This window comes from Microtus pennsylvanicus, chromosome 2 (assembly GCF_037038515.1).
Source record: "Microtus pennsylvanicus isolate mMicPen1 chromosome 2, mMicPen1.hap1, whole genome shotgun sequence".
Classification (NCBI taxonomy): Eukaryota; Metazoa; Chordata; class Mammalia; order Rodentia; family Cricetidae; genus Microtus; species Microtus pennsylvanicus.
Window position 1 is genome coordinate 13,419,654 of NC_134580.1, and position 137,573 is coordinate 13,557,226.

At 49.4% G+C, this 137,573-nt stretch overlaps 1 protein-coding gene across 2 annotated transcripts; it reads right to left on the reverse strand.

Annotated features, from left to right (window-relative positions):
• Nucleotides 1-11,299: 11,299 nt before the first annotated feature.
• On the reverse strand, nt 11,300-78,335 carry Phf21b (PHD finger protein 21B). Of its 2 annotated transcripts, none has more exons than XM_075960224.1 (13): nt 78,040-78,335; nt 77,103-77,168; nt 32,580-32,672; nt 29,379-29,723; nt 28,198-28,329; nt 23,550-23,601; nt 22,066-22,142; nt 20,144-20,198; nt 18,877-18,899; nt 17,098-17,256; nt 16,709-16,784; nt 16,414-16,517; nt 11,300-13,237 (listed from the first exon to the last, which is right to left on the reverse strand). In XM_075960224.1, exons 1-13 carry the CDS (start codon nt 78,091-78,093, stop codon nt 13,019-13,021), a joined length of 1,455 nt encoding a protein of 484 aa, XP_075816339.1. In that variant the 5' UTR covers nt 78,094-78,335; the 3' UTR covers nt 11,300-13,018. The 2 variants fall into 2 exon arrangements, with proteins under 2 accessions (XP_075816339.1, XP_075816340.1); XM_075960225.1 differs by lacking the exon at nt 78,040-78,335 and adding an exon at nt 77,356-77,465 and having other exon boundaries at nt 11,306-13,237.
• Nucleotides 78,336-137,573: the final 59,238 nt, after the last annotated feature.

Genomic DNA, 137,573 nt, shown 5'->3' on the forward strand with positions numbered 1-137,573 from the left:
GGATGGATGCTGGGGACAAAAGCCCACCTCAGATACCTGCTGTCAGTCCCTCCAGGCCTGCATGGGGGCTGTCCCAAACTGTGTGGTGACCCCAGTGCCTGTCTAACATGGTGTTAAAGGAAGGGCTGCATTGTGAGACCTTCTTCTCATGGGAAGTAGAATTGAGGCAGGAAGTTAGGTCAGGCTATGAGCCTCACAGTCCATCCCTGAGTGACCCACTTCCTCCTCTCCTAAAGTTTACAGAAACTTCCAGAACATTGTCACAACAATTTGTTTTAAACAAATGGTTTAAAGGCCGAGTTTTAAACACAGGACACTGTGGAGAACGTTCCGCATCCCTGAAGGCACAGACTTTACTCAGTGGCTAATGCTACGGGACTCACAGAGAACGGAGACCTGCCTGAGAACCGCGACCCTGATAACACATCATTCTGATTCAGACAGTGTTGCCACCTGGTGAGTGGATCTGCAAACACCTGATTCCTGGGGACCCACTTGACTGATCCTGCAGGGCAGCCCCTTCTCTTATAAGAAGTCATTGAAACGTTCCCTCTTCTGCCCCAGAGATGCAGAAGACACAGAGAGATTGAGTCTGCTGTTGAAAATACAGTGCCCAAAACTTCAGCTCACAGGTTACAGGCGTCCATGAAGGGAGGGCAGGGCAGGAACCCAAGGCAGGAATGTAAGAGGCAGCAACTGAGGCAGAGGCCATGGAGGACTGCTTACTGGCTTGCTCCTCATGGATTACTCAGCCTGCTTTCTGGGCTGGGAGCACCAGCCCATGGATGCCACTGTCCCTAGGGAGCTGGGCGATCGTATATCAATCACCAGTCATGAAATGCCCCACAGACTTGCCTACAAGCAATCTGACAGAGGAGTTTTCTCAACTAAGATTTCTCTTTCCAGATGACTGTAGTTTGTGTCAGAAATTAACCAGTATAGCTGTGTCCAAACCTGTAAGGGCTTCTGCTCTGTGGTTTTCACGGAGAAGTGAGGCTGAGGGAGGCTCTGGGCTTTTTCTTCCGTCCTGGACAGTGGGGCCTTATACCACATGCACCCGCCCATCTCTGGAAAGTCTAGCTCTGTGGTGGCTTGAGCTAGAATTGCAGTTCCCAGCCCTGGTCTGTTAGCCTCAGCATGCTTGATCTCCTCTGCCTGATTCCTGTCTGGGCAGAGAGCACCAAGAAAACTGAACGCTCTTCCGAATGTGGATGTCTGTTTATTTGTATCTGCCACTGAACAATCATGTCGACATTATTCCCTGGTTGTATCAAAACTGCTCAGCATGTCTAACCCGAGGCTCAGACACAATCCGTCCTAGCTATGGACACAGCACAACCCAATGGATAAGCTGCTAAATCCCTGAGAGTTGCTGGGGATTGAAATGGGGAGGGGATAACTCAACCACGCAGTTCTTGAGGGTGAGCGGTAGGTAGACGATGCCTGTCACACCGCAGAAAGGCTGGACCCTGAGAGATGGCTGAGACTAAAATAGCTTTGTCTTCCTGGTGTCCATCTCCGCTGGTCAGCACTGTCACACATGTGTCACACCTGAAGTGGCCCTCAGCTGGCATGCCCTTCACCAAATGCCCTGCCTGCTGCCGAGGGCTCAGGCCTAGCCTGCACTGCCTCCGAAGCCCAGCCTGACCCTGGTGTTGAGAGGAGCCATGGGTGGCGTTCGTGCATACCTCCTGGATTCTCTTCTCCACAGGCCTTCCTGTTGCCCCCAGCCAAGCTCCAGTCACATGTGTTGGCTACCCAGTGACCCGCCCACCAGGTTCTGTCTGTGTTTTCTGCTTTTTCTGCTTCTGTCATTCCCAGTCCCAGAGGCACATGGATTCCCCTCGGCTTCATGAAACTCGTTGTGGTTTCTTCTTCCCCTTCTCCTTTTTTCTTTCTGTTATCCTAAGGGCCTTTCTTTCTCCCTTCATTTCTTTCACTTTGGTTTCTTCATTTCTTTTCCCCCCTTTGCTTTCCTTCCTTTCTTTCCTTTTTTCTTTCTCTCTTCTCTATCATTCATTCTTCCTTTCTCTCTGCATATCTATCTTTCTTTCTCTTTTTCTCCTTTCCCATTTCCCTCCCATCTCTCCCACCCTTTCTTCCTCCCCCTCTCTCTTTCCTTTCTTCTTTCTAACAACCCTTCCTTTCTGACCCCAAACAGTCAAACAAAGTGGGCTCCCAGCAAGGCTCAGTATGGCAGCTGAGGCAGCCAACCCACCATGTCCCCGCCACAGCCTCTGGAAAGGCCCCCATGAATGCGCACATGCACCCCGCCCTCCCCCCCATCATCATGATGTCTGTGCTCACAGAATGCTGAATAACCCCGAAGGGTCTCAGAGTTCTGCTGCCAGGGAGAAAGAAAGAAAGAAAAATGATGGCTCCCTTAAGAGCCTGCCATTGTGAGCCCCGAATTAACAATGACATTAAATCAAGCCTCATGCATTATGCAGCGGGGTTTACAGGGAAATGCGTGTCTGTGAAATATATGTTTCAAATTTCCTGACTTGGAGAGGTGCCCCAAGATGGTCTCCTGCCGGTCCTTTGATAACAGTTTCTCTTCACAAATGGTAATTGTAGAATCCCAGCCCAGCGCTGCGTGGACCCATCACCTTCCTGTGTCTCGGCACAATTTCCCCGATCATTCCCACAGCAAAAGAAAGTGATTATTGCGATCGCATGTGGGAAGCACACAAAATGTCCCGGCTTAAAACAATGCCAACAATGCCTGGACAAGGACTCCAGGGTGTCAGCATCGCCAGGACACCCCGGATAAATTAGTCAAACATTCACTTTTGCAGAAACGACTGAGATTGCCAATGACTCCAGAGGTTCAGCAGGCTGCCCAGAACTTGTGGCTGACATTCACAGTGAACCACAGGCACCAGCCAGACCCACATGCACCAGGGTTCGTCATGGCAGGAAATGTCAGGGAGGGAAAATGGAAGTCAGAAAAGAGAAGTCACTCATCAACGGCTGAGGCACAGACTGATGCAGAGGCTGGAAGAGCAACTCAGTGAGCTGGGGAAATCAGACTATGTGTCTAGGAATGACCCGGGAGGGGAACCAGAGCATTGCTGCAGGGCAATGCCGCCAGCCTGTCCTTCATCAGCAGGAAGAGCAGTAAGTCGAGGTGCGGGGACTGCAGAGTGTCCTACAGCCAACATGACCAGAACTGACGGATGTGTCGATTTGTATCTGAGTTTCTCCTGGTGACCATCTGTGCTTGTCACACCTCTGTGATCCAAAAACTGGCAGGAAGTCTCTGCAAGCCCACAATTGCTCATCACCGAATGATTTCACGCACGTTGAATGATATACAAGCTGAAGCAGTTATTGAAAACTGGTGGGGGGCTGGAGAGATAGCTCAGTGGTTAAGAGTACTGGCTGCTCTTCCAGAGGATCCCGGTTAAATTCCCAGCATCCACATGGTATCTCACAACTGTCCGTAACTCCCGTTGCAGGGGTTCTGACATGCTCACACAGACATACGTGCGAGCAAAACATTAATGCACATAAAATAAAAATAAATTTTAAAAAAGACTGAATGTTGGATGCCGTGGGATGGCTCAGTGGGTAAAGGTGCTTACTTGTACACAAGCCTGGGGACTAAGGAAATAACTACTTCTCCACATGCGTGTGCCCACATACATGTGCACACATATACACACACATATGTGCACACTAAACAGAAAAAACTGAATGACGGGTGCAGAGAATGGGGCTTGGTGGTAGAGCGCTTGCCTAGCGTGTGTCCCACCCCTCAGTGGCTATGGGTTACACCCCTCAGTGTTCGGGATGGAGGGAGAAAGGGATGGGGTGGGGAGGGGGGTCACGAAGCATGAAGACATTAAACAAGCCGAACACCTGGATCTATGCAGTGTTTACAGAACATCATACTCAACAATTGAGAGGGTGTGGCTACCAGTGTAGACCACAGTCACGGTCCTAAGACAAGCCTGGGTAAATTAAAGGAATTAAAATCAGATGAAGATCTTGATGAAGATCAAGAATTAATTTTGAAAAAAAATCAATATCTAGAGGGGGAAAATTCAAGTACAGAAAAATGTTTTTTAAAAAGAAGAAATACACAAGTCAGCGTGTTAAAGAAGAAGTCAGAATGTAGGCAAGAAATTAATTTCTAATACATGCACGCATGAGGGGTTCAGTGTGCCCTGTGTATGTGGAGGTCGGAGGACAACCTTGGGTGTTATTTCTCGGGTTCACCTATTTTGTTTTTTGGCTGGCCTGGAACTTGTTATGTAGATCAGGATGGCCTCAAACTCACAGAGATCCTGAGTACTAGGACTAGAGGCCTGTGCCACCAAGCCTGGATGATTTTATCTTTTTATTTTACGTGTATGAGAGTTTTGTGACAGGCATGTCTGTATATAATGTGCATGCAGAGACCATGACGGCCAGTAGAGGGCATCAGATCCCCTGGAGTTAGAGATGGTTGTGAGACACCACAGAGGAACTGGGAACTGACCCTGGGTCCATTTGCAAGAGCAGCCAGTGCTTTTAACTGTGAGCCACCTCTCCAGGCCCATGGTTTTTGTTTGTCTGTTGTTGTTTCAAATCTTTTGCTGTGAATTATGTGTACACATGTGATCTGTGTCGGGGTGTGCGTTTGAGTGTAGGTGTCTGAAGAGGCCTGGAAGGGTGTTGGACGACCTAGAGATGAAGTTTCAGGTAGTTGCTCTGTGAAACACCAGGCATGGGTGCTGGGAACCGCATGTGGATCCTTTGCAAGAGGAGTAAGCAAGTGCTCTCAGCTGCTGAGCCATATCTCCAGCCGCACCTTTTTATTACAGACAGTTTCTTACTGGCCAATTAGGCTGCACTGGTTGGCCAGCAAGCCCCAGAGTTCTGCCTGTTTGTCTCCTCGTTAATGGGATTACAAGCAAGTGCCACAAGGCTTTTTTTGGTTTTGTTTTTGCATGAGTTCTGGGGTTCAAGTTCTGAGGCTTATACTTTGTTGACTGAACCACCCCCCCCCCAGCTCCCAAGAAAATAATTTGAATTCGCACTGAAAATAATCTAAAGACATGCTAATGTCACAACACATCAACATTCATGAAGCATTAAAGTGGGATCTCGAGGGAGAGATAAAACTTGCAGGGGAAAAAAAACCAAAAGAAATGATCTAAAAACAGTGGCTGGTGCTGCACTGTCAGAGACAAGGGAAGGAAATAAAAGGTAACAGAAATTCTCTCTCCTATCTCTCTCTCTTCTCTCTCTCTTCCTTCTTTCTTTCATTTTTCTTTTGACATAGAGTCTTACTACAAGTAACCTTGGCTGTCCTGGGAACTCACTATGCAGACCAGACTGGCCTTAGATTCAGAGATCTGCCTGCCCCTGCCTTCCAATATTAGGATTAAAGGTGCGAGCCACCACACATGATAAACCCCATGACTAGAAAACACCTTGAGGAAGAAAGGGTTTATTCGGCTTACACATCCCAGTCACAGTTGATCACCAAGGGAAGTCAAAAGACACGGACGTGGCGGCAGGAACCGAAGCAGAGACCAGAGAACAGCACTGCTTACTGACTTGTTTGTCGTGCCTCCTTCAGTTTGCTTTCTGGTAGAACTCAGGACCAGCTGCGGAGGGCTGGCCCTGCCCAAGGGGAGCTGAGCCCTCCCACACCAGTCATTAGTCAAGCAAATGCCCCACAGACTTCCTGCAAACAATCTGATGGAGGCATTTTCTCAACCCAGGTTCCCTTTTTCAGACGACTCCAGCTGGTGTCAAGTTGACCAATAGAAAGACGTGACCAGCAAAAGCTCGATAACGGTGGCACACATTTGTAATTTTAGTTCTCAGCAGGCTGAGGCAGGAGGATTGTGAGTTCTGGGTCAGCATGGGCTATATAATGAGAACTTGTCTCAACCGTAAAAGGAAAAAGAAAAAAGAAATTGGGGCTGGGGTGCAGCTCGGCACCAGAGCGCTTGCCTTGACTTGGGTTCTATTCTCAATACCCAAAGCAAACAAAACCAATAAATCAATAACAGACGATAGAGAATATAAACAAACCCCAAAGTCAGTTCTTCGCATAAATACATGCATTCATGAACCCCTTGATAGACAACAAATCAAGCTGAGAGGAAGCACAAATTAAGAAAGAAAATGTGCTTATCACTTTAGAGCGTGCAGAGAGAAAAATGATCATCAAAATGTCGAGAACAATTTTATGCCAACATCAGCCTAAGTGATAATTCCTTGAATAACTCAACGGATTGAAACTGACAGCAGGAGAGAATATCCCAACAGCCCCGTGTATGAAACATACTGAACTGTTAAGTGGAAATGTACCACCTTCCTGCTCTAGCTCCAGACGGCTTTGCTAGGCTTCGCTAGTGCGTCCAAACAGAAAGACTTCCGGGAAACAAGCGGACGTGTTTCTGACTTATAAAGGTGTCTGAGGCATCAAAAAGACTAGCAGAAATTTAACGTCCCACGGAAGTATCGGTATAGAACACTGCCTATCAGCAAGTCAAATGGAGCAGCATGGAAGGGGTGCTGAGCCATGAGCGAGGAGGGTTTATTCCAAGAGTTTAAACTTGGTTTAGTGTTTGAAAATTGATATAAATAATCACATTTACTGAATCAGGGGATACTGACATGGTTTTAAAATCATGGTATATGCATTTGGAAAAAATTTAAAAAACAACCACAATTTTAAAACAAACAAACAAAAAACCTTTGGCCTGGTGAAAGGACTTGAGGCCCTTGCAGAAGACGGGAGTTTGGTCCCCAGAACCCATTTGGGCAGCTCATAACTACGTTTAACTCTAGCCATTGAATCTGGCACTTTCTTCTGGCCTCTACATGTATCCTGAACACACGCACGTGCGCGCGCGCACACACACAAATAAAACTCAAAGGAAACTAAGACTAGCAGAGACTTTCCATCTATCATAATATTATCAACTTGATGTGATCTAGAATCGGCTGGGCATGCCTGTGAGGGATTTCTTACATTAACTAAGGGGGAAAGACCCTTCCTGGATGGGTGGCACCTTCCAGTGGCTGGGGCTCAGATGCAAGGATGTCCAAGGGAAAGGCATTTGTTTCTTGCCTGTCTTGGCCTCTTGCTGGTGAGGGCTGATGTTGTCCTCTACTGATATCTGAAGCCAACTTCATCAGCCTTCCAGCCCAGATTGAACACCAGTGTCTCCCTGGGAATCCTCCAGGCCTTTGGCCCTGAATTGAGGCTGCTGGCGGTTCCCAACCTGTCTCCTGTGAGACAGCCATTGTGTGACTACCCAGCATGTACTGTGTAGGCTAATGTAATAAACCCCCTTTAAATATGCATCCGTTCTGAGCATTCCATTCCTCTAGAGAACCCTGACTACCACAACACTTATGGTGAAGTTATTGAAATATTATCACTTAAATGAGAAACAAAGCAAAAGGTGCCGAGTCTCACTTCTTTCTTTCCGTGTTGGACTAGACATCCAATTGCTATAGGGGGCAAGAGAAATGAGAGCTACAAAGATGAGGAGGGAGGTCCGCAGGAGGTGGTGGCACACACTTTGCATCCCAGCACTTGGGAGGCAAAAGTGGGTGGACCTCATAGTGAGTTCCAGGCCAGCCAGAGCTACATAGTGAGAGTCTTGTTCCCCCAAACCAAAACAGAAACACAGGCAGACAGACAGAAAGCAAGCAAACAAGGAAGGAAGGAAGAAAGGAGGGAAGGAAGGAAGAAGAGGAGGGAGGTAGAAGCAGCTTGCGGATACCATTTGTTTTTGTGCTGAGGTGGAAAACTGTTGGACAATTGTTACAATAGGCAGGAGGTAATGTTGGTCAGAGATGGTCCCTGGTTACTGACAGTTACAGATAGCCAAGGCAGGGAGGAGGAGAGAGTTGGCAGGCAGGATTTGGGTTATATATATTTATTTATTTTTAATTCTTGAGACAAGAGTGTCATTATACAGCTCTGGTCGGCCTGGAACACACTATGTAGACCAGGCTGGCCTCAAACTGACAGTTCCATCTACTTGTGCCTCCTGCATACTGGAATTAAAGGGCCCAGCAATAAATATTTTTAATTCACACATGATGGTTGGGGCTATACTTCAGTTGGTAGAGCGCTTGACCAGCATTTACAAAACCACAGGTTTTGTCACAGCACCAACCAACCAGGAGTAGTGGCAAAACCTGTAATGCCAGAACTTGGGAGGCAGAGGCAGAAGGATCAGAAGAACAGACTCCTTAACTACATAATGAGTTAGAGACCAGTCTGGGCTACAGAAGACCCTGTCTCATGAAGAAAAAGGAGGGGCGGAAATCATAGGGGCAAGTTCAGTCCCCAGCACCCACAAGGTGGCCCACAACTGCCTCTGACTTCATTTCCAGGGGATCTGATACCTCTTTCGATCTCCAAGGGCTCTGACATGTATGTGGCGCACATATATACACTCAATCACATACATACACATAATAAAATAACTAAATTTAAAATAAAAAAGTAAACCAATGAATGCATGAACAAATATCAACCAAACAATTTTAAAACATGGAAAGGACCAGAAGATAGTATTAGTTTCTCTCTCCACGCATCTTTTCTCCCTATACCTCTTCTTCCTGGACAAATATGGTGGGAACTGCTTTGCCCAGCCAGGCCTCCTACCACCCACCATGAGATGGACTCAAAGTCTATGATCCATGTTTTGTAGTAATAGGAGCGGCGGCGGGGCTGCGTCCCCAACACCCCAGCCGCCTGCTCGGCTAGCTTTTGCCCTGAAATAATTACACGGACACTGTATTCTTTTTTTCTTTTTTTTAATTTATTTATTTATTAAGGATTTCTGCCTCCTCCCCACAACCGCCTCCCATTTCCCTCCCCCTCCCCCGATCAAGTCACCCTCCCTCATCTGCTCAAAGAGCAATCAGGGTTCCCTGACCTGTGGGAAGCCCAAGGACCGCCCACCTCTATCCAGGTCTCCTAAGGTGAGCATCCAAACTGCCTAGGCTCCCCCAAAGCCAGTACGTGCAGTAGGATCAAAACCCCACTGCGATTGTTCTTAAGTTCTCAGTATTCCTCATTGTCCTCTATGTTCAGCTAGTCCGGATTTATCCCATGCTTTTTCAGACCCAGGCCAGCTGGCCTTGGTGAGTTCCCGATAGAACATCCCCATTGTCTCAGTGTGTGGGTGCGCCCCTCGCGGTCCTGAGTTCATAGGCATGAATATTAACCTTCATCAGGCGATGAAAGGAGACAGAGACAGAGGAGCACGGGACAGAAATTTCAAGGTCCAAATCAGGAGCAGAAGGAGACGGAGCACGAGCAAGGAACTCAGGACACTGTATTCTTTTAAACACTGCTTGGTCCTTTAGTTCTAGCCCTTACTGGCTAATTCTGATATCCCGATCAACCCATCTCTAATAATCTGTGAGCACCGGTCTTACCGGGAAGATTCTAGCCTACGTCCATCCTGGGTCGGAACTTCATCGCATGTGTCTGCCCAGGAGCTGGGAGCATAGCGTCTCTCTGAGGCTTCTGCTCCCGAGAGGAGAGCTGTTGAGTCTGAGCTCACTTCCTCTTCCTCCCAGCGTTTTGTTCTGTTTACTCCTCCCACCTATCTTCTAACCAATGAAATGGGCCAAGGCAGTTCCTTTGTTAGCCAATGACCTTCCTCCATCAATGTTTTGTTCAAGCCTTTTGCCTAACACACCAATAAAGTCTCATCTACCCGACAGAGAAAGTGTAAAATGGGCTGTGAAGTCTAAAGAACCAACAAGAAGAGGTGGAGGTGGGCAGGCCATGCTGAAGCCACTGCCAGGTAGCAGGGAAACCTGCCGGGAGAGGACAATGGCCAAGGTCAAATCTCAAAGCAACCTGGGGAGGCAGTGAGCAAGAGTCTGCAGAACAGAGGCCCTGTGTGTGCAAGGGGCCTGCAGTGGGAGCTCGCTTTGTGAACTGAAGCAGAGCAGGAGGTGGAGATGGTAGGGAGCAGCAGAAAGAGACCAGCAGGGGCTGAGAGCCCTGTGGCGGCGGATGCCGCAAGGAAGGCTGGTTAACTTTAAAGGACTTGAACTTTAGCTGAGCACACAGGGCAGACTTGTTAGCGGTGGCCCCACCCACACCTGTTACTACAGAGTAGGAAGCAGCAGGTAGATGGTGGCAGCAGAGGTCTCAATCTAGGTGACAAGACAGGGCACTGAGGGCCAAGCAACAGAGATCTTGGAGCAGAAGGGAGCTAGGTCCCATTTTACTCGTCTCTATGACACAGCTGACGGATTTAACCAGAGATGGGTGTGGAAGTCACGGGATCAGGGGTGACTCTTGGTGCACTGCTGGGGAAGGAGCCTATGCTGAAGCTGAGACGTCCTCTAGTGACATCAGTCCGGGGTGGCTTCCTATGTAGACACAGGAACTGAGGGGACAGCTATCCAAGGAGCTCTGCAGAAAGCAGAGGCTGATGTAGATGGGGGGTCTCCAGCATAGGGAGGCCAGGTAGGCGGGAGCAGCCTGGAGTAGACACTGGACAGTCACTCAAGAGCCACGTGGGCTGCTTCAACGTGGACCGTCATTAGTAAGTCCCGTGGGCTGCATGAGCAGGGCACCCACTGGATCTATTCCAAAGTCACTACTGACTGTGGAGATTGTCCTAGAGGAGCATTGGGATGGGGGAGAGGGTGGGCTAGAGAATAGGAGAGATCTGGGGACCGGGAAGAGGGGTGTGAAGATTGCTCAGGAGGCAGAAGGGTGGGGAGTGTGTAGACAGGGCAGGCAGAGTTCTGGACCCCCCTTCAAACTGTGTGCTCCCAGCCGAGCGAGGGCACTAGGCCATGGCTACAGTGAACACGTTTGATGGTCTGTCTAGCCTTACAGTGCATGAGCGTGCATATGTGTGTGTGTATGCGGGGGTGCACACATGCATTTATGTTTCTATTCCCAGCTCCACACGCAGCATCCAAGAGATCAGTGGCAGGTGCACAGGTGAGAGCTGATCTCCAGGCTGATTGAAGCCCCTTGGAAGGGTCTGGAGCTCATGCTGGTGGTCTGCCTTTCCAGGAGCCTGCTCTCAAAGAAAACACTGGGGTAGCAGTGGGTTCATATGTCCAGGAGGCAAAATGAGTGAGTGAAGAGGACAAGCTGAGAACCCTGACTGAGTGAGGCCCCAGGCGCTCTGCAGAGACCAGCCAAGCTAGTTTCGGTGATCTTCATAATCTGCCGCCTTTCAGATTTCCTTTGGGGTAGGGGGACAAACGTAACTCTTGCTGTTTTTGAAATCCATTCAGTTGTTCTAGGGTTCCCCAGTCTCAGACTGAAAGCAAGGACACAGGACCACCAGGCTTTGAAATTGGGTTTAATGCATCATATAGAAGGAAAAACTACACTGGTATATTTAAGACAAACACTTTCTCTAGCCACTATCCTCCTTGGTACCCTCCCCAAAAAAACTAAGTCTCAAGACACGTCAGCAGCTCCCCATCCCGGGTCCAACTTCCACATCCTCCCACGTTTCTTACAAAATCGAACTCAATGCATCCAAGAAGCAAATCAAACCAACGAAAGAAGAACCTGAAGACAGTTACGGTCACCAGCCGCGCGGTAATGCGTCATCGGCACCTCGTAACCAATATATAGGCGTGCACCTCGCGCGGCGCACGCCGTTCATCGATAAAAGAATATAAAAATCTTGTTCAACCCAGTGTAACGTGTATTAAAATAGATTTGTATCCTACAGCACAGTTTCTCCCGGAGTCGTGAAAAATGACAGGAGGGACAGTAGCTGGCGGTGGGGTCGCAGCCAGCCTTCCCACTCTGCACGTGTGTCTGCGGGCACAGGTGTGCAGCTGTGGCCCTGGCGCGGGCACGAGTGCCCGCCGCAATTCGGCACCATGTGATATGCTCGGGGGAGCCCTGGGGCTCCTGATCGCGTATGGGTTGTGCTGTGTCCCTCAGGACAGGGTGGGGCTTGCAAAGTGGGCTGCATGGCTCACAGAGGTGCAGGAACCCCCAGGGTGCTTAGGGACCTGCACTCCCTGCAAATGAGGAGACAGCATTGAGGAGGAGGGCTCTGGAGTCTCCAAAGGTCAGGCCCCCAAATGCACCACCCTCTCTGCCTCCCCCTAGATCTCTAGATCCCTTCTGGGTGCTCCATCCAGCCCCTCTCAGGGGAGGAGGTTACTTCGTTCCTGTACTGGAGCGGAGACTACCAGGTGCAGAGGAAGGCAGGCGGGGTGCAAGTTCACATTACGGATCGTACAACAGAAAACGCTATACAAGAAGTGTGAAGCTCTTTTTGGCATAGTGTCTTTAACTGGCAAGAAGTGGGCAGGATGCTTGGCAGTTCCTACCATGGAGAGTGCGCTAAAGGCTTCCATTATGAGGGGAAACCTGCCACGGGCCTCCCGTGGTGGGCGACTGCTCTGTCTAACCCAGAACTCCAGAAGGAACATTCCAGAGATTGGCAATAGGAAGAAGTGGGCTGCAGCAAGGGCGTGAGCCAGGGAAGAATGAGGCAGAGGCCAGGCTTGGCAGCCCATGCAGCAGTGACCCCAGGAGAAGCTGGCCTGTCATTTGTCTAGTTAAATGACTGAGTTTTAACATAGTAATACTGATGGATTAGGGGCCAGCGGGTCACAGGGAGCCTCAGGGCCACTGAAGAACTACCTAGGTTAGCTATCCTCTCTTGTACCAGAGGCTCACCCTGCCACCCCACTAATCAGCTATCTGTTGTCCCTTGCCTCCCCAAAGGCTGAAGTCTTCCTCTCCTGAGGGGGACAACACAATGAGAAAGCTGGCCACGACAGCTCGGGGTGAGGGCTGCCTGTGCCTTGGTCTGAGACACCCTCAGGTGGACCCAGCAACTGGTTCAGGGATCTACCTCATGCTGGCTCTGACTCTGGGGTGTCCAGCTCACTCCTTTTTCTCTCCGTCACTCTGTCTAGTTTATTTTTGTCTAAAATTCATAGAGTCTATGAATTAAGGCCGACAGATCCCCCCAGGTCTTGAGAGCAAGGTCCCAGTAACTTTCCGTGAGTTGTATAATTCAGGTCCCTGGGGTCAGTTGTGGCTCTGGGGGTGCTGGAGGGCAGTGCGCATAGTGGTAGTGGAAGGCTTGGTCCAGGGCCCCACCAGAAGCGGGGTGGGGCTGGTGGTTGCCATAGCGACCTGGAGCACCTGCTCACCCTGGATCAGTCTCAGCAGGGCCCGGATGCGGTCCAGCGATGACTGTGTGCCCCTTTGGCGGGCCAGGAGACTTGTCTTCAGTTCCAGGCATTTCTGTCAAGATCAGAAGTGTTGGAGATGGCCTCAGAATTGAATTCTGCAGCATCCTGGGCCAGCCACACTGGTAGGCCCACCTTTTCCCACAGCCTCCCAACCCCCAGCAGAACCTGAAACAGGCCAAGGGCCTCACACAAAATGGGGTTAAGTAAAGGATTGGAGTGTCGTGTTGGCTCCAGGAATGTCTGCCCCTGAAGCTGATGGTCCATCTGCGCCAGCGGAAGCCAGTGAAGTCCACTGAGACAACACTGCGGTGGAACTGAGGCCTACAGCCACATGACCATGGTTCTAGGTCAAATGGTGCCAGTGTAATATTGACCTCCGTGGGGCACCCCTCACACCACATGGATAATCAGGGATTTTATAGGGTTTAGGATAGTGATTCTTGGTTGTCAATTTGATCACATATGGATTTATCTAAAACTCAAATGGGAACATTTGTGAGGAATTTTTCTTCTTTATTAAATCGTTTAAAGTAGGAAGACACACTTCTAATCTGGATCTTCGCAGTGAGAAGATCCACCTTTATTCTGGGCCACACCCTCTGCTGGCCTAGAAATTTTGGTTCCAGAGTGGGGAACACTTCTGTCAGGAGCCACAACAAACATTCCACTAAACTGGAAGCTCAGATCTCCCCGGCAACCTCCAGCCACTTGGGCTTCTGATGCCCTTAAGCCAACAGGGAGGGGTGAATGATCCAGATTCGCATGGGAAATTGGATTGCTTTTCCACAATGGAGGTAAGAAGGATTATGTCTGGAGTGCAGGAGATCCTTTAGGGCGTCTCTTGGTGCTTCTATGTCCTGTGATTAAATCAATGGAAGACTACAACAATCTAATCCAGGCAGGATGACAAAGGGCACAGACCCTTCAGGAATGAAGGCATTGGTCACTCCTCCAGGAAAAGAGCCGAGAACCTACTAGAGTGCTTGCCGAGGGTGGAGGACATACAAAATGGGTAATGGAGGAAGGTGGTTACCCCAGCTAAGGCCACGTCACCAGCAGCAGAAATGAGAATTGTAGTTGACATGAGTGTTTCTGTCATATTTCGTTAAGAATGTATTTTTTTGTACAAATATTTTTGTTTTCTTTCCTTGATTTCTTTACCATGTAATATCAAGCATATGATAAGAATATGAAAATTTCTTTATCAAGTAACATCAATTAAGAGAATATCGGTGGTTATCATACGTAAGTTGAGATACCAAAAGAGCATCCTTCAAGGGACAGTAACACCTGTTTTATGGATTTGTGGTTGTATGATGGACAGTTATGTCACGTTAGGCATAATTATGACCCGGTTGAATATATAATGCATCTGTCATTATGCACGGGATAGTAATATCATGTTGTGTGTAATTAAATTCTAGTTATTGTTTTCATTTGGAGATTAGGCAGGACATAAGGAGACAAAGTGTGCGTCAAGCTGATGAGGGGTGGACTTGTAATGGCGATTCTTGATCGTCAACTTGACTACATCTGGAATTATCTATAACCCAAATGGCTGAGAGTATACCTGTGAAGGATTTTTTTCTTAATTTAATCATTTGAAGTGGGAAGACCCCACTTCAAACTCTGCTCTTTTTGTTTTGTTTTGTTTTAATTTGATTTTGAGATAGGATTTCTCTCAAATCCTGATCTTTCAGGTGGAAAGATCCACCTCTAACCCGGGCCACACTTTTTGCTGGTAGCCTCTATATAGAGGGCATGGAAGCAGGAAGCTTGCTCTCTTTGCCTGTTTGCTCTTACTGACAAGTCCATTCCTTCACTGGCTTTAGAGACTACTTTGGGATTCTGGCATATACTGAAGACAAGCTGAGACAATCCAGCCTCATGGACTGAACAGTTCCTGGATTCTTGGACCTGTGGGTAGACAGCCATGGTTGGGCTAGCTAGACCACAGTCTGTAAGGCATTCTAGCCAAGCCCTTTACGTGTCTTCACAGATTCATGCTATCAGCTCTGATCTCTAGAATCCTGACTATCAAGGCACTGCATTTAGAGAGCTTCTCCAGCCTGAGATTCCAGATCCTTGGGCAGATGAAGGTGAAAGACAGTGAGTTCAAGGCCTGCTTGGGCAACTTACTAAGACCTTGTCTCAAATTGCTAAGGAAAACACCAGGCAATGCAGGGAAAGCGGGGGAGATGGCTCAGTGGGTAAGAGTGTTTGTTCTGTGATGTGAGCCACTGAGCTGGAATCCTCAGCTGTCACATACAAGTCACTCATGACCATATGTGGCTGTAACCCCAAGGTTGGGAGTCAGAGACAGGAGGATCCTGGGAAATCAAAAGCTCAACAGCCAAGCCAAAATGGCCGGAGTCAGGTTTGGTGATAAAGCCCCTATGTAGGGAATAAGTGGAGAGTAACAGAGGAAACATCAGACAGCCTTCTCTGGCCTCAACACATGTGCACACAAGTATGCGTATCTGTACATGCATTACCACCTCTAGCCCCCCTCTTTCCCTCCCATCCTCCATGCCTGGGATATAAAGTGTTTGTGTAACATGCATGAGACCATATCCTCCATGCCTGGGATATAAAGTGTTTGTGTAACATGCGTGAGACACTATGCTCAATCCCCTGCACCATAAAAATAAATAAATCAAATAAAACAGAAAAGCCAACCTCTTCCAGGGCCCAGAACTGCTATTAGGACTACCGTCACTACAACTGCCAGCATCATTTGCCATTTCCATCATCACCGTAATCATCACCATTGGCACCACAACCATCATCACCACTATCACCACCTACCATCTCCACCACCACTACCACTTCCACCCACCATCAACACCACTATAGCTACCACCAAAACACCATCATCACCATTGCTACCACAATCACCATCACTACCATTACCACCCACCATCACTACCACAATCATCATCACTACCATTTCCACCCACCATCAGCACCATCTCCACCATCATCATCTTCATCCTTTGTCTATCATCAATCTACATAGGATGATGTTCCCTTTATAGAGGAGGAAGTTGAGGTTCAGACAGGCGGGGCCTTGCCAAGGTCACAGCTGAGAGGAGGGAGCTTCAGAATGTCCCCAAAAGCTTGGTAAGCTACCATGGTCTACATCAGAGCTGCGCCCTGAACCTGTGGGCCTGTGGGCCTGTGGGTTCGGCGAATGGGTGATGAGGGACCCACCCGACTTGCGCTCACCTTCACCGCTGAGGCCAGCTGCCGGTCCCGCTCCTCCAGCTGCTGGTGCTCAGTCTGTAGCTCGCTGCCACGCTGCAGCAGTTTCTGCTTCTCTTCCTCTTTCACTGGGGGAGAGAGAGAGAGAGGCCAGCTCCATGGAGGGGCAGGTGAGTGGCTGGATCTGAATGTCCTGCTAGGGACCAGCCCCAGCCACCCCTTTCTCAGAGCTCTGGCCCAGAAGAACCTGGACATGCCCTGCATCCCCCAAGGTCCCATATGAACCCAGGGGTCCTTTCCCACTCCTAGGGACCCTTACCTGTCTTGTGGGTGACATAGGAGTGCACAATAGCCAGCATCCCGGTCCAGGGCACACCCTCGTCTTTCTTTAAGGCCTGTGGGGCAGATGGGATGATGAGAAAGAATACAGGCCCCAGAACTTTCTGAGACCAGATCCTGGCTATGCACCCCTGGGAGGCATGCTCTCTGAGCCAGATTCCCAACTGTGAGCAGGGGATAGGAGTTATACCAGCTTGGTCCACTGGGGCCACTCAATGAGTGACTTCCTTCTAGGTTTCTCTTCTTTGTAGAAGCCAGGGATGGATGCTCAAGACCCCCTCGTCACTCTCCTGCTACACCCATCCTGGGGATGACCCAGAACACTGTCTCAAATGTGCAGGGGCAAAGTGTGAGCCCTTCTGCCCGCACCTTCCGCTGGCACTTGGGGCAGACCCATACACCCTTGGGTGCCGTCTTAAGAGGCGGGTCCAGGCAGCTGAGGTGGTAGGCCCCTGAACAGGTGCCACAGAGCTGTAGGTTGGCTCCTCGCTTGCAGGCACCACAGAATTCATCGTGGGTGATTTCATTCTGCAAGAGAAAGGAGGGCAGAAAGTGCTTCAGTCAGGCCCAGGCAGCTTGAGAGAGTGGGAGGGAGAGATGCCCCTTCAGGGTGAGAGTGTCAGATATGTGCCCCATGGGTAGGGTTCCAGGGCACTCCTGTATACCCTGACCAGGGCACTGAGCACTGGAGTCACACAGCAGGCCCCAGCACCAAGCCTCCCAGGCAGCAGGGCCCTGCAGCGATGACTCCTCCTCAAGTATACACTGCCTCAGGGTGGGGACTGTAACCTGACACAGGCTACACCTTTAGTCCCTCAACTGCAAACCCATCTAGTAAGGACCCCTGCCAGCTGGGTGGGTCACACACCTGTTTCCATATCCACCACAGGGATAAGAACAGCTGCCCCTTGAGTGCTGGGCAGGACAGAACAGAGAACACAAAGTGCACCCCGCCCATGCCTGATGTCCTGCAGTGCAGTACAGGATAGAGCTCTTCTGTCCCTCCCAGAGGCCTCAGGATAAGCTCTAGGGACTGTGCTCCCCAGCCCACCAGCAGGCTGCACCAAGGGGAGCTCCGCCGATGACCCACACCCATCCAGCCACTGACAATGGCCCTGGTCTGTAAGACTATCAAGTTTCCGGCTCCAGCACTGAAGTAGTGGGAAGGGATGGCCCCTGTCGCAAGGGACTGGACACCAGAGGTGTTCCCAAAGGGGGCCTCCAAGTCTCTCATTTGTATCCTGCATCCAGTGCAAAGACTCAGGAAGGACGAAGCATTGGCCTGGGGTCACACAGGAAGTGAGGATGGGAGTGGAGCCAGGACCACAATCCATGCCTCCTGCCTCGAAGCCAAGGCCCCTCCGGGACTAGGAACTTATGGAAAAGGGGGAGTCTTCCACCATCTCATGCGTCCCCTTATCTGTGTGGTCTGGGTACCTGTGTTTACTACTGCAGGGGGCCTTGGAAAGCACCGTGGCCACCCAGAGCAGGCTGTAAGCAGTTCCCTTGCGCGTGCGAGCGTGTGGGACAAGGTTCATTCAGAATTAGATTAGAAACTGGGGAAGGGCTGTGGAGAGAGTTCAGAGCGCAGAAGCCCCTGATGCTGAGGTTGAGATCCATCCCTACGGCTTATGTGATAGAAGAAGAAAACGGAGCCCCACAAGCTGCCCTCTGACCTCTACCCTTGCACAATGGTGCACGTGTGCGCACGCGCGCACATACACACACACACACACACACCATAAATCAAGTAAATGAAAAGGAATTAGGTCAGTGAGAGGTTATGCTCAGGATCCAGGTCCCAGCTCAGGGAACAGGGATGTGGGCTTTGTGGGTGGGCGGAGTCACAGGATCACAATGGGCACACAGGGTAACACCCTGGGAACTAGCCCATTGGATGACAACAGAGAACTAAAGATGGCCAGTTCTGCCGAGGGTCACGCAGAAAAGCCAGGCAGAGCCAGGGTCAGGTGGTACAATGTGAACACCCTCAGGACCAGGCAGGGGGGAATTCCCTGCAGTAATGTAGGGCTCAGCCTGGCATGAGGGATGAGGAAAGCAGGCCTGGTGTTGTGAAAGCTCTGGGTACCAAGATAAAGCATTGAGAGATGTCCCACACCCCTTCATGTGAAGATGGGGGTCACGTACCTTCCAGCAGGGGTCCTCATTGGCTAGCACAGGGAGGAAGGGTGGAGAAGATGTTAGTGGGGGTGGGAGAAGCATGGGTCATGGCTGGGGTCCCACTGGCTTGGTGTGGCAGAGTCCTTGCTCTAGAGCATGATGGGAGTATCACAAGGCCCAATGATACCGGAGTTCTCAGAACCACGTGATGAGGGAAGACTCTGCCTTGGTTCTGGCCAGGACCTACGTGGGAACAGGCTCACAGCATCTGAACTCATGAGCATCATGGCTTGCACAGGGAGGTGCCCAGAGACAAAACCAGAATTCAGAAGACCCCTTGGAGTAACCTGTTTCCAGCTCCTTCTGGCTGTGAACGCTTTGTATTTAAGGCCATGATCTCAAACCACATGGAGTAGGAAACTCAAGCAGGGTTTTCCTTCCAGGTTCCTAGACAAACCATCTGTGACGATGCTGTTCCTGGGGGGAACTGCCCACCAACTAGAGCAGGCATTACAGGCCCACTGTGTAGATCAGTGGTCCAGCAACTAAGGAGTGGCTGATGCCAAGAGCTACGCAGAATCCCAAGACGCAGGGAGGCATTTCCTGCCCTCCAAAGCTACTGCTAGTTCTTTCTTCTGAGACAAAGTCTTTCTTTAAGGTAGGCTGGCCTGAAACTGACAGCAATCCTCCTGCCTCAGTTTCCTGAGTACTATGATGAGAGGGACATTAGCTCCCAGCCATGGAAGATGGTTGGCACAGGAGAAAGGACCCTATTGAAAGTTGGGATGTATGTCCCTGTCTGTAAGAACTGGGCCCAGCACCCAGTACTCCTCGATTAGCTGAGGCCGTCCAACTGCCCAGAGTCAGTCCAGGAGAGAGGGCAGGGTTGGGATGATGCCCAGTTCAGCTGGGAGATGAGGGCCTGTTCTTCCAGAGCTGTTTAATGGCAGGCAGCATGGCTAACTGGCAGCATGGGGCTGTAGACAGCGGGGCAGGGGAGCAGAGGCACCCTCTACACACCTTGTGGCCTGCACGCTCAGCCCTTTGGTGGACGGCCCTACCACAACGATCTTCAGCCTGGTTCTCTGAGCTGGACACCCAGCAGCGTTGTAACTCTGGAGGGCAGCATGTCCCCACTGCAGTGTCTGTATCTAATGAGATGGAGCCGACTCTGGCAGCCCTCCTCCTTCCCCAGGAGCCCCGAGAGCAGAGGTTACATGAAGCTCAGAGAGCAGTGGAGAGGCTCAGGGAGGGGTGTGGGTCCGTGGAAGCTGTGGCTCTGGCTGGCACTTACCTCGTGTTGTCAGGAACAGGGGGTTGTGGAGATAGCTGGAGGCCAGCCGCTTCCTCTGTGGCGACAGAAAGCAGAGCCAAAGAATCGTTCATACACAATCTTATGTCACTACGATGCCCTGCCCAGGACCCTATGAGACAGCCCGACATGGGGCTCTGGAGACCGGACAGACACCCTATGTAGAAGACACGGGGGATGAACAGATACCAGGACCCAGGGGCAGAGCAGGAGTCTACAAAGGCTGGGTTCTGTTGAGGGCCAGGAATCTCCATCCCAAGTTGTCTTAGGCAGGAATATCTCCAAGCACAATGGGTTAGGGACAAAGCCAGCACCGCCCTTCCACTTGCCCCTGACCTTTCTCTGTTCTACAGCCAGGAGGTATATGGACTGCCCCTCCCCACCCAATTTCACCTCCTGGCATGTGGCCCAAACCTGGCAGTTGCAGAGGCCCAGGAAAGAGGTAGAAGCATTAGTTTTAGTGACCTCACTCCCACCCCGACCTTGGTGGTTCCAAGTGGTTCTGGCTATGGCAGAAAGATTGTTCTAGAATCAGTTTTGAAGCCTTCTCAATGTAGTCAAGCTGCACTCAAGGGCAAGGAAGAGACCGGCAAAGGACTGCTCTTAGTTTGCATGCTTGTCTGAGGTTCAAGGGTCACAGGGTTTTGAGCTGACTGTGGCTAAGGAGGTCCCGCGGCTCTGGCCACAGATGTGCACACTGAATAGATTCTATGCCCAGAGTTTCTTAACAATCACAGGGCTGAGGCCTGGGTCTTGGTGTCAGAATATGTGTTCTTGGTTGGAGGCTAAAGACAACTTAAGATTCTTCCTTCCTGCATTTATTTTTAAATCAGTTTTATTCAGTCCAGGCTAGCCTTGAACTCTTACGTAACCAAGAATGACCTTGAACTCCTAATCCTGTCACCTCCCAAGTGCTGAGATTACAAATACAGGCCACCACGCCTGATTTTAGCAGTGCTGTGGAGGGCAGGACTTGAACTCAGAACTTAATGGATACTAGGCAAGCACTCCACCAGCTGAGCCACACCCTTTGCCGTTGATGGCCGTGTGAAAGGTCCCCATGTCTGGGGGACACGGCTAGCTCGCTAGACCCAGGAGAAGAGAGCGGGATGTGTTCAAGAGTAAGTACCTTCTAAGACAGGAGTGGGGAGGGCAAGGGACAGATGGTGGACAGAGGTTGGGGAGCCACTTTTCTCCCCTGGATGGGGCACTGCAGAATTGGAGCTAAATTCAAGTTCATGAGACATGGATGTGGAACCCACATCCTAAAGAACAGCTCAGCCATTAGGAGCCATTAGGAGCACCTGCTGTTCTTCTAGAGGACCAGAGATTGGGTCCCTGCTTGCTGCCCACCGGCTGCCCAGACCCAGGGGTTGAGAGAGCACAGGCCTGAGATGGTACAGTCCATCAGAGCAGAGATACACCATAGGAGCCTCCCCAGTGAAGGACAAGCCACAGTGGACTCTGTGATATGACGCATCAGTGCGTAGCCTGGGTCCCGGGCTTTGTCCATGGGCCTTTCATAATAGTCTCATGAGGGACCCAGCGCTACCTGTGGCCAGCAGGTGTGTTTGATACTCAGAGGGGCCTCTGCTAGGACTCCAACAGACAGCATTTGTTTTATGACAGGGTCTCACTATGTAACCCAGGATGGCCTGGAGCTAAAAGTCCTGTCTCAGCTTCCTGGCTGCTATGTTACAGGTGTGAACACTCAGTGAGAGTACACGCCTTGCTTCGGCTGAATGCTTCTGGTTAGGAAGGATGGGCAAGAAGACAGTAAGAAAGCTGGCCGAGGTCCCAAAGACTCATCTGGACCCATCAAATTTTCATCGCAGAAGGGGGAGGGGCACATGGGGCTCTACACCATTTCTCCCAGCCCCAGGGGTGGTGCCCAAGAGTCCCACCTCGGTCTCCAAGAAGCCGCTATAGGCAGGGTTAGCCGTGCTCCTCCTCTTCCGCTCCTGACGCTTGCTCTGGATTTCTGGAAAGGCAGATAGAGCAGTCACAGGCTCCTCACCCAGTAGGTCAGGGCAGGTCAGAGCCTCCAGGAACTGCTTATAGCATGGCTCCAGTGGACTTAGGATGAATGCCAGGCAGGGGATGAGGGGACAGGGACACACTCCTCAGCATAAGGCCATGTGGTAGTTTAAATAAGAATGGCCCCCAGAGGCTCATATATTTGAATGTTTAGTCACCAGGGAGTGGAACTCCTTGAAAGGATTAGGAGGTGTGGCCTTGTTGGAGAAAGTGTATGTCACTGGGTCACTGGGGGTGGGTTTGAAGTCTTAAAAGCCTATGCCAAGCCCAGGTTCTCTCTCTCTCTCTCTCTCTCTCTCTCTCTCTCTCTCTCTCTCTCTCTCTCTCCCTCCCTCCCTCCCTCCCTCCCTCTCTCTCTCTCTCTCTCTCTCTCTCTCTCTCTCTCTCTCTCTCTCTCTCTCTCTCTCCCCCTCTCTCTCTGCTTGTGGATCAAGATGTACCTTTCAGCTACTTCTCGAGCACCACATCTGCCTGCTGCCATGCTCCCTGCCATGATGACAATGGACTGAGCTTGAAACTGTGAGCAAGTCCCCAGTTAAATGCTTCCTTTTATGAGTTGTCTTGGTCACAGGGACTCTTCACAGCAGTGGAACAGTGACCAAGGCAGCCCCCCGCCCCGTCTCGGAACCCCTGGACGGCAGCAGCAGAGTGAGGTCCTGGTTCTGCTCCATCAGGCACAGCTTTGTGGTGTCCAGTGCCCAGTGGCCTGCCTGCTTTCCCGCCCATCTCCCTTGCATGCTGCAGCTTGTTCTGCCTCCTCATGTAGCTGCCCAAGGTGCCCATTCCTCATCTCTGTCAGCTTCCTCCTGACCACTGTCAGTGTCTCTCTGTGTGTTCCCTGTGAGGCACCACGGGCCTTGGTGGAAGTGATCGGGATCCAAATAAATACTGTGAGATCCCGGATCATGGAGAGAGGTTTTCAAAGTGAAGGCCAGTTGCATATTAGGAAAGTACCATTCCCTCACTCCCCACAACCCAACAAGCTTAAGGAGATGGTTTCCCTTATGCTGTAGATGAAGAGAGAGGTCCAAAGTGGACCAAAGACCAAAGAAATAAGGAAACATCAGCTCTCATGTGTTAGTGAATGGCAGGATTGGACAAGGACCCCTGTTACATCACTGTGCAGCCTCCAGGGTGGAGTCAGGTTGTGACAGTGCCATGACAGGCATGTTCAGTCATGGGATACAGAAAACCAGATGTTTCTCTGGCTTGTCTTGTTATTGTGCCTCCACTACCTGGGGCTGGGTTCCTAGGAGCCTCACATCTGGATAGGGCACAGCCATGACCTGCTTCTATCTAGGGCCCCACCAAGTCCCACCTGCCAAACTCCACCCACTGTCTCCATCATTACCTTCCAGGTGTTCCGTTGTGACCAGGCCTAGAGCTACCATGAAGGCAATTTTCTGAAAAGAAAGGGGATAGAGAGGCATTAACACAGCTGTCGGCTCTCATCCGAGTCAGGCAAGAAATAGTCTGTGAGCCACAGGGCTATCCCCTGGGGATGCTCAGTCATGCAGCCACTGCCCCAGAAAGTTGGGGAACTCAGATACCCAGAAACTGTCCAACATCAGTGTAGGGAGTAGCTAGGGGCCTGTGATGGAGCTGGATAACACAGTCCTCAAATACACTTCTGTTGTTGTTGTTTTGTTTTTTGAGGTAGGGGTTTTCTGTTGCATTCCTGGAACTAGTTCTAGTAGACCACGCTGGCCTCGAACTCAGAGATCTGCCTGCCTCTGTCTCCTGAATGCTGGGATTAAAGGGGTATGCCACTATTGCCCAGTTCAAATACACTTTAAAAACGAATAGCATGGGGCTGGCAAGATGACAGGTACCCTTGAGGAATGAGAAAGGTGATCTCAGCCTGCAGAAGGCTCTGGCCTTAAGCAGAGGAAGAACAGACAGACAGATGGGTGCCATTTCCCAAACCATTCTGTCCGTGGAGTGGGCTCTGCAGTGTGCATGTTCGGCAAATGGACGTCTGAGCAAACAAGAGGGACTGAAAGGAGGAGGGACGATAGCGTGGAAGATGGAGCCCCACAGGGTGCACACTATCCTGGCCCTAGTGGAAGCCAGAATCCTCTGGGCTGTCCCTTATACAAAACAGCAGTGTCTACACAAATCCCACGCACACCTCCTGAATTCTTTATTCCACTTCTATGTGGCCTGTAATGCCTGATGTGACAGAAACCACAAATAAATCATTGCTTCACTGTGCTCTCTAGGGAATACTGACAGCAGAGATGTCTGTGTGCAACAGTCATGGCAGAGGAGACACAGGAAGTGAGGGAGCCTGAGGATCTGTGAAACTGCATTCCGGCAGGACACGCCCACACTTCAATGACAGGATTCTGGGCTATGCTTGGTGTGCATGTTCGGCAAATGGATGTCTGAGCAAACAAGAGGGACTGAAAGGAGGGGGGACGATAGCGTGGAAGATGGAGCCCCACAGGGTGCACACTATCCTGGCCCTAGCGGAAGCCAGAATCCTCTGGGCTGTCCCTTATACAAAACAGCAGTGTCTACACAAATCCCACGCACACCTCCTGAATTCTTTAAACCACTTCTATGTGGCCTGTAATGCCTGATGTGACAGAAACCACAAATAAATCATTGCTTCACTGTGCTCTCTAGGGAATACTGACAGCAGAGATGTCTGTGTGCAACAGTCATGGCAGAGGAGACACAGGAAGTGAGGGAGCCTGAGGATCTGTGAAACTGCATTCCGGCAGGACACGCCCACACTTCAATGACAGGATTCTGGGCTATGCTTGGTGTGCAGCAAATCCAAGCACTGCCTTTCAAACTTTCCAAAATCCTCCCCCCTCGTCTCTCCTTTAGTATTTTTGATTCTGTGGACATGGAACCCAAGGATACAGACTGAGCTGGGAGCTCCCTACAAGCCAAAGAGGCCAGACCCAGCTCTACTGGCCTTTTGGGATGTCTTGGAAGTGTAAGGACTTTGATGACGGAGATGAACCAGGCCCATAGTCTCTTGCAAGTTAAATAATAGGGGCTTCTCACACCCGTCACCTTTTTTGCAGAAAGTTTAGGACCCGCGAGTGAGGAAGTCAGAGGCAACCCCTGGCAAAGTGGCTGGCCTCTACAGTACTGTCCTGAGAAACTTGACTGCAGCCCACCCTGCCCTGACTTAGCTGCCAACAGTAAGGGTGGCATCTCCGGTTCCCAGCTGCAGGGCTGGGTAGCCTGGGCATGCCCTGGGCTCTGCCAGAGACTACTTCTGACCTGGGCACGTGCAGCAGGCTTGCTGCAGTTTTGGGCACACAAGCTGCTTGCTGTGAGGACACATCTATCCATGTAGGGGCACCTCCTACAGTGAGCATAGGCTGTGTGTACCCTCCATCCTGTGCCCCCACTCCTCACAACTGCCACCAAAACACCCCTTTCAAAGTGTCCAGGTATCGTTCTGAGCTGCTGGCCACCCAAAGTTCCTGCTGCTATATAACTTCTGGGCCGTTTCAACACTCTCCTGGCAGGCTCGTCAGGTCTGCAGGCCTCATCACCAGCTGTTCAGGTTCTTTACAAAAACTGATGTCCATGCCTAGTTCTAAGACACGGGCCTATAATCCTGCTACCAGGGAGGCCGGGACAGGAGTAAAACAAGTTGAAGTCCTGTCTGGGCAACAGAGAGTGAGTTCAAGTTCAGCCTTGGCAACCTAGTGAGACCCAGTTTCAAAAGAGGAAGCTAAAGAAGGCTGGAGTTGTATAATAGCTCAGGGGCGGAGTGTCGTTCTATCCCGAGGACCATACAGAAACCAGAACCTGTGGCCTGCAATGGCCTGGGGTCCCACTTGACTCAGCGAGGTGCCTAAAGGCTGCCACTTGGTGTCCTGATTGGCACACGGTCTCCTGCTATAGGCCTATGCTGCCCAACTCTCAAACTTGAACAAGGGCTTCTACACCAGGGCGTATTCTGACTGTTATGTTTAAGCCGTTATGAGTATTTACACCAATTACGCAGTTAGATATAATTATACTAATTGTAAAAATGCGCAATAATTGACTAAGATGCACTCCGAGAGAACAAGGAGATTCAGAAACTTCCTGAATGGAGAATACTGCAAACCTCAAGGCAGCAGAGACAGGAGTAGGCAAGGGCTACAGGCAACAAGCCAGCCAGGGCCTTACCATGTGGTGCTCAGACACTGTCACAGGCTGGACCCAATAGGACCTTGGGGCTGGGGTCATTGAGGAGATGTGGCCCCTTCCTTCCTTCCTTCCTTCCTTCCTTCCTTCCTTCCTTCCTTCCTTCCTTCCTTCCTTCCCTTTTCCTTTCTTTCTTTTTTCTTTTGGGGTGTGTGTGTGCACGTGCACATATGTGTGTGTGTGTATACTGGGTCTCATGTAGCCCAGGCTGGACTCCAACTCACTAGGTAGCCAGGGATGACCTTGAATGGGTCCTCCTGCCTCAACCCCAGGGCTAGGATGAGAGGTGGGTACCACCACATCCAGCATATGCAGCAGTGTGAATTTTTAGCAACCCCAAGGCTTTGTACATGACAGGCAAGCTCTTTACCAACTTTGCTATCTCTTCAGCCCCTCAAGGCCTACTGCACACGAGCAAGGGCAATAACCAAATCACTCTTTTACCCAGATACTCTCTGGCTCCCGCATTTAAGGATCAAAACCCCACCCTGGCTGCCTGGTCTTCTGGAATCAGGTTCTGTTATCTGTCTGTCCAGGGATGACCCTCTACTCTTAAGTTACCTGTTATCTGCAGCCCCGCTGACCTATCTGGGAGTCTCCAGCCCTTACTGCTTACACAGTACCCTCCACCTGCCCTGCCAGTCCCTCTGCCTCTAGCCTCTGGCATTCCCTTAATCTATGTCCATCATGTCTCTCTTTATGCAAAGCCCCCTTCATCCCCTCAAGTAGCCTCTCTCTACCCTTTCTCCCGTGGCTCACGGCTCACTGGAAGTTTCTTAGCCCCGTTTGGCAGCCTTTGTAGTCACATTGGTCTCTGCCCTCAGAAAGGAGCTTCCCAGGACAAGGACCACATTTGCCCAGCCTGAGCTCCTTGCTTGCATCACAGAGCACGGGGGAGGGCAAACCCAAGTGTGAATGCTGAGGGAAGACAAAAGGCTCAGAAATCAAAAGATGTCTTTGGGACCACAGGTCACTGCAATCACCAGGAGCTCGGGAGCCTGGGGACCTAGGGGAGACTTTGCTGGTATGGGATCAGCTGGGGGCAGGGCATCATGCTGACTGGACTCTGGTAGGATGAATGAGGGTTCACCAATGAAATTAGAGTCTGAATGAGAAGAGCCATGTGGAGAAGACCACAGCAGAGCAAGGATGGTCTCGGTGACGTGGGGCTGAGAGTATAGTCCTAGAATGGGACAAACACCCGATGAAGCCACGTCCTTGGACAGCTGTTGCCTTGCTCTATGACTGAAGGTGACTGGAATGGTTCCAATTATCCCTCTTCCTCTAGGGAGTGGGAGGAGGTGTCATGTGCAACTTCTGGAAAGTTCTTAGCCCTATAGAACTATTGGTCTTGTTCCATATCCCTCAAGCTTCCAGAGTTGAACACAAACAGGAAGCAGGGGCAGGGGCCGCATGCTGCCCATGGTGGGCAAACATCTCTTTTTGGGCTTAGTCCTGAGAGGAACAAGGCTCACAGCCAGCGGGGAAGGTGGATAACATCCCTGATCCAGCGACTCAATTCAGAATCCTCCAGCAACCCAGGCCTTACTGCTCCTGTGTGTCTACAAATCACTAGACAGGAAGCAACATTGTTGACACTAAGCCAGGCAGCAAGATGGTAGAATCCGTGCTGACCATGGCCTTACCCTGCCTGCACAGCCCAGAGAACAGAGGGTGCAGACACAGCTCACTGAGTGAGCCCTGCTCTGGCAGCTACATCCAGTCAAGAGTTCACTACATCCAGTCAAGAACTTCCTAATGAAGTTGTCCCAAGCCTGCAAAGAGCCTGGTCTTAAAGCCAAGAAGGGGTAGGGCCCTCCAGCAGGCCACACTACCTCGGGATTCTCCTGGCTGGGGGGTTGATCTTCCTTGGTGGCCTGAGCTCCCTGAGGTGGCTCCTCCGTGGGTGGCCGGGGCTCTGCTGAATTCTCAGGCTGCGTCTGCACTTGAGGCTGAATGATGATGACCTGGAAGACGCAGGAAGGATGAGAGGGGCAGGGATCTAGGAAAGGAGCAGCTAGGAGTCAGGTAGGTCCTGAAAGGTATATCACAGAGGAAGGAACCAGGTGGCTGCCCTGTGTCCAGGGCCTGGCTTCCAAATATCCCCCCATCCCCACCTCCACCTCCATCAGGACATTTGTGTGAGAGATGGCCAGGGTTACAGAGCAAGCAGGCCTGGGTGCAAGTCTTACCACTCCCTGGCTATGTGGCCTCAGAGAGAATACTCTGTATCTCTCTGAGCCACAGGGAATACACCAGCAATAAAGCCTCCAGGGGGAGCTAACTCTTTACTCTCAGCTCAAATGTACACAGAGCCTGGGAGCATTCAAATGCCTTCCCTGCCTGAGACATTAGTTGGGAAGCAGAGGGACTTGATTTGAGGTTGCCTGGGGAAATGGAAAGACATCTCAGCTACAGGCAAGAAAGTAGGCAGAGGGAACTAAGGAAAAGATTTCCAACAGGAAAACAGGAGCTACCATGTTTCCCCAAAGGCCTCACACAGGGCAATCTTCAGAGCGCTCTAGAGGACATGGGAAGATGATTTTAGTTTCAGCGTTAAAACGAAATTCCTCATAAGATATCAAGGAGTTCCTTGCCCTGCCCCATCCAGGCAACTGGGGCATAAAACAGCTCTTGACCACTTGAGTCTGCCATCAGATAGAACAGCAGCACCAGACTCTCTTGCAGCTACCCATTCAGCCACACGTTATGAGTTCATTATTCCTGTATTAGTGAATGGCAGTTCTCTCAGCTGGACGTATTATCCCATACCCACCCACCTGCCCCCTCATTTACACATTTACAGAGTCACTCAGTCGATCACTCATTCATAGCACCACTCGTGCTAACCTTCATTCCTTCACCTCTCTTGATTCTGAAACAGATCTGCACCCGTGACCATATATATACTCATGCTCCATCCAATTCCCACTCTCATCTGCTCACACCTCCTGTCCCATTCACACTCATTTTTCATCCTGCTCATCGCTGGTTCATACTCCCTCCATACACTCACCTTTTTGTCAGCACTGATGAGGAGGGGCTGCACTTTGATGCTGTCGCTGGCCACGGGCACGGTGGTGCTGGGGGTGATGGTGGCAGCATTGCTGGGGGAGGTGGAGATGATGGCATAGGCCACCCCGGCACTGCTCAGGGGTGAGGTGATGGCGGTAGGCTCGGTGAGGGCCTGGCTGCTGGGTGTTGGCACATGGTTGACGGTGTTGTTGGCAGTGGGGAGGGCTGGGCTGGGGTTCTTGATGCTGACCACAGTGGCCTTTTGGAATGTTGGGGGCTGCTTGGGTGGCCGGTCCCTGCCCGGGGTGACAGGGAGGCTGTCTGGAATCAGAGTCTTTGGCCTAACCTGGGAGGAAGGGACCAGTGTGTGGTCAGACAGAGACACAAGCTTTTGATGAAGGCACAGCAGCGGGGCAAACTTCAAGCAGACAAGCCGAGTCCGACATTAGAGGGGAAGGGACCCTGTGTGATCCCGCTCAGAGTCTCCCAGCAGCCATGAACTTGACCCCAAGGCTCAAGCTACTCTGTCCACCATCTCCCTTGCTTGGCTGTACATTGAGTTATCATCCCTACCCACCCATCCACCCCTGGACTCAGATGAAGCTGCTCCAGGCTACAGTCCCTTCTGGTGCACTTGAGAGCAAACTGTGAGGGGTGGAGGAGATGGGAGCCCAAAACAGAGCCCAGCTGGAATGCATCTTCATCACACCAAGCCAACACACAAAGCCCCCCAGTGTCACAGATGCTGGGATCATGTCCCTTGTGCAGGACCAGGTGAGCCACAGGGCTCCTGCAGCTCCCTGACAAACGTAGCTGGTAGCCCTTGGGCACCAATCACTCCAAAGAGCCCACACACATGGAGGTGGGGCATGGGCTGCAGGCAATCACCTGCAATGGCTCCAGTCAGCTTGTGTGGCCAATCCTGGATCTCAGGGCGTGTGGGTGGTCTTGGAGACACACTTAATGTCTTCACCTGTGCGCGGGAGGTGGGGTGGGAGGGGTGGGGTGATGGAACCCACTGTCAAGAGCTGCAGACTCCAGACCTCATCTCAAGTGAAGTCTCTCTATGCCCTGATAATCCAGGTGAGTTGAGAAAAATGAGGCTTAAGAAGGGACATGATTTGAACCCCACTGAGGCCATGGGGAGTGTGTCCTGGACATTCCATGGAGGGAGACCGAGGCAAAGCCAGAAGAGGCTTAGCTGAGGAGAATGGTGGTAACAGTATCATTGTCGTTAGGGCAGAGGGACCTGAGCCAGGCGGCTGGGCCGTGTGCTGGCCTTCTACTCTTCTTCGCTCTAGTGACACTGGGGAGATCCCGCTGGACCCTGACTCTTGGGAAGCCACCAGGACTCAGTGTGCTGTGGTCAGCAAACATCATGGCTATGAGATCCTACACTGCCTGGCACAAGTTGGTCCTCGATTCTGACGACCTTTTTAGCTCTTGCTCTAGTGGGCCCTGAGCAAACTGAATGAGGCCCTCCCCATCTTAGGGGCCATAGTTGGGTAATGTGTCCAGCCTGACTGAGGCAAGCCTGATGTTTTGTCCTTGTTCAGTATCAGGACCAGACACTGGGCACAGTGCCACCCACATGATGAGGAAATGAGGGACGAGTCCTCCCTGCCACCCCTCAGTGCCGGCTGGGGATGAGCCGTTCTCTGCCTCTTAGGAGGGACCAGATGATTTCCTAGGGATGCTGGGGAGATGACACTCTCCTGGCTTCTTTCTGGTCACCTTCACTGTAACACTGTCCAAATGACATTCCCTAACTCATACCAAACGTGGTGAATAGTCATGGGTCAGGTGCTAGACATTGAGGACAGTTTAGCCTGGCCTAAACACAAGTCGTCCACCCCAAAGAAATACTCGGGAATCTTGGAATGTGTGACATCCCCCACAGGCACATGGAGACCCTGACTAGCAGATCCTGATGGAACAGCCTCAACCTGCTGCTGGCCTTTCTCAGGGTCTGCTTCTATCCCTACAAACTTTCTAGGCCAGCAGGACGAGCCCAGGTATATGCTAGGCACCTCTCAGTCAGCAAAACTGAGGCAGGGACAGAGGATGTGGGGAGTGGCTGAATAAGAGACAAGAAGCCCAGGTGCTGGAAGCATTGGGTGGGCACACAGGGGAGTGAACACGTGGGCCCATATGACCGTCAGTTGCCTGTCTGTGCCTCTGTAGGGATGGGAGCAGTGTGGACTGCTGGGAGATAGGGAACAGAGGGAGGACTGCCTGGGGAGCAGAAGCCCCAGAAGAAACAGCATGGACCTGGGCAGAGCCCCCCCACTCCGAGCCCCTTTCTTGCTACAATATCCCTATCCCAGGAGCCCTTTGTGGACCTCAGCATGGGACAGGTCATCTCAAGAGCTCCCATCAGCCCTTCACACCCCCTTGAGAGATCCTTGAAGCTTGAACCCTCTTAGGGGTAAGGTCCTTTGGACTTTGGAAAGGGTGGGAACTTGAGGGGTGTTTTACCTCATGGACAAGAGCTTCCTCTTATCCTTGAGCCAGGGGCATCTATCCAGCCCCATAGCCCCAAGACAGTCAGCCACTGTCTTCATCTCTGCAGCCAGTGACCCTGGTGCAGGTATGAGACACAAGCAGGTGCCCACCAGAGCCAAGCCATTGACAGCAAAGGCAGTAACACCCAGGTCTGCTATGTACTGGGTGCAGGCGTAAATTCTCCCTGTGACCGCCAAGGCCAACAGACACGGCAGAGAGCTATCAGGCCCTCGGAGGGAGAAGTCTTCCTTCCAAGATGGTGAAAGGTCTAAGTGTCCTGGAGTCCATCTGGGGATCTCGGCTGGTACCCAGGGCCTACACTCTGGACCACTTAACATAAAAGGTGTTACCGTAGCGCTCCTTAGACCCTCTAACAGACTCATTATCAATTACACACCACGTGTGACCCAGCATGGAAAAGCTTTGAGAACCAGTATGCCTGGCAGTAGCTACTCTGGTTGATGCTGGCCATGGCTGATGCTGGCTGTACTTAATTCCTTCACCAAAATTCCTGGTCATGGCTTCCTCAAGGATTTCACAGTTTGTCACTGTTTGAAAAACAAGACTCCTCACTGTGAACCAAATGTTTCCCCTACTGAACGGACAGAGGGGACAGAGGAAGGGAGGCACCGCCTAAAGGGGAACCTAGAGGCAGTGCTGGGGGACTGGGACAGACACGGGACAGACAGACATTTACCTGAGGTAGCACTGCTGCTCCTTGCCCGGCCAACCTCTGCAGGGAGCTGACCTGAGGACCGGTGACAGGCACTGCAGTGGTGGTTCCCAAAGCCTGGAAGACAGAGAGTGTCGCCATCAGACTCCAGCAGCGTGGGACCATGGGCTCAGAAATGGCGAACTCTATTCTTCTCCATTTGATACTGGTTTTTTTTTTCTTTGCTTTTTAAAACCACAGAAGTAGTCTATCATCATCTAAGAAAAATTGGAAGCTAAAGCAAGAAAAAGGAAAATGTGGCCCAGAGAACAGTCAACGTTCCTGTATGCTGGCTTCCCTATTAAAGGGGAGTTTCTACACAGAGAGACAAAATGCACATGCCCGTGTATGTACGAGTGTGTGTGCCAGGTGTTCCTCTGATCGGCCTTGCACTTGCAATCTTAGCATGACTCTGAACTTCGGGTCTTCCTGCCTCCACCTCCCAAGTGCTGGGACTGCCAGGCATAGTGGAACACGCCGTTCACCTCAGCACTAGGGAGCCAGAGGCAAGAGAATCTCTGTGAGTTCCAGGGCAGTCAGAACCACACAGAGAGACCCTGTCTAAAACACCCTGGCGCAGGTGTGTGCTTCCATGCAGATCTATCATCTCTGAGTGCTTCTTTGGCTGTCTCTGTTCAGTAAGCACCGACGCCTGTGGTCCTAAGCCTTCGTTTCTGCTTCAGGTCCAGCTTTCCTGACTTGTGACAGAGGCAGGGTCTGTCTGTCACCTTGGTAATTTACACTCGGGGAAGGAAGGAAGGAATGGGAAGCCAGGAGAGCAAGGAAAGATCAAGGTTCACCAGAGATCCAGAGTTTCCAGTGGGGCAACGACAGGGACAGCTCTGCTTCCACTGTGCTTGATTCCAAGTGACCAAAAGACACACTCAGCTAGCTGTACACAGGGGTGGAGTGGGGTGTCCTGTAGGCTGTGGGGTGTCCTGTAGGACACGGGAAGTCCTATAGGCTGTAGGAGGTCTGCACCACAGAACCTGCTAGATACTTCAACTAAGAACCTGGCCAACTCCACCCAACCCCACAGTTGCATAACCTGGATTAGGGTGCCCGGCTCTTTTCCAGAGGGTACTAAATATAAGGTGCATTTAAATGCAGTGTCCCATGAGTCTGGTGGGGTTCTGCACTGTACTGTGGGACCCACTGCATGGAGCACCAGAGACCTGACAGTTCTCAGCCCACGTCCAGTCTCCACACAGCCGGGAAACATCAGTAGCAAACATTGCCAAGCAGGGTACCAGTATCTTGCTGCTTCTGGGCATGGCAGGAGCCCTCCCAGAACATCCCTGCCACCTCTCATAGAAGGCCCATCCCCAGCTGATGCTGCAATGACTCTAGGTGGCATGGAAGCTTGCCCAGGCGTCCGTCCTTCCACAGCCTCATAAAGAGCTCATTACCAAGCGAGAAGGCGTTTTGTCTGCGAGGACTGACCTCTCCGCTCTGGGCTGGGATTTATCGATGCACCAGAAGCAGTCGCTTCAGAGGCTGGCTCACTTACAGCCACACTTCTGTCAAGATAAACGAGCTGCTGATGACGACATTTATAGCTCTGAGCATTTTAATAGAGGGAAAAGGGGCCATAAAAGTCAAAGATAACTTTCCTGTATTAGTTCAGTCCCACGGGCAGTCTGAGAGAGGGCGGAGAAGCCAACACGTGGCTGGGAGGCAGGCTCGGGCAGACCCTTCCATCTTCAGGGGCAGAAGCTCATGTGACTTTGGAAAAACTTGTCTTTGGCGGATGTTTCCAAGTGTCAAGGAGACACGACTCATGAGCTTTGGCAGGGATGAAGGAGGGAGCAAGCAGAGATTTGCTGTGACACCAATTACAAGGGCCACTTAGTGTTTTTTGCTGGTGGCCCCAATGGCCACAGAAAGATGCTTGCACCACGAAGACTAAAGGGGTCCTGTGGGAATGAGCACTACATAGCCACGGGATTAGGGGACAATAGGAAGTTGTGTGGGAGAGAAGAACCTCACCCCAGGCCTGAGCAGGACAGAGGGCAACCTGGGGTCAGCCCACCCTGTTGACCTCCTTTGGAAAAGTCACTGTGTGAAAGGCTTGGTCCCAGGGTGCTGCAGTCTTGGGGAAATGTTGTGGACCTGCAGAAGGTGGGGCTCAACAGGAGGTCCTTAGGTCTTTGGGGACATAACCTAGTGGGGCTGTGGGGCCCTTTCTTTCTCTCTTGCATCTGTGCTTCTCCCTCCTGGCCAGAAGGAAGTGCTTTGCTCTGTCACATGCCCTACATGCTCTCAAGAGGCCCAAAGCCATCTTGGACCTAAATGCCCAGAACCATGAGCTAGATACATCCATTCCCTTACAAACTCTCTTGGTTACCTCACGACAGTGACACTAAGCTGAGGAACACACCCCTCTGGTTGGAAAGCCAAGCTGCCTTTAGCAGGTGCCTCTGCATCGCTAAGAAGTAGGGTCTATTCATCTGCCCCCAGCACAAATAAAGCGTATCAAGGCCCCGTTGCAACCCACAGGTGGGTTAAGGGGCTTCCAACTGGAAGCTCCTGAGTACCTTTTAAGCATTTCCTCCTCAGACCGGCTAGGGACAGAGCGGGACCCAGTCTGTCAGGCGGGAAGCCAGTGTGAACCCTCTGGGGGAAAGGGTTCCGTCTCACTATCTCTGTCCCATTACAGTGGCTGACGGAGCCAGCATGGCTCTCATCTCTGAGGCCATCAGCATGAGACCTTCTGGTTAACGCCTCCCCCTCTTTCCCACTTCCGATGGCTTCTGTATGGCCCTTCTCCAAGCCCAAACCAATGCAAACCTTAATGACAATACACAGAGCTCTCTACTTGACTCTGGTGAAGAGAGAGGGTCCCTGTGGGGAAGGAAGATTGACCAAACTTGCTGTGGGGGGGGGAGCCCCTCCTCCAGACCCACAAAGATCTCTTCACTTTCTCCTTCAAACTCCAGCTAGGTGGTGGCTAGCACAAGGAACATCAGAAGCCACACTGGCAAGGCCCCTATGCAAGAAGCTTCCTGCTGATAGTAGCCAGGAGGAGTCTCCATAGCAACATCCACCATAGCATCCAGATGGGACAGAGAACGCTGGGGTTGGAGCTGTCTGCTGTGAGTGGCCTTGAGCTGCTCACGACTTCAGAACACTGAGTTCCATGATGCCATGAGGGCCCAACAGCCATGACTGCCCTATTCCGACAGTCACCAGAAAAACAAAACTTACAGCTGAATTCCCATCCCTAAGTCACAACCCAGTCAGGAGGCCCAAGGGTCAGAGCCACAGACTACAGCTTAGAGATCATGGGACCCACGCCCCTTGAAAATTTTTATATGCTAAGATCCCAGAGCCCAGAAGAGCGAGTTCTAACATAGAGGCTTGGTCAACTTACAGAAAAGGCTCCTTTTCCCTACGGTTCTAGAGCAGTGCTTCTCATCCTTCCTAATACTGTGACCCTTTAATACAGTTCCTCTTGTTGTGCTGACCCCAACCATACAATTGTTTTCATTGCTACTTTATAACTATAATCTTGATATTGTAATATAAATATCTGCATAATGTAATTGTAATGTAAATATTTAGATGTTGGTTTATTTCCCAGCAAGATCCCTACATTCTTCCTGGGGAGGTGGTACAAGGTGTGTCCTGGTGGAGATGAAGACAAGTTCTCCCCTCGGAGTGTGTACTGAGTGTGGGCAGGGAGGAGAGGCGAGGCCAGTGTGATGGTTAGAATAGAATAGGCTTATCATTTGAATACTCGGTCCCGGGGCTGGAGAGATGGCTCAGAGGTTAAGAACATTGCCTGCTCTCCCAAAGGTCCTGAGTTCAATTCCCAGCAACCACATGGTGGCTCACAACCATCTCTAATGGGGTCTCGTGCCCTCTTCTGGCCTGCAGGCATACACACAGACTGAATATTGCATACATAATAAATAAATTAAAAAAAATACTTGGTCCCAGCTGGTGGTACTATTTGGGGATTAGGCAGTGTGGCCTTGGCTGGGACAGGGATGTCACTGGAAGCAGGCTCTGAGAGACTTTTAGATGCCATTAGTTCTGTTTCCTGTTTGGCAGTCAAGATGTGAGCTCACAGCTTCCCCCACCTGCCGCCATGTCTCCACTCTCCCACCAGGGAATCGAGCGATAAGCCTAAAGAAACTCTCTCTTCTAGAAGTTGCCTTGGTCATGGTATTTCGTCACAGCAACAGAAGGTGACTAAGACAGTCAGTGGGGCAGTACCCCTTGGCTGGCATCTAGAGCAGAGGCCAGGATGTGTGCCAAGGCACCTGGGGTGAGGCGAGGTCATATGGCTGGCCCTTCAGAGTTCAGACTCATTCATTACATGTACAGTAGGCCCATGGAACATTGCCACACCAGGCACACAGATGAGGGTTTCTGACTATTGTGCTCCAAATGACAGAATGAGTGCCACTGTGGGCTGGGCACAGCATAGCAATGGTGTGACAGGGTCAGACATTTGCCTGGATCCCAACTTCCCTGCAGGAAGATCTTGGGACTGGATCCTGAACATTTAATATTCCAGAATGCACCCTATAACCTCAGTCAATCTGCTGAGGGGGAGGTGCCAGGCACAGGACACTGGGGTCTCAGTGTGGCTCCCAGAATGTCAGGGGCAGAACCTCAAAATCTCTGCATTTCTGGCTGGCCCCTAGCTGTTTAGGAGGATGCCTGCTCCCGCCTGCTCCCAGGGCTGGAATCCCAGGCCCCAGGTGAGACACATTCCTCTTTCTGGCTGGGTGGGGGAAGAGGGGGAGCTGAGCGGAGGATGGTTGCTTTCTTACCTCCGCTCCATGTGGCCCAGCCTTGGCGGACACAGGCACAGAGTGCAGCGGTTTAATTGCATCTGGGTTGTGGTTTTCCTGCATCCTTACAGAACTGCTCTGATGTGTGGCTCAGATAACGAGTGAGCCCCAACATCGGTAGCTGCTAATAAATATTAATATAACATAAGCACCGCTTTGACTGTCATGGGAACCAGCTTGTTATTCACAGATGAAACTCAACGGTTGCCTTTATCACTGTCGGCAGGAAAGAGCTTGTCCCAACCTAGACTGCTGGAGCAAGTACTCCAACCTGGTGTCCCCTCATTTCCTAGACACGGAGCCTCCTCTAGCTTCAGCAATGGGTGCCACCTGAAGTCTTCACAAATACCGAGGGTGATCCAGCTAGCTGTCCTGCCTCCTCCAGCCCACTGCTCACAGCCACGCCGAGCACAGCAATAGTTAGAGCAGGTGCACCAATCTGCACGTGACTTTCCATCCATCGACAGCGCAGTCACCCTACAGCCTTGTCCGCAAGCTGGAGGACCGAGCGAGCACCCCCTTCCTGTTACCAGGACCAGAGAGGAGGGTGGGACGCATCTGCATGCTTGGCAACAGGTCATTCCAACATCTCTGCTGCCCTGGGTTCTGATCCCCCAGGACAAATGTATATCATACACCAAGGCCACCACGTAGTGACAAATGGAGGGAGGGAGTGGGGAGAGAGGGAAGGAGGGAAGTGTGCAGATGTGAGAGGTTCACCCACACTGGCAGGTGGGCCATGAAGCTCGCAAGCCAGGTGAAGACAGCAAATCTGGGCCTGGATGGCAAGAGTACGCTGTGCTGCAACACCTGCATCAAAGAGGGCTGTGACAACATCGCTGTCCCTAGGTGAGGAGGAAAGATCACCAAGAATGTTTCAAAGCTCCTAGCAGCCAGAGGAATTAGTCGGACTCGGCCATGTTCCCCAGAGAATCTTAAGCACACATCCCATCCTGCCCGCTGCACCATGGGGCCACATGTAGTTTGGTGACACGCAGCCAGGCTGGCTAGGGATGGGTGAGGAAGGCGGGGAGTATGGCGAACTTCTGCATCTGCGGCCCCTCAGAGCTGAAGCGAACCATGACTGTGCTCGCTCACCAGGTATGGCTCACGGGGAGGCCTTTTTCAGTGCCATCTGCCTTGGATGACTGAAAACAAGCATGGGAGGTAGGGAGGAGGGCTTCCTGGAGGAAGCAGTGACTGAGCTGGGCCTTTACAATAGGGCCAGAATATTCCAAGTGGGCAGGAGATGAAGTGCATGAGAATCAGAAGGGAGGGTGGAGAAGCCAGTGGCAGAGGCACATGGGCACCAATGGAAGGGAGAAGTTAAGTTCTGGGTGCCACAAGTCCCGAAGGAAAGTGCCGTGCCCCGCGCCCCCATGTCTGTGCTCTGTGCGCTGTTAGCCAGTTCGCAAGCTTTGGGCAAGGGAGCTGGAGGTTAAAATACACAGACACACACAGACAGAGAGACAGTGACACGGGTCATCCTTGAATTCCCCAAGAATGCCCCCTTTATTGTGTTCAGGGGCAGATTATATAGAGATAGCCACTCCCCAGCCAAACCCACCAGAAACCACTCTCCTGCCATCAGTAGCTGTGAATGTCATGCCTAGGAGTTTGGTCCCTCTGGAAGTGACAGAGCTAGAGTAAGGCCTTGGCTAATGTAGTGGGGGCAGGTCTACCACTGCTGGACTCGGGACTTTGTGTGCAAAGGGGTCTCAGCCCTTCTAACATTAGATGGCAGCTGGGCGCCTCCTGGCTGGCTGAAAGGGCACAGTGAGGCAGGCAGGGGAGGGCAGCATGTGGAGACGGCACACTGCAGTTCATGGGTCCGTCTGCACCTCTTCATTCTCTCCTGCTGGAGTCAGTTTTCCCATGAGGTCTTTCCCTGCCCAGCAGCCTGCTCTTTCCCAGAATGCTAGTACAGGGCAGTGTGAAGCACCAGGGGTCTCCAGGACTCTCAGGGAGTTAGATTATTGAGCTATACCTTCAAAGTAAGAGTCTTCTTTGAAAACCAGGTCCTTCACATCTGGGGAAGGAGGCCATTTGCTGTAGCTATGAGAAGCAAGGTGGCTGAGGACAGTGACACTTGACCACCAGGGCTCAGCTGCCCATACAGGTGGCCTGTGGAGCTGGTGACCCTGACTGAGACTTGGTCAGTGAGGGTAAGGTGCCCCAGGCCACTCCGACAATTGCAGGGGCCCTTTCAGGGAGCAGCTGTCAATCAGGGTGAGAGACATCAGGGACGACGCCCGCTGACATGGGAAATACCCTTTCTGCAGCACTGGCATGGTGGAGTAGCTTAATTAACTTGAAAGGATGTAATTTTATGCTATTTAGTACAAATGCACACTCTAAATGGCGCCACAGTCTAAAGATCAGGGGCTGAGAACGTGGGGGTGGGGCACGGCCACAGGATCCTGGCAAACATTCTGGTGGGAGACATTCTGGAAACTTCTGCACATAAATGGAAACCTCTGAAGTCACACGGCTCAACCGCAGGTGACCAGGACAATGACAGCTGGAAGGGTTTTGTCCCCACCGGCTCCCCTGAGATATGAAAACCCTCTTGGGAAGAGAATTGGGTTTAAGAGGCCAATGGGCCTCTCTTGTCCACCCTGCCCGTCCACTGTGGGACCTACCTCAGCCTTCCGGATGGGAATGCCCAGGCTGAAGGAACATCTCTAAGAGAAGCTGTCCAGTCCCACAGAAGCTTGGGAGCTTGGGCAGGAATGACCCAGAGGAAGGGGTGATGCCTGGAACTTTATGGAAGGAACTTGGGGCTAGTTTTACCCCTCTGTTCCCAGAACAAATAGAAACGTGATATTGATGAGGAGGACAGAGAGATGGCCCTGGAGCCTGGGGAAAGAGGAAGTGACCCGGATAGTGACTTCCTGGGTTCTTGGAGCCAGTGCTGTACATGTTACCCAACATCCACGCTTGGGCCTCAGCGGGGTTTGCATCAGATCCTTGACAGAGGCCCTAGGCATAGCCAAGTCTGTGTCCTTACACCATGTTGCAGAATGAGGATGTGTGCTAGACCCCACATATAGTAGTCTTTCCCATGCCAGTCTGCAACTGCTGACACACCTCTCATTGGCCACATCACCTCCCATCTTTCTGACCTAATTTGCATAATGTCCTGGTACCATGGGAGGCCAGAGAGAGCCTGTTATATGAACCTGTATCTGAAGAGGACCCAGGAGCAGTGAGACGCAGTGTCTACCTTTAAGAGGCTTGTGATACCTCCACGGCCACCGGTCCTTGGCTGGGTGGTGAAGATATGAATGGAGACATCCATTAAAGTTTACTGGGTTGAATGCCCAGCCCTGTGCCTCTCAATGGCTGTAACCTGTATTACTTTTTAAAACACTGGCCCTATCTTTGGATAGGGGGTGAGGTTCACCTCGTGGGACCTCACAACACTTGAGAGACTCAACACTCTGCTCTGGCTGAGTCATGAACTTTCCAGAAGCCTGGGGTACTTTAGGCCAGTGGTTCTCTACTTTCTTAATGTTGCGATCCCTTTAATACAGTTCTTCATGTTGTGGTGATTCCCAACTATAAAATTATTTTTGTTGCTACTTCATATCTGTAATTTTGCTACTGTTATGTATCGTAATGTAAACATCTGTGTTTTCCGATGATCTTAGGTGACCCCTGTGAAAGGGTCGTTTGACTCCAGAGGGGTCGCGACCCACAGGTTGAGAACCTCTGCTCTAAGCTAATCTTTGGTGTCCACTGGGAATAGCCTCGGGCAGCACACTCCAAAGGTGACCTTTCACTGTCCATCACAGGAGGGCTTTCAGAGCACATCAACTGAAGCGGAGGTCCCTAGGGGCACCAGCAGGACTCCACCATGGCTGGCAGAGTGCCTGGTTTGTCTGCAGCCAGGGACATGGAAGGATTTCTGATAAAGGCAGCAGGAAGGTAGCACAGGGTGACCACAAGGCCTACATTCCCTCTTGATGGCCCCAGTGGCCCTGTGCGGCAGGTGACCTAAGGGAGAGATGATCCCGAGCCCCATCTGTGGCCAGTTCCCCTCTAAATGCTGGCACCTCCCTGACCATGGGCCACTTGCCCCTTTGGTATGGAGGGCTGGGCAGCCAGGGACCGCAAGGCAGCAATGAGGCTAGACAACTGGGCACAGGTGTTCCAGCTGGCACCCAGCGAGCCCGGTGCCCAGATGAGGACCTGCCCCACGCTCTGGAAGGACAAGTTACAGTCACAGTCGGTTAAGTCATCCGGGAGTGCTCCTTAGAGACCTCCACAGACAGCAGAGGGACTCAAGGCCCAGCAGGATGGTACAGGCCTACAATCCCAGCTATTTGGGAGGCTGAGGGTTGAGTGCGAAGGAATTCAAGGAGAATTCAAGGTCAGCCCAGCTCATGAGTAAGATCCTGACTCCAAAAAAATGGGGGGGTGGGGGTTGAAAAGGAAGGTGAGAGAAGAAAACGTGGGGTTAGAGGAGAGAAGGGGTAGGGATTGCTTGTGTCGTCAGGAGATGAATTTAGAACTCAAAGGGACAGGAACCTCCTAGGCAGAGGGATATCCCAGAAGTTCTGGATGTTGGGGTCAGGAAGAGCCCTCTGCCGCTGCACTGCCTTTTAAAGAGTGGCTAGACCACAGAACATCCAGGGTCACATCATCAGGGCACTCTGGGTACAGGTGCCAACAGGAAGGAGGCCCTGGAGTCAGGGCTGGATGGCCCAAGGCCTCTGTGCCAAACCTTCAGGCTCCCCAGCATCTCCTCCACAAAGTCACCAGGGTCCCCACACCTCCCAGCTCCCCTCACTTCCTCTCACATGGAAGGATTTCAGAGCACTCGGGCTCTGTGGCTCACTAGGCCACCCTGGGAGCAGGGGAGGGGTGCAGGGCTGGCCAGCAGCACCTTCTCAGCTCAGGAGGTAATCTGCTCGTGCGCACTGGCACTACACATAAACACTCCTTCACGGGGATGGTCCAGTCACCTGCCCTGACCTGCCACACCGGGGCCATCAGTAGCCACAGGCATGTGGCTCAGAGGCCTGCCACCTATAGCTGTGACAGCTTGCACCAGTCACTCAGACTCCCCGGGGAACATCATAGTCCTCGCCGTGTCTGCCCATAGTGTCTGATGTGCACCTAGCACCAGAAGGTCCTAAAATCTGGAGCTGTCACCTGGGTGGGGCTGCAGGACCCCCTGGCTCAGGCAGACTTTGACGAAGCCATTTTAACCTCTAGAGCCCGTTTCCCCATTTATAAAATGGGGGGGGGGAGTGTGCTGGCTTCATAAGGGGAGTTTGTGAGACGAGATGAGACAGGTGTCAGCTGAGGACAAGGTGGCCCTCCCTGCTCAGCTCTATCCTTTTGGTGTAGAAAGTCCAGGCCTCATACAAGTCTCAAGCAGGACTGAGCAGCAAGGCATGTGCGGTGATGTTGCACCTCCAGCTGGCATGGCTGCCCTCAGGGGATACAGCACCCAACTGCCTCTATGCAACCTTGTGAGAGGGTCGGCATGTCTGAATAGAAAAGTGTTGAAAACGAACTTCGGCTCCAGAGTTATCGGGACCAAAGAGGGGAAAGAGACCTGGTCCCAGTCCCGGTGGCAGGAGACACTTGGGGAGGGTCTATGACATGACCATCTTCTCTAGCAAAGAAGTACTTTCTCTCTGAGTGAGGCTGCAGACCCCACGTGGGGCCTGGAGAGCATGGCACTGGGAAGCTGTAGCAGCCAGTCCTGTTTAGATGGTGTTTCCCTACTGAGGTCTGGGTAGGGAGCTCTGTCACTCCCCGCCCGTGACCCTTAAGAAGCTCCGACTGCCTCCTGACCTCTTGTCCCTGAGTCCTTTCAATGTGACACTCCACCTCCCAGCACCTGGCACCTGCTAGCACCTGTTCTGTGCACCAGGTATGAGACACACACAGGCAGTGGAGGAAAAGGCAAAAATCTCATTACTATTTTAAAACATTAATTATATGTTGGGAATGATAGTATTTGGGACATGCTGGTTACACAGAGTATATTATTACAGTCAGTTGCCCCGGGTTCCTTTTACTTCACTTGGGCTGATGAGGCAGCGCACAAGGGGTTTTCTGAGGTGATGGGAATATTCCCTATCTCATCTCCACGGGGGTGTGAGTTACCTGTGTGTCTGCAACTGTCAAAACTCATCAGACAGTACAATTAAGATCTGTGAATTTCAATGTATGTAAATTATATATCAAAGAAGAAATTACACATTTAAAAAGGCAAGCGCTAGTTACAGCTCCTTTTTAGAAAGGCAGAGCCCAAGGGCAGCTGGGGGAGCACCTACGGGGTAAGGCCTACCCTACGGGGTCAACCCCAATACTGTCTCCTTCAGGACTAGACAGCCCTGACTATGTCTTTCAGGGCCTGGGAGAGGACCCAGGATGAAGACATGGGCCAGGAATAGGACGAGGATTTCTTGCTAGGATAGGGTAAATGTTAGGGTCCACAGAAGTTATATGGCTGTGCACACCCCCAGCTTCCCTGACTGCCAGTGCAGCATTAAGTAGGGTGCTTTCCTAATGTGTACCAGAAACCATGGAATAGGGGTGCCCCGTCCAGGACAGGGGAGACAAGGGACTTCAGAAACTCATTCTGGCTCCCAGCCTGGCATACAAGGCAGCTGTAGAGCAGACACTGAACAGCATAGTGCCAAACAGCACAGATCAGTGCTGTCCTCTGTCAGGAGCACTGAAGAAGTCCCAGTAGGTTCAGGCAGGACAGGGTCTGGGATTATTCCCATGGAGACAGACACACGATGGGCCAGGGGCCAGCGGGTGCTTTAGGAGCTATGTTCTCCACAAGAAGAGCCCACTAAATTAAGATGCAGCAGGAAGAAAGAACAGGGAATCAGGGGTCAGACACCTCAGGCCCCTAGAGCCAAGCATGACCAAACAGAGTTCTGGTCAGTCACCCTGCAAGGCTGCTGTAGGACTTAGGTAAGATTTAGGTTTTCATGTACTTAGCAGCCTCTGGGAGCAGTATAGACTTCGGACATAGGTGACAGAACATTTGTGTAGACCGCTGAGAGCAGGAAGGGATTTAGCAGGAACCCCTTGGGATCCAAAGAGATGGGTAAGTCAAGTGATGAAGACAAAGTTACCAAGATACAGATAAAGTCTTGTCTTCCAAAGTGCTCACAACCCAGAGTGAGGAGGTTGGGAACCCAGGTGAGCCCTTGATGTTCTGGGCTGCAGTCTCGCTACCTGCGAAATCAGCAGTGCATACATGTAGAAGTGGTTCTTAAATCACCAGCAATCTCTACCAGGTACAGGCACTGCCATCACCAGGCAATGACCCCACGTATGCCTCCTCTTGGCCAGAGGCTCCAGACTGTAGCTGGCTCATCAGGCCTGGTGTGACCCTTTAGCCACCTGACATGAACTGTGGTCCCTCCCGCTAGCATCACTAGCATCTTTACCTTCTCCCCGTCCGCTATGCGTCACGTCACCACACCTTGTTAGTAGCATGTCCTTTCATCAATGAGCCAGGATATACAGAATGAGTGCTCAAGAATGGGGCCTGGTACAACAAAGAGCTGCTTCAATCTCAAACTTGGAAGCCTTGAGTTGGTGTGGCAAGTCCTTCTGTATATGTGTTGCTTTTATTGGTTAATGAATAAAGAAGCTGCTTTTGGCCAATGGCTTGGCAGAGTGGAGCCAGGTGGGGAAAACTAAACTGAATGCTGGGAGAAAGAAAGCAGAGTCAGGAGATGCCATGTAGTGGCCGCAGGGAACAGATGAGCCAGAACCTTGCTGGTAAGCCACAGCTATGTGGCGATACACAGATTACTAGAAATCGGTTAAATTAAGATGTAAGAGCAAGCCAATACGAAGCTAGAGCTAATAGGCCAAGCAGTGATTTAATTAATACAGCTTGTGTGTGGTTATTTCGGGGCTGAGCAGCTGGGAACAAACAAATGGTCCCCTACAATATCGAGTTACTGGTGACAAGTCGAAGATAGACCACAACCCGGGGGCCTGAGAGAGGCAGAGTGCTTAGCTAGACTATCCTGAGCCCTGTGCGTACTCTGGACCACGGGACATAGTGGGCTGGGTACTCTGCGAAGGGCAGAAGGTGGGCCGTGCTGGTATCTTTGGCCCTGATACCTGAAGGACAGAACTGAGAAGGGCCACAGGACCTCAACTACACTGGCCCACCTTCCGCCGTACCCAACACAGACTATTGTTCAGCCTGTAATCCTATAAAGAGGCTCAGGACACACCCAGGGCATGAAGGGGAGCTGGGCGCCTGCAGTGTGATACCACCCGGCCTCTGAGTTGAGGCAAAGCACCAGCAGACAGCTGGAGAACCACGCAGTAAGCAAGGTCGGCTAGGCCATGCTACAAATCACAGCAACTTGTAGGGGAAGACGTGGGAGGCACACAGGCTGGCTGGGGGTCAGGAAAGTGGTACACACACCAGTGGGGGGTTGGCTAGGGGAGGGATATACAAGGCTATACTAAGCAGGACTTTATTCCGGATCTCTATGGCCTTATATATGCCTGGGCTCTTCCCCTCTTGGGGTGCCTGCCTCAGGCTTGTGTCCCAGTGCACAGATTTCCCCTCTCCGTTGACCCAGACCCTTTACACTAAGAGTGGGCACCAGCAACTCATTCTATACCCCATCCTATAGATGGGGAAGCTGAGGTCAAGCCAAGACAGGAGCAGAGAGCCTTGAACTAAACACGTTCACATTCATACCCTGCAGGAGGAAAGCCACACCCAGCTGAGCTATCTAGGACAATGCTAACAGTTCTTTTTCTTCTCCAGGTACTGACCTGGACTGGTGAGCCGTTCTTCAGGGACAGGTTCCTGAGAGGGAGAACCAAGAGATCAGACAATAAAGATGGGAAAGAGAGCTTGGGTCAGGAGGTCTTGCACATGCTACGTCTTAGGTCAAGCAAGTTTATTAAGTAGTACAGCATCTTATATACAGTTTGCAAGGGGAAAATTGGACAGAGTCAGCAGAAAGCTACCGCACAATGGGACAAAGTCAGCAGGAAGCTAATCAAGCAATGTCGTACAAAGGGAACACAGGATGTCTCAAGTGTGTCTCAGACAGAGCACACAGCAGCCTTGGGACTGATAACCAGAGCCCTTTAGAGGACAAGAGTTGGGCTCCAGGATTGGAAGCTGCAGCTTCCCCAAGACCCTGACCTTGGCCATCACTGGCCTTGCCAAGCATGCTCCAGGGTTTAGGCAAGGATCTAAGTTTCTGCTCCATACATCAGGGCCCCAGAAGAAGCCATGGACCGCCTGGCTCCAGCAATTCCCCCTTTTATTTTTTAAGGCCATATGAGTCACTCACATCTGAGTGTCCAAGAGACTCTGATGTTCCCTAAGCCAATAACAGCCTCCTAACATTGTTAAAAGGGTCACTAAAACAAGAAGTCCGAGGGGAAAACGAAACAAACGAAGGATGTTTTAAAGGGGAAGAGTCCCCATACAGTGAGTCTTTGGACAGTTCAGATGGGGGACTGCAGGAACCTAAGTCAATAACTAAACCGCTTAATAGTTATGAAAGCTAAGAAACCTAAACTAACATTCTCATAATGTCATATTTCAAGTAAACTATTTTTAATTTTATTCCACTTTTATTTAGACTCATCATAGCTTAATGGAGTAACACAGACACAGCTAAAGCCAACATGACATTGAAAAGTTAACTGATGTATAGTTAGCACTGAGTCTCCTAAGTGCAATACCATAACTCTAGAGGATTTAACTTTGCCACTAGGTTTTTTGTTTTTGTTTTGTTTATCTATATGTTATTGTTTAAGTAAGATGATTGCTGGGCAGTGATGGTGACCACCTTTAATCCCAGCACTCAGGAGACAGAGACAGGCGAAACTGTAAGTTTGAGCCAAGCCTGGTCTACAGAGTGAGTTCCAAGGATGGCCAAGGCTACACAGAGAAATTCTGTCTCAAAAAACAAAAACAAACAAACAAAAAACCTAAGACAAAAACCAAAACCAAATGGGCTGTTTGCACTTGTTGGGCAAGAGCTATTGCGGAAGCCACCACAGACACTGTAACAGTGACTGTGGACTATCTCCCCTCAAACTGTAAGCCAAAAGGTGGCCTTCCTCCCTCTCATTGCCACAGCAACAGGAAAACTAAGTGCTGTGATTACAGGTGTGTGCCGCCACGCACACCTCTTGAACTTATTTAGTAAGCATGCCCTCTCCAGCTGTGTCCTGCCATCTGTCCATGTCAATGGAGACTGAGTATCTCAGCCCAAGACAGAGCAGTGAGAGCAGGGAGCAAGTAGATAAGACAGGTATATCCAGGTGAGCAAGGTTCCGATGGGCTGGCCTTGAGGAAGCAGCCAGGTTCTGGGGGGGAAACCAAGTGTTCTTTTTTGCTTTCTGCTGCTGTGCTAAACACCAGGACCAAAAGTAACTTGCAGGGTGGGGACTTATTTTAGCTTACAGATTACATATAGGTCGTCATCAAGGGAGGCCAAAGGAGAAACCTGAAGCAGAGACCATGAGGGAATACGGCTCTAGGCTCACACATTTAGCTATTTTTGACACAGCAAAGGACCATCTACCCAGGGAAAGGACCATCTACCCAGGGAAAGGACCATCTACCCAGGGAAAGGACCATCTACCCAGAGAAAGGAACATCTACCCAGGGAAAGGAATATCTACCCAGGGAAAGGAACACCTACCCAGGGAAAGGAACATCTACCCAGGGAAAGGACCATCTACCCAGGGAAAGGAACATCTACCCAGGGATAGGACCATCTACCCAGGGAAAGGACCATCTTCCCAGGGAAAGGACCATCTACCCAGGGAAAGGAACATCTACCCAGGGAAAGGACCATCTACCCAGGGATAGCATCATCAACAGTGGGCCGGGTCCTCCTACACCAATCAACAATCAGGAGAATCCCTCAGACATGACCACAGGTCAATCTGATGGAGGCAATGTCTCATGTGAGGGTCCCTCTTCTCAGGTAGCTCTGGTTTTTGTCAAGTTAACACCTAAGATCAGGGTCCCTGAGGGTGTTCCTGGCCTTACACTGACAGGTGTCTTTCCCTTGCTACTCAACTCTTAATAGGACAATGGCCAGAATTCCTCAGTAAAGTCACCTCAGCCCATCACAATCCTAGAGAGAGACTGTAAATTAAATCTAACAGTCAATGAAATCATCAATATTTAATTTACTCATAGCGGGTGGCAATTCACTTAGCTTAATGGCAGAAATATTGGGGTTTACCAGTCAGTCAAGGGTCTGAGAGGTAGCTGTTTGCCTTCAGGAGTTGGCTATGCCAGCTAGCGGAGGTTGGATATCTTGTAGGACCACCCCACACTGTCCCATGCAGACTCAGGCCGGATGCCAGCTTGAGCCTGACTGAAGTCATAGGTGGTCCCTGGGAACCACCTGCCACTCAGGAGTGATGTGGGATTCCCTATGTATGCTAATGTTTTATTACCAGTCAGTAAAGAAGCTGTATCAGCCAATGGCTTGGTAGAGTAAAGCCAGGAGGGAAATCTGAACAGAGACATAGAGAGAAAGTAGGCAGAGTTCAAGGGATGCCATGTAACTGCCGTAAAGAGAAAGACGCCAGTTACCAGACCTTACCAATAGGCCACAGTGTAATTCACAGCTTAAAAGGAATGGGTTAAGATATAAGAGTTGGCTAGAAATATGCTTAAGCTATTGGCCAGTGTTGTACTTAATATAGTTTCTGTGTGATTATACGGGTCTGGGCAGCCGGGCAACAAGTGAGCAGTTTCTGCCTGCGCAGGAGTACCTGAAATAGGAGTTTCTTGAAGCCCACTTTGGAAACAGGAAGTTGATTTTTGTTTTGCTCGTTTTTTAAAGAAAGAACTGAGGAGAGAAGGTGCTGTCTGGCAGGGACTTCCTCTTCTGGACCTCTGACCTCTGTCATCAGGGCACATGAACTAGGGTGGAGCGCTCTGATTATTCCCAGATGCTCACGAAGGACTGAGGGGTGCTCCCCAGTAAATCACTCGCCCACACTGGGGGAAGAGAAAGGAGGTGGTCGTTGCTGCAGTGGTTCACGACGATCATCGTCTCAGCGTGCTTTCTGGTCTTGGGAGCTGTAGCTGGTGGCCACCACTCACATGACAGTCCCACGGTCAATACCCACCCTCCTCAAGAACATTATATACAGCCTTCGTCACATTCTTCCACCCCTGCACCTCTGGACGCCCTCCCAAGCCTTCATGCCACTGTGCCTCCTGCTGACTCTACTGCAGTCCTGGCTTCTGTAGAAGGACCAGTGCCAGGCCCATGGCAACCCGGAAGTTTGGGGTCAGCTCCTTGGGAACACCCTGCTTGCATTCGCTTCTCGCCACCCTTAGGAAGCTAGGGCATCTGCTCCACATTCACCTCTGAGGGAGAAGCGCATTTGTGCAGAAGGCCTGGTGCATCATGTCTGCTCCCGAATCCAAAGCGCACTTTCAAAAAGACTCTAGACTGGAGTTTAAATAATGCATGTGCTCGGGATTCTGCTGGGGGAGGCATACACCATCGTCTTTCATAAACTGTCCATGCATTCACTCTTTCCAAACGCTGAGGGCTTTAGGAAATCCTGCATTCTCAGACATCAACCATCATGGACTTTGCTGCACCCTTTGCTAGAGACAGTGCCTCTTCGTCATGCTGCACTCTGTAATCTCATCTGGGCTCTGTACTGGCACTTCCCATTTTCCCAGCTTCCACTGCCAATTGGTCCACATCACTGAGGCTAGAGACCTCAGACCCTCCTGTTGCTGCTGGTTGCTTAATTCTCCATCACACACCTTCCTTGCCCTGGCTCCTAGCTCTGATTTCCTGGGTACATCTTTCTGCCTGATTCCTTGGAGGATCCGATTTTGGAACTCTTCCTGCAGTCCTTGCCTTCTGGACCCTTTGCGGCACAGCACTGGCTGTCAGAGAGAAAAGCTCAACTTGCACACTGTGGTGGTCTGAATGAAAATGGCCCCCATAGGTTCCTAGGTTTGAATACTTAAGCCCTTGCACACTGTGGTGGTTTGAACGGGAATGGCCCTCATAGGCATCTATGTTCGAATGCTTAGGCCCTGGTTAGTGGAACTATTTGGGAAGGATTAGGGGGTGTGGTCTTGTTGGAGGTGTGTCACTGGGGGCAGGCATTGAAGCTTCAAAAGCTTGAGCCATTCCCAGGTAGCTCTCTTTCCGCCTCATGCTTGGAGATCAAGATGTAAGCTCTCAGCTACTGCTCCCGTGTCATGCCTGCCTGCCTGACTGATCACTACACGAGGTTTATACTAGACAGAGCAGGCTATCCCCCTGCTCAGAGGAGTATCTAATATCATGCACTGCATCTCAACCAGTGTGTGGCCTTGACTTTCCTGAGCCAGTGGCATGGACCCCCACGGGTCACCCACACTGTCCACTGCATATTGCATCAGGCAGAGGCAGCGCAGAGCTGCTTGGACTCAGTCTCTTGGGAGCTCCCCAACTGGAGGACGGCTGGTCTTGGGAGAGCCCTTGCAGAAAACACTAATGAGAGATAAAAGCTTGGCTTTGAAATTCAAATTCCTCTGCTCGTCCTCCCTTCTTGCAGACACCATGATCTAACTTGTCTTCCCCGGGCCCACAGCTTTGATGTCCTAATGAAGATATAGAGGGGGATTAGGAACTCGTCAGCTTGACTTTGGGGAAAATGGATAATGAATTCCATTCTAAACACTTCCTTCAGGTGAAGAGAAAGCCTTGAAAAGCCACATGCCAAAAACAAAAATGTCCTCTCTTAAGTACACCAGGAAGCTGTGCACCAGGCAACCCAAAACCCCTCACTCATCAGTCAACAAATACCATCCTCACACTCCATCCTAGCAGAGCTGACCTTCTGGAACAAATACAATACTACCCCCAGTCCTTCTCCAAGCATTCTCTCTCTCTCTCTCTCTCTCTCTCTCTCTCTCTCTCTCTCTCTCTCTCTCTTTCTGTGTGTGTGAGGGGGGAAGAGGGAGGGAGAGAGGGAGAGAGAGCATGTGCTACCAATTGGGCACTATCACTGGTACCTGGTAGACCAAAGAGTGGGAAATGAGGAAGAAGAAAAAAGCAAGAGGGAGGAAGGAGGAGGCAGGCAGGACACACCTCACCAGGCTGGTTGTCCTCAGCTGGCTCAACACCAGATGGCCGCCACTATAACAAGCCCCTATTCCAGCGAGGACTCTCATCTTGTTGCCAGGGTTGGTGCCAACCTGACTGGGTCCCATCACAGTCATCACTGCCTTCAGGAGTCTGGGAACCTGACGCTATGGCAGCCCCTGGAGGCTGCATTCCTATGGGACCAGGACTGGCCGCCATCCTGTCCACATAGGCAAAGAGGACTCCTTAAGTCACTACCCGCAAAGAGGAGAGAGCTGGGAAAGTGAAGCCCACCCAGTGGCTCTTCCTAGATCCAGAGAACAGAGGGCACTGAGCAAATCTCCAGACTAGAGAGAACAGTGTCCTAAATCTCAGCTTGCTGCGGACAGAGGCCTCTCAAGTCAAGAACTGAATATGTAAGGTCCTATTAAGGAAGTGCTGGAAGCTGTGTACACTAGTCTGAGATAAAGCTTTCCAGGGAAAAGCCTGAGTTCACCTCCAGAAATGCCACTAGGACAGTGATTCCCAACCTGTGAGTCACAATCTGTGGGTGCAAAAGGACCCTGTCACAGGGGTCGCCCAAGACCATCAGACAACACAGATAGTCACAGTATGATTCATAACAGTAGCAAAATTATAGTTATGAAGTAGCAATAAAACTAATTTTATGGTTGGGGGTCACCACAAAATGAGGAACTGCATTAAAGGGTCACAGCATGAGGAAGGCTGAGAACCAAAGCCCTGGAATCTCAAAGTGAAGACCAGAGAGAACAAGACAGCTCAGTGGCTAAAAGCACTTACTGCCAAGCCCTAAGGCTTACATTTGACCCCAGAGCCCACACAGCAGAGGAGAAGAACCCACACAGGAGAGAACCAGTTCCCTCAAGTCGTCCTCTGACCTCCACATGCACATACTCCCACAAATAAATAAATGTGAAAAAAAATGAAGATTGGAGAAAAATCCTCTCATGCTTAGGAGAAGGGGGAGCAACTATTCTAAAATATGCTGATACACATGAAGCACCAGCTGCACACACTAACACATGCGGAGCCCCTACACATGAAGCACCAGCTCCACACACTAACACATGCGGAGCCCCTACACATGAAGTACCGGCTGCACACACTAACACATGCGGAGCCCCTACACATGAAGCACCAGCTGCACACACTAACACATACAGAGCCCCTATGGTGTTCCTAGCTTTGATAAAGCACCATAGGAGGTACAGTGGGAACCCAAGGGAGGAAAATGTGTGGGCTCCTGCCCCCAGAAGCTGGGTAACGAGCCAAGGAAGACCTAGCCTGTCACTGCGAAGTCTGGACGATATCAAACCAGTTCTTAAGCAACCCACAGGACTGACCTAGTTAGAGTGAGCAGAGTCAAGGCAGGGTGTATACGTTTTAACACTGATACACTCACACCTGGAGCTGGCTTGGGCTGACCCCTCTTCCCAGCCCCTCAGAAGCACCAAGAGCACCGGGGGGGGGGGGGACAGACAACACAAGCCTGCCATTCTTTGCTCAGAGAGTTCTGTGAGACACCGTAATAATGGCCAAAGGTAAGTACAAGTGACCTGTACAGCCAGATTTTGGTGTGCTGTGACATATCTTCACACAAGCTACTGATGTGCCTGTGTGCTGACCACACTGTGCAAGGTCCTACACTCAGACACAATGTTCTATTTCAGTGCTAGACATGCTCAGGTGCCAAAGCCCGGTACCAGCGCTAGAGGATGGGGCCCCGTGCTGTACTGCGTGCAAATCAAGCGAGAACCAGAGAGAGGAGACAGCCGTGCAGACGGCAGGCATCCATCTCCCTCCCGTGCTAGGTTTGCTGTTCAAGTCAGAGCTGCTGAGTGTGAACGTGATTTAGATTTAATAAGCCCTGGGTGGCGGGTGGCGATGTAGACATATCCGCAAATAGCAGAGCATGCTCCGTTATTGAAAGTTTCGTTCATATAACATTGCTCAGCACCCAATCATTGAAAGAGTAAATCAAAATGAAACATGAATTAACAAATGAATGTTGTCGGATTTAAAGCCCAGAATTCTGTCTGCCTCTCTCTTTCCCAGCGTGAAGCCACAGCCCGCCGAACTCTCCGAGCTGATCTTCATCTCCATCTTCTACCCTATTCACACCTCCTCCCCCAGGCTCCCCACATCCTCAGCCTTGGGCCTTTAGGAGTGCAGAAAATCTTCCAGAAGCCCACCCTGTGCACCAATCCCATCTTTTCGAGGGATGGAGGTCACAGTCCTCCGTTAGAACACTTCAGCTCTCCCCAGCGGCCCAGCCCCTTCAGGGGAGTCCAGCCTAAAGGACACCAACACCTGCCTGACCTTGGCGGCCACTAATGGAGCACGCACTGGCTCAGCACTAGCACAATTGCCTGCTCCTGTCTCTATCCACAGTCCACCTGGAAAGTGTGTGACACTGAAGGCCAGCACTCAGTAATGAACAGGTGCCTTCCTGTCCTGCTCGCACTCATCCCATGCTCCCCAATTCTTCATCCCTTCCCTCTGGCAGCAGAAGGGCTTTATGACTACCAGCTCCGAGCAGAAGCTGGGCTCTGTGGCAGAATTCCAGAGGAAGCGGAGTCGCTGTTCGTCCTCCTGAACTGGAACCCAAACACAGAGGAACTGCCAGTTGTCCCAGAACTGTCCGTGGTGCTAAACTAACTCAGAACAAAGCAGGTCTAGCGCTGTCCGTGGTGCTTATAGATCAGGCCCCCAACTTGGGGCACTTCCACCTATCTATGGCTGCCAAGCTCCGTTCCTAGCTTACCGAGGAGAGGGCACGTATCCATTTTCCTTTGCATCTAGATTTTTAGTTTGATTAAAGACAAAACTTAAAAGTATGTTGTTCATGCCACTCCAAGGAGAAAAGGCGAATTACAGCTTATATTGCGGTTGATACAGCTGACTTCACACACTGGTCTTCCACCTTGTCTCTGAAACCTGCACAGCCTTTCTCAGGAAGCTGAAGGTGCCAGAGTCTAGATGCCACACACCTGACTCTCACCCTGAGCACAGATGCCCACATCTGCATGGTCTATAAATGTATACACATTCTATTTTATCCTGATGGTCAGAATGATAAAATGCCTAACATTTGAAAAGTAACAAGGCCCCAGTTAAAGAAAGCAGGGAGTCTCAGAACAAGAGGCCAGTGGTGCAGCCTTGATCTTCAAGGTCTGCAAGCTCTCTGGAGTCACAGGTGTGAGTTCACTGAAAAGTTGAAGAGGCTGGAGTTTGATGTCACAGGCAATGGCAGCCACAACAGACAACTCACACATGAAAAGTGGAACATGCCCACACTGGCCCGCACTGGCCCACATTGACCCACACCAGTTCACACTGGCCCACACTGACTCACACCAGTTCACACTGGCCCACACTGATTCACACCAGTTCACACTGACTCATAATAGCCTACAATTACCCACACCGGTTCACACTGGCTCACACCAGTTCATACTGGCCCACACTGACCCACATTGACCCACACCAGTTCACACTGATCCACAATGACCCACAATGACCCACAGCAGTTCACACTGGCCCACACTGACTCACATCAGTTCACACTGGCCCACACTGATTCACACCAGTTCACACTGACTCATAATAGCCTACAATTACCCACACCGGTTCACACTGGCTCACACCAGTTCATACTGGCCCACACTGACCCACATTGACCCACACCAGTTCACACTGACCCACAATGACCCACAGCAGTTCACACTGGCCCACACTGACTCACACCAGCCCACACTGATTCACACCAGTTCACACTGACTCATAATAGCCTACAATTACCCACACCGGTTCACACTGGCTCACACCAGTTCACACTGACCCACACTGACCCACACCAGTTCACACTGACCCACACCAGTTCACACTGACCCACAATGACCCACAGCAGTTCATACTGATTCACAATGACCCACAATGACCCACAGCAGTTCATACTCATTCATACTGACTGGCTGTATCTGTTCCCCACTTTTGTTCCATCCAGGTCCCAGCCTATTGCATGGCACTGCCCATGGGGAAGTTTCCTCCTGACTTGTTGCCCCAAATGTCAATCCACTCTGGACACAACCATAGTTGGGGTTTCTATTGCCATGTAGAGACATCATGATCATGGCACCTCTTCTAGAGGAAAACACCTCACTGGGGCTGGCTTATATTTTCTGAGGTTTAGTCCGTCATCATCATGGCAAGAAGCATGGCAGCATGCCGGCAGACATGGTGCTGGAAAAGGAGCTGAGAGTTCTACATCTACATCTTGATCTGTAGGTAACAGGAAGTGAACTGCACCACTGGGCATGGCTTAAGCATATATGAGACCTCAAAACCCAGTGACACACTTCCTCCAACAAGGCCACACTTCCTAATAGTGCCTCTACGACCAAGCATTCAAACACATGAGTCTATGGGGGCTATACCACAGTCACAAGCACACCCAGAGGTGTGCTTTCCCCTCCTTAGGTGACTCTCAATCCACTCAAGCTGACAATTGAGATTACCATCACAGCTTCTAAACCCCTCTTAGTTCTTTGAAATCAGGTGAAAACTACACACCATTTGCTTTTTACAAACACACGATTAAGTGGCATTTAGCACACACACAATGTTGAGCAACCACGTCCTCTCCGTAGCCTCTGAAAGGGGGACTTGATGCCTCCTCTCTGCAGGATGTCTGCACGTCTGACTTTGGTAGAAACTAGGAGTCCTAGTATTGGGAGTTACAGGGTCCTCTTTATCCTTGTGTGAGGCCATGGCCACACCTCGCTGAAATAAATGGATATGTGAACATGTGATCATGCAGCTCCTAGGCTGACCCAGATATATATTCAGCACCACCACACATCTAACAAATGTGACCTCAGGCCAGGCCTGTGCTGAGAGACACGGCACAGCCCTCTTCTTAGGAGGCAGCCTCCAGTGCCCATGAGCAATAGGATTTGGCCGGGTCTGTGCTACGATAAAGGTCTGCAGAGACATGAGAGCAAGCTGGGGAAAGGCAGTGAGTACCACGCTGGCTGCACAGGCATGAGGACCTGAGTTCAGATCCCCAGCACACTCAGACAGCTGGGCACAGTGACGTGTGTCTGGCGAGACAGGACAGGTGGAGAGGGAATCCCCTGTGGGTCACAGGCCAGTCAGCCTAACGGACAAAGTAACAAGTAAGAGATCCCATCTCAAACAAGGTGAGAGATGAGAACCAAGGCTTACAGCTGTCCTCTGACCTCCACGTGTGCACCATGGCACTCCCGTGCGACCACACACACATACAGACACACACACAAAGATGAGAGAGAGAGAGAGAGGGGGGGGGGTGGGCAGGGGGTGGAGAGAGAGTGAAGAGGGCACAAAAGATGCCCCCATCACTGATGGTGCTAATTCAGGGCAGTTTGGTAGCTGGGGGTTCCACAGGCATTGCCCCCTCCCCGCCTCCTTAAGTACCATGGAGTCACTTTACACATAACTATAAAGTGTGCACCTGAGTCTCCCCAATGTGACTAATTAGCTTTTACTCAGTCTTGACCATAATTGGTCCAGGGTCGGACACCCCAGGGAACCAAGACACTTCACAAGGGGACTGTGCCCTCTCAGGTTAACCCGGGACCAAGAAGCAACATCTGCCACCCCGCGCTGAGCTCCAAGTGATCAGCATGGCTAATTAGCACTAATTGTAATATCGTTTCTGTCTGTGGCTAATACATTTAGACTTGCTAATCAAATCAAACCATCCCACCTTGCCTCCTGCCTTCGAATAAACATTTCTGCAGAACAAGAAATAAATAACTCCCAAGCTTTGTTGGCTTCTCTGGAGCTGCTGTCTGCAGGCATGAATGGGGGTGGGGGGCAGGGACCGAGGAAAGGGTCTGTTTGTCTCTGGGACTAAAGGCATAAAAGAAATCTGAGAAAGACCAGGCTTGGTTGTTCCAATCAGGCTGAGAAAGAGAGAAGGAAAGTAAGAGAGACCTGGAAGAGAGATGGAGGGAAAGAAGGAAAGAGGAGGAGGGAGGGAAGAGAGAGTGAGTTAAGGAGCTGGTCTGTCCTGTCCCTTTAACAAACCTTTCCTGCATTACTTCCAGTGTCCTAGGAGACACTTCTCAAGCAGCCACTGGTAAGGCTGGGAGGTCCTGGCAAACTCCCCTCATTTAACCAAGATGTTATACACAAACTTGCCTCCACTTTAGCTCTGAGCTCGCCGACGACAGGCCCTAGGCCTCCAGATCTGGATTTGCCCAGCACCTCACCCAGCACCTGGCATCCAGTGAGTGTGCACACACAACCTCTGGAGCCGTGAACACACGGCCTTAGGCGAATATCGCAGAGGAGGAAACCAAGAACAAGGCACCAGGTAAGTACATGGCGGTCCTGATGGCACAGAGTGGGCCTGGCTCAGATCGAGTCTCTGCCAGGCCCACACCCGTGCGCCTCTGGAGGGAGGGAGGACGACCGTCATCCCCGTAGCCACACAGAACACTCCTCCAGGGAGCAACGGGGAAAGAGAGCTGATGGTAGCAGTACCTAGGGCACTCGGCTCAAGGACAGGGGAATAGATTCTGAGAACTCTGGAAAAAAAGATTGACAAAAGGGCGGACCACAAATGAGATTTAGTGTAAATGCACCGGTTACCATGGCAACCCTGCTGCGGAAATGACTCGCCTCACATACTACCCTAATGCCCGGGCCAGGCTGTGCCGCCCTGGGGACTTCAGGACTCCCACATGGCACCTGGCAAATGCCAACTCCCCAATCACCATTCTAGAGGGAGCAGGAATGTGGCCTTAACCTGGTTCTCACCTGGTTCTGCCAGGTGTGACAGACCATGTCCCTCTCCACTTTGAACCTGTGGTTCAGCCCACAGAGACACCCAACACACACACACACACACACACCACTCCTAGCAGTGTCTGGCTATTGTCCAATCTCATGGCAAAAGGGAGCAAATGATTGACAAGAGGACAGTGAAAAGAAGACGAGAACAAGCTCTGAGCACCAACTGTAGGCACAGGTCACCATCACCTTCTTCTGCAAGCCCTCAACACTAGTAATGCTAAACTCATTTCACAGATGAGAAAGCCAAGGCAGGAAAGTTTAATTATACTAAGAGCGTGCAGGGCTGCCAGCCAGGTTTGGACTCACCAAGCCCATGTCTTCCTAACTCCTCCACAGGACCACACAGCTTGGCTTGTCCCACAAGACTCTCTCATCCAGCAACTCATGGCTACTTGCCCAGCAACGACCACAGGGTCCATGTACAAACTCAGACAGGGAAAGGCATCCCACATCAGAGGAGGCTGTCGATTGTCATTAACTTCAGGTTTTGTTTCTGGGAATTATTGCTAACAGGGCTTATAGAAGGCATTGGAAATTGGTATTTTCATGTGGAGATCACTGCTCGCTTACTAAGTGGCTCGTTAGAGCTAAGTTACAGAGTAGCAGAATGCCGTGAGGATGGAGGTCTCCGAGAATGAGACAGCACCCACACTGTGATGGATTGGAGCCAGCAGCACCATGAGACAATGCTCCAGAGGAAAACATCAGTCTGGGTTTGGATGGAAATGTATGCACGGGCAAATGGGGTGAGAATGGTTCTTAATAATCTACAACGGGAGAGGGATTAGGCTTCCCACAGCCCAGCAGTGGGCTGCAAAGCTAGCCAGCACTGGTGGCTGTCAGGGAAATCTGGCCACCCCTAGGCCCTGGGCTCAGGGCACTCACTGGTGCAGGCAGTGGGCTGCAGTGTGAACATGCACACACTGTAAAGGCTCCTTAGTGGAACCTGAGCACAGACTGAGAGGAGGAGGAGCCCCTCTTCAGAGCCAGCGGGCAAGCCTGGAAGAACACGCATAGGATTGCACTGTGGAGTAGGGAGAAAGCCCTGACAGCTAGCGCGCTCTCTCTCTCTCTCTCTCTCTCTCTCTCTCTCTCTCTCTCTCTCTCTCTCTCTCTCTCTCGTATGTGTTTGTTTGTCAGTCTATCTGTCTGTCTGTGCTACTGAGGATTGGACCTAGGGGGCCCCCACTCATGCTAGACAAGTCTCTATCACCACTAAGCTATATACTCAGACCTTTTGTGTGTAAATCTTTAAACTTTGTTCTTAGATAAAATGTTCTAAAATCTAGCCTAAAATAACCCAACATGGACAAACAGAGACATTCAAACAGCCACCACTTGAGATCAAACTGGAACCACGTTTCCCTCCTGCTATGGAGCTATGGAATAGAATCAAGTATAGTTAGGGGCCGGTAAAGGTACTTGACGCCACAATGGACAACTTCAGTTTAATTCCCACACGGTGGAAAGAGTGAGCCAACTCCCACAAACTGTCCTATGAGCTCCACACACAAACCATGGCACACTCATACACACACAATCGGTACTTTTATAATGTAATCAAGTATAGCCCAAATTATTATGTGTCTAGCTTTGCCACACAACACCTGTGGCTTTGCCAGAAGTCTAGGGATAGGAGATGCGGTGGCTAAAAGAACACACTGAATTGTAGCAACAGAATAAAACTGATCAAAATCCAAGTTTTTAGAAATCTGTCATCCAAATGTCCCAGGCTAGTGTAGCCCTGAGCTATGCTAAAACACTACCATCGGCACAGGCCTTGGAGCTTGTGAAACGATTGCTGTCTCTATTCTACAAATAAATTACAAAGATAACAGGCATGGGAGTGGTTCAGACGACAGCAAGAGCGCTCGCTGCACAAGCGTGCGGACCTGAGTTCAGATCCCTAGCACTCGTGTAAAAAGACAAGTATGACCCCCGCTCACATACAGACACCTGCTACCCCAGTGCTGGGGTTGGGTAGAGACTGGAGGATTGGGAGAGCTCACTGGCCAGAAGGCCTAGCCGAGAAATGAGCCCCAGGTTCAGAGTGAGACACCAACGACCTCTCTCCTCCAACATCACACTAATGGATACACACCCCTTACACACAAGTACATACATGCATATACATCGCATATATGTACATATATTACACACATCACATACATGGACACACAAAATGAAAAAGAAAGGACAGAACAGATAAGGAACCTTGGGTTTAATAGGATGTTTAACAGGATCCAGTTGTTTAATAGGATCAGACTGAAGTATCAGGTCTAGAAACATACTTTGGGATGAGAAAACACCTAGAAAGTTCAAGAAAAGCGGTTAATAGAAAAAGACAGGACAATTTCTTCAGAAGTGGCTGGAGGTCATTTTGTGGGAGGATTTGAGTGTTGCTGACAGAGTCCAGTTCTTGGCATAGGTGGTGTTTCTAAGATGACTCATTAGGCCACACACCGCGTTTGTATGGGATTCTGAACCTAGGAGTTAGCTTACAATAAAAAGATCATTTTTAACTTGTAAAAAGAAAAATCTAGTGTAGCCCTGAGCTATGATAAAACACTACCATCGGCACGGGCCTTGGAGCTTGTGAAACTATTGCTGTCTCTACTCTATAGGCTGAGGTTCAGGAGGGTTCCATGTCTTGCATAAGTGGGGGAGGAACTCCAAGTTCTAGACCTGAGCCAGTGATGGCTGCTCTTGGCTGCCAACTTGACTACACCTGGAATGTACTAAAAACCAAGCAGCTGGGCACACCTGTGAGGGATTTTTTTCTTGATTAAATCATTAGAAATAGGAAGATCCACTTCTGGTCTGGATCTTTCGAGGTGGAAAGATCCACCATTAATCTGTGCCTCACCTGCGGTCAGCTCTCACCGACAAGTCCATTCTTTCACTGGGAATTAGAGCCTACTTTGTCAGGATTACGGCATGTGCTGAGGACCAGCGGATACGCCCAACTTCATGGACTGAACAACTGTTGGATGTTTGGACCTTCCCTTGGCAGACAGTCGTTGGACTAGCTGGACCACAGCCATTAGGTCATTCTAATACTCTCCCTTTCTATATATAGAGAGATTCATTCTATCAGTCTGTTCCTCTAGAGAACCCTGACTAACACAGGGCTCCTAATCTGGGAATCTCCTCAATCCTTCCCTGACACTAGTAAGCCATGAATCATCTCTCCATAATTATCATCATCATCCGTATCACCATCATCACTATCATTACCACAACCATCATCTCCCATCACTCATCACCACCACACCATCCTCTCCATCAGTCTCATCACCATTGTTATCACCATCATCCCCACCATCAGCATCATCACCACAGCCATTACCATCATTAGCATCATCACTATTCCCATCAATCATCACCATCCGTCATCACCACCTCTATTAATCATCTCTGTCACCATCAGCATATCATTATCATCTCGACCAACCGTCATCATCACCTCCCATCAATTATCCCATCATCATCACCTCCCACCAATCACCTCCATCACTACCACCCTCATCAGTCATCACTTGATCAGAATCTGTTACTTTGACATCACTATCATCTCTTTCATCATAATAATTATTACGGCCAACCTCCCAAGAAGAAGAGGACCAATGAGGCTCAAGATGCAGGGCCATCTATACCTTTCCACTTTTCCAGGTGTCCCGGGCAAGGATCTACTCTAACCAGAGTCAGAGTTCTCAAACTTCAAAGGTGTCAAATCTTGTGGGTGCACCTATGGTGAATCTGGGGAGACCTCCTTTAGGTGAGGAGACACCAGGCACAGATGCAGGCAGCCAAGGGCCTGTTGTGATGGGGAGGGTGGTGGCAATGCTGAGGGACCTGCGTGAAGCCTTCATCCCGGTCATGGAGAGCATGCCTCGGTGGAAGATCTACAGCCACCTGTTCTCAGGAGTGATGGTGGCGTTCCCAGCACACCTTGCATTTGCTTATGTGTACCGACATTTCGCTCCATGATTTATCAACTTAATCGGCAGAGTGGGAGAAATATTTATCCCATTGTTTCTTCACAGAGGGCTTTAATTTTTCAGAAATCACACAAAGATACACCCTATCACTGATACTTCTGTTTAGAACCTCAGCATTGCCCACGGCCACCAATGGAACTACAGGCGTAGGTGGAAGAGGGACGGACAAACTCTCAGCACCCGAGACACTGAGCTGGGATACGCTGTGACTGTTAGATGACAAGGGAGGCACATGTTTGCTCAAGGGCTTACACAGACTGCGGGGCACTCGATGTTTCCAGTTCCCTTGTCATTAGCTCTGCGGGGCTTTTATGGGATTTCCCTCTGGAAGCACAGCACGCTCCCCTGCTAGGCGACAGCCTTGGGGAGGTTAGGATTTGTAAAGCTTTTGCTTCTCCTTTACACAGACACACACACACAACAGCATTGTATCCACAAGGGCATCAGTCACAGCAACGGCAGTTTCCAAAGTCCTTCCCCTTGCACCAAGGCTGTGCTGCCATTTGGAAGTGCACTTCTTTCTGTCACTGACAGGACACCAAAGCTCCAAGTGTGATTTGCCATCATGAGACAAAATTAAGACGCCTCCGGCATCCAGTGTTTAAGCCCCTGGTATAAAAGACTTCAGTGAACCTTCTCTGCTGGTCCTGAGACTCACATTTCCTCGCAGAGCTGCTTAGGGCAGGGGCTGTCGCTGCCTTTACCAACACAACCACTAGCAGCACCACTACCGTGAGCACAACCGCTCACATTTTAATCACTGTTATCACCAGAAAAGCACCGCCGTAGTCACCACCATCCTTCCTATCACCACTATAATCACCATTATGGTCACCATCATCATCATAGTCATCAGCATCAGCATGGGCACCATCACTACCATGGTCACCATCACCATCATGGTTACCACCACCATCTCCATCATGGTCACCATTACAATCACTGTGGTCACCACCACCACCATGGGAACCATCACTAGCATGGTCTCTACTAGCACCACAGTCAACACCATCACCACCATAGCACCATCATCCCTATGGTAACCATCATTACCATGGTCACCATCACTAGCATCATGATCACCACTACCATACGATCTAGTTCAGACGAACCCAAAATTATTTTCATGAGAATATGATGATCTAGGGTCTGGATCTTCACATACAACCTAGGCCTTGCCAAAATAAAGAAAAAAGTCAATCCAGTGGGAACAACATTTTGGATGAAAGTTCAGTGACCCTCCCTTGGGTGTCTGATGCATCTGACAAGCGGTCAACAGTGTGACAGGAGATGTTGCTGAAGGCTTTGCCTTGTGTGGCCTCAGATCAAACAATCATTAGGAAAGCTGTCAGTGACACACACAGGCCAGACCTAGGGAATGAGCTGGGCACAGAACAAAGCAGCCTGGGATAGGGAGCATGAGGGAAGCTCAGGCTGAGGCTGGATCTGGAAGGGGACACCCACGGAGGAACTGGGGAAAGGCACCATGCGGGTACCCACTGAGTGCTTCTCTCCCAGGCACAGTTTGGGCCGTGTCAGATGCAAAGTCTGAAGGTCCAAGAGGAAGCCTCAAAGAGCCATGCCCAGCTCAGCCCCACTAACTGTCCCTGGCCATTTGTAACGACAGAGATAACGAACACAACTCCACGGTCTCTGTGGTCTTCGGCATAGCGCCTAAGAGCTCCTAGGATGTGGGAGAGACATGTGCAAAGACCACGGGGTCTCATGAGAAGAGAAAAGCCAGGTGTCACCGCCGGGCCACCTCCCCATGCTGCCCTACACACAGTGACGAGCAAGGGTGAAATGGCAAAAAGAACAGAAGGTAATGCAGAAAGAAAGGGGCTCATTCTCAGTGCTCTCAGCTCTCAGGCGACAGACCTGGAGTCAGAATGAAGTCCTCAGCCAGGACGGGGCTGTCGGAGCTCAGGCACGGATGACATCAGTAAACCATTGGAACAGTGTTAGCCCACCTGTCTTAGTTAGGGTTTCTATTGCTGTGAAGAGACACTATGACCACAGAAACTCTTACAAAGGAAAACATTTAATTAACTGGGGTTGGCTTGTAGTTTCTGAGGTTTCGTCCATTACCATTATGGCAGGAAGTGAGGCAGTGTACAGGCAGAAGCTGGAGAAGGAGCTGAGAGTTCTACATCTTTTTTTCCCCAATATTTTGAAATGTTATTTATTGATTTTTTATGTATTAGAGTTCTGCATGTATACCTAAAGGCCAGAAGAGGGCATCAGATCCTATTATAGATAGTTGTGAGGCACCATGTAGATGCTGGGAATTGAACTCAGGACCTCTGGAAGAACAACCAGTGCTCTTAACCATTGAGTCATCTCTCCAGCCCAAATTCTATATCTTGATCCACAGGCAACAGGAAGTGAACTGTCCCACTGGGCATGGTTTGAGCATATATGAGACCTCAAAGCCTGTCCCCACAGTGACACACCTCTTCCAACAAGGCCACACCTCTTATAGTGCCTCTCCCTATGGTCCATGCATTCAAACACATGAGTCTTTGGGGACCACACCTATTCAAACCACAGCTACCTGAGCCTCCAGCCCCAGGCTCAGGAAAAAGAAGGACACAGTTCCTCACAGCCCTCCGGTCAGATCTGTCCCCAGTTCCTGTCTCACCACTGTTGATACTGGCAATAGCCTTATCCCATAATCCTGGACACTCGCAGGGACAGGCTTACCAAGAGGCATGCTTACACGGCATGACCACGACAGGTAATGAGCCCAGCCAGCTCCATCCCTACCCAACTCAGTGCTCTTAGCCCATTCCCATTCCCACCAGCTGGGACCTCTGTTGTTCCATTGTGGCAGTCACTGTTCACAGGAAAGCCAAGCTGAGTGACAGTGTGGCAGAGAAGTGGGGGGATCAAGATGGCTCTACGAGGCCTCTCAGCCCTGCCCAGGCTCCTTGCCAGACCCTCTGCCCCGTTGCCAGTTCTCCGTGCCTGTCCAACTCTGTGTCGCTCCAAGTTCATCTGCTAAGGAGGCAGTAGGGTTCACCCCAACATTACAGATCCAGAAACTGACTGAAAATCTCAGCCTCTTGGTCAAGCAGGAGGACCAACAACCGGGGTGACCATTTGGCATTGACCCTCGCATAAACAGCAATCTGGTTCCCATGCTGGGTTCCCCAGGTGCCAGCAGCTCCCTAGCTCCTCATTCAAATATTCAAATCCCCCACCAAACAATAGGTTTGGAAAATCAGGCCAGCATCCTGTCCACAGCCAAGGAAACTCAGCAGCCTATCTACCTCAGCTCTCCCTGTAAAGAACAGTGACAGAGAAGCCAGGGGCTGGTCAGCACAAGCCTGGCATCCCCATCTCCTAACAGAGGAGGGCATGTCTCACTTATAACCCCACTGAGGTACCCGGCTGAAGTGACACCCATGGTTCATGTCTACCTAGAACCTTGGACTCTGACCTTAACCAGAAACAGGGTCTTGACACCTAGCTCTGTTGAGGTTATTCTAAGACAGAGTGGCTCCCAAACCTATTCTAAGACTGGTGCTCCCATAAGAAGAGGAAGGCATGGCACAACCAAACAAATCTGACCATGAATAGGTAGAAGAGCAACAGGCTGAGGCCGCAGCTCCATCCATACGTACTAGCTTGCCTGCCATGCACAAATCCCTGGATCACTCAATCCCCAACACAGAATCTGAAGCCAGCCTGGACTAAATGAGACCCTGTCTCAAAAACAAAAACACAAACCAAAAGGAGAGAAATGACAGAGGCCACCAAAGACGGAACACAGCTTGTGAAGATGCAGACAGAGCCTAGAGCAAAGCGTCCACAGGACAGCGTACACCAGGAACCAAAGATGGGACAGGTGGGAGGATCCTTCCCTGGGGCCTTTGAGAAAACTTGGCTCCATAGGTTACTTCAGACTTCTGGTGTCCAGAGCCATTAGCTAGCTCACTGTTGCTTTAAGTCCCCAAACTGTACTGACACCATGGTCCCAGGACACACACGGCTGAGAGACAGTTGCAGCTCAGAAGACAGTAACTGAGATCTGGACAACCATAGTCCGGCACCCTAACCAGCCCTTCTTCCTATCCTGGAGACCTCTCTGCAGGCTCCATCTATCAGGAACCTCTCTGCCATGACTCCCCACTTGCAGGCGGCTGCCGCGGTAAATCAGAAGTTGCACAGATCTCCACTTCCACGGCCATCTCCAAGTGAATGTGATCATAAGAACGAAGCACAGATGAAAATACTCCAGCCCAGGGATCGCTCAGTGAGCATCAGAAAGTCTACAAGGCAGTACATGTCACTTGCGGGACCCCATCTGAGCATGGGCTGCACACCTTGTAGGCACAGGCCGTCACCCCTCTGTGTGGCAACCCCAGGCTAGAGTCTGGACCTCCGGTAGCAAGTTTATCTTCATTATGGAGTAAACAAACCCTAAAAGAGGCAAACATAGCCTTAGGAAAGCACGGGAGGGGCACAGACACATTCTTCTCTTGAGTCACCAGGGCTGGGGCACGAGGGGGGGATAAATTACTACACAAGTCCAGCCGCACTGGGATGTAATAAAATGTGTTGCTAAGATACAAGTACCAAGGAAGTTCATTAAAGGCCGCTTTACTCCTGGCTGCCAGCCTCTTCCTCCTTCCAAGGCGGCTTATTTGGTGCCGTCCCTTGTGTTTATAATTAGATCCACAGTACGAGAGACCAAGCTGCCCATTCACGTCCACTCAGCAGAATGCATTAATAAAATAACTTAGGTATGCTGGCCTGGGCCTCAGTGTTGGGGTAGAGCTGGAAGTCTATTTCACTTAAAGAGCCCCACTCACCCAGCTAAACGGCAAACACCCCTGAGGAACCTCAATGGCCCTCTGGTTATGCAACCTCTCTGGTTATGCTACATTCAGCCATGTTTGCTCATACCAGGACAGCAGAAAAGGTACACCTGGGAAGCCCAGACACATCACGGCCTCCAAACACGTCAGAGTCTGGCAGAGCCTCAGCGGGTCAGCCCTCATGTTCTCTCAGTAGCCACCATGAGATGCTGACAGGGGACAAGAGGTGAGGAAGGGAAGCCACTTCTAGGCTGTGGCTCAACCCACTGGAGTTATCAAAGGGTTGAATGAGAGGAAGAAGCTAGACCTTGTCTGAGAGAATAAGTGGCTGCCTACCTTAGAGAGGCTCTGGATGAGCAGGGAGTATGAGAGTTGGTACTCAGGTGCGTCCCTTCTGGCCAGGAGTGTTTGGAAGTCTGCTTCCTCTCATGCCGAGGTCTATCCTCCCCATCTGAAGTCTGGGAACTCAGGTTACCACCAGGTCATCAGAGAACAGTGAACGTCTTAGCAAGTCTGAACCCGGAATCTCCACGTGAGAGAAGCAGCTGGCTTTAGCCTGAGTCATGGCCTTTTCTCCTTTAGGATGGAGGGGTGACTGGCATCACAAGTACCCCCACAAGCTCGTCCAGCCTTTGTGTGAGTCTCAGATGCTGTTAACCCTGACCCCCATAAAGCTGAGCCCAGCATGCAGGGCCAGGAGCAGATTTAAAGAGGGGAGGGTGCTGTACAGCAGAGGAACACCCAATCCTTCCCAGCTCCCTTGTCTTCTGGCCACACTGACCATCTTCATGCAAGAAAGTGAGTCCTCAGCCCAGAGAGTATGGGGAGAGTCGCCTACCCACCCTACTGCAGCAGGCCCTGGCTCCAACATCACCTTCTTCGTGAGAACCTCTGGTCACCCTACTTAAAGGGCCCACCCACATCATGTACCCCATATTCCTGACTTGGCTAGAGTACTTGCCACCCCCTAATCGCCAAATTTCACTTACTGTGTTTGACCGTCACCCGCTTGAGGCTGGCAGTACCACCTGTCCGTGTCCTGTCACCATGCTGACCCAGCACTGTCCTACACAAGCTAAATGTCACAGTGTGTTCAGGAGCCACGGCTACTGCAGCCTTCCCCCACGAGTGTGCCCCTGGACAGCACCCACACTCATAAAAGTTAGGGGCACCCCAGAGAATACACAAAAAGGACTTAAGAACTGTGTCACCCCAGTGTCCTTTCAGTTCCCCGCACTCAACACTCTGGGTCACACGAGTCCCAGTCTCACCTTTAAGAAACCAGATACAGGTGACCCTCGGCACACCTTTCAAAGTTCCCACACCTGCCATCATGCCTGCAGCGACAACAGCCTCGCGCCATGACCACACCAGTGGCTAGCATGTTCCTTTTCTTTCTTAGCCAGCGCAGACTCCTTGTGGGGGGAGAGGGGTCTGCAGTATAAGCAGAACCCTCACCTAGCAGCCTGCCTGCATGCGCATGCCACCCCCAAGCGGCATTATTAAATCCAGGTGTGCAATACTGCACTGATTGCAGGGACGCTGCCTGTCACTTGGTGAGCTACATCTCCCAGTTCTAGCCCAGGACCTCCGGTATGTATTTTAATGACATTCTGAAGTTTGTTTACATGTGCGGATTGTCTGTCTACCTGAATGACATGAGATTGCCCCTCCCTTCCTTCCTACTCCCCTATTCCGTCCCTGCCCTATACCTTTCCTGTGGGCAGAAGGCCTCCTGAAGCTTCACAGTGACAGTTTGCTGGGCCCTCTAGGCAAAGCCACCTCAGTCCCCCCCACCCCACCATCTCCTAAGACTCTGCTACACCTGTTAAGGGATCAGAGAGAGCAGGCATTATGTCCCCTAATGGAAGAGGTCTCACTTGTTATCTGCTTCCAGCACCTCCATTCTGGGGGCTTAGCCCCTCACATGCTCACTGGAGATCTCTATCTCCCAAGTGCAGACTCCAAATGCAGCAAGAAGTGTGTGGGGCTGGGCGACAAACAGGGACACTGGGGCTAAGGCACCAACCTTCACCTACAGTTCTGCAATCTATCTAAGCCGACAGACTTCACATACACAACTCTAGGACGGAACACAGGGGCCCTGCCCATGCTGCTTCCCTCTTACTTGTGAAGGTAGCATGGAAGGCCGCTGCCCCCAGGCATCTAGGAATCACTTTAGAGCCAGGAGAGCCTCACCTGGGAACCCTTTCTTAGAGATCTTTCTGTCAACGCACAAGGACATCCCACGCTCTGACCTAAATTTCTCTCCAGGCTCAACACACACACCTAAAGTACCATCTACCACCCTGTGCTCCAGCACAGGGTTTAAGAACTGGCAGCCAGGAGCCAACACCCAGAGTGTCTCTACTTCCTAGCTGTGTGATCTCCACGGTCACTCAACACCCCTGGGCTTCAGCCTACTCCTGGTTAAAACCAAAATTACTAGCAGTCCTTGCTCAGAGGGCCAGGAAAAGGGGTGAGTGAGGAGGGATCAGACATAGAAGAGGCTCCAAGACACTGGCGTCCAAAAGGCAAGGTGTGGATTCCAGCAATGCTGTTTTTGTATTTAAAAAAAAAAGTGCTGAAGTCCAGAGCTTGCTGCACCATCTCATTTAACTGCCTGTTGCCTCTTTAAAATTCACTTCCTGAACCACTTCCTGTACTCTTGGCATGACTGGTAGTGAGCTGCTGGTTTCCCGCTTTCTTGCCGAGAAATGCAAGTCTCCAAAGCCAGGAACAATGACCAGGACAGAATGGGATTCCAAAGGCAGAGCTGAAGTAGAGTTTGGGTCTGCTCAGTTTGAAAACCGGTGACACTGACCTTTGTTACTGGCCTCTTGGAGACAAGCGAAAGCCTTCTGAGAGGTCTTTCTGTAGGGGAGAGTCACATGGGCCGGCATACACCCTAGGTGGCCTCTGGAGCCCTCCCCACAGATGACCAGAGAGCCTCTGCACATCAAGAGCCTCTGCTGCCAAGGAAGGGACCTCAGAACCAGCAACACCCTTCCAAGCAGAGCACTAGCTCCCACAGACGGTGAAAGAGACAGACTGAGCCCATGATTCTGTTTCCTGAAGAGACAAAGGCATCAGACAGAGAACCTACTCCGTCACAGGGTGAACCTCGTGGCCAGGAGCTCTAATGAGGCATCGAGGGATTGCCAAAGTTATCATCAGCGCCATCTCACTGAAAAAAAAATCTAGGCCTAATTGAAATCAACTGTAGAGTTCTGACAGCAGGTGCTTTGAGAGGCGAAAATATCAAAGCAAACTCTCTGGGTGAACTGAAAAGGATGCCACCATCAGCAGTCACCTTCGTCAACTACTCCCAGGGGTGACAAGTGCAGGACACAGGACACCTCCCACAGGAAAGGCTAGAGCACACTTACAGCAATCTGTAGAAGACCGGCTGGTGATTCTGGGTTCACTCAGGAGAAACCCGAGTCCAACCAAGAATCTCAGAGTGGTAATGTCACTCACTTGAAGTTTTCCTTGACTTTGGGGTTCGGTGAAACTTTCCCAACCACTGTCTCACTTCCTCCAATGGCCTGGTGAGGGAAGGGTCCCATCCCCGCCCTCATTACAGCAGGCACACAAATGCACAGAGGCAAAATGGCTTAGCCATGGTGCAGGCCCTGGGACCCGAGGATCTGGGGAGAGTAGGCAAGGTCCTGAGCATCATGCCATCCCCAGTGATGCAGAACATGTCCCAAAGCGGACGAGGATGCCACAGACGAACAGAAAGGGCAGTTCCATTCTCCATGCTTGTTATCTGACCCAGGAAAGTTCCCTTTCCTTATCTGTTCAGCAGATGGGATTGGCCAGCCCCACCTGAGCCAAGGCGTGGAACACCCTGAGAATTAGGTAGGAAGGTCCTCACTGAGAGCTTGAGTGACATCCTCTTTGGGCACAGGCACAGGCAGTACCGCAAGGCCATGTGACTGTATTTGTGGTGTTCCCAGTTTCTCTGCCAGGGCAAATTCACCTCCTTGGAGCCGTCCCTCAACCTGAGAGCGCTCACTGCTTCCTCAGCTGCCGAGAACTAAGTGTCTTGAGTCAAAACCTCACTGGGCCTCGAGGAGCAGGTAAACACACCCACCTTCCCAGCTGTGTGAGAATGTTCATCTGCAGAAACCACATCCCCAGGCCTGGGCAGCAGCCCTTCACATACCAGTGGGATTGATGAACAGGAGTGTTTCCAACAGAGGCCCATAAGGCTCTGCCAACAGTGAGAACCAAGTTCAGAGACAGGACAACTATGTGCTATGTCAGAGAAAGACATTTATCTACAGTGTGTGTGTGTGTGTGTGTGTGTGTGTATGCTTCTGCCTATATGAATGTACGTATGTATGTATGTATGCATGTGTGTGTGTGTATGCTTCTGCCTATATGTATGTACGTATGTATGTATGTATGCATGTGTGTGTGTCTGTGAGCATATACCCTACAGAACCCAACAGCTGAGCATGCCCCCAGGACTCACACTGATAGGACCCCTAAGACAGGACGGGCAATTAAGAGAAGATGACTTTTAAAGTATTCAGATCTGTTCTTCTACCTTCCCAACAAGCACAAGCTGCTTTCATAGCAAAAACTTCTTGTAGAATTCTTAGTGAGCATGGCTTTGTGCACCTTTGGTTTCAGCACCTGTGGATGTGGTGGGGTGGGAAAGTATTGAGAGCTTGAGGTCAGCCAGGGCTATATAGTTAGATCTATAAAGATCCCCTTTATCCCTGAAATGCTACTTCAAAGCATGAGAATGGCAATTATTTCCCTGATCACAAAAATGTGTGAGGTTAGAGAGCTGGCTCAGCAATGAGGAGTGTTTGCTTCTCTTTCTGAGGACCTGGGTTCATGGAGACACCCAAGTTCCCTGTAACTCCAGCTTCAGGGGATCCAATGTCCTCTTTTGGCCTTAATAGGCACCTGCACACCTCTCTCTCTCTCTCTCTCTCTCTCTCTCTCTCTCTCTCTCTCTCTCTGTGTGTGTGTGTGTGTGTGTGTGTGTTTCTCTCTCTCAGACACACACACACACACGGTAATGGGTAAAGAGGCAGAGGTACAAAAACTGGCTCAGAGTACTTGCTGTTCTTCCAAAGGACCTGGGCTCCAATTTCAGCGGCCATGCTGGGCAGCTCACAATCACCTGCAACTCCCCTCCTCTCTGGGTTTAACTGCCAGGAAGCCTATTAGCATCCCTACCTCCTACTTGCAAGTTTTACTCAGGGCGCCAGCTCCACCTTGTCACAGCTGAGTTCAGAGGGCACAGGCACCCTCCTCCAGGTTGCCTGTCTTCAGACTCATGGCATGACCTTACAGCACCTTCCAGAAGTTCCTCAAAACTCAGCTGTCCACACCCACTCTGTCAGGGAGTTCATCGCACTCTTCTCTAGGACCCCTCATTTCTGTGATGTACTCTTAAAATCTACTGTTCACCCCTGGAACCATCAGATCATCACTGCTAATCCCCATGTCCTCCCTACCCTGAGAACAAATATAGCGGAGTGCTCCTTCCCCATGGAGTGCTCCTTCCCCATGGAGCTTACAGCCTAACAAGGCGAAGACAGTGGACACCCAGTCCTCCCCAAAGGCGGGGATGTGCTTGGGGTATAGGGAAGTTACTACGGAGCAACCAAAATGTCCTGTGCCATTTGGAGAGCTGGAGGAGGTGGACGACCCCTGGCAGAGAATGAACAGTAGGGGGCACCCTAGGGTTCCATTAAGAAGCAAAAGCAGCCCAATGAAGGGTGTGAGGCACAGCTCACAGCTCAAGTTATGTAAGTCACTATGATGAAGAAGACAGCAGGAGGGGCTGGAGAGATACCTGCTAAAAGGTAGGGCACACTCATGCCCATCAACAGGTGAACGGGTAAGCAAACGTGCAGCACCCACTCACCCTAATATTCCAATATCAGGGGAAGAAGGAAGCAAAACAGCTTCCAACACAAGAAGGAGCGGAAGAAAGGAGCCAAGCCCAATAGCACACAAAGCAGGCATAGTTACAGCTGCGTTCATACGAAGATCCAAAACAGGCAACTTTCAGGAGGAAAGCAGGTGAGAAGTGAGTGGCACTGGGCCAGGGAGAAGGCGGTGCCTAGCATCCAGGTGATGAAAATGCTCTCAGTCGGATGCTAGCAATGGCATGGGGCCTGCGATGTAGGAAAAACATCCAACTCCCTGTGGGTGACTAGGAGATGGGAACTGTGTCTCCACAACACAGAGTGGAAAGGGCTTCTGAAGCCTTCCAGAAGAGGACAGCACTGAGCAGGGTAGCAGAGAGCGGAGGAAAGCCGTCCAATGGAGGGCTCCGGTGGAGATGGGTCCGAGCATACACAGGGCCTGCTGCCCAGTCCCATGCACTTGCCTGCATATGAAACATGAGGCCTTCCTCATTGGTGCCTTCCCTTTAACGTATAACTATACTGTTTTAAAACAGATCGGCATTCTTGCTTGGGAAGAAGACCGATGTTGACCTTTCTAGAGTGAAAAGCTCAGAAAACAAAACAGCCTTTGAGTCCACGAACTCGGGGTGGGTGCTCTCAGAACAAACCAGCACATACTCAGGTGTCAGGCTCTCTGGTGTCTGCCCTAGAGAGTGAATCATGCTGAAGACATGATTCAGGACCCGTGAGCTCCTGATACATAATCCCTTTCAAGAAGACAGATTTTTATTGCTATACTTGAGGACAGCCCCTTGGAATCTGAGACCATAAAATCGATAGATCAGGCGGTGCCCCAGACTCCAAGTTCACCTCCAGGATCTCTCTGGCCAGACCGCAGCTCCATGGCAATTCAGACAGAGCCCCTCCTAACTCTTCTCATGGTGGACTGCAGGACGACAAAGAACTCCAAAGGAGGGGAAGAGACCCCATATTTATGACATGCCTGATATTTAGACAAAGTGTTTCTTGTGCTTGACAATGAAGATTAAATGTTACTGCATCTCAGCACGAGCCGCAAATCCTCAGAGTGGAACCAACTGGGAAAGTTAACAGAGGCTTCACACAGCAGGTCTTGAGTCCGTCCTCCTCCAGACCCAAGACCCACATGGCAGGTTGTTTATTGGGGTCACCCCCCTCCCTTCTTCTGGAGGGGGGTATGTATTCCCCTTGCAAAAACACAAGGAACATAGTAGGTACTTGTACTTAACCCAAGATCCCCAGTGATGGGAAGAAAACTACACAAAATTTCTCACCCTTCCTTTGACCAAGCCACTTCAAGAAGTCCTTTTAATATGCGTCTATTACTCAAAGTAAATGAAAGGCGAAAACAGAACATCCCATGCCAAGGGCACTCTTGGGGAACTGCAGGTGAGGCACTGTCGGACATTACCCTACTGCTACTGTATGTCTAACGGAGGAAGGTAACCTACCAATCCCTTCCTCTTAGTATATAGTTCATCACCTGACTGAGAACTTTTAATCGAAACGTAAGCTTTTAATTTCATATTCCAACATATTCCACAGGAAAAACATCTCTGGAGGTGGAAAAGCTAACACTTTCCCCCAAGTAACTTTACAAAGAGATTGTACTTTGAATTCTCACTGAATTAAAATATGCATTATACTACACCTGACTTACAAAATAATTCCACCCTCACTCCTGTACTGCAGCTTCTACTGGGCAAGTTTTGTGGCGTCCAAACCCAGCGGGTTCACAACTCTGACTGGATTTTGCAGTCCCCTCTGACCTTGTAAATCCACCTGCCCCCAGCCATACTGTCAATCACCACCAAAGTCCCCGAGGGGACAGCAGAGAACGTTAAAGCCACCAGCTCATCGCAGAGGTGAACTCAGAGCCCGCCTCAGCCAGCATGGGAGAGACAGGCAACTCTATTAGCATGCTGCACCCGGCCTCGGGCCCCCTCCTCTCCCTCTTTTATGAGCCCTTGTTATATAAAGGCCACAAAGAGAAACAGAAAAGCAGACTTGCGGTCACAAACACAAGTTCCGATGGTCAGGCCAAACCCTGGCTGCCTACCAGATGTTATTTTTAGGCGTCTAAACGAGAAACATTTTTAAAAGGCCAGAGAACAAAAGTTTTCTGGCTTCCTTTCTTTCTTTTAAAGCACTCACACAAAAAAGATGGAGGCACTGTTCGCTTGCAGGCAACACTCCCGAATTCAAATATAAAGGCAAAGACGTCCTGGGGGTAGAAGGATTGGTTCCCTCTCCCAGCGGCAAGCTCTATCTTCAAACAGGATTTTCAAAGATTTCCTTTGTAGCCTTATCTAAATTCCAGCATTCAGGATAATAAATAGCTACTCATTTACTATCATAAAAATTTAAACAGCCCCTGAAATAGTTGCCACAATACAGAGGAAACGATCGCGGGGAATCTCGAAAAGACCCACTTCAGATAGTGAAACTACAGCCTCGAAGCGCCCACATAAAGAGACATTGTTGCGAAGAGAGTCGCCTAGCACTGGCTTTCCCTTTTAAATCTTCTACTCCGAGCCCAAGACTCCACAACTTCATGTTTTACACAGGCTATCACACTGTTCCGGGTTTGTTGTTAAGATTTTTTTTTTCAAGTATGTGGTTTGATTCTACACAGTGATTAAACATCTTTGTGCTCTGCGAGGGTCTTCTAACCCCTCCCCCTCCAAAAAAATGGCATCGAAGCAATCAAAATGGTAATGCCGGGCCTGGGTCCCCTCCCCCCGCGAACTCCCCGACTTCGCAGGGGCCGCGCACAGGCCCCCCTCCGGCGGGAATGGAAGCTTCCACTCGCGGACGGGGGCGCGCAGCCGAGGGGTGCAGGGGCCGGCTCCGACAGAAAGGGGCAAATGCCTGACTCCCCGGCCTACAGGTCCAGCGCCCCCTCCCACCACTTTGCAACTTTAAAGACTCGGCTTGGAGCACAGGCCTGCGAGTCAATCCATATCCCCGGGGGACTTAGAGAGGCCGGCCGCTGGGGAGGGGTACCCTCACGGGCTGGGGGAAGGGAGCCGGCCGGGCGAGGGTCCCCGGGCTGCCCTTGTCCGGGGCGGGCAGCGGCATTCCGAAGGAAGCGAGAGCAATGCCAGGGTGCTGGCGGCGGGAGGGAGGAGGGAGGGGCGCGCCCCCGCCTGCTGCCTCGGAGACCCGTGTGCACCATTGGCTGTACCGCTCAAAGTTCTCGGCCGGCGGCGCGCAGGGGGCGGGGGCGCGCGCGGAGGGGGAGGGGCGCGGGGGCGCGCGGCCGGCCGGGCTCCGGCGGCGGCATCTGTTCGTGGTGCTGAAACCTGGAGCGCTGAGCTCAGCGCAACTAACTCACAATGGACAACTTTTCCTTGCCGAGGGGGCGGCGGGCGCACACCCCCATGGCTGGAGCTCCTGACGGGTCTCCATATCCCCTTTTAGGCATAGACACCCAAGTTGGGGCAGAACTGGGGGGGTCCTGGGGGCGCCTTTCTTTTGTTCCCCGGGAGCTGGCCTCAGGTTCCTAGAATAAAAAGTGAGGCCGGCGGGATGGCATGGCAGGGAGGGGGCCGGCCAGGAGAGGGATCACCGGACCAGGCCGGCGGTGCCACGCGGAAATGGCTTCTAAGGAGTTTGGGGTGAAGGCCCAAATTGTCGCCCCCTTTCGTCCCCCTCCCACCGCAGCAGGAATCGGGGGATGCCAAGGCAGGGGAATGTCCACGTTCCCAAAACATGTCCACCGCTCAAGATGGACGCCGGGCAGCCGGCGCCTCGGAGGTACGGCGCGGATCTTTGGGCGGCCTCCGGAGCCTCACGCTCCCCTCAGCCGCCACCAACCAGCTCTTTTTATCAAGAAAGGGAGGGCAGCAACTTTGAGGAATGCAGCCAGACCCCCACGGGAGTCGGTGTGTGCAACGCCCGCACGGGCACTTTTTAGGGTGCTGCCAAAGTGCCCGGCGACCCTCCCTGGGCCCCGGTCCTCGGTGGAGGTCAGGCCCCCTCCTTACTTGTTTGTCGCTGAGCGCTGCGATCCGTGGCTGCCTTTCGTGGAGCTGCTTCTTGAGGTCGCCGTTCTACGGAGACACAGAGGAGTGGGCTCAGCCTGGCCGCCCGGGGGTGAGGGGGGTGGCAGGTGAGCCCTGATCCTCGCGCCCTCACCACCCAATGCCAGGCGGGCCAGGCCAGCCGCAGCGCGCCCCAAGTTTCTGGGGCCGCGTCCCGCACACGGACGACCGTGCAATGTCGTGCGGAGCCGCTTACCTGTGGCTGCCGCCTCATTGGGGCAGCTCCCGGGGCGGGGCGGGGGCCGAGGCCACCCGGCGGCGCGCCCCGAGCCGTGCAAGTTTGCAGGCCGGGGTGCGGGTGCGAGTGAGTGTGAGAGTGTGTGCCGGGGGAGGGGGGACGAACAAAGAGCCAAGTAAACACGGCGAGTCCGTGTCGAGCAAAGCTCATAAATATTCAAGTCGCGTCCTAATCTCCCCAACACACACACACATATACACGCGAACGCCGCAATACCGTTAGGGCACCGGCCGCCACGGCGCCGCTCGCCTGAGTCACAATCGCCAAAACTACTTTTGCCTAACAGTCGGTGCCGGGTTGGGCCCGGCTCAGGAGGTTGGGAGCGGGCCTGTCCATGCACCCTGTTCCCAAGAGAGCTCTAGGAGGGTCCCCTTTCTCGGTGCCCGAGTTGTGCAAACCGGGCGGCGACAGAGAAGACGCCGGGCTGGGGTCCCACGCGTCCTGGACCTACAAACAGTGCAGGATCGCCCAGAAGCTACGGGGACAAGGAGATCCAAGGGACATGGCCCCGGGACATGCTCCAGGAGGGGGCCTGCTCCCAAGCACCCCTGTGACCAAGAGTTAGACACAGAACTCTGGTCCCTCCAGCCTCTACTTCTCAGGTCACAACTCCTCTCCGACCCAGGTCCCCGGACCACCTACCTGGTGGCGCGCGAGTTCCACCGCGAGCGCCTCGGACCGGCTTTGCAGCTCCATCGCCACAACTTGGGCAGCACTTTGCGCTCACTTTGGCCCGAGCTCGCGGGAAGTTGTGCTGCTCAGCGGGGACCAGACCGGGAGAGCTCGGATCCGACGTCCAGGCACTGGGGGACACTAGTCCCCCCCCCTGCAGCGCCGACAGGAAAGGGGGCTGACGAGGGGAAAGAAAGGCGAGCTTGCGCCCAACTCTTCCGGCTGCCGCTAAGTTGCGCCGGCTGCCCGGGCTGCCTGCGCCTCCCGGCGCATGGCTCCCCGGCGCCGGGAGCCCCGTGCAGCCCCCCAGCGCGCGCCCTGTCGCCGCCCGCTCCAGCTGACCGCTGGTAGGGACTATATTTCCTCCGGCGCGCGCGCCTGGATCTCGCTGGGGCCGCGGCAAAGTTGTGCCTCGGCACGATGCTAATTCGGCAGTGCCCGGATGGAGCGGGCCGGGGCGGCAGGGGGCGGTGCCGGGAACCCGCCGCCCGGCCGGCCCCGCCCCGTCCGCGCGTGCGCACTGCGTGCGACCCGGCGACCAAGCCCCGGGAACAAAAGTGGCGGCTGAGTGGAGCGCAAAGTCGCGGCTGTCAAAGCGGGGCGCCCTAGCTATCTCCTCGGTTTGCAGCCAAGAGCCGGGAGAACCGGGAATACTCTCGCGGTCCCACTCCGGGGGCGACACTTCCCGCCGCAAGCTGAGATGCCACCGAACTGCTTCTCGCACCTCCTTCCTCCTCCACTTCCCCTCCTCGCCTCGCTCTCCGGTTTCATTAAAATCACAACCTCCCCCCCCCCCCCCCGCCAGTCCTCTCCCGCCTGCGCGCCCAGCGCTGCGACTCAAGATACTAAATTAGTCCTGTCGCTAGAGTCCCCGCACTTGATGGCCGCCGTGGTGTTTAAACACTATGAAAACTGATTTCTTGGCTATCCCTTTAATGATTTTTTTACACTCACAATTAAACTCTCAACAGATGTCACTAGACTTTTTTTTTTCAGACAGTTGTTAAAATCGTAAACACGCTGGGTCAGTGTGACATAAGACGATCATAACTACGCTGAGGAGATGGTGTTTCAGAACTCCCAGTTCCAGAGCTGGGGTCAACGTCTCGGAGTCGAGATTACGGCGGTGGAGTTTCCTGTCCTCATCAATTACTGTCGGGGGAGGTGGGGGGGCTTTGTGCCCTGCTGGGCGCTAGCACGCTAGCATGTTGCAAAGAGGCAGGGAGAAAGGGGGACCTCCGTGTCACAGTAAATGTGAATTGATGGCGACTCATAACTGACTCTTTCCATGGGTCACCAGGAAGGAGGGAGAAAAGGGAGGGAGAAACAAACAAACAAACAAAAAAAAACAGGCTCACCCAGTCAGAAATGCCCCTTCAGTGGGTGCCAACACTCTACACATTCCCTTTACCCCTCAGCAGAAATCAGTTCCTCTCTCTCTTTCTCTCCCTCTCTCTCCTCTCTCTCTCTCTCTCTCTCTCTCTCTCTCTCTCTCTCTCTCTCTCTCTCTCTCTCTCTCTCTCTCTCACACACACACACACACACACACACACATACACACACACACACACACACACACACACACACACACACCAGAACACCGGTGTTGTTAGGGCTATATGCAGCGTGGGTCACAGATGACTAAGATGAAATCAGACTAGTTCCTCCCACTTCTGGGTTAGCCCCAGTTCAAGACAATGTCTCCCACTGCGGAGAGGAGCTGTATTAGCGCCTTTTATATTGCTGCAATGAAACACTGTGCCAAAGGCCATTTCTAGAGCTGTGTACGTGTCAGGGCTTACTTTTCCAGAGGGATAAGAGTCCATCATGGCAGAGGAGAGGTGACAGAAACAGAAGCTGAGGGCTTACCTCTCCAACCACAAGCAGGAAACAAGAGAATGACGGGGGAATGTCCAGTTGAAACCGTCTGCCCCTGGTGATATTTCTTCCTCCAGTAGGGCCACACTTCTAAACCTACCCAAATAGCACCACCAACTTGGGATCATGTACTCAAACACCTGAGCTTATAGGGGACATTAGTACTCAAACCACCACAGGAGCCGTGCCGGGTCCGGAACCAAGGTCCACTTCATGACTGTGGAAGGGACAGTTGTTTGTAGATGAGCTACTATATACCCTGGTGTGCGACTCTGGTCGCCGGTGGTCATCCAAAGACTTGAACGGCACAACCTCTGCACACAACCTTTCAGGCTTCTAGCATCTGAAACATGCACTGAACATTCACTGAGCTGAGCCTAGAGCCCCTAACAGCAGTTCCAGACCCTGCTCCCCTCCCAGACCCACCCCGTCTCAAGGTCCCCTATCGCATGCACTCCTGGTCTTCCTGTGTATAGCAGGCAATACATCTGGTTGCCATCTCTAGTTCCTGGTCCAGAGCTTCTATGATTCTTGACCTTTCCTGAGAAGAGTAAATGAATTCTGTCGTTCATTAGGATCCCCCTTAGTCTCAGCACAGCCTCGGGATCAGGCCAGGAACAAAGGCAAGAGTCCAGTCAAGTTCTGGAGCTGGCTCACAGTGGCTGCCCAGCTCTGCTTAGGGCATGAGGAAGGTACTACAGAGACCATGAGGGCTGGAACAAGGCAAAGGAGAAGCTGAGGACAGAGACAAGGAGTAGCTATCACACTGTGCTAGCCCAGGCTAGCCAGGCTTTCTCACCACACCGCACTCAGTAGCTTGTCGTACTTTTACAGGCACGATAAACTCCAGTCCCAGCCGCAATATTGCAAAGGATGTAATTCCTTTATTTTTGCAGCAGAATAAAACTCCATTGGGCATAACTACCACATTTCTTTATCCCTCCATGGCTAATTTTAAGACTTGGGTAGGCAGGTATTTCTGTACTAGTTGACTTGGATTCCTTCAAGTAAATAATTGGGAGTGGTACCCTGGGTTGTCTGGTTCTTCTGTTCTTGAAGAACTTCCATGCTGGTTTCCACAGGAAAATGACACAATGTTAGGACGCAGGATTCAGAAACCAGAGACTCTGCTTCCGGGTCCCCAAGGATTTCTGGGAACTCTCCAGTGACTAATGGCCCTTTCCAGTCAGCTGCCCAACAACATCTCAGAAGAGTGGATCTGTGGGGAGACACTGCAAGGCCTGGCCTGTGCTACCGTGTGGGGTGAGCGCCCGTGGCTGATGGGACCCCTGATGGTAACCCAACCACACAGCTGAGAGGGGATCTTCTGTGATGTCACAAAATATCTCTCTCTCCCTCTTCTCTTCTTTGTTTCCATCTTCCTTTTCATCTTTGTCATCGTCTTTGTGTATGGGGGGGGGGCAGTTCCCGCTGGCGTGGAACTTGCTATGCAACAGAGGGTAATCTCAAATTCCTTCTGAGTGTTGGTCCTCATGCAGTGGTTCTCAGCCTTCCTAGTGCTGTGGCCCTTTGACACAGTTCCTCATGTTGTGGTGATCCCCTTGCTCCAACCATGAAATTATTTCCGTTACTACTTCATAACTGTAATGTCGCTACTGCTGTAAATTGTTAGACAAATATTTGTGCTTTCCCATGGCCTTAGGTGTCTCCCGTGAAAGGAGTCGAGAGCCACAGGTTGAGGTCACTGGACTGAAGGAATGTCCCACCTTGCCTGGTTCATGCGGTACTGGAGATTGAACCCAGGGCTTTGTGCTAGACAAGCCCTCCACCAACTGAGCTGTCTCCCTGCAGAGTCCTCTCCTGGTGCACCCATTCTATTATCTAAGACTCACGGTTTTGGATGGGCAGATTAGACGTGTAATTTCATGCTTAAATAAAAGCCAGTTTTTGTGCATTGCTGACTATGGCAGAGCTTGGCTCAGCCCCATCCTTTGAGCCATGTGGAGTTGATGTGTCATCCTGCCACTGTAGAGTGAGCACGGAGATGGAGCTTGACCTCTGTGTCGCGTTGTTGAAACCTCATTTCCTGTGACAGCATAAGGACAAGGGAACTGAGGGCCAGAGATGGTAATGGGGGCCTCACCCTGCAGTGGCAGGCTGGTGGCAGAACAAATACGCAAGCTGTGACTGCTGTCTCTGCCATGCCCTGATGCTGTGTGGAACAGCACGAGAGGTGGCTCTGAGGAACCCACCGGAGCCTGCCACCGACACTTCCTGCTCCTAGCGGGTGCCAGCATGAGGGGGCACAGGCAGAGAGATGAAGACCAGAACCGGGGAGGTGGTGGCTAAGTATGGGACTAAGATCTGGAGAGGGCATTTAAGGAAAGTAGTGGCAAAGACTTGGTAGAGTATGTTATGTGGTGGAAGACTTGTCACAGACCTAGAGATGAGAATGCTCTACCCCATTTACAGATGGAGCAACCAAGGCCACCCAGCCATGTGTTGGGCTGTATCGACCTGAATCCAGATTAGATACCAAAGCACAGGCTCTTTGAATTCAAGTGGTTCCTGAGCAAATGAAAGTAACCCTCAGGGTTGGGGGGCAGCGGGAGGGAGCAGGAGCTGCTTTCCCAGACCCAGCACGGGGTGGGCGGGAGGGAGTGACAGCAGGTCAGAGGCCAGGGGAGCCTGGCTGGTATAGGAATTTGGGGGATTTCTGATGTGAGGTGTGGCTATTACTACCTCACACAAACATCCTTCTCTCAAAGATGGCTGGATTCTCAGTTTCTTTGGAGCAGAGAAAGCCCCAGGGGGAGAGGCCTCCATACCTCTGAATAACTGATCACCTTCAGAAACAGCAGCTGGGATTGGAAATCTGGCAGGCGCTGGAGGTTCCTTGCTTCTTTTCAGGAGTCTGGGTTTCCTCCTGGGTTCAAAAAAAAACAAAAACAAAAACAAAAACAAAACAAAACAAAAAAACAGTGTAGGCTGAGGAGATGAAGGGAGAAAATGGTTAAGGAACATGAGTGAGGTACAGCCTTCCCGCCCCAGGGTCCCTCAGTAAGAGCCATGAAGCAGAAAAAACCCACCCCGCGCCACCTGAGGATGCTCTGTCCCTGGGGTTTTATTATTAGCAGACCACCCTAATTAGTCCTTTCACACGTACGTCATCATAGATCCCAAGTCAGCTGCTCAGCTCGCTTTGGGAATGAGTCAATGTGTGGCATGGAGACGTGGGCCGCCCTTTAAAAGGAAAGGGACGTGAGCGGGGAACACGTTGAGTCCCCACCCTCTCCCATCTTTGCACCTTGAAGCTGGCAGAACAGGAAGAGTGGAGCCCGTTTGGGTTTTCCTTCCCACACTTCCCACTTTAAAAAAGCGTGTGTGTGTGTGTGTGTGTGTGTGTGTGTGTGTGTGTGTGTGTGTGCGTGCTTGTGCACGTGCGCATGTGCGTGTGTGTGCATATGTGTGTGTTCACATGCATGCACAGCGTGTTTGTGGATATCAGAAGACAACTTTGGGGAGTCTGTCCTCTACTTTTACCGAGTGGGTCCCAGGACAGTCTTGACAGGCTTGACCGTTACCACCCATGGAGCCATCTCGACAGCCCTTAGTGACATTTTAACTTCTGGCCAATAGTAAACCTAACCCTGGGCCCCTTTTGCAGAGGAACAGTGAGATGCCTGCTCTCTGGTCCAGCCCTGAGCTGATTGGCAGTTCACCCTTCACGGAGTCATCCACAGTGGTCCTGGGGAAACCACTGGGAAAGCCAGGAGGCAGACTGGCTTTTGTTCCAGCATCATCCCTTAGGTCTCCCCGTGTCTTCTGGAGCATCCCTATCCACAGTCTGATGAGGACAGACAGTCGTCAGCCTTCATCTGACAGGACACTATTCAGGGATAAAGAAGGACAGAGTGACACCAGCTGGCCTCCCTCTCCATCATGTAATGAGCACTACACTCACCTAGAGGACAGAGAACATCATCACCATTCTGCATCTAGAGAAACTGAGGCTTGGGGTAGATGGGTCACCTGTTGTCACTTGGCTGGTGAGTTTCAAAAAGGATTTAGCCTCGGTGATGTTGGCTTGAACTGGGACACTGCTGTTTCAATTGACAATGGGAGGCCAGGACCACTGAACACATAGAAAATGCAGGGCACAGCAAACTTTGTTACTGTACTGGCTGGGTTTATGTCAACTTGACACAAGTTCCAGTCATCAGAGAAGAAGGAGCCTCAGTTGAGGAGATGCCTCCATGAGATCTCAATTAGTGCTTAATTGGGGAACACCCAGCCCACTGTGAGTGGTGCCATCCCTGGATTAGTTGTCTCGATTCTATAAGAAAGCGGGTTGAGCTAGCCAGGGGAAGCAAGCCAGTAAGTAGCACTTCACCATAGTCTCTGCATCAGCTCCTGCCTCCAGGTTCCAGCCCTGCTTGAGTTCCTGTTCTGACTTCCTCCAATGATGGGCTATGATCTGGAAGTGTAAACCAAATAAACCCCTTTCCTCCCCAGCTTGCTTTCTGGTAGTGGTGTTTCAGTGAAACACTAAAACCCTAACTAAGATAGTGGGGTGGAAAAAGTGTGCCGTTAGGCTGTGATAGAGTATGACTAGACGTGGGGGAACACGGGGGCTTAGTTTGTGTTTAAGCCAGATGTAAATACTGAGCTACCATAGAGTGAAAGTCTAGGGAGGAGGTGACCCTAGCTAGGAGGTAACCCCAAACTAAGAGGCGACTCCAGTAGAGGTGACCCCAGAAAGTACCCAAAGAGTGTGGGAAGCATGCAGAGAAGACAGAAAGGGTTTGCTGCGATATTTTGTAGACCGTGAAGGGTCACGTCCCTATGCAGGGCAGGCAGAAAGGGCAGTGGAGTTTGTGACCAGCCTTCCTTTGTGCTATCTTGCCTCCTTTCCTGCACCGAGTTCTGAGTCCACTCAAAAGTGACCGTCTGTCAAGCATGCTGGTGTGTAGCTGTAACTCCAGCTTCAGCAGGCTAAATTAGGAAGGTTCCTACAAGTTCAAGGCCAGCCTGGGCTGCATCTCAAGACTCTGTCTCAAAGCAAAAAGCAGAAATGAAGTCACACACCCTCAGCAAGCTTCAGCGCATGGCTTGATTCTGAAATAAAGTCATTCAGATGAATAAGTTCCAGCCAGTTCTTCCCAGGTCAGGTGGTCCCATAGGGCACAGAGACACAGGGAGAGCATTGCATGATAACAGCTGTGGGGAAAGCCAAGGACCAGAGCAAGGTCAGAAGCTGAGAGAGAGGCCTGGTTCAAGCCCCAAACATTTCACATGGAGCACAGCTCTGCCTGCACACCCACTTTGGACTTCTGGCTTCCAGATACTGTATTGTTTTTACTGAGGCGCCCAGTTTGTAGCAGGAGACTGTTAGCTCAGCCTGAGGAAGCCAATGGCTCCTTACTCTTGCTCAGTCAGTACTCTTGTCTCCTTCTCTGAGGCATGGGATCAAAGCCCCCAATCTCTCTGCATGAGGGACAGTTTAAGATTATTTTGCCACTATCTGGCCACAAATCTAGGCCTTCATTACACCTGGCCTTTCCTCACTCTAGGAAGAATGGGCTGTACACTCTCTCTGATCACAATGGCAGGAGATGCCACCTTCAAACTCAAAGCGCATATTCTCAAATCCTAGCACATCTACAGCTGTCTGTGCTTGCAGGCACAGAAAGTTGGTGCAAATGTTCATTCACGGGTGTAGACCTTTTTCCAGTAGTTCATTGAAAACTTTCAAAGACGTTTTAGGACAAGGTTTTTCCTGTGTAATAGCCCTGGCTGTCCTGGAACTCACTCTGTAGACCAGGCTGGCCTTGAACTCACAGAGATCCACCTGCCTCTGCCTCCTGAGTTCTGGGATTAAAGGCATGAGCCACCACCACCCAACTTCAAAGACTTTTTTTTTTTTTAAAAGAAAGGCTCCTTTTTGTCTCTATTAGTTTTTAATCAGCCACATACAGAAGCAAGAGAACAAAACCAGGTTTGGCTTTGTGTCTTGTCCTCTCCTTCCCTATTCCTGTTTGTGCATACAGATCCAAGCTAAAGAGCATTCATCAGGGTCTTATTGGGTAGCCACCACACATCAGGTAACACTAAAGACACTTATCACCATCATCACCACAACCACCATCACCACCACCATCATCATCACCATCACAACCATCATCATCACCACCACCACCATCATCATCACCACCACCACCATCATCATCATCACCACCACCACCATCATCATCACCACCACCACCATCATCATCACCATCACCACCACCACCATCGTCATCACCATCACTACCACCACCACCATCATCACCACCACCACCATCATCATCACCATCACTACCACCACCACCATCATCACCACCACCACCATCATCATCACCATCACCACCATCATCATCATCACCACCACCATCATCATCATCACCACCACCATCATCATCACCATCACCACCACCACCACCATCATCATCACCATCACTACCACCACCACCATCATCATCACCATCACTACCACCACCACCATCATCACCACCACCACCACCATCATCATCACCATCACCACCATCATCATCACCACCACCACCACCATCATCATCATCACCACCACCACCATCATCATCACCATCATCATCACCATCACTACCACCACCACTATCATCACCACCACCACCATCATCATCACCACCACCACCATCATCATCATCACCACCACCATCATCATCACCATCATCATCATCACCACCACCACCACCATCATCATCATCACCACCACCATCATCATCACCACCATCATCATCACCACCATCATCATCATCACCACCACCACAACCATCATCACCACCACCATCATCATCACCACCACCACCACCACCATCATTATCACCACCACCACCATCATCATCACCACCACCACCACCACCATCATCATCACCACCACCACCATCATCATCACCACCACCATCATCATCATCACCATCACCACCATCATCATCACCACCACCATTATCACCATCATTATCACCACCACCACCACCATCACCACCACCACCACCACCATCACCACCACCACCACCACCATCATCATCACCACCACCACCACCATCATCATCACCACCACCACCACCATCATTATCACCACCACCACCATCATCATCACCATCACTACCACGACCATCATTATCACCACCACCACCACCATCATCACCACCACTACCATCATCATCACCACCACCACCACCATCATCATCACCATCACTACCACGACCATCATCATCACCACCACCACCACCATCATTATCATCACCATCATCAACAACAACATTTCTGTCTAACATTTGCTGAATGAGAATATATTAGATGTCATACATCATGTGTGAGGTCCCCTTTTTCCTTGAAGTCCACTGGCTACCAGTCCATGAGGACAAAGGAGCAGAAGTAGTGACAGAGAGCTTTGTACAACCCATGAACATGGTGGAAATAACCTTCCAGGAGACAGCTTCAGGGAGGCAGCTCGACTTTATTCCAGGGGATAGGGATATATAGGATTGGGGACGGTAGCTGGGGAATCACCTAATTTGCATTAAGTGGCACTCCTATCATATAACTGAACTAGTAGCAGCATGGCCCTATGGAAATAGCTAGAGCATGGGACCTAATTACCATATGGGCATCCAGGGAAGAGTGTCTGCAGGGAACTGTGTCAAGAGTCACACTAGAGATATATGTCAGGCATCCAGGCCTAGCGACGTTCTCCAGATACGGTCAGGTAGAGAACAGGAAGACCTCCCCAGTGGGAGGGAGTTCTCCATGTTGTCAAGCTTGGAAAGACCGCCAGGTCATGGCAGACTGCCACCTTTGACCAGCAGGGCCTCCAACAATCATCCACAATACTGTCTTTTTTTTCCATCTTTCTTAAAACCCACTATAATAGGTATCTTAGTTGGGTTTCTTCTGGTTTGATAAAATATCATGCCTGAAAGCAACTCGGGAGTCGGGGGAGGGTTGGTTTGGCTTACACTTCCACGTCATTGTTCATTATCATTGGAAATCAGGACAGGAACTCAAACAGGGCAGGAACCTAGAAGCAAAAGATGATGCAGAGGCCGTGGAGGGGTGCTGCTTACTAGCTTGCTCCTCATGGGTTGTTCAGCCTGCTTTCATAAAGAACCCGGACAATCAGCCCAGGGTGGTACCACCCACGGTGGGCTGGGCTCTCCCACATCGGTCACTGATTTTAAAAATGTTCAACAGACTAGCCTACAGTTCAATCTTATGGCAGCATTGTTCAAATTTAGGCTCCCTCCTCTCAGAGACTATAGTTTATGTTGTTGCCATATAACTAGCCAGCACAGTAGGTATCATTAACCCCTCATATACATGAGAACAATGGATGCTGGCTGATGTATCTAGAAGACCTTAACCACTGAGCCATCTCTCCAGCCCCACTTTTTCTTTTTTAACCTCTCTTCCATTCTGTATGTTCTACTTTCCTGCTTCCTCTGTGTCTGGCTGACTGGCCTCTGGTATCTCCCTGTACTCTCTTTTTCTTTCTTCCCCAAGCCTAAATTCCTCCTGCTACTTAATCTCCCTGCCCAGAAGTCCCACCTCTATCTCTTCCTTCTCTGTTGGTCCTTCAGCTTTTTATTGGTGCCTTAGGCAGGCAAGGTAAAACAACACATCTTTAGATAATTAAACAAGCCCCCAATTAAATGCTTTCAGAGAGAGAGAGAGAGACCCACTCTGCAGATGGAGAAGGAAGCAGAGGAAGAGGATGCTCCTGCAGAGACACAGGGAAAACAAGCTACCGCAACTTTCTTGGCTGCTTTGCTGCAGGAGCACTAAGCCTCGGTGTGTGGTGTGTGCCCTGTAGGGAAGTTCAGGCCCCTCCCCATCCCCCTCACCCCAAGGCTCAGGGAGGAAGTGAGAGGCAGCAGGAAAAGGCTCACTGTTCTGCACAAGGGAGAGAGGAAAGAGCTGTAGGCAATTGTTAGGTGGTAGAAGATGATTTTTAGGCACATGGGATGGGCCCAGACACCAATGATGGCCCCGGACAAGGGACCTTGGACTCCAGGGTGTTGCTGGGGTGTAGTCTCATCTATAGTGGGGAGCTTTCCTGGTTAATGGGGTCTCAGGATTAGGACAGGGACAAAACGGGTCCTTCTTTGTGGGGATGGTCCCTGGGTTCACAGGGAATTCTGTAGACGGCCCCCTTTCATCCTGCTTCAGAAGGGAAAGATACCCTGAGAGGTGCCCATGTATCCAGATGCTTTTTGGTGTCCTGAAGAAGTCACCTGAAGGGATGTCCCCAGGGAAACTCAGACAAGAAAAGGCTAACACTGAGGGAGACACGGGTCTGTTGGATGCATCACGTGTCGTCCCGGAAGCTGAGGGAAAGGTGGTATTTATAGGACTGAGCGATAAACTGGTTTTTATATCAGAGAAAAAACACACAGATAGGAATGAGCGCCTCCGAAATGGGCCTGCTTATGGTTTTCCAAAAATAACACCAGGAAGCGGAGACCCAGATCTCCTGAGAGGAAAACTGGCTCGCCTGTGCAAAGCAGTTGATGCGGTGGTTCTCTTGCTTCATACGGATGGGATCTGTGCATCGGTAAGGTTGTTTTAAGGAAGTCGTACCTACTGACTGGTGGTGCACACCTTTAGTTCCAGCAGTCAGGAGGCAGAGGCAGGTGGGTTCGAGGCCAGCCTGGTCTACATGGAGCTGCTGCAGGTGAGTTTCATGCCAGCTAGGATGAGCAAGCAAAGACGCCATGCTTTTCTAAATCTAAGGTGATTTTTTTGTTCGTTTGTTTCTTGAGTGTTTGGGTTTTGTTGCTGAACCCAGAGCCTAGTGTGTGCTAGATGAACTCTACCACTGAACTACACCCCAGCTTCTGTATTACTTATTTGGTGACAGTGTCTTTGCTAAGTTACCCAGACTCATAATGAGTCCACTCTGTAACCCGGCCTGGTCTTGAACCTGTAATCAACCTCCTGAGTAGCTGGGATTTTTCAGCCTTGTGCCCCTAGACCTGGCTTTGAGGGGGTGTTCTATTGGAATATTTAATGCAGGAAAGCCAGGGGTAAGGAACAGTGGTGGAGGGGGAAGAGATAAAGATGGCTGGCGTGGTGGGTGCTGCATGTGAACGGACAGGTGGAGTATGGAGAGGGGAAGGGGTCTCCTCGCTATCTTGGTGTTGAGATGTGCAGCAGACGTGGAATCGTCAGTGGTCTACCCTGAGGCCCTCCACACCCTCTGCCCTCCGCTCCCCACCCTCCACTCTTCGCCCTCTGCCCTCCACCCTCTGCCCTCCACACCCTCTGCCCTCCGCTCCCCACCCTCCACTCTTCGCCCTCTGCCCTCCGCCCTCTGCCCTCCGCCCTCCGCCCTCTGCCCTCCACCCTCTGCCCTCTGCTCCCCACCCTCCACTCTTCGCCCTCTGCCCTCCACCCTCTGCCCTCCACCCTCTGCCCTCCGCTCCCCACCCTCCACTCTTCGCCCTCTGCCCTCCACCCTCTGCCCTCCGCCCTCTGCCCTCCACCCTCTGCCCTCCGCCCTCTGCCCTCCGCCCTCTGCCCTCCGCCCTCTGCCCTCCGCCCTCTGCCCTCCACCCTCTGCCCTCCGCTCCCCACCCTCCACTCTTCGCCCTCCGCCCTCTGTCCTCCGCCCTCTGCCCTCCGCCCTCTGCCCTCCTCCCTCTGCCCTCCACCCTCTGCCCTCCACCCTCTGCCCTCCGCTCCCCACCCTCCACTCTTCGCCCTCTGCCCTCCACCCTCTGCCCTCCACCCTCTGCCCTCTGCACTCACCCTCTGCTCCCCACCCTCCACTCTTCGCCCTCTGCCCTCCGTCCTCTGCCCTCCGCCCTCTGCCCTCCACCCTCTGCCCTCTGCTCCCCACAATCCGCCCTCTACCCTCTGTCCTCCGCCCTCTTCTACCCTCTGCCCTGTGGGAGGAGCAGCTCCCGTTCTTGCTTCAGCAGTGGCAGGGCTCTGAACTCCACCAGAGCTTTTTTCCCTGTGAGAACAACCCAGGATCATGGGCAGAGGAGGTGGGACTGAAGGACACGGGTCTGATCCCGGGACCCAGATCTAAGCTCTAAGATGTCCTGTCCTTGCGATGCAGATGACCGAGATGGGTGACGACAGCCGCTGGGTGGCAGAGCTGCAGGAAGGGACCGCAAGCTGTTTGCTTCTTCTCTGCCTGAAGTGATGTCCATTCCCGAGGAAGAACCAGGACACCTCTGCTACCACCATCACCTTAAGGGTGGATTTCAGCACTTAGAAGGGGAAAAGGGACAACAGAGCCAAGTGGTCCTTCCTCCCCACCCTAGTTCCTGCACGCGATCGTGGTCTCCTTAAACTTTTACTGTATCACAGAAAAAGGAGTATTAGGGTTCCCTGTTGATAGAGGCTACTCATTCATTTCTCAGCGTTCAGACCCAAATAATCACTCAGAAACTACATTAATTACAACATTGCTTGGCCTATTAGCTGATGCATATTTCTAGATAACGCTTACATCTTAAATTAACCCATTTCTATTATTTTATATTTTACCACGAGGCTCATGGTTTACTGGCAAGGTTCCAGGGCATCTGTCTCCTGTGGTGGCTACATGGCTTCTCACTGACTCTGCCTTCTTTCTCCCAGCATTCAGTTTAGTTTTCCTGACGAGCTCTATTCTGCCCTGTCATAGGCCCAAGCAGTTCTTAATTAACCAATGGCATTCACGGCATACAGAGGGGAATCCCACATCAGTTCCCAATTTTTTGTTATTGTTGTTTTGTTTGGGGGTTGAGGTTTTTAAATAGAGCCCTATTCTATCACCCAGGCTGAGTTTGAACTTGTGATCCTTGTATGAGTCTTCTGAGCACCATTTACAGGTGTGTACCAATATGCCCAGCTGTTGGATCTGCCTTGTGTGACTGTGAACACATGTGAGTACAGGTACATGCCAAGGCTCATTCAACAAGCTGTCAAAATCCAGCTCTTTGCCATCCTGTGTCCAGAGTCTGGGGATTTTGCTGGGTGTCTGTCCCAAGTAGCTCTCAGCCCCGGGGGCTCTCACCACCAAGAGGCACCTGAGATCCTCAATGTTGGTTTAGACGACATCCTGTATAACAGGGTCAAACCAACCATGAGATACACATCTACCACCTTTACCCAATGACATAGCCCAGGAGCACCAGCATGTTCCTGCGATGAGAAGCATGCCATCAAGGGGCAGTGCATACCCAGGGTATCACCCAGGACTGTCTACTGTCATCTTGTGTGTCCTTCTACCACACAGATTCTCAAGTGTCCTCTCCTGAGCCTCTGTCCCAAGTCCGATCTGATAGGGAAAAACACTGTGACCGCTGCAGAGACGGCTCCATGTGTCCTCTCAGTGAGGACGGTTCCCAGGGAGACAGCAGGTTTCTCCTGGGTCAGGTAACTACATGAGAGGCGCAGTGTGGGAGTCTCGCAGCAGCTCACTGGATGTGATGTTCCTGCCACAGTAGGAGGTACGTGGCTTCGTTTCTGTCAACAGTACACAAGTTACAGTCACCAGGAAAGAAGGAGTGTGTGTTGTGTTGTGAGTGTGTTGCGTGTGTGGTATGGTGTGTGTGTGAGGAGTGTGTATGTGTGTGATATGAGGTATGTATGTGGTGTGTGTATTGTGATGGGCCTCTGTAACACAATCTCCCAATTCAGGAATTCCAGGACTCTGCTTCTGGCCTGTGGCCCAGGTAGAACAGCAGGTCCCTCAGCCCACCTTCCCACCCCACTCGTGAAAGCGTTTTTAAATACCATGCATGCTCTGTGCTCTAAAGACACTGACGTATTTAGGCAGAAGCCATGAATCACGGTAGAGTTCTACAAATAGCACCCTACTGTTGACAGAGCAGTCCCATACCCCAATCTCACTGCCAGATCCTGGCTCCAGGACCTGTTGCCTTCTGCACTGGCCCCTCATCTACTAGGCATACCTGTAGTCCTGTCCCCAAGGGCTTGAGTGGGCAGTGTCCACAGAGGAGCCACAAGCATCATCGCTGACACCAGGATGAACATTGTGATAGTCTATGAGAGACCCTGCCAATAAATAAATAAGAATAAAAATAAAATAAGATGAAGAAAACTAGAAGACAGTGCCCAAAAACGACCTCCGGACTGCATATGCACACACAAACCTCCAGATGTGTCTGCTCTAATACAGCATAGTCGTTCTGTCTGTGTCCCTGCTTTGGCTTATGTCATAGACTGGATTCGTCCATCCCAGGAGTTCCATGTCAACTGAGCATGGAACCATCTGGCTTCCAGGCAATGTGATTTCTGGAACATCCATCTATATCCTGAGTATATTTAGGCCTTTTCCTAGTTGCTTCAAGACATGGCTGCTTGGGCCTAAGTTTCTAGAAGCCTGTGGCTGTATGACTTATGGATATCAGTGTCTAAGCACCTACACACTGTTCTCTTTGCTAACAGGAGCCATCTGTCTGGAGGGATCCCAGACCTTCAGAACCCAAGTGTACCCACTGAACTCAACCCTCCAGAGGACTCTGTGTACAAGAATAGTATAGTCACTACTGTAGGGATACTTGCTCTTGAGAGTCATTTCTATTCACCCCTGTAGAGGAGGCAACAACACAGGAAAAAAAATTCTGTCCAAGTTCAGCATGGCGATGAAAGGACTTTATTGACACAAGCATCAGTGAAGGGTGTTTACAGGAGCCTGGGTGACATGTGCAGCTGTGGTCCTCCAAGACTCCTCTCAGTGTGGGACTCCCAAAGCTACTCCCTGGAGGTCCCTGCCCAGTGTGCATGCATCTAGACCACTAGAGACAGTCCTTGCCAGTTCCTTACTGTCAGGGAGGGATCTGGTGAGCTTAGTGAGCTTCCTTGGTCATGCACATTTCCTGTGAGTTTCCAGAGCTTTCCTCTCCCCTCAGGAGGAACTGTTTCAGCCAAGAGGGACATCTGAGGGATAATCTTTTAACAGCAGATGGATGCCAAAGCCAGAGGAGTTTCTGCAGATTATGAGGAAGTGGGAATTTCTTGCTTCCCATTCATTGGACAAGACCCAGACAAGGACAGGTCAGGAAAGTGTCATGGCTAGTTTAATGTCAACTTGACATAAGCTAGCATCACTGAAGGAGAGCACACCTCAGTTGAGAAAGTTCTCTATAAGTTAAGGCTGTAGACAAGTGTGTAGGGTATTTTCTTAAGTAATGATTGATGGGGGAGGGCCCAGTCTATCCCTGTGGTGGTCCTGGGTTCTATAAGAAAGCAGGCTGAGCAAGCCATGTGGAGCAAGCCAGTAAGCAACACTCTTCCATGGCCTCTGCATCAGCTTCTGCCACCAGGTTCCTGTCCTGTTTGAGTTCCTATTTTGATTTTCTCCAATGGAGTACAGTGACTTTCCAAAGAATAAGCAAAATAAACCCTTTCCTCCACATCTTGCCTTGGTCATGGTGTTTCATCACAGCAATAGTAACCCTAACTACAACAGAAAGTCAGCAAATGTTGTCCAGTTAGCTGGCAAACAAAATTTCTCATTCACCCTGAAATGCAGCAGCCTGGGCTGCCATGGTCTCCCCTCCATCAACAAGGGATGGAAGTAGATTTCAGTGTGGCTTATCTAGTAATTGGCATGTCACTGGGGTGACAGCAAGGTTTGTCATCCTAGCCTGGGGAAACTGGTTAGGCTTCTGACATGGAAACCCATACTGGCACCCACTTGTTGGTAGACGTTATCTAGTAATTCCCTCCTAGATAACACTGTCAATCTTGGAGGGAAGCTCCTTGAGACACAGGATATTCTAAATGGAGGTGAAACACTCCATCTTGCAAGGAAGCTCCTAAAGTTCAGGAAACAACTCAGAAGCTTCAGGAAGTCCATGAAACTAATCAGATTCACCAGGCCCCTCCCTCCCCAAGTCTATATAGCAGTAAGGACTACTGAGAGGGCTCAGCCAATTCCGGACATTTCCCAACCTGTTGAGCCTCCTGGTGGTTGTGCAGTGTGTTCTAGGATTCCATCTTTAGTGAGCTGTTACCACGCTGAGGTGGCCTTTGGCACAGTTAAATGTCTTTGAGTCATTTCTGTTCCTGTATGTAAGCCCTAAAAAACTCATTGATTCACCAAGCTGGACTCTGGTGAGTAAAGTCTCAGGAAGAGTGTCACACAACAGTAGGCAAGCAGTCCCAAACCACATCACTTTCAGGGGAAGCCTTGTCTCCCACCACAGACAGACAGCTGTGGCTTCGTGTCGCTCACAGGCTGCATCGCCTGGGCCAATGTTTCTCTTTCTTGGAAAGTTTGGTAGGTGGGTGGTGACATTTTCGGCTGCTATTTTCATGCATCATTCTTAGTCACTGTGGGCAGCTGGAAGCCAGTAGAAAGCCCTCCCATCATCCAGGGCTGGCTCCTCCCCGCTCTCCTACTTTCAGGAGAAAGTGACAAGACTCAGTAAGGAGCCCCACAAAGACAGAACCGTGACATCTTCCAGATGAAAGAACGATAAACATAGTCTTCGTGATGGAGCTGAATCCAGGGTGACACCTGGCATTTTAGAAGATCTGATATAGAATCTATCTCTCTGAATCATCTAGAACATTCTTAAGACTCTCAAGTATGGGGTCTTATTCAAAATAGATGCTCAGAGACCATGTCCTAAGGTCTGTGTCCATAACTAATAAGGGCCCCTCAGGACCTAATCCACTCATTTGGACCTGATTTCATAACCCTGAACTTCTCACATGTGGTAGATTAAAAGCAAACAAATCCCAGGACTGGAGAGATGGCTCCGTGGTTAAGAGTGTTTTCTGTTCTTCCTGGAGAGTTCAGTTCAGTTCCCAGCACTGAGATTAGGTAATATATAAGCACCTGTAACTCTAACTCTGAAGGATCTGATGGCCCTTTCTGGACTCTGAGGGCAACTGCACTGATATGTGCATGCCCACACATAGACCTACATATATTGATGCAAAAATAAAAATCATAAAAATAAATATTTAAAAGCAACAATTCCTTAACATTTCCATTAGCATACCTGTTGTAGAAGTTATTAAAGAATTTCATGGCAGGGTCCTGATGAACCTAGAGGTCCCAAGCCTTCAGAATCTTCAGCCTGACAAGCTGTCCATAAAATCAGAATTTACATGGTGGTGTCCTACTTCACTGGGAACTGAGCAAACCAAACATTTCCACAAACACAATTTTTATTTTAGGAGCCATCTTAGTTGCTTTCCTATTGCTGTGATAGAAAAAAAATACTACCATCCAGATAACTTAGAAAGGAAAGCATTTATTTAGGCTTATGATTTCAGAGGGTTGGAGTCCTTGATGGTGGAGCAAATGCATGGCCGATGGTAGAAACAAATGAGAGTCCACATCTCAGTTCATCAGCACAAGGTAGAGAGAGCACACTGGGAATGGCATTGGCTTTGGATACCTCAAAGCCCACCCCGGTGACACACTTCCTCCACAAGGCCACGCCTCCTCCTAGTCCTTCCCAAACAGTTCCACCAACTGTGAACCAAGCATTCAAATACATGAGTATATGGGGAGAGGGGACACTGGATATGTCGGTGGTTCTCAACCTGTGGGTTGCCATCTCTTTATGAATCATGAATCATATGTCCTGCATATCAGATATTTACATTATGATTCAGAACAGTAGCAAAATTACTTATGAAGTAACAATGAAATAATTTTATAGTTGCGGGGGCACCACAATAATTTTATAGTTGTATTAAGAGGTTGTGGCATTAGGAAGGTTGAGAGCCACTGAGATAGACTGTGAAGACACTGTAAGAACAGAAGGATGGACCAAAGGGGCACTGGCAAGGAGGATGGGCTAGGACACCATGGGGACAGGAAGATGGGCCACAGAAACACTGTAGAAGGAAGGAGTTTTCATGAGAAACAAGGCCTAACCAACCTGCAGGTAGAAATAGACTTTGGGCAGTTGACTAAGTGTGGTGTCCCCACTCTTCTGAGAGGCAACAGGAAGCAACCTGGAGCTCATCCACCAGGCATACAGTAGGAAAGGTGTCTGTGAAGAGGGTGGCAGAACGCTGGGTCCCTGAGGATTTTCTCTTTTTTTTAATTTATTTATTTATTCATTATGTATACAAATATTCTGTCTGTGTGTGTCCCTGCAGGCCAGAAGAGGGCACCAGACCCCATTACAGATGGTTGTGAGCCACCATGTGGTTGCTGGGAATTGAACTCAGGACCTTTGGAAGAGCAGGCAATGCTCTTAACCACTGAGCCATCTCTCCAGCCCCCCTGAGGATTTTCTTACTCTGTTTAGAAGTCCAGTCATATGTCCCCGGGATGACCTTCCGTTGTTCCCAATCCCTCCTCTGTGTAGAGTCCTCTCTTTCCCATATATCTTAAACTTATGACACTGTTTTATCTAGTTCTAGCTGGCTGGGTGTGATTGGTGCACCTTTAATCCCAGCCCTTGGGAGACAAAGGCAGTCAGATCTCTGGAGTTCCAGGCAAGATGGTCTAAATAGGGAATTCCAAGTCAGCCACTCCGTTTTGAAACCCTGTGTAAAAACAAAAATGAAATGAAAAACAAACTGAAACTAAACACTTGATCCCACTGAAGAGCGGCTTACTTTGTTCCAACTCAAATGAGCGAGTCTTGACACATCCTTCCACTGAGGACAGGGCCAGTGAAGCTGTCCAAGGCACCTCTGGACTGTCTGAATGCAGCCAGAGGTGAGAGAAGCCTAGCTCCAGGATCTCCTCTTTCCACATTCTCCATCCCTTGTCTGACTTGGTCATTCCCAGAGCTCTTCTCTGGTTCCCCAGAACCTGACTCAAGTCAATTCAAATCACAAACAGGGAATGATGTACATCTGAGACAGAATCCCAATCCTTGATCTCAAGGATCTCACTTCCCCCCAGGACACAGATGGAAGAGTCTAATGGGGAGCTCAGCAGGAGGCACCTAGCACTCAAGAGCTGGCTTTTCTGTGGAACCTACAGGGCTCCCATCCATTGAGGGTACAGAGTGATGATGATTTGGTAACACATCCTTCGATGTTCCACAGCAGTGCCAGCTCTGTCCTAAGCTCTGCCAGGCTCCAGCACTGCCCCTTGCTCTGCTGGGCAGCATTTGCCAAGCCCAGCAGAGTCCCCAATAAGAACAAGGACAAGGTGCATACAAACGAGTTGGCTTTTGTCTGTGTCTCGTGTTGCCTGAATCTGTGTCACCTCTGCTGCTTTTAGGGTGGGTCCCACTCTGAATCTAGGTTATGTCAATGCTGCTTTGGCTTTAAAACCATAAAAAATGAGGGTTTGGAGGCCAGAGGCATGGCTTGGTAAATAAGCCACTCATTTCCAAGTCGGAGGACCCAAGTTTAATTAATGGTAATATGAAAAAAACAGCTCCTACAGGTTGTCCTATAAGCTCAAGTGCTCCCCACAACTGAAACACACAACTATGTTTTTAGGTTGATTTATTTTATGTGTTTCGCCTGCATTTATGTCTGCATACAATGTGTGTGCCTGCTACCTGCAGAGATCAAAAGAGGGCATGGATCCTCTGGAACTGGAATTACATCCAACTGTGACCCACCATGCCTCTGTAATTCTTTTGAGTTTTGTGTGTGTGTGTGTGTGTGTGTGTGTGTGTGTGTGTACAGATGCACATGTGTGTGTGCTCATGTGCACACATCTGTATGGAGGCTAGAGGATATCTGCAGGCATTGTTTCTCAAGAGAGCACCCCCACCTTTCGCTGTTGTTTCTCTTCTCTGTTTGTTTTGGAGACAGGGTCTCTCGCTGGCCTGGAATTCACCCAGTAGGCCAGGCTGGTTGTGCAGTGAACCCCAGGGATCTGCCTGTCTCTACCTCCTTGGTGCTGGGATCACAAGTGAGACTATAACACTTGGGTCTTGTTAACGCAGGTTCTAGGGATCGAACCTGGGTCCCAGTGCTTACCAAGCACAGTACTTTACTAGCTGAGCCACCTCCCCAACACTGCCTCTATCATCCTTAGCTGCAGGACAGGAAGGTCCGGTCATCCTGCTCACCTCCATCTGGGTTGTCATAAGCACCCCCTTTTCTCCACCTTTCTCCTTGCACAGGGATACTGCTGCCCCTCCCATTGAGGACAATCTGTTTGCCACCGCTCCCTCGGACATGGGCAAGGCCACCTGACTGTAGAAGCGACTGTGTTAGTTTCAAGCCTGTGGATGCTCTGCCACTCCCATGGGAATCAGCTGTGATGGATGTCGTATTCAGTCTAAAACTCAGAGACGTTAAAAGACCTGTTTAAAGTTACATAGGAGGAGAGCCGGTATGAGATGGCCTAGTTCTCCCAAGCCCAAAGTAGAGGTATGAAGGACAAGAAAAGATGCTCATAGCTATGGGTGCACTGCAGCTGCTCAGAAACATTCAAGGAACCCAGCCAAGATGGAAAAAAAATACCCAGCAGAGCCTCTGAGTCCCAAGGAATTGGGATGCTGCTGCGAGCCATTGAGGTATGGGGATGCTGTTGGCGACAGCTGATGGAGCATGAATATAACTAGCCGGAACCTCAATGTGGTACTCTTCCAAAAGACAGCCAGTGTCATCCTGGTCCAGGACACAACAGGCTAGGGTCTGCTGTTGGAGTCATACCGGGGTCCTGTCGGTGAACATGAAATGTGCTTTTTCCTGAGGATCATGTATATTTCAGCGAAGGAAGATTCTTTGAGAGCAGGGATGCAGGGAAAAGGGCTGTGATTAGGAGACCGCTGATCCAGTCCCAGCAAAGGCTGATGTCCTTTTGCGGAGGCAAGCCCCTTTAAGAGAACAGGATGGGAAGGGGGAAGGAGATGAGGTTATCACCAGGCTGAGAATAAGGCTGGTCAGATTGCAGGTGAGGGAACCAGAAGGTCAGGACTCAGCACTGGAACACTAAAGGCTGAAACCTTCATCTTCTGTGGCAGGAGCATCCTGCACACCAAAGGTGGGGGCAGCATCTCCAGGCTCTGCCGGTATCCCCTGCCCAACTGTGATGACCAAAACTGTCTCTAATGTCTCCTGATGTTCCTGGGGACAGAATGATTGTCCTCTCCAACTCCGCAGTCCCTGGGGAGAAGGCAGACATGCTGATGGGGCTTGTCTCGGTTACCTGTCTCATTGCTGTGACAAAAACCGACAAGAGCAACATAAAGAGAAAGAAAAAGTTTCTTGTGGCTCAAGCAGTCAACTTCAAAGCACTCAGATTCTCTTAGTGCCGAGAGGGAATGAGATGCGGCTGAGAGGCTTCAGATTCACGGCAAAGTCAGCCGAGCAGCAGGATCAGTTCTTGGTAAATACGGTCCTGTGTCCCTTAACAAAGGAGCCCCGTTCTGAGGAACTGAGTCGGGCAATTGGTATCACAGACAGTACCTACACAAACCAAGGTGGCTCGTGTGTCCCTGGTGAAGTAGCCTATGAGCCCTCCATCCCATGTGATCAAACGTTACACTGGTCATGCCCGTGAATGAGTGAACAGGACACGAGGAGAAGAACTCTGGGACGTTCTCCCACCTGGATGACCCTCCAGTCCTCGCGTGACTCCTTACACTCAGGGACAGACAAGCTACAGTCTGAGCTGGGGACCCGTGAATGGCTCAGCCGCAAGGGTACCATGTTGACGTTCCAAAAGACCTTTTCTCCTGCACTATTTTTTCTACCCACCGACAACTGTATAGACGACTTCGTTATCGGCGACTGCAGCATTGTCTATCGACATGTGTAAACGCATTTAAGATCTCCCTGGCCTGGAATGTGCTTCCGCAGCAGGGCCCTGGCCTAGTGTGAAACTTTATGAAGCTCTGGGTTCAATCCCAGCCCCCGCCCCACCTGTGTAGCGAGCACAACCTACGAGCTATCTCTACAGAGCTCATGGATTCCTATCTGGGCTGCATGTTGAACAGATAATATTTTATAACAAAGAATTAAATAAGCCTGACCTTAAAATGATTTCCCTTTGCTAATGCTGCTACCACAAAATTGGAAGTTACCTGCATGACCAACTCACCCTTCACCAATTTCTTCTTCGACATTTACATGTGGAGTCTGAGTGGGATACCCTCACTCTCTTCTTTATACTATTGGTTTCTGTTTTAATTGTACTAGAGTCAAAGAATATATTCAACATTATATTAGATTTTATAAAGCTTCATTTTAGAAATAAATGAGAAACTCACTGAGACTCATTTTGTGGACCAGTATATTGTCTACTTTCAAAAAAACACTCCTATACTTTCTTTTTTAAAAGAATTGCTTTATTTTATGTGTAAAATTCCCCTTATGTATGTCTGTGTACCCTGTGCATGCAGTACCAGTGGAGGCCACATGTGGGTGTCAGTCCCTCTGGAACTGGAGATGCAGACGGTTGTGAGCTGCTGTGTGAGTGCTAAGAATCGAACCTGGGCTTTCTAGAACAGTCTGCACCCTTAATTACCAAGACGTCATCATTCCAGCCCGCCCCACCCCTATCTTCTTTCTTTCTTTTGTTGTTGTTGCTGTTTATTTGCCACAGAGTCATATGGTCCCTCTCACGGACGTGTGCTGTGCTTTGTGCTCCATGAGAAAGCTGTCCACAGTGTCCTTCCGCAGCAGCAAAGCCGTCTTCCAGAGAGGAGCGGCAATGAAAGATAGAGGGGGACGGTCTGCCGCACTGGGCCTGATGCTCCCAGCCTGATGCTCCCAGCCTGATGCTCCCTGCAGCAGGGATGGTTGGACAGAAAACAATGAGTAGAGAGCTACAGAGTTAGACAGAGCTGAAGCAAATTCTGGAGAGACCTCAGGACAGCGAGTTTCGCTCCCTGGGCCCCAGTGTCCACATCTGGGAAGCTGAAGCTAACTGCCTCGAGGGTATAAAGCCACAGTGCTCATGCGTGGGAGCACAGGCAAAATACAGGCTATTCGGTAAAGTCTAATCACAGGGAAACAGCAAAATGGGTTAGTCTGTGTACGTCTCAAATATCCCAGGGGATACACACATGCAAAACAATATTCACTGTGTGTAAGGAATCCAAATGTAAATAAACATCCTGTGTGTCTCTGTGTATGTGTAAGCATGAGTGTGTGTATGTGTCTGTGTGTGTGTCTGTGTGTGTGTGCAGGTACATGTGCACCTTGTGTGTATGTGTGTTTAGATGCCAGAGGACAACCTCTGGTTTCCATTCCTCACACGGGCAAACATCTTGGTTTTTGAAGCTGGCTTCTCACTAGCCTGGAGCTCACTGCTGTGGCTAGGTGAGCTGGCCCGAGAGCCCCAAGGCTCCTCCTGTCTCTGCCTCCCCGGTGCTGAGACTACAAGCATGAGCCGTCATGTCTGACTTTTTTACATGAGTTGTGAAGAGTGAACTCGAACCCTCACGTTTGTAAGCCCTTGACCAGCCAGGCCCTCTCCCCAGCCCTCCCTGGGTCTTTTCTAATGAGTACACCAGCTGTACTGAATAGGACCTGACGTGGCCTCTTGAAGGCTCCCGTCTCTAGATATACTTACACTGGAGGTCAGAGCTTCAAGGTGCATTTTCAACCTGGTTTATTTTTTATGTGTTTGTGTATACATCTTTGTGTATATGTGCATGTGTATGTAAGTACCCAAGAGGGTGGGAAGAGGGCATCAAATTCAGATCCCCTGGAGGAGGACTTACAGGAGTTTGTGAGCCGTCTGGTGTGGGTGCTGGGAACCGACCTTGGTTCCTTCATCTGCAAGAGTCGCCAGTGCTCTCAACTGCTGAGCCACCTCTCCAGCAGCTTCAACATGGATCTTGGAGGGACACAGTTCTATCAAAAACATATAAAAATAGTAATATTATGTACAATATATATGTTGGTATATATTTTTTGAAATGAAAGAAAGTAGCTGGATTTGGTAGCCCATACCTACAATCTGTGTGCTTGGGAGATGGAGGCAGGAAGGTTGCCTTCAGTTCGAGGCCAGTTTGGGTTACACATTGAGTTCCAGCCCAGCCAGAACTACAAAGCGAGATCCTATCTCAAAACAGACCAGAACTGGAGTGATGACTCAGCGGTTAAGTTCCTCTTCCAAAGGACCACAGGTTTGATTCCTAGAACCTACACCATGGCTCACAACCATCTCTAATCCCAGGGAATCAGACACCTGTGGTTCACAACCATTTCTAGTTCCAGGGGCTCAGACACCTTATTCTTGCTTCCACAGGCACCAGGCATGCTTGTGGGGTATAGATATTATGCAGACAAAACACCCATAGGTATAAAATAAAAATAAACATAAACAAACCCCACAGAAAGCACATTTTCCGCTGTGTAAAGTCCCCATCTCAGGAGTTCCATTGAGAAACGGGCTTGCCTGGGAAGGCGCGATCAGCCCACTGCTGCGAACGCAGCGTGTTTGCCAGCTGCTGGACGACGGCCAACGTTAGCTCCTCTTACTGTAACTGGATTAGCTCCATTAAAAGTGTTTTTAAAAATTAATCATAGAAATCTATTTGTACCCAGGGCACTGCGGTCTCATGGGCACGGAATTCTCATATGTTAATATAATCAGCGTCTATTAGATTCTGCGACACTAAGAGGAACAAATCGCCTTAGATTTTCCCTTTAGATCTTCACACACTTTCTTCCAGGTTCTTGACCGTCCTGCGAGGCCTTCCTACACGCTAACCTGCAGACCTCCGTGGAAAGACAGACGTCTGTTTTTCCTATTTATCAGGTAGAGGGGTGGGCATGTTTCTCCCAGCCATGCTGCTAAGGCAGCCCCACTGCGCCAGGTAAAGACATAGCTTCCAGCTGAGGAAACTCCTACAGGGCTAAAGCGGCTCCACTGGGCTCCCACCAGGCCATGCTGAGCAGACATGGAGAGGAAAGGAATCTGTTCCCGCCTCTCACAAATCCCAAGTCCGCTGATGGAGATAGCTCAGGCGTAAACGCTTCAGCTTGGAAGGACACCTTGTTGGCCTGCCATAGAGATATTAGGAAGGGAGATGAACCAGGCGGTGGTGGTGCATACCTTTAATCCCAGCACTTGGGAGGCAGAGGCAGGTGGATCCCTGTGAGTTCGGGGACAGCCTGGTCTACAAGAGCTAGTTCCACGACAACCAGAACTGTAACCCAGAGAAAGCCTGTCTTGAAAAAAAAAGGGGGGGGGGGGATGTCCCAACTATAAAGAAGACACATGTCCATAAGAGAACACACACACAAAATGTTGTTCTAAGAAATTTAAATTACAAGGAAAATGTAAAAGTTAATTCTACAAATAATTATTATTGATGGTGAGGCTGGACGAATGGCTCGCAGTCACGGTAACAGGATTCTTTCCTTCAGATGCTGTCTGTGTGATGGTTAATCTTGATTCTCAGCTTGACTGGATCAAAAGACATCTAGATTAGTAAAGTCGAGCCCAGGCTGTGTCTGGGAGGGCATTTCTGACCTAAACCCTGGGTTAATCCATCAATGGGTTCAAAGACCTGAGTGGACTGTGGGGCGGTGGCAGAACTGTGGAAGGTGGGGGAAGTGGGTCTCTGGAGAGGGCAAGGGGTGCCCAGGAAGAGTATTTATAACTCACCTCTAGCTTCTTCCTGCTGATCCTCTTTGCTTCCTGGCTGCCACAAGGTGAGCAGCCCTGTGTCTCCAAATATTCCCACCTCCACAGATTCTGCCTCACCTCCCGGACAAAGCAACAGGGCCAAGGGGCCATTCCCTGAAAGCTTTGAAGCAGGGGGCCACACTAAGCCCTCCCTCCTCTGAAACTGCTTTTCTCAGGCATTTGTGATGTACCACTCTCCCTACCACAGGGGACTGGTTCACATCTAGACACCTGGGAGTGAGGAAAGGGTACCTCCTCAGATACAGGCGAGCCCGAGCGCGTGCAAGCGCGCGCGCGCGCGCGCACACACACACACACACACACACACACACACACACACACACGTTGTTTCTAGCAGCCTCAGACTGGAAGCAGCCCAAGAGTCCATCCACAGGGAAATGAGTTAGGAGAGGATGGTGTCGGAACACCGGAACGATGGATGAATCAGATGGAATGACGGATACACGCAGTCATGATGCTGAGAGCACATGGGGGCTGGCAGAAAGCGGCCTGGAGATGAGGGGCTGAGAGGGGTGGGAGGAGAACCAAAATGGGGCTTCGGAAACCAGGAAGTCGAGGTGTTCTGTTGCAGTAGAGAGGAGGTTCACAAGCCGAGGCACCAGGCTGGATAATGTGAATGGGTGCCGTGTGCTACACTCAATAAAGTAATCATCAAGCCACAGGGGCCAGATGCAGCGTCACACCTCCAATTCCAGCGTGGAAGGCAGGGAGGTCGAGAGTTCAAGGACAGCCTCTGCCACACCGCAAGGTGCTGTCTCAGGTAAACATAGACATTTAAAATGGAAGGGCAAAAGGAGGGAAAATAAAAACAGAATTTTTTTCAGGTCGTGTGTGTACGTGTGTGCTCAAATGTGTACATTTGCACATCTTTCTGTACATAGATGCCAGAGTTAACACGCTGGCTGTCTTGGCCAATCGCTCTCCATCCTGTGTGTTGAGTTAGGGCCTCTCTCGTGAAACCAGAGCTTGCTGATTCTGCCAGTCTAGCTGGATAACCTGTCTCCACTTCCCAAGTGCTGGGATTCCAGGTGGCCCACCACACCTGCCCAGCATTCGTGTGGGTTCTGGGGATCTGAACTCGTTCATTCTCATGCTTGCTTGGCGAGTACTTTACCGGCTGAGCCATCTGCTCGGCCCAAAGTAATAGTTAAAAAAAAATCTTAATTGAGGTGCAATAATATATTTTAAAACTGCATATTTGGTATCTCTAATTGGATGTTTTTATGAAGAAAGAATTCCCTGGGGATGGGCCTGACAGATGGCAGGCGAGGGGGGGGACATTTTATTCAGAAGTTGAGGGCAGTAGAGGCTGTACAAGACTCGGTGTTCTGTATGAGGGGGGCTTACTCTGTTAGAATAGGGTGGGGGGCTGCCCCTGGGAAGACCAGCAAGTTCAGGATAGGTTATCTTGTTCTCCTGTACTGTGAGAAGTTAGGAAGTGAATGCAATGCATGTGTCACCCCTAAAATCTTGTTGAGACTATAATCCCCAATGTAATCACACATGGCGGTAGGGTCCTTTCAGGGATATTTGCAGTTAAATGAGATCATGAAGGTGGAGCCCTTGTAAAATAGGCTTAGTGTCCTCTCCAGAAGTCTGGAGTACTTGTGAGGACCAAAGGGTACAGTCTGCAAGCTGAGAAGAGAGACCTCCCAGGAGCCGGACCCTGTGACACCCCGACCTTTGTGATTTTTCAGGGAGGGTAATGGAGATGCGAAGGACCTCAAATGGCTTGTCGACGGACCTGGGATTTAAATGAAAGGTTTGCGGCAACGTCCCCAAAGTTGACACACCCAGAACCATTTCTGCTCTTTGCCAAACTGCAGAGGTTTTTCTACTAAAGGCATTTGAATCTATTGCCAAGTTGGAAGGTCACATGACCCAAGACAGGGACACGGAAAAGCCACCCCATTCCACCTCGCCTGAGTATCCTCTAACCCAGAAGAGAAGACTCTAGTTTAGGCCAAATTCAAACTGCTCTCTAGCGCCATCTGGTGGCCAGGAGGCATGCAGTTCAGGGTTTTGGGCTTGGCAATGGTCTGGAGGTGGCAGGAAGGAAGTCCTCAAAAGTCTCCACAGAGGCAAGCTGTCCCCATGGAGGTGGATCTTGGGGACAGTAGGAATTTACATGAATATTGAGCATCTCACTTAGGAAAAAAAAGAAGGTAAGCCTGTGTGTGCGTAGCAACACTACTTACAACAGTCAAAAGGTGAAATCTAGCTTAGACAAACTCCTGCAAGATGAGGAAGAGCATCTGTGGCCGGCCATCCAAGGGAATAAACTTGTCCTTAAATAGGAAGGGGATTCTGACACATCCTATAAGGACCCTGAGTCAGGTTACACAGGGACAAACACCACGTAATCTCACTTGTATAAAACAGACATATCTGGGGATATGGTTTAGTGGTAGAACATTTGCCTAGCATGGGTGAAGCCCTGGGTTTAATCCCTAGCACAGCAAAAAAAGGGGGGGGTTGTTTTTTTTTTAAACCTATAATCACATACAGTAAAACTGAGGTTTGCCAGGGAGGAAGAAATAAGAAATGGTGATTCCAGCAAGAGGGAGAAGAGGTGGGGCCAGGGGAGAGGGCTATTATTTAAATAGGGGGGGGCTTTCTGGCAGAGTGACATCTGGCATAGGACCTTGGACATCAGGAGCCCTAGTCAGCTCCCACAGAGGCTGCTGAAAACAGCCAAGCTGAGCCCCACCTCTAGAATACATCAAGGGACAATGTTGCTTGGGGCAGCCCTCACCAGAGCCCACATCACACACCTTTTCCACTTGCGGTCTCAATAACCGTAGGATAAACAAACCCCTCTTCTTCATAAGTTAGCCTGCCTCAGGTGTTTCATTACAGTCCTGGAACCCGACTGACCCCACGTGCGATTCAGAGGCCAAGAACAATCACAAAGCCCCGGTCTCCTCTGGATGGAAACACAGAGCCCAGCCTGTCTACTGAGAAGGTTTGAACCCTGACAAACTGATCCAGACCACAGCACCGAACAGAGTGCCTGGACTGTGATCTTAAAGTTCAATTTCCACGAAAGAAGAAGAAGGAGAAAGAGAAGGAGGAGGAGGAGGAGGAGGAGGAGGAGGAGGAGGAGGAGGAGGAGGAGGAGGAGAAGGAGAAGGAGGAGGAGGAGGAGGAGGAGGAGGAAGAGGAGGAAGAGGAGGAAGGGGGAGGAGGAGGAGGAGGAGGAAGACAGAAAGAAAGAAAAGAGGTATTTTTTTTTTTTGAGACAGGGTTTCTCTGTTGCTTTGGTGCTGTCCCGGAACTAGCTCTTTGGTTTTTTTTGGGTTTTTTTGTTTTTGTTTTTCGAGACAGGGTTTCTCTGTGGCTTTGGAGCCTGTCCTGGAACTAGCTCTGTAGACCAGGCTGGTCTCAAACTCACAGAGATCTGCCTGCCTCTGCCTCCCGAGTGCTGGGATTAAAGGCGTGCGCCACCACTGCCCGGTGAAAAGAAGTATTCTTGAGGAAATAGCTGATGAAGAAAAAAATCTTGTGCGAGAGAAGTGTGAACTGCTTTGTCACAGGAGACAGGCGGGAAACTGCTGGACGGCGGCTGAATCGTGCTGAAAGGACTCAGAAGATGATGACATGATTTCCTCACTGCCTGGGGTGTCCGATTTGAACTTTGACTAAGGGGAATTGTGGCAGTGGTGGCAGTGGATTGAGACCTGCAGAATACCTTACACCCGTGAGCTCACCGTGGTTAAAGGAAAGCATGTGATCATCTGTGGGACACTTGAATGGGGCCTCATTTGTTACCACGAGACAACATGAGTGAGGGAAAGAATGGGGCATTTCCTACACAGACGTTACCACCAGGTACCTAAACAGGATGAAGGGAGGAATCTGTTGTTAAATATTTTAATTTTTATCTTTAATTATGTCATGTGCACATGAGTGCAGGTGCCCAGAAGAGGGTATTCGATCCCCTGGAGCTGGAGTTGCATACAGGTAGTTGTAAACCATGCAGTGTGCATGCTGGGAACTGCACTCTGTCCCTCTGCAAGAGCAATACATGCTCCTAGCCACTGAGCCAGTTCTCAGTCCCAAGAGCTCCATCTCTTAATAGGAGGATGATACTCGCTAAAAGAATGATCAGATATTGATTGCCATATTGTAACACCAACGACTCGCAGATCTTGGCATCAATCAGTACCTGCCACTATCACCAAAAGAGACTCAGACGTTATGAACCCTCCAGTGGAAAATTAGCATGGACCCTCCAACAATAAGAAGTGTGGTGGCTAATGCTTGTAATCCCAGCACTGAGGAAACTGAGACAGAGGAATCATGTGTCCCAGAAAAACCTGGACTACACAGAAAGATTTTACCTCGTAAACATATGAAATGACTCAGTAGGTTAAGGCACTTGTCACCAAGCCTGGTGACCTGAGTTCAGTCCCCAGGACCCAATGGAGCCAACTTCCATAAATTGTCCTCTGACCTCCATGCATGTACATGTGACACACCTTCCCCCACATATGCACAAATTAATAAAATAAGATGTAATATATTTTTAAGGATTCTGTCTTCCAAAAAAAAGAAATGCAAGACGATTTTGTGCCCAGTGTCCTGTCAGAGGCACTGGAGGGAACTAGAGTCATGGCGAGGACTCGCAGGGAACAGCGGGTAGATATGCAGAAAAGCCCTTGAGAGACCCATCTAGAAGTCCCAGGCAGGCTAGTAGCCCTAGCCCCCTGCAAAAGGGAAAAAATAAAATAGAAAGGAAATTTGTAGATTAAAGACTCATTTCTATCTAGGCAAGCGTTACCTGTATGTTCTTGCTTGCTTTGGTGATAAAACAATTTAAAAACATTTCAATTCTACTTCCTGCTCTCTTCTGGAGACAAATGAATGTCACTGGTTCCTTCTAATGCAACTATGACGGAGCACCTGAGAGGACAGGGGAAAGGAGGGAAGATCTCTCTTGTCACACATATTAAAGGGTGAGGTCCTGGCCTCTTGGTCCTATGCACTTGGGCAGAGCATGGTGGTGCTAGGAACATGTGGAGGAGGCTGCTTACCTCATGGCGGGCAAGAAGCGGAATAGAGCAGCAACAGGAAGGGGCTGGGGCGAGATCCGGTACCCACACACACAGCCCCATAACCCACCTTCTCTAACCAGTGCCAATACCTTCAATAGTCTATTTGAAAGGTTTAGAAACATTACTTGTTTTTTTATTGAGGCAGAATCTCAGCCTCACAATGGAGGAGGAGGCTAGCCTGAAACCACAGCAGGCTGGCCCGAACTCCTCAGCAACAGTTTTGCCCCAGCCTCCTAAATTGTTAGAATTACAGATTTGCATCACCACACCCAGCCTTACTTTTCTTTTTAATCGTGTGTCTATGTGGGTGCCTGTGCGTGAGTGCTGGTGCCTACAGAGGCCAGAAGATGGCGCTGGATCCCCCGGAGCTGGAGTTTCAGGCAGTTACGAGCTGCCTGCCATGGGTGTTAAGAGCTGTCCGCGGGTCCTCTGCCTTATCAGTATGCACTGTTAACTGCTGAGCCATCTTTCCAGCCTATTCAACTTTTGACTTGATCAGTACATTAAGCCATGCGGTAGACCAGAGCACCCATGAACCAATTGAACCCCCACCCCAATACACTAGGGTGTTTCTATCTCCTAGACATCTTTCAAGCTAATCAAATTGATATTCAAGATTAATCTTGAAGTATATCCAGGCTTCCATACTGGTCTTGGAGAGTTCAGATGGTTTATGGGGCCTTCTAGACTCCCTGGTCTGCTGTAGGCAATTGTGCTGAGGTCAAGAGCTCTTTTCCTCTCTTAGGAAACTCCTGCCTGTCCTTGTGCTAGGATGGGGATGCCGTAGCAGCGTGAGCCTCTCACCGGGGTTCAAGAACCCACTGTGTGCCAGGCTCTGTACATGAACTTCCTCCTGCAGCCTAACAAAAGGCAGAGATCAAGGCCTCACCTCTCTCTTCCCAAGTTCTGTGGTGTATAGAATTGTTATCTGGTTTCTGCCCCTAGTCAGACTCTTCGGAGTGCTCTGGGTGCTAATGGATGTTGTGTTTTCTGCATCTGTTAGTGTTCTAGCACTGATCAAATGTCATGACCAAGGCAACTTACAGAAGGGTTTACTTGGCTTCTGAGACCAGAGGGTTCTGGTCCATCATGGCAGCCAGAGCAGAAGCTGAGGGTTTATACTGTAAACTCTAAGTAGGAAGCGAGAGAAAGAGAGAGAGACTTGGGAATGGCATGTAGCTTTTGTAACTTCACAGCCCACCCTCAGTGACATCCTATCTCCAGCTAGACAACACTTATTAAATTTATTCAAACAGTACCACAAACTGGGACAAACTGGACCCTGGTCCAAGTCAGTCTACCTGAACCAAGTTTCTGCTGCCCTTCCAGAACTCTGGCTGATCGCCCCAGCCAGCTGACCCAGAGCCAGGCTCTGCTTTAGTCCTGCTGGTCCCCCAACTCCCACTCCAGTCTCTGGGGGCCCAGCCCTTGCAACTTCCCAGTCCAAAGCTCCCATTGTGACCCTCAACACACCCTTCCAGACATCCTCTTGCCTAATATGCCTCGATCTTCTTCCTCCTGACCACGTAGCTTCATATTTGTGGCAACTCTACCAATCTTGGGCGAGGCCAAAATGTTCCCACGAAGCAGATGAGAGCCTGCCACTGTGCAATAAAAATCATAGCAGGTGGTCCATGGCCCACAGTCTGTGCCCAGCACATGTTGTCTGTCAGAGTGACAAGGGTTGCCACTGTCACTGGTAAGGAAGAGGGACAAGGAGAAGTATTGTCCACCAAGCAGCACTGTGGGGCTAACCTCCGGCTGTGTGCTGGATGGCATTCACAGCACAGTGCCCACTGACCCGACCTGCTGTTCCCCGGGGCGTTACAAAGAGCTTGCTGAGGGTGGGGTCTAGACGCCAGCCACACAGAAGGCTGTCGGTAGAGTCGTGGAAGAGGACTCGGTGATATTTACAAGCCCATTACGTGCAGAAGTGTTTAAGGGCTGGAGTTCCACTAAACTGCCTGCCAATTTTCATCCTGCTGGGTTTGTGCAAGCCTGAGCCCTCCCCTTCTCCCCTCTGCTCCCTCCCTTTCCAAGCCCTGGACAGACTGCCAAGGTCTTAATGACTCTGGAGAGCTATTATGAGCTACGAGGTGAAAAAGAGGATTTTCTTTACAAAGTGGTGTATGTGCTTTTCACCACTGACGGCGACAGCGGTTAAGAATCATCTGGGTCACCGTGTGCGTTAAACTTCTCCAAGCATGGACTTCCATGGTGGAGGCAAACAGCCTCCCAGGACCACTCTGCCCTACAGAGAAATCCTGAGCACTTTCAAAAACTCAGGCTGAGCACAGACCAGAGCCATTGCCCGGGGCCCACCAACTTCTGTCTGGGAGATGTGGGATTCAGACACTGTCTTCCCTCCTTCTGTGACAGCTCAGAGAAAGAGACACGAGAGGGTGACCAGCCCAGAAGGCATGCACCCTGCCTCTCCTACTGCATCATAGGACCGACAGGGCCAATAAAGCTGGGTATTAGTGGAGCCAGTCCTGGCCCTCGATGCTATTGGTGCAGCCATAGGGTTATGGTCTTCTAGAAAAATGGTTGGGGTTACAGTTTGACGGTGTTTTAGGATCCACCTGGCCCCTTGCCCTGTCATCTCCCTGTCCCCTGTGTGGAAGTCCCCAGGGCCATCATCACAGAGCCTCACTCAGCTCCAGAAGCTGGTTTGTCTTGTCTTGTCTTGAGGCAGACACTTTAGTAGGGCCCCTCATCAATTTCCCAATCACGGTTACTGGGACATCGACTCAGGTGGTGTGAGCCAAGCCAGGGATGAAGGGAAAAAGATGCCAGCTGCTGGGGTAGCTGGTGAGAGGCACAGCGCATGCCTGCTAGAGGGCCTCAGCAGAGACTCTTCCGTTCTTTTGCATTTCTTGGGTTTTCTACAATAAGTTTGCACACACCAAAACAAAACAAACAAAAAAAACCCACCCGATCTTAAGAAACAAATTCTGAGGCTGCACCAACCTCCTACTGCAGTAAGAAGACTCGGGTCTCAGCACAGCGTAAGCTGCCCATATCAAGATGGAGACATATGATGAGCGTAGTGGTGCACACCTTTAATCCCAGCACTTGGGAGGCAGAGGCAGGCAGATCTCTGAGTCTGAGGCCAGCCTGGTCTACAGAGTGAGTTCCAGGCCAGCCAGGGCTACATGGGGACATAACAGAACCTAGGATTTTTATCTCTCTCTTTTTAAAATTTATTTATTTAGTGGTAATTTTCCAGAAGTTGGCTCTCTTTTCACCATGTGGGTCCCAGGAATCAAATGCTTGGCTGCAAGCACCAAACCCCAAGTATTTTATTAACAAGTGCAGGGGTGGGTCCTCAGGAGAAGGGGGAAGAGGGGAGGGAAGAGGCCAGTCAGTAAAATGCTTTGCCTTACAAACATGAGTCCTATCCTAGGAATCTGTGTTTAAAAACAGAAAAAAAAAAGAAACAAGAGTCAGGTGTAGTGACTTTTTATGCCGGTGCTGGGAGGTGGAGTTGGGGACATCCCTGGAGCTCTGTGGCCAGGCAGCCTCACCTACGTGGTGAGTTCCACATCAGCCAGACCCTGTCCTCTGTGGGCGAAAGAAGACACGAGGGTGTTCTCTGACCTCCACATGGACTTGCACACATGCACATGGACCCTCCCACAACATGGACCCTACGCACAAACACGCACACACACAAATGTATGGGAGAAAGGACACAGCTGAGAACCAGAGAGTCCTTGGGTTTCTGTCCCACAAGCAGGAGCTGAAGCCACTTGCTGATGCTTGATCTCATAAATCCTTACCTGTGTGCAAGTGCTGGCCCAACCTCCAGCAACCCACACCTTCAGTTTCCCTGCCCAGATCCCTTCTCTTTCCATTGGCCACTGCCCCTTGTCCTATCTCCCGCTCTGTCCAATTCTGTTTGGATGTCCCTATTCCTCCCAGGTCCAGTTGAGCTCAGGAACAGCTAAACTAGAGAAGGCACAAAAAGCCGGAAGTGGGTGGCACTGAAGATTATTATAGGATATGGGGGTGGCTACTTTTGTGGGTCCCTAGGGAGAGCCTGTCTGAGGGTGAAGCCAGCAGGTGAAAATTGAGCAGAGATGAAGAGGAGGCTATCCCGGGGCTGTCACCAGAGCCTGAGCCCTATATCTATCCTGGATGACCCTTTGCAAGCCTTTCAGACCTCTTCTTTGCCCGAAGGAGTGTGGGGAACACGGGGAGCCATAAACAGAGGCTTATGACTTGTAATCCCAGAGTCGACATGGGACTGAATATTTAAGTCAACATGTTAAAGTCGGGATTTCATCTAAAACAGTTCCCCTGGGAACCATACAGACAATCTGGTGACAGGAAGCCTGTGCCCTTCACAGTTCAGTCAGGGACCTGCCAGGGAATGGTCCCCCTAACTTCCCATTTCTCTCCCCATTGACACCTGTGACAGTCTGCTGGCATTCAGCTTGAGGTCTCAGTCTATCTTCTGGGGTAGTTTGTAGAGAGGCTTGCAAGCCTGTGCTAAGATGAAGACATGGCAGCAGCTTCTGCTTTAGAGGCTGTGCTCTGCACACAAGAGTTACATCCTTGCAGTCACAAGAGCTATGCTCTCCTAAACAATCCCCTCTTTGTTGAACTACACCTCCCAACACCATTGCATTGCGGCTCAAGCTTCCAGTACATCAATTTGGGGGCACATCCACACCATAGCAACACACACACCATAGCAACTTATACCATAACTAAAGGGGTTAAATCAGCTCCCTTTAGAGGGCGGGGTTTGCCTCAGGCAAATCCCTGCCAATAAAGAGTGCGCGGAGAGGCGGCTCGGCCCTTTTGTTCCTCGCTACCTGTGCTACGCTGGAACTTTGGTTCAGTAAGTTTAACAATAAACTGGTAAATATTCTTTGATATCTGCATTGCCTTTATTCTGTGCCGGTACATCTGGCGCCTCCCCCGTGGGGCTTTGCCGAGAACCGGCCCCGAATTGGAGTCTCTTGCACCCCGAGCCGCTGCAGCGGTCTCTCTGGGCGCACGCTGAAACGGCTGAGATTCTGAGCGGCCAGATTTCCTGTGCGCAACCGCCTGCCAGCGCGCGCGCTGCCTGTGTCTGCTCCCCCTCCCACCCCCACCGCCGCCAGCGCTCAGGTCACGTGACAGCGGCCTGAGAGCCCAGGCAAAAAATACTTATCAGCTTGGTGTCTGTTTCAATTTTGTTTTTGAGTCCTTTTATTTCAGATTTAGGACACGTGGATTCAACTGGGCTCTTTCGCCACCACTGGCAGGAACCAGTTATTACAGGTAAGAGAACTTTTTCTTTTCTAAATAATGTCTGACAACGTGACCTCAGCCTATTTCAATAGTTCTTTTGAATGCACCATTTGGGAGATCTTACAAGAGGTGTCTACCACACCACATATATGGATATTCCTGGGATTCTTAATTTTCCTTAGCACTATTTGGTTTGATAATAGGAAAATGATCAAATCTCTTAAGGCAGAGGTTGAACGTTTAAAAACTATTGAGAATGACAACAATCTTCTCAAGAATCAGTTTGAAGTTCTCCAGGAAGAAAACAAATCTTTGTTTAACATGACTCGGTTAACTGAGCAAAATCTAAAAAAAGTACAGGTTGATGTTAAGGAGAAATTCATTACTATGGAAGAAGGAACAGCTGAATTGGATCGTAAGTTTCAGCAGTCCCTTTCTGATGTTAAGGAGAAATTCATTACTATGGAAGAAGGAACAGCTGAATTAGATCGTAAGTTTCAGCAGTCCCTTTCTGTAGGAACTGAAACGTTAACTGAGAGAATCAAAACTGCTGAATGTGACAATCAAATTTTGTCTAAAGCGTATGACAGATTGGCGGAAAGATTGTCAATACAAGAAGGCACGGTTTATGCCATAAAAATTATGTCCAAAGATGACAAGTTATCTCTACTGGACAAATTTCATACTCTAGAATCCTCAATGAAGGCTTTAGAACATAATTCTGGGCAGGAGATTCAGACATTACAAAAAGCAATGGTGAATAGAATTGAAAAGATTGAGGAATTTCTAAATTCTGAAGAAGAAGAGCAAAGGGTAGAAAGGCAAATTTTAACTACATCTATGGATAAATCCCTCCGGGACAATTTTCACAAAGCTCTACCTACAGCTCTACATGCCTTTCCTGTAATAACAACAGAAAAGGTGGTTGGTTCCAGAAACCCTAGGGTCATCAAGGAAGATACATGGGAGCCTGTCCGTATGAATGATCTCAAAGAAATTAAACAGGCCATCATGTCTTTTGGGATGCACTCCCCTTTTGTTAAAGAGATGCTAAAATCTTGGGCCACAACAAGCAAAGCAACCCCCTTGGACTGGCTCCAGCTGAGCTCCGCGGTCCTTGAGAGTGGACCGCACTTAAAATGGAAATGCTTATTCAGGCAAGAGGCTAGACTTTTAGAACAGCAGGAAAAGGCGAAGGAAATTGACGTTTCCCTAGATAAAATTCTAGGTGAAGGGCTCTTTTCAGACCCTCAGGAACAAGCTAATTTGGATGAAAACATACTTTCTATATGTACTACAGCAGCCTTAAGGGCTTGGGACAGAGTACAAGACCCAGGACAGAGAATGGAATCATTTGTCACAGTTAAACAGGGTCAGAGAGAACCCTTCAGTGACTTTTTACAAAGATTAACTAAAGCTGTACAAATGGGGATACCTGACCCAGAAGCAAGACGTATAATAATTGAGTCTTTGGCCTATGAAAATGCTAATGTGGAATGCAAAAGGATCTTGAGGCCTTTAATGTTCAGATCAGCGTCCTTGAAAGAATGGGTCTTGCATACACTAGATGTTGACACATTTGACTATGGCACTGAAGCATGGGTAGAAGAAGCAATTTCCAATGGTAAAAGGAGACACCAGAATACCAAATGTTTTAATTGTGACAAAATGGGTCATATGAAAAGGAATTGTAAACAACGGGTTTTCAGAAATAATAATAATGCGTCTTCTAGAAATAACAGGAATAGAAGGAATCAGCCTTCAGGTTTATGTAGAAGATGTGGGAAGGGCAGACATTGGACGAATGAATGCAGGTCTACAAGAGATAGACAAGGCAACCTGATACAGACGGGAAACGTGAGAGGGGGGGCCTCTCAGGCCCCCATGGCAAACATGGTTCAGACATTCCCAGTTTCTGCAGAGAACATGCCTCGTCAGGACAATTAGAAAGCCACATGCCTACTGTTACAAGCAATAGTAATCAGAAAGATGAGTTACGTGTGTTTTGGCAAACTTCTATAAATGATCAAAGACCTAAGCTGAGAGTGTGTGTAAATGGCATTTTTATTACTGGCCTACTGGACACAGGTGCTGATGTAAGTATCATTACCCCAGAATCTTGGCATCCATATTGGCCTCTTCAGAATGTAAATGTTCAGCTCCTGGGAATTGGAACCCTATCTCGAGTAAGGCAGAGCACGAGATGGGTTGAATGTATAGGGCCTGAGGGACAAATAGGAAAATTAAGGCCTTATGTAGCCAATATTACAATGAATTTATGGGGTCGTGACCTATTACAACAATGGAATACTCAAATTAACATTCCTGCTACTTCTAGAGCCCATATTTCTGAAAGGAATATTAAAAGTTATTACAAAAGGACAAAACCGGCCATTAGGGCTGTGCAGGAACAAGCAATTGATGTCCCTTCAGAAATACCAACAGCCTTGCCTCTAAAATGGTTGACTGAGAAACCAATATGGACAAAGCAATGGCCTTTAGCTGAGGAAAAGCTACAGGCTTTAGAACAGCTGGTACAAGAGCAACTAGATGCTGGACATATAGAAGAATCTACCAGCCCTTGGAATTCTCCTGTATTTGTGGTTAAGAAAAAATCAGGTAAATGGAGAATGGTGACAGATCTCAGGGCCATCAACAAGGTTATTCAACCTATGGGCCCTCTGCAATCTGGAATTCCGTTGCCCTCTTTATTACCAAAAGGATGGCCTCTCATAGTTATTGATTTGAAGGATTGTTTTTTCACTATACCTTTGCAAAAAGAAGATAGAGAAAAATTTGCCTTCACAGTGCCTACTTATAACAATTCTCAACCTTCGAGGAGGTACCACTGGACCGTCCTCCCCCAGGGTATGTTAAATAGCCCCTCCCTGTGCCAATATTTTGTGAACCAACCATTGCAAATAATACGCAAGAAATTTCCCAAATCTATTGTATACCATTACATGGACGACATATTGTTATCTGATTCAAACATAGATACCTTGAACAGGCTGTTTGAAGAAATACAGATACTGTTACCTAAATGGGGATTGCAAATTGCTCCTGAAAAGATTCAGAAGGGAGATTCTGTTAATTATTTAGGTTATAGAATAGGTTTGCAAAAAATTAAGACACAGAAGGCACAAATTCGGAGGGATCGCTTACGGACTCTTAATGACTTTCAAAGACTGTTAGGAGACATTTCCAGTTTACGACCAACTATTGGGATAACACCTGATCTAATAATTCATTTGAACAAGACCTTGGATGGTGATAAAGATTTAAACAGTCCCAGAGAATTAACAGCTGAAGCAGAAAAGAAACTGACAATGATTGAGGAGAAATTACAACAGGCACATGTGGACAGAGTGAATCCAGAGCTCAATTGTATTCTCGTCATATTACCATCGAAAATTTCTCCTACAGGAATTTTAATGCAGAGAGATGATATTATCTTGGAATGGATCTTTTTACCACATAAACCAAGTAAAAAACTGAAAACTTATGTGGAAAAAGTCTCTGAGTTAATTATAAAAGGCAAGCTGAGACTTCGTCAACTAGCAGGCATAGACCCAGCAAAAATTATAGTGCCTTTCACTGCTGATGAACTAAAGAAATTATGGGAAGATAATGAACCATGGCAAAGAGCTTGTGCTAATTTTTTGGGAGACATTAATAACAACTATCCAAAAAGCAAGCGGCTCAACTTCATAAAGAGAACTTCTTGGATCCTTCCTCGAATAGTCCGTGATGCTCCAATAACTGGAGCCCGTACATTCTATACTGATGCCAATAAATCAGGGAAGGCAGGTTACAAATCAGAAGACTTGGGTAAGGTGGAACAAAGTCCTTATGATTCTGTCCAGAAGGCAGAATTATATGCCATTCTTATGGTACTAAGAGATTTTAAAAAACCTATTAATATAGTTACTGATTCACAATATGCAAAAAGAGTTATTTTACATATTGAAACTGCTAAATTTATACCTGATGATACAGAACTAACCTCATTGTTTATCCAGGTTCAAGATTTGATCAGGAACAGGCTTTGCCCTATGTACATAACACACATCCGATCCCATACGGGTCTGCCAGGTCCTCTAGCACAAGGTAATGCAGAAATTGATCAATTATTGATTGGTAGTGTGCTTCAAGCCTCTGAATTTCATAAAAAACATCATGTTAATAGCAAAGGTTTGAAGAAAGAGTTTTCTATTACATGGCAACAGGCTAAGGAGATTATGAAGAAATGCCCTACCTGCTCTTTCTATAACCAAACGCCACTGCCAGCAGGAGTTAATCCAAAGGGCACTCATAGAAATGAAATCTGGCAGATGGATGTGTTCCACTTTCCAGAATTTGGCAAATTGAAGTATGTTCATCACACCATCGACACTTATTCAGGCTTTCAGTGGGCAACTGCTTTAAGTTCAGAAAAAGCTGATTCAGTAATCACTCATTTATTAGAAGTCATGGCTATCATGGGTATACCTACACAAATAAAGACAGATAATGGTCCTGCTTATGTCTCTAGGAAGATGAAACGGTTTTTTGATCATTACAATATCAAGCATGTTACAGGTATACCATACAATCCTACAGGTCAAGCAGTCATAGAAAGATCAAATCTAACTATAAAGGATATGTTGAACAAACAGAAAGGGGTGGAAAACACCCCTATAAATAGGTTACATAATGCTTTGTTAACCTTGAATTTTCTCAACGCTAACGAGAAGGGAACGACGGCTGCAGAAAGACATTGGATAATGAAAAAGTCTGCTGAACTAAATCAACCAGTTTATTTCAAGGATGTACTAACCTCACAATGGAAGCCAGGAGATGTGCTGCGTTGGGGAAGGGGTTTTGCTCTTATCTCCACAGGTGAGGAAAAATTATGGATACCGTCAAAATTAATAAAGGTTCGGTTTGAGGAAGAGAAGTCACTTGGAAAAGATAAATAACAATTCATTCACAAGGATGACCGACATACAGATGGTAAGGATTACTAATAGGATGGGGGCAGGGTTCTTTTCTTATCTCCGCAGGAAAATATTCATCTCCAAAGAATTTGAGGGACCCTGAATATTTAATTACTGATGGATGGAAAATAGATACGACCCATTAAACATCAACAATAAAATTCTATACGTATAGTAAGTATTGGTTTTATATATATTTATGTATATTTATATGTTTTATTAAACACTTCTTTATAAATGTGTAGAGCTGGTTTTGGAGTTGGACTATGGCTCAGTCCTTCTTCAATTCCAAGCCTGTTGATAAGAGATATTTCAAAGTTTCTGTCTCAGGTCAGGAGCCATGAAATGGGACAGAATAAGAATAATTTTATACTTGATAAACTTTCTTTGCCTTCCCTCACATCTGTGTCTTTCTTTATATATCAGTATAAGTCCTTGTTGTTAATGTTTAAATTTCCCATAACAAGCAACATATTTTCCTACAGTAATTTTTGAAGTTTCCAGGATGAAGATGGGGCCCCACAACATCAACTCAATCTGGTTTTTATGACGTCATGAATTTTTTTTTTTAAGCACTAATTTTGGATCTGTTTTTTGGTACCAATTGCAAGAGACAATTTCATATGATGCACATTTTTGACAACACTCTGGCCGGACCTTCTCGAAACACACAGAGACTAGTTATAGTCTTCTTAAGTCAAAGGTTAATTTGGGAATTTTACCATCGTTTGCTTTCACAGGGGCCCCTAAGAAGAACGTCGCCCCCATGTCAGCTAGAAGCAATCTAAGAGGACGACGTCCCCTCTCCCAACAGAGTTTGCCCACAGGGTTAGGGACATCTTTTAGTGGTTGGTTTAGGGGTGAGGGGATGGGGAGATATTGTATGGAATTAGGGATATATATATAAAAAAAAAAAAAGAGGGGGATTAACTGGGTTGATGGGATGATTGGTATTTGTGACTTACTGTTTTTAGAAAATTATGTTGGTACTGTTTCTTGTATATTGATATATTGAATATTGAATGTGAGTGTTCCTACCTCTATTTTGGTATAAGAGTATGCTTATATTGTATGGATACATCTATCATATCACAATGTACATTTCTACCTCTGGTCCTATTTATGTAATAACATTGTTTACATTTGATAAGTAATGACATTGTTTACAAGTGAAGATCATTGTCTTCATACATTGCACAATTGTTTATTCCCTTAGTTTTCAAATTAGATAGGTATTGAGAATTACATGTTTGTCATATTATTTTTAGGTTAATCAGGTTTTTTAGATACATAGAGATTATTTTCAGTATAGATAGTATAATCTTCAGCCTCTTTGAAGAGCTGTAGAAAATGGCCTTTAATCTAACCTAAAATTATGTGCCATTGAGACACAATTTACTCCTGGAAACACCACTCTACTCCCGAGAGAACGTTGAGCACCAAAGACACTCCACTGGGAGCTTGTCTTCCTGGCAGAACTGGCCTTTGGGTTAAGAAAAACCCATACCTCAACTACTGACTAAGATATAAACAGGATTGTCTTATCTTGCCAAGACAGGGTAGGATAATCCTAAGAAAGTTCCTTACATTTGAGAATGGTATGTCAGTTATGTTAGGCCTTAGCCAAAGTTGGTTGACTCAACATTGCAAACGAGATTTTGGGTGATTGCCCAGGCAGTCAGTTGTCTCTGTCATTTGTTGCACATTTTGGATATCTCTTTTTTGTTAAGTAATATTTACTCCCTTCTCAGATCTTTGATGGAGTTGAAGATTATTTAATTGTAGTTACTCTTTAGCAAAACTTTTGCTCTCAATATTGTTTGTTATATTTATCATTTGTTATTATTGTTATAGTTATATTTGGTTTAGTTGTGTCTTATTTAGACAAAAGGGGGAGATAAAGGGGTTAAATCAGCTCCCTTTAGAGGGCGGGGTTTGCCTCAGGCAAATCCCTGCCAATAAAGAGTGCGCGGAGAGGCAGCTCGGCCCTTTTGTTCCTCGCTACCTGTGCTACGCTGGAACTTTGGTTCAGTAAGTTTAACAATAAACTGGTAAATATTCTTTGATATCTGCATTGCCTTTATTCTGTGCCGGTACACATAACACTCCCCCACATATATTCACTCATATGCACACACATATTCACAGACATATACATGTGCCTACACATATACGCACATATATATGCACACACATATACACAGAGACACAAATATACACAGATGCATATATACACACATGCACATGTTCACAGACACACACATACATGTGCCTACACAATACACACAGGGACACAAGCATATGTAAACACATGTATACATACACAGACATACACATACGGACACATACACACAAGTATACATACATGAGCATGCATACATATACATACAAGGCACATATACAAATACACACCCTTATTAGTTTTACTGAAGGCCACATATGAATCTGAACTATGAATTTTAATTAAAAAAATTTAATATTTTTGAGACAGGGTTTCTCTGTGCGGCCTTAACTATCCTGAAACTCTCTCTGTAGACCAAGCTAGCCTCAAACTCAGAGATCTGCCTTCCTCTGTCTCCTGAGTGCTAGGATTAAAGGTGTGTGTGCCACCACCACCTGGCATGGATTTTAACAAATGTTTAAATCTTTTTTTCTCCATAAGGATCTCTAAGATTCAATGACTGGGTCGTTCAGCAGCTAAGTTTTCCTGCCACCCTGATCTACAATTCCTTATGTCCTGCTACAGAGTCGGCTGCCCCAGACAGGGCACAGCCTTGTTGAGAATCTCTGAGGGTGCCAGCTGAGGAGGCTGCTAGCAGTCAGTCTCCCTGCAGCCTCTTAGTAGTCTCTCATGGAGACTGTCACTACAAACTGTTAAAATGTAGCCACTGGCATGGCATGAGGTCCACAGATCTCAGAATGATGGGGGCTGGCCAGCCATGAACCACAGATAGTGAGTGCCTCCAAGCTCTAATGGCATGGTCCGCTTCTGCGTCAGAACCCTCAGCAGGTGCTGGCATGGTACGTCTTGGAGGGAAGAGAACAAGGAGGCCTTGGCCCTTTTTTTCTCAAAGGCCATTAGGTACTCCCCTGACAAACCCCTTCCTCATGGCTTTACCCCTGCCAGCCCCAGGGAACTGAACTGGCAACACACCTTGCTCTCCTCAGAAGTGATTAGAGCAAACCTACTCTCTGGGGGAAGGTGATGAGGAGGGGAGAAGACAGACTAAGTATCTCAGGCTCGTCCCTGGAGAGGTAATTAGTCTATCTCGGCAATAGCTCATTTTTAACTCTGTCATCATTTTCGTCAGCAGGTTAAGCTGCTGAGAGAGAAGTAACAGCTATTAATTAGTATGCAGATTCATCAAGCAATATGAAACAGAAAGGAATTGGTTTGGGAGTTAAAGGTATAGATTATTCCAAGCTGCCTCCCACCCCAGGGTGATGGGTCTGGTGGCTGGACTTGAAGGAGGGTCAGTCTGCCATCCTCTCAGGCCTGGTGACAGCAAGACACACTGGTCACAGGATAGTGAAGGGTCAGCCTCCTGAGTTACAGTATTGCCAGCTTGGCCACAAGTCTTGAGATCTGTTATTCAGGGGGACTGTCCTATCCAGGTCCTGTTCCCTTCTATCATTGTTAAATGCATACTGATATTTAACTTGTCATTTAAATTTTTCTTTAAAAATGTATTATATTTGGAGAGAGAGAGCAGGTGTAGCCACAAGCACCTTCATCCACTAAGCCACCTCTCCAGACCTAAATAATATTTTTGGTGAGAATATAAACTTCAGGGTGAAATCCACAGCCACCTCAACCCAATTCAAAGTTGATTTTTTTTTTTTGGTTTGGTTTTTTGAGAGGGGGTTTCTTTGTGTAGCCCTGGCTATTCTAGAACTCCCTCTGTAGACCAGGCTGACTCTGGCTGCCTCTGCCTCCCAAGTGCTGGGATTAAAGACATGCACTACCGCTGCCAAGCTCTGAACTCTTATTCCAATGCTTACTGAAGTGTCTTTCGAACTTTGAGAGACACACACTTCATGGCCAGTGAGTGGGAAACTGTGTGTGGTAAGTTCCAGAGCAGAAGGAGGCTGTGGGGTAAAGAAGAACCAGAGGATGGGGAGCTCCCCTTGGAGACAACCTCGGGGCACTGGGACTCTGGAACCCCTCAGTGGCTCTCCGAGTATGGTGGAGGCGATGAAACGGTCTTCTATGCCTAGTTCTTCACCAATCTATTTGGACTCTCCTGAAACTTACTGTTTTGCCTCCCAATGCTCAGCAAGTCCTTCATGATGCGTTTGAGTCATGGGGTCACCTAGGGTCAGCTAGGGGAGAGATGCCAGTCTTCACTGGGCAGTGTCTTTGGGACCGGGTATTCAGTTAGCACTGAGCCTCTACCATGAACAACACATGGTGTTAACTCCTGTGTGGAGGGGGACGGACTGAACGGTGAAAAGGAGAACAGACAGGCAGAAGAATAAAGGTCAAACCCTGCTGACTGAAACTTGGGATGGGGATGGCAACAGCTTTAGCTAACAAGTAATTACAGTACAGTGGGGAGCAATGGGAGGAAGGGCAGAGACAGGAGGATTCCAGACGCTCGTTGGCTAGTCAGCCTAGCCAAAAGGGCAAGCTTCGGGTCACCTGGAGATGCTTTGTTTTTGAATAAGGGGAAGAATGATGTAATAAGACACTTAATGTTGATCTCTGACCACATGTACACACATGCATTTAACACACACATGCACACATGCATGCGGGCAAAAATTGTGTTGCTATACATAGAAAGGCAGTGGGAAAATTCATAAAAGCCAGAAAGTATCCTAGAGGCTCCCAAGGTCTGGAAAAAGAGGGGCCATGGGCTATTGTCTAATGGGTAATGATTTCTCCTAGAAATCACCAGAAAGTTCTGGAAAAGGATAGTGATGGAGGCAGCATTTCCACTATGAATGTATTTAATGGCCCTGAACTGTGCACTGAGCCTTGAGTACTTAAACATGGCATCAGGACAGGACTGCCAGCTCATTCCACAAGACCAGTGGTCACTCTGAAACAAAACCCAGACGAAGGCAACACAAGAAAACAACCCTTCTGCATCTCTTCTGAATGCCGTGCTGCAGAAGTCAACAAAATGCTAGCAGACTGTCCAGAAACCCATAGGGAGGCATTTGCACCGTGACCAAGTGGATTTGCCCTGGAATTCACAAGGATTCTTATCCTGGGGATGGAAATCTGGCTTAGCATCCAAAAATCAATTATGATATGCCACAGTAATAGGATAAAGGACAAAACCCCCAAGATCATCACAGCAAGAAAAGGCATTTGGCAACTCTCACAGCCTTTCACAAAAACGCTTGGCAAACAGGATATGGGAGGGGATGTCCTCAACTGGAGAGAGATGCTCCATAAAAAGCTGGTTCCACCGCACTTCCTAGCAGGAGGCTGAACCTCTCCCTCTCAGGTTGGGAACAGGATGAGAGTGTCCGCCCTCACCACTTACACTCAGTATGCCCCTGGAGGACCCAGTGGTGAGACAGTGCTAGAGACATGGAGCACCCAGATGTCACAGAGGGCTCGAGCCCAGGCACAGAAAATGGTAAGAGACTGGCAGCTATGGGGGAACAGGGAGCAGATTCAGCAGAGTTCCAGACTTCCAAATCAGGATCAAGTTCAACTGCATTTCTCCAGTGAGGTTGTGACACTGGGATAAAGGAGAGGATTCTGGTGACAACAGCTTCAGTAAGGATAGATGTTTAGGATGACACTGAACAGCAGTAAGGAGCTAGACACTAAAAACTACAAATATTTTTTTTTGTAAACAAGCATTTTATTTATTTATTTATTTATTTATTTATTATGTATACAATATTCTGTCTGCATGTATGCCTGAAGGCCAGAAGAGGGCGCCAGATCTCATTGCAGATGGTTGTGAGCCACCATGTGGTTGCTGGGAATTGAACTCAGGACCTTTGGAAGAGCAGGCAATGCTCTTAACCGCTGAGCCATCTCTCCAGCCCCCTACAAATATTTTTCATAAAAATTAAAAACCAAAGTCGTGTGTGATAATGAATTCCTTTATCCTATTACTGTGGCATGTCATAATTGATTTTTGGATGCTAAGCCAGATTTCCACCCCCAGGATAAGAATCCTTGTGGAGTCCAGGACAAATCCACCTTGTCACGGTGTGAATACCTCCCTATAGGTTTCTGTACAGTCTGCTAGCATTTGGAAGGCAGAGGAAGGTGGATCTCTGGGTTTGAGGCCAGCATATACATAGCAAATTCCAGACCAGCCAGAACTACATAATAAGACTGTCTCAAAAAGAAAGAAAGGAAAAAAGGAAGGAAGGCAAACAAAAAACTCAAACAGATAAAAAGTTATCTATGTTGGAGAATTTATTGTTTGGTGCTGTGGAATAATCCTTCTGTACACTGTGTGAATATATATCACTATGATTGGTTTAATAAACAAACTGTCTGGCCAATAGCTGAACAGTATAAAGTTAGGCGGGAAAGCCAAACTGAGAATGATGGGATGAGGAAGGGCAGAGTCAGAGGAGTCTCCAAATAGATGGATAACGACTCAGACATACCAAATGGGATAGAGGTATAAGTCACAAGCCTTGGGCCAGCACATAGATTAATAGAAATGAGTTAAGTTGTAAGAGCTAGTTAGTCACAAGCCAGAGCTATTGGCCGAGCTTTATAATTTATATTAAGTCTCTGTACTGTGTTGGTTATTTGGGAGCAGTCAGGACAGGAAAACTCCACCTACAAATGGCACCCAACATATGGCATAAATCTACATAAGACCTGAAAAGTTTTTAAAAGGTTCTAAACCCACAAAAATGGTGCCAGCCACAGCAGAGAGACGCATCTCCTGGCAGGTGCTGGTATACCATGAGCTAAGCCACATGGCAGCTCCCACAGTCTCTTACCCAGGCGGTGATTACAGAGAGGCCTATTGATTCTGTTGCTGTTGCTGAAGAGAAGTCAGCAATACAGGCTGCTCCTTGGTCTCTGTGGGGAACTAAACTCCTTGGATGGTCCCTCTAGTTGGTCTTCTGTGTTATTAGCCTTCATGTTGTGGAATATTAACTATGTAAAGATGTGTGACATTTGTTTATGCTGCATTTGTTTAACAAAGTAAGGATGTGTGTTTATGCAAAACTGAGTTGCATTTGTTTCACCTTGCCTGCCTAAGGCACCTGATTGGTCTAATAAAGAGCTGAATGGCCAATAGCTAGGCAGAGAAAGATAGGTAGGGTTGATGGGGAGAGACAAATAGGAGGAGAAGTTTAGGCTGGGGAAGAATGAGGAGAAGGGAGGAGAGAACAAGGGAGATTCCCCGGGGGAAGAAGCCAAGCAGCCACCAGCTAGCAGATGGGAGAAGCAGTGAAAGTACAATATACAGAAAATAGGAAAAGTGAAAGGCTTCAAGGCAAGTGGTAGATAAAGAGAAACAGGTTAATTTAAGTTCAAAGTGCTAGCCGGACACGAGCCTAAATTGGCATGAACATTCATAATAAGTCTCCCTGTCATGATTTGGGAGCTGGTTGGTGGCCTAAAAGCAAAAGCCTGGTACACCTTCATATCCAGAATCCACCAACCATAGATAGAAAATATGTTTAGATTCAGAGAACTGGCTGTACTCCACCCATAAAGAAGCTTTGGGAAAGCTGGAACAGCTTAGGTGTCACCTTAAGACCAGTGTCTGAAATCCTACCTCTGTCCCTCTTCATTAAAGCCTTTTCCCGCCGGGCGGTGGTGGCGCACGCCTTTAATCCCAGCACTCGGGAGGCAGAGGCAGGTGGATTTCTGTGAGTTCGAGACCAGCCTGGTCTACAAGAGATAGTTCCAGGACAGACTCCAAAACCACAGAGAAACCCTGTCTCAAAAAAAAAAAAAAAAACAAAAAAAAAACAAAAAAAAAAGCCTTTTCCCTTGGGAAATCTGGACTGCTGGAAGATGCTCAATTGGGCACTTCTGAGCTGCTTTAGATACACAGACAAGCACTCATCAAGTCGATCATGGAGGTCCTGTGCTGGAGGTCCTGTGCTCCGGGAATCTCCTCAAATGCTCTCTCCTGAATCCAGTCTCCCTGGAGCTCCCAGTCTGGGGCTGGCTTTTAGCTGGACTCAGTGGGACCCATCTCTAACAGGAGATATTTTCTGGTAAGCCATAGTCCATCTGGGGATATTTCAGGAACATTCTAAGTTCTGATGGAGCTCCTCTACCTTTGGTTCACAGAACAAAATTCTTCCTTCTTCAGAACACTGCCATTACAGGGCTTTAACGGCTTAAAACCAGGTTATATACATAATAGGCTTTTCGAAAAGGATTTGTTTTTATTTTATGTATGTCTGTGTATATGCATGTGCACCACACACGCAATGCCTGTGGAGGCCAGCAAAGGGCATTGGATCCCCCCCTGGAACTGGGGTTACAACTGGTTGTGAGCCCTCATGTGAGTGCTGAGATGTGAAGTCACTCTTGGGAAGAGCAGCCAGCACTCTTAACCTCTGAGCCATCTCTCGGCCCCACGTATTAAGTTTTCAACGTACACTAATGAGAACAGTCGTGAGATGCTTGTGTAGAAATGGCTTTAACAAAACCGTGAATTCTTGCCAACAGACATTCCAGGACTCCAGACTTCCTGCCGTCATAACAACGAACACAATTTAGTTCTGATATAAATTCTGAATGGACCCACCTCCTGGAAGAACCCTAGAAATGCCAAGGAACTGAACGATCAATGACGGGTCCTAATCTGATGTGTAGGGACATTCAAGGGCAGACAGCAGCGCTCCGTTTCTCTCTGGAAATGTTTCCTCGTGGTAGAATGGAGTACTTCTCTCAGAAGACGTAAAGATGCAGATGGCAGATGAATGTGCCAGATTTGGCATGTGTCATCTTTTAGGTAGATGACAAAATGACCTCTTAGCTCTTCTTCCCTCATCGCTGGTCTTGGGATTCTGGAGGCCTTGCCCAGCCTGTCCTATGCCTGCTCCATGAGAAAAAGTTAAGGTGTCCCCGACCTTCAAGATAAAGGACACTAAGTTACTCAAGATTTACTCTAGAAATCCAAAATAATGATATAATTATGGCTTGCAGGGAAAATCAAGGCATTTCTACAAATGCGAGATCTAAAAATTTGGTATCACTCTGTGTTAGGCATTTTTCTATTGCTCGGATAAAACATGATGACCAAGGCAACTTATAGAAGGAAGCGTTTATTTAGATTTACAGTTCCAGAGGGGTAAGTGTCCATCACATCACGGGAGGGAAGTGTGACAGCTGGAAGGCGTGGCAACTGGAGCAACAAGCTAACAGCACACATCTTAAACGGCAAGGAACCTCCAAAGCTGGTGACATACTTCTTCTAGCAAGGCCGCACCTCCTAAATTTGCCCAGACAGTACCACTAACAGGAGACTAAGTGTTCAAATGCCTGAGTGTTTGGGGGGGGGGAATCTCATTCAAATCACCACACGGCAAAATGCAATCAAGACGTTCAGGCCATGCTGTGCTGGCCAATGTTTAACAAGTGACTCTCTCAATAAAATCTCAGTTTGCGATGTTTGCCAATTACGGTGGTGTAAACACGCCCATGATTACCAATTCGAACCAAGAGCTTGGTGTAATTACGTGAAGAGTGGAAGAGAGAGGTGCACAGCCAGTTTTATCATGAGAGCACACTCTGGTCTTAGGGGGACATGGGCCAAGGATGTGACTTGTAACCATATAAGCATAAATCAAGCGTCAATTGCATTTTGTCCTATTTGAAGGAATGCCGAATAGACTAAAGAAATGGCGACCATAGGAAACAGAAGAGGAAAGAATAAAGAGCTGAACTGGCCGTGCCTCTCTGGGCAACTCTCCAGGAAGAGGGAACCCCACCTGGGGACACAAGCTGCACCTCTCAGAGACACAGCCCATGCCCATGGTGGTTGCATGAAAAATGGAACTCTACTGGTACAGTTGAAGTCCCTGATCACCAGGCAACTTTCTGATTAGAACTTGTTCTCCTGAAGAGTCATGGATGTCCAGGGGAGAGAAGCCAGGTCCTATGAGCCAGCAGTTCACTCAACAGTTCGTTCCCTGTTCACCTTTCACTAATGACTGCCATTCGCAACCACCAACCACGTTGTCCCTCACTCTTTGATCACGCTGTGATCACTTTTGGGGAAGTACATTCCAGACATTCCAGGGTTCTCCACTATCTTGAGACTCCTCCCTGGGCAGCTCCTCCCTCTGCCTCCAGTGTCCACCCCGCCCCCCCTCCCCCGCATCCATGTGGATCAGCGGATACCTGGGGTGGGGAGAGCAAAGGCAACACCTTGGCTATGTGGTCAGCCATCAGTGCCTCCTAACAGGTGTTTTTCCTCCCCCATCAACTTTCGTGACTGTTCTAAGGAGGTGGGTCTGATACAAGGTACCTCTGAAAATACTTTTCTCCACACCAAAGATGTTTTTTAATGCCATGGCCTAGTTCAAATGACAGCCCTGTATGGTTTTTTCCTACACAGAAAGGATTGCTTCTGCAAAACCAGCTCCCCAATCTTCTTTCCTCCCCTGTGACAGGGAGGAAAAGTAAAATGGGTGTGCAGAGGCTGCTTCAAACCTCCGGATGTTTTCTATTAACAGGCAAGGAGAGCAGGAGAGAGGTCGAGGAAGCCTAGCGATGAGACCTACCTTCAAAGTTAAAGTCCGGACGTGAGGCAACCTCTGCCCTCCTAACATTTAACTGCTTAAAATTGGACTCTGCTCTGTGTCAATGTTGCCACCTGCCATAGGGCCATGGTGCTTGCTGGGAGCCAGAGGGCACGTTAATTAGCTTTAATACCATTCATCTGGGCAACTTCAGAGTGCAAACACCAGAGTGGGCAGACGGACTGACAGCTGGGAATGGGAAGCACAGTCAAGACGCAGCTTTAGAGAAGACCATTGTCCAATCAGCAGAATAAAACAGCCTGGTCCGTGCCCTCACCACCAACGCTGCTGGTGTGGTGACTCCTGTGTATGAAGGTCTACACAAGGATAGGACAGCATCCTAATTCTGGGGACCCTTAAGAGACAGTGTAGAAGGACTTGTTTTTAAACATCCTGACACACTTGGCAATCAAACATTTCTCTTTGTTAAAATCCCAGGTCCTGACAAAGGCGATATGCAGCCATAAATGACCCCCCAAATGAAAGGGCTCTTGGATCGCATTCATCCATCTTGCTTGTGTTAGTATTTTACACTTCAGCTTTCAAGTTCTTCTTTCCTTTGGAGAAAAGGTTTAATGTTTCCCAGTCTGGCCACAGACTCACTATGGAGCTCAAAGATGACCCTGAATCTCTCATCCTCCTGCTCCTACTTCCCAGGTGGTGGTACATCACAGGCAAGTGCCACCTGCCTGATGTATGTGATGCAGGGGGGGGCAGGGGTTGAACTCAGGACTTCATGCCTGGCAGCAAGCTCTCTTTGAACTGAGCTACATCCTCATCTGGCTTTGAAACTCAACTGTCTTTTATACCTTAATGACGATGGTGTGGAAACACCTGAAGACAGTGACCTCTCTCTACCTCTAACTCCCTCCATGAGCCTGTGGTCCATTGTTTGTGGGACCTATTGATTCCTTCATCTTTGCGGTGTTGCACACACCACACATAAGAGAACCTTTCCTCATTCCATTGGGAGCCCCTGCTGCAGAAGGAAGGTCCTAAGTGAAGGCTGCCTGTGTTTTCCTGCAGGAAGATGCAGGGGCGTTCCAGTGTCTCCTGGGATACCTTCCCCACCGACAGCATCCCTTGTTTTGTGCAGACCAAGGGAAGGAAACTGTTCCTGAAAGTAAGCAGACGTGAGGATAACAGCATCCTGTGGCCACTGCCACCCTTCCCTCACAGTGTACTCCAGTTGCTCCTCTATAATTTTTAATGTTAACCCCACCATGGGCATGTGTGTACATGTGCCCCGGTAAACCTCTGGCGGTCAAAGGACAAGCTGCTGGAATCTGTTCTATCCTCCTGCCACATGAAATTGATGTCAAGTTTGACAGCGAGTGCTCCACTCACTGTCCCGTCTGTACACACTCGTTTTTTGATACAGGGTCTCTTAATGAACCTGGAGCTTGTTTGCCTAGACAGGGCTGGGCAGTGAGCTGCAGGAACCCGCCTGCCTTTCACTAGCTCTAGGGTTACAGACATGCCGGTGTGAGACTTCCGTGTGAGTGCTGGGAATTAGAGCTCAGGTCCTCACGCTTGTGGGGTCAGCTGTCTAGGGAATGAGCCCTCTTAGATGCTTCAAGAACTCTTTCACTGAACTTGACCTTTAACCATGCCATGCGCATATAAAGTGCATTCCGATTGCTCACCCTTTCCCATCGTTTTCCCACCCCTCTATCCCTGCACTCTACAAGTCTTTCCCGTAGTCATGTCTTTGATGATCTTTTTAACTGGGATCACTATGTGTATTTAGAACTATTACTGCTGAAGACAATAATTGCCACCCGCAGAATCCATCAGTAGACAATAATTCAACGGGGGAGGGAGGCCCATGAGCCCTACCCCAATCCATAATTGACGGTTGAGAGGCCCAGTCTTGTGCAAGCCCACAGTAGCCCGTCACAGCTCCTGGAAGTCATGATCAGCAGACAGCATTTCACTGCCCCCTCCTTAGTCTCCAGCTCCTACCTACATTCTTTCTGTCCCCTCTTCCACAACGACTCTTGAGTCTTAGAGGGGGTGGTATAAGTGACCTGGCTAGGGCTGAGCACTCAACCATTGCTCCTCCATAGCAGCTTTTGCAGCCATGCATCTCTGCCCCCACCATCATTCACAGCAAAAAGAAACTTCTCTTAGACTGGGAATAGCGTTCGTCTATGGTATAAACATAAGCATCTAGCAGGCAGCTTAACACCGTGGCAATTTAGCTAGACCACAGTTATATGCTTGCCCCTAGGGCCTAAGACCTCCTTAGCTATAGGGTTTACAACATGAGGCCTGAATTCCTTCTTAAGGAGCATGCCTTAATTAAGAGTGCCACCCATTATTGCACCAGTGGGCACTTCTTGCCTGGAAACTTTGTGCCGTGGTTTGTAGGGCTCACCTCTGGGTAAAGTGCCTGATGCTTTTTCTACCCCCACCCCACCCACCGAAGCCTGTGTAGCATCTTCTGGTGCTATAACAGCTAGGTAGCAGTGCAAGATATTTTTAGCTAAATAAAACTAAAGTCATTTTTGTCACATCCAGACAGAGCTTTCTGGATTGGTAATAAAACTTATAAGAACCCTTACAGGAGACCTCATGCTATACCCCAACCTGCTTTCTCCCCGCTCCCCACATCCGGCAAGCTGACCTATGGTGATGCCTACGACCTGCCCTGTTAGAACTCTCTGCATTAAGTTTTGTTATTTCCTTAACCTAGAATGTCATTCTGCCCCCGTGTTTCCACCAAACAAACTAATGAATGCTTCAAAGTCCGTCCTACATAGCCACTCACTGATTTATTCATAGCTTAGGCAGTCTTGGCACTGATTTAGATGGAGCCTAGTGGGATGGGGGAACATGACGGCAGAGGTGATGAGAATGCTCTGCTACTGTATTATTAGTCAGGGCTGACGGAAACAGAACCAACACGGGTGCTCACAGCCATGTGTGGTCTAGTGGGTAGAGTTCTAGAAAGCAAGGGGTGGAAATGGGAGCAACATTACTATCTATTAACATTAGTGACTTGCAAAATTTTTGCTTCCTGTTCCTGCTGGCCTAGAGGTCTTTATCCCAAAGGCAAGACACTTGGATGCTTCTACTGGGAATCACAACGGTTCCATTGAACCAGCAGCTATCATGTCTTGCATGTATACCAGGATGGTAGTGTAGGAATTGAAGGTATGAGCCATGATACCCCATTCTTATTGAATGTTAGTAAATGTACTGATTAGGAACAACCCTCTTAGATGTCCAGTATAGGAGTTACTTTTTAAGATCCTCAGTGTCAACAGGAAATTGGTTTTAGGAGTGCCCACATTTGAGGATCTCTGCAAATACCAAGGCCAGCAGAGTAACAATCCCTTGAGGTAAGATCCAGTCCAATTCAGCAATCCATGTTGGTTCAAACTTCTAAGGAAGTTTATTTTGGGTATATTTACTTACAGTATAATTTGGGGGAAAGTAACACAATCCCCCAAAATCTCTATAACAATAAAGCTTCTGGCATAATTACATTGAGAAAAAAATTAAATTCTTTTCCAAGTACATGTCACCTTTTTCATGAAGATGGGTTCCATAGATAGACTACATATGTTATCTTAATAACCTGGGGGAGTGATATAGATATGAATAATTTGCATTGGTATGGATCTTGGTTTATTGATACAAATTTAAGGTCAATTTTGTTATATGTTGGCACAGCTTAAGTTTTAGATAGGGCAGGCAAGCAGAAAGTACTGTGTATACCATAGTAATGGCGCATCTTAAGTTTTAAGAGGCGCTTAGCATTTTAAAAAGCGCTCCTGGGCCAGGCTGTGGTGGCACACGCCTTTAATCCCAGCATTTGGGAGTCAGAGACGGATCTCTGTGAGTTCAAGGCCAGCCTGGTCTACAAGAGCTAGTTCCAGGACAGGCTTCAAAGCTACAGAGAAACCCTGTCTCTAAAAACAAAACAAAACAAAACAAAAAAGCGCTCCTGGACAGTAAAGAATTACAGATATGCAATAAAGACAAATCCAGATGAGTCATAGTGTTGGATAAATATACAAAGCTTGGACCTTAGACAAGAGAAGAAAAAGAATATAGAGAGTCATAAAGGTTAATGCTTAAAACAAGGGTAAAGTCTTTAAAGAGACAGAGTACAGATAGTCATAGATTAAAAAGAGTAAAGAAAAATAAGCCACGTAAAAATGGAAAATTTACAGAGTCTGGATTATGTATATTATTATGTCATCTTGGAATTTTTTGACTGTGAATGAGCTAAGTACAGAGAGACATTTCATTATATGGGCTGCTAAGCTAAACCAGCATATATATTATAAAGGTATCATGACTTCCAAATTTAGGTCTGAGGATATGTTGCTTTGGAAAAGAGGTTCTTCTCTTGTTTCCACAGAGGATGAGAACCTGTGGATTGCTTCTATACTGGTATGGTTTAATGAAACAAGACCCCCCTCCCCCAAAGGTCGCTGTGAACACTCCCAAAAATTACTATGCCCAACAATCAGCAGGAAGCAGTATGGAGAAAACTACACCCATATTCCCAAATATTGTCTATAAATGTTTGTTTACATTTAAAGGGGGATATGATATAGATATGAATAATTTTGCATTGGTATAGATCTTAGTTTACTGATACAAATTTAAGGTCAATCTTGTTATATATATATATATATATATATATATATATATATATACATATATATATTTCTGCTCTCAATTAAGGTGTTGTGTAGTTCATTTAAAAAATGTAATGTATAATTAAGAAATATAGGTTAATAGATCATCATCTATAATAGTCAAGCTTGTACTAATGTTAGTTAGATTTTCTAGATGTATAGAGATATATTTCAGTTAAAGAGGTATTCTTTAAATCTTTCAGAGACCATCAGAATATGGCATTTAAAATGTTTAAGAACTTAAGACTTTTCATGACAGTGAGACACATCTGCTCTTGTCAGCATCAGTTACTTCAAGAGGAAGATGGGCATCGAAGAGGCTCCTTATGGAGTTTGCCAGCCATTTGGGCAGGAAACTGCTCTTGCCTGTACTACTTAACTGGGCAAGCAGGACCCACAGAGAAATGACTGCTTAACTTGCCTAAAAGTGAAACAATCCTTCAGGGTTCTTGATACATGAAAGAGTCTGCCAGACATTCTGCAGGGCACAGAAAAACCGACAAACTGCCAATATAGGCAGAACTGTCTTTGAAATTTCCTGCTTCATGGAAAAGCCTGCTGGATACTATGGGCCTGTAGGCTGAAGATGGATGTCCCAACAGTACAGACATTGGGCAACTGTCCAGGCAGTGAAATGTCTCTGTCAATTCTAGAATTTTGGAAGTTGGTTGCAATGCACTTCCTGTTTACTTAGGTAATAATAGCTTTCTGTAGTCTTTGATAGAGTTGAAGAATAGATAGTAATAATATAGTTTTCCCTAGTTATGATAAAAAATAAAATAGATATAACTAATTCTTGCTTGATACCTATTTTGTTATATGTAATTTTACTATGTTAAAGTTAAAACCTTCCTTTTTTATTTAAACAGAAAAGGGGAGGTAATGTGGGATTTCCCTCTGTATGCTGTGATTACCATTAGTGAATGAAGAAAATTGGCTTGGCCTGTTGATAGGGCAGAATTTAGGTAAGCTGAATGCTGGGAGAAAGAAGGGTGGAGTCAGAGAGAAGCCATGGAGCCGTAGCCAGAGTCAAACATGCCAAAACTTTGCCAGTAAGCCACTGTCATGTGGCGATACACAGATTAATAGAAATGGGCTAAATTAATATGTAAGAGATTAGCCAATAAGAAGCTAGAGCTAATGGGCCAAGTGGTGATTTAATTAATACAGTTTCTATGTGATTATTTTAGTTCTGGGAGGCTGAGACAAACAAGTGGCACCCTCCTCCAACAGGGGAGGATCTTGTGTCATCTCTGGTCATACAGTTAGCACAAGGTCACTAGGCTACTAGATACCTCCTGCTTATGAGGGTCTGCAAGGACCAAGTGTAGCCTGGCTGTACAAATAGCACAAAGGTCACCTAGGCTATTAATTACCTCCATTTACAGCCTTCAAGGTGGAAAACAGATTATATGTCTCTTCCTTTGGAGAGACAACCCTGTATATTCACATTCCAGGTTTTCCTAATGCTTATGCAATGAGCCCAAGGACCTTTGTGCCCACACCTGCAGATATACAATCTTAAGTTGTGTTGTCTCTCTTTTTCTAAATTTAGATTATTTTGAAGTATGAATGTTTTGAATTCCCAGAGAAGATGCTCAGACATGGATTTAAGCCAACAGAAAGTCTTTATTTGCTGACCATTGATTACGCTGAGTGTTCAGGATCCCACTGTAGCCCTAAGTTTTGCTCAGGGTGAGCTTTAAAACACAAAAACCATGCATTGGGTTGATGTACTTCAGTTAAGCAAGAATTGAACCCAGGTCCTCTAAAAGAACAAGTGCTTTCAAACACTGAGCCGTCTCTCCAGCCTGCTCAAGGCTCTTATATGAAGTGGCACAGTGTTCACATATGTACTTTACTTACAGGTTTATCTGTTGGAGAAAAGGACCTCACTTGATAGTTCAACATGGCCTTGAACTTGCAATCCTGTCCCAGTTCCCAGATTATAAACAGCTGAATTTCAATGTTTCCTAAAACTACTATGTAAGACTGCCCATAACCTGGACTGCAAGCAGGATTCACACTAACATCTAATGCCAATGAACCTGGCTTCCAGCCAGGCTTTTGTTCATCAATACTGAGTAGTGGAATTACAGGTGTGGGCCACCACCTCTAATTTACTTATGGCTTATGTTTGGTATTGGGGCTTGGATGTAGGGCCTCACAAGTATAGCAAGTGCTTTACCTCTGAGCTGTATCCCCAACTCTTTAGGTTAATTTTGCTATTGTTGTGTTTTAGAGACAGGGTCTTTTTGTGTAGCTCTGGCTGTCCTGGAACTAGGTAGATCAGGCTAGCCTGGAACTCACAGAGATCTGCCTACCTCTTAGTCTTCAAGTGCTGAGATTAAAAGGGTGCACCATCATGTCCAGCTCTGGTATGTATTACAGAAGAAAGAGAGGCGGTGGATCTCTTTAATCC

What these genes read in the sequence shown, in the direction of transcription:
- Phf21b (XM_075960224.1), bottom strand. Translation starts at nt 78,093, where the DNA reads ATGGAGCTGCAAAGCCGGTCCGAGGCGCTCGCGGTGGAACTCGCGCGC. An exon ending in GAGCAGCAGTGCTACCTCAG is followed by an intron (nt 29,724 to 32,579) that starts GTAAATGTCTGT and finishes CCTTCCTCCCAG; the next exon opens with GTTAGGCCAAAGACTCTGAT. An exon ending in CACAACGGAACACCTGGAAG is followed by an intron (nt 22,143 to 23,549) that starts GTAATGATGGAG and finishes CTGCCTTTCCAG; the next exon opens with AAATCCAGAGCAAGCGTCAG.